This window comes from Molothrus aeneus, chromosome 12 (assembly GCF_037042795.1).
Source record: "Molothrus aeneus isolate 106 chromosome 12, BPBGC_Maene_1.0, whole genome shotgun sequence".
Taxonomy (NCBI): Eukaryota; Metazoa; Chordata; class Aves; order Passeriformes; family Icteridae; genus Molothrus; species Molothrus aeneus.
In genome coordinates, this window is record NC_089657.1 from 18,615,461 (window position 1) to 18,745,734 (window position 130,274).

At 39.6% G+C, this 130,274-nt stretch overlaps 2 protein-coding genes and 1 long non-coding RNA gene across 3 annotated transcripts; 2 read left to right on the forward strand and 1 right to left on the reverse strand.

Moving 5' to 3' along the window:
- Nucleotides 1–22,829: 22,829 nt before the first annotated feature.
- Nucleotides 22,830–25,938, forward strand: HRH1 (histamine receptor H1). Its single transcript, XM_066558194.1, has 2 exons — nt 22,830–22,958; nt 24,420–25,938. Exon 2 carries the CDS (start codon nt 24,477–24,479, stop codon nt 25,932–25,934), a length of 1,458 nt encoding a protein of 485 aa, XP_066414291.1. The 5' UTR covers nt 22,830–22,958; nt 24,420–24,476; the 3' UTR covers nt 25,935–25,938.
- Nucleotides 25,939–28,222: 2,284 nt separating this feature from the next.
- LOC136561749 (uncharacterized) lies at nt 28,223–30,163 on the reverse strand. The gene is made up of 2 exons (XR_010784400.1): nt 30,125–30,163; nt 28,223–29,800 (listed from the first exon to the last, which is right to left on the reverse strand). It is a non-coding gene; the product is annotated as an uncharacterized lncRNA (long non-coding RNA).
- A 37-nt stretch (nt 30,164–30,200) lies between these two features.
- ATG7 (autophagy related 7) lies at nt 30,201–121,601 on the forward strand. Its single transcript, XM_066558317.1, has 19 exons — nt 30,201–30,234; nt 31,306–31,506; nt 31,745–31,799; nt 33,649–33,766; nt 34,575–34,652; nt 35,126–35,242; nt 35,786–35,935; nt 36,429–36,517; nt 37,482–37,603; nt 38,663–38,753; nt 40,016–40,160; nt 40,853–41,011; nt 43,835–44,029; nt 47,733–47,936; nt 49,233–49,348; nt 51,078–51,153; nt 52,268–52,348; nt 68,231–68,353; nt 121,310–121,601. The coding sequence occupies exons 2-19, from the start codon at nt 31,329–31,331 to the stop codon at nt 121,340–121,342; spliced, it is 2,130 nt and encodes a 709-aa protein (XP_066414414.1). The 5' UTR covers nt 30,201–30,234; nt 31,306–31,328; the 3' UTR covers nt 121,343–121,601.
- Nucleotides 121,602–130,274: the final 8,673 nt, after the last annotated feature.

Below are 130,274 nucleotides of genomic sequence, written 5' to 3' on the forward strand. Positions count from 1 at the left end.
TATAACATATATTATATATACTACTATACATATACTAGTATATATAATATTATATGTATTATATAAAATATATAATATATAATATATAATATATAATATTATGTTATTATATGTGATATGATATATCATATAAATTATATATAATAACCATATTCTTATATATTAACCATCCTATATTCTTAGATTATTCTTATTATCTTATAGTCTTATATTCTTGTATTATCCTGAACTTAATTTATGTATTTTACTGGAAAGAGCCCTAAATCACCTAGAAAAGTGAATTTCTGTGGCTGTAGCACAAGGATCTGTGAAAAAATTTCTCCCCATTTCTACATTTTCTACATTTCTCCATTTCAAGAACTCTGTAAGAATCAGCAAGGATGTTAAATGAAAGCTGGCACCAGATTTTTGGTGTCATTTTGGTCAAATTCACCACAACTGAGCTCAGATTATTTGAATACAAACCACCTGGAAATATTTTAGCATTTATCACCTTTCAGCCCTGAAAAGCTCATGAGGAGCAGCCCCAAGGAGCATTTCATTGATGGGAAGAGACTGTTCCCAAAGACAATACTTGCAAGAGAAATATGCAAAATGCTGCCAAAACCAAGCCTTAAAGTGACTCAGAATCCTTCTAAGAGCTGCAAAAACAAAGAGGAAAACAATCTCTGCCTCCAAAAATTCAAAAATAACCTTAACCCTGAGAACAGCTGAGATTCACAATTTCCTTGGAAGTTTAATTCTGTTGAAAAGGGATTTTGGAATTTTTATCAGCTTTGCCCTCAGTATTTCTTCGTACATTTTCTGTGAAGGATTTGGAAGCTGAAAATAAAGGTATTTGCCAGCTCTGTTTCCTCCAAAGTGCTGCTGGAGCTGATGCCAACCTGCACTGAGGTTCTTGAGATGCTTTTTGTGCCATCACCACCCTCAAGAAGCATTAATGAAACATTTCCAACACCTTGGGTCATTTTCCTCTCCCCTTAAAGCATTTTTAAGGCACAAATGTGTGCTCAGAGAATCATTTAGGTCGGAAAAGACCTCTAAGAGCATCAATCACACCCAGAAGTGCCAAGTCCACCACTAAATCCCTGAGTGCCACCTGCAGCTGCCTTTTAAATGGCACAAACACATTTATTCCTCTGTCACAAACAGCTTAATGGAAAATTAAAAGAGAAATATTTTGCTCTGGCTCTCAGGTTTCCTCCTATTGCTCCTTCAGAGCTAAGTAATAATTAGGAGGGAAAAAAGAATTTTAAAGGGGGGAAATAATCAGAGTTTAAATGGGTCAAAGTTTAGACCCTGGGCTTTGGAAACTCCAAAGATCTGACATAATCCAGAGTGCTTCCTTTTCATCACTCCTGTTGCAGCTACAGCACATTTCTCACAAGTGGTCATATTCAGAGGTTGTATAAAATCTTTTTCCTCAGAAAAGTTGTTGGTTTGGTTAGGAAGGCATCTTGGCTTTAACCATAATTCTTAGTGTGGGCAGATTTCACTTTCTCACTCAAAAGATCTGCAAGTTTTTGGAATCACATCTGGTATAAAAATTAATTTGAAGTTGTTTTGGTAAGTCCAGTTAAATATGAATACTTTTGCAGATCTTAGGTTGAATCAAGTCTGATTTTACAAATACTAAAATACCCATTAAATTGCAAACAAATCCAATATTTTCTGTGTTGCAAGGACAAGGATCTCCTGCTCTCTGCTCTGTCAGATAAAAGAACTGGAAGCACACAGAACCATTTATTAGAAAGGCAGCCTGCTTTGAGCTGATCACACCTTAAAGACTTGGGTTATGGAAAATAAATGTCTAATGAGAAAAAAAGAGATTCCCAGCACTAAGAACCTGTCACAACAACAACTCATCCACCACACGCAGAAAACTGCACTCAGACTCACAACAATATTTTCAGAATAATATTCTCTCTGCTTTTCAGATAAATTAAAACCAGCTAAGGTTTCAATTCTTGGAAATGAGGCAATTTCAGTACATTTGCTACTTTGAAATTGATTCACCTCTCAGACAAGAAATGTAGATCAATTAGTGCCTGGAGGGTCATTAAGAGACCTGATTTGTGCCACATTCCCACAGCAGTTTCTTGCTAACCTGAGAGAATCCAGAATATCCAGCTCAAATCAGGCTGCCTTTCATAGAAATAATCCTATGTGCTGCCAGTTCTTTTATCTGACAGGGCAGAGAGCAGGAGATCCTTGTCCTTGGAACACAGAAAATGTTGGATTTGTTCACAAATTGATGGGTACTTTAGTATTTGTAAAATGAGACTTGATTCAACCTATGATCTGCAAAATATTGCCATCTTTTCATGTGGAAATGGGGCAGAAGGGAAAATTCAATTAAGAATCATAATGGAGTGTGTGAAAAATGAGTGGGAGAAGTCTGTATAGGCAAATTATTAAATATTATATATATTACCTATCATCACTTTCTTGCAATCATAAATTCATACATGTAATATTTGCTTCTTATCCTGTGAGCTGAGCTTAGGAAGAGACTTAAGTATGAAAAATAGGATGCCCTGAGGGAAAAAATAATGGGAGAGTGACTACATTTATTTATGTAATGGGAATAAAACCATGCTCACATCCTTCTGACATCCCTAAAGCCATACAGAGGAATAGACACACAGTTCCACATAAAACAGTTAAATATAACATTTATATAACATTGAAATAAAAGTTAATAACATTTATATAAAGTTTAAATTTATTTAACATATATATAAATAAAACATTTATACATGTACCCATTCCCTGGGAATTCTGGATCTAGCCAATGAAAATTACACGTTTCCACTTCACAGGGAGTTTCTCAGCATCACTAAAATGAGCATCACTATTTATTTTCCATCAGACCAGAAGAACTCTTCATTGCCATCAAGAGAACTTCTCCAGGTGCTGAGACAAGGAACTGTGAGCAGAGCTCAGGAACAGCCTGCTGAGAATGACCTAAAATAGGGAAAAAACTCTGAACTCTTCCCTCCACTGCTCCTCCTGTGACCACTGCAGGCACAAAGGAGAGTGGCTCCTCAACACTGATTTATTTTTTATTTCCCTTGCAGTACTGAGCTCCAGAATTCCCTGAAACTGAGCTCAGGATTTGTGTGGAATCTTGCTCAGGAAATGCAATCAGCCACTGTTCCTTCCTACTGAAACCATGCCAGAAGAGTCTGAAGCATTAAAATAAAAATGAATAAATAAATAAATAAATAAATAAATAAATAAAATAAAAATCAGAGAGTTCTCCCAGCAGGTCTGTGTCATTTCCTACATGATTAATTGTGAATAAGTAATGTGTATGTTCCTAAATATCTAACATATATATATATATATATATGCACACACACATTAAGGATGTGTTGGACTTCCTGAGGCAAAGACAATCCTGAGGCAATTTTCAGGATGAAAAGTTTTTCAAAAACTTCTCAATGAAGAAAAGCAGGGAGGGGAAAGAAGCAACTTTTCATCCCTAAAAGCTCAAATGAATTTGTGAAAACAACTCCGTTTCTCTTTGCTGAATTCAGTCGAGGCAAAATTCAAGTTTTAGCTCCTCCAAGCCTCTTCAGGATCTAAAATAATTTCCTTTCCTCTTGCCCCTGGCCACCTGCCAGTGAAAACCAATTGAATGTTCTCATTTCCACCACCTCCCTTCAATACAGAGGGGAAGAACATAATTTTGGTTTCCTTATCTTGAACACGAAAATCTTTCTTCTTCCTTCACAAAACACAATTACCAAACATGAATAACTTCCCAAGTATCTAAAACTTAGGACTTTTGAGCAGGAAAAGTGAAGTTTCTCAAGATTGCACATTCCCCCAGACTGCTTTTCAGGACCAAATACTCCTCATGTTTTCTAGTATCAATAAGACACAGATTTAAATTAACATTTTAGATATATAAGCACCAGATTTATGAGCACTTTCATGTGGTTTATGGTGGCTTAATGGCTAAAAAGAGCTCTGTGGTTGACTAAAAAAGCACTTGTGTATTTTTAAAAGGCATTTCTGTATCAGTGCCTGGTGTGGAACAGGCTCACCTTTCAGCTCCAGCAAAATCAGATCCTGTCCTGCAGACAATGGAATTAGAAAGGAACAGAATCCTCTTCCTGGCCAGTTTCTGTTCATCCACAGAGACAATCAGACAGTATGGTCTGAAATTCATGGGCCATTGCCCACCTTAACAGCTCCAGCGTGGAGGCAGGAACATAAATAACATTTATGTTGGAAATTACAGCAATGTAAAGCAAACACCCACTGGACAGAATCAGAATAAAGAAAGACAGTGGAAAACAGCAATCAAAATCCAGAATTTCTGGAAATCTTCAGCACAGCCAGCTCTTAGAAGCTCAAAATCAGAGATGCTGGAGCAGTCCTTAGCAGAAGCATTTATAAGAATAATCTGTTTATGAGGTGGCTGAACACTAGAAAGCACAAACAAATCAAATAAATCCCAAAAAAACATCTCCCCACAAGGTGTTTCCATTCTTTACAAAAACTATAAAAAGAAAAACATTGCACAGCCACAGATCTGAAATAATAAAGGTCCTTTTAGTTCTTCCTTTCAGGAACTTCCACAATGCTCCCATGTTTTGGAAACTAATTTTTCTTGTCTCTCATCACAGTCTGAAAAAAAATGAAACTCATCTCCTTTGGAGAAAACTCTGCATATCAACATCCATGCCTGGAGAAATGGAAGTATTTTCACTAGGAAATATTGACTCTGATTGCATTAGAAAATTGAATCTGGTGTCTTTATTTGTCATCAATCACGGATGTGACCTTTTAGTTTTTGGATTATGTTCTGTTCACAACAGGAAAGTTGGAGGGTCTGGAAGGAGGATTATTTATTTTCACCAGAGATTCACTCTCTACCCTTTGTATCCCGATGTGGAAAAGCTCAGACTGAGTTGAAAGACCCCCAAAGAAATGAATGACAGTGAAATTTTGTCCATCCTTCCCACACTGTTCTGTGACTCAGCCCCACAGCCATGACCATCATAATTTGTAGGCTGACAGTGTTCCCTGGCTCACAGCCACCCCCAAACCCTACAAAGAGATTTAAACCACAGATGTAAACAGTCAGCTCAGGATGAAAGCATGATTTCCCACACCAAAAATTCTTCATATTTAAACTGAATAACTAAAATAGCATTTTTAAAAGTAATTTGTAATTACACTTTTTTAGTCTTATACCCTTGGTTAAAATGTGGGAGGTTTATTATATTTATATATACACGGCCATAATAGATTTATTGTATGGTGTTTAAAAATGTTCAAACTATTTCCAGGCTGCCTACCTCATTCCTTCCTCCACTTCCATGCCCAATGAATTCCCTGGAATGAATTCCCACCCTCAAGGATGACCACAACCCTTTTTAGTGTTTTACCCCATAATCTCATTTATTCAGTGCCTGAACCTTACATGAGGGGAGCAGTGCAATGTGGCAGTCATATTTTCTGGAAAAATCCCTTTGCCCAGGCTTCTTCTCCTGAGATGCCTCAGAGAAAAAAGGAAAACAATTCTTATCTCATTTGCTTCTCCTGTGTTCTGCTGCTTTAGAATGTGGTTGGAGATTGTTTATCCAGCTGGTGATTGTGTCATTGGTTTCATGTGAATTGTTTTGATTAATGAGCAATCAGGGCCAAGCTGTGTAGGGGCTCTGGAAGGAGTCACAAGTTTTCATTGTTATCTTTTTACCATTCTGTAAGTATCCTTTCTGTACTCTTTAGTATAGTTTAGTATAGCATTCTTTAATATAGCAGAGTAACATAAAGTAATAAATTGTCCTTCTGAGAACATGGAGTCAGATTCATCATTCCCTCCTTCATCAGAGCACCCCACAACTACAATAGTGCAACACCAGGGTGACCTCCACAGGGAGGAGCTGGAATTCCCATCCCTGGAAGCTTCCTAAAGTTAAACAGAGCCGGGGCTGGCCAGCTCCAGGAGGGGCAGGGATCCCACTGGGACAGAGTCTGGGTTAGGAGCTTCCTTTCACACTGTGCAGAGCAAGGCAGAAGGCACAGGATTTCTCTCTGGTTATAATATATTTATATTATATAAATATAAATATTATATTTATATAATATTTATATATTATATAAATATATATAATATACTAAATATATATAATATATATTATATATCTTAATATATTTAATTATAAATATTAAATATATGTAATATAAATATATATATTTGTAATATATAATATATAGTTAATATTATATAATTTATATATTTTAATATATAATTATATCTATTTATTTTATAATTATAATTATTCTATATTTATAATTATTTATATTTATTTTTATATTTATATTTAATTATTAAGTTATTTATTTATTTTTTAATCTATAATATAATTTATATATTTAATAATATATAACCCTGAGGTGTTAGAAAAATCTCTTTTTTCCCAGCCCCACGACCAAAGGAGAAGTTGAGATTCACTGGTTCTGCTTTTCAAGGCTGTTTATTTTTCCTTTTCCATTCCATTCTTTCTCTGACCTGCTGAGATCTGTCCAGCAAGTTGGGTCATGGCACAGTGACCACCCTTGGGGTGGTGTTAAATTTTCATAGTCTGTCTCTACTCTAAACCAATCAAACAGTGTCACCAGCACAGGAGAAGATGGTGGAGAAGGAGGAGGAGAAGAAGATGAAGATGATGAAGATGGAGGATCCATCTTCCTTCTTGAACCTCTGTAGGGGGATAGAATATAAGAAAATAAAGGTAGTGTAGAAAGTCATCTTACCCCTAAGGAGCTGCAGCTGGGCCAATTATCAAAGATTGGGACCAGGCCTGACTTTACCAGGCCACAGCTGTGAGCAATGAGGAGAAGATGCTATAAAAGAGTGGGGTGGTGTTGAGAGGGGAACTGGAGTCAGTGGCTGCTTTGTGGAGAAGAAAGAGTCAGTGCTCTGAGGAGCTGCCCATGAGAAACACCAAGATGGTGTGGAACCTTTTTGATAAGGGGACAACAGCATGGAACAAGGTGACAACAAACCTCCATTCTAAATCCCCACAATTCTACTTTTTCACCCTGTGACAAATTCACTATCATTCTACTAAACCCTTGTGGTTTGGAAATCCTCACACAAAGCTGGGAATTGTTTCCATGGGCTAAAATCAAAGGCACAGGTGTTTTTAACTCTGTGCCAAGGTCTCTGAGGCCCCCCTGCCAGGCTCTTGAGGCAGCCAGAGGGATCTCCTGGGTCCCACCAGATTTCTGACTGAAGGAGCTGGAATTGGGAGCTCAGGGTGTGATATCCCAGCTCAAACAATCCACTGGAGGTGGAAGACAGGCAAGGAGCAGTCAGCTCTGGATGTCTGGGAAGGTGCAGTTGAATGATTACACAAAACCTTTGTCCCTCAGCACTTTCCTTCCTCCCCTATTCCAGAACCAAGGAGCTTTCAGAGAGTGTCAGGGACACGTTTTATGAAAAATCCCTTTGCCAGGATTTTCTCCTGAGAAGCTGAGAGGCCTCAGGAACAAAATGTGAACAATGGTTATCTGCTGCTGTGGAATGCAACAGGTGCATCTGGGATTGGGCTCATGTGGTTGTTTTTAATTAATGGCCAATCACAGTCAGCTGGCTCAGACTGTGATCAGTCACAAGATTTTGTTATCATTCCTTTCTACTCCTTTCAAGCCTTCTGATTAAATCCTTTCTTCTATCCTTTTAGTATAGTTTTAATATATCATTTTCTTATATAATATATGTCATAAAACAATAAATCAACCTTCTGAAACATGGAGTCAAGATTCTCATCTCTTCCCTCATCCTGGGACCCCTGTGAACACCACCACAAGACGGCAAAACTCCTTTTTTTTTTTTCCTGCTTATGGTTAATATAAATTCAGCCCTTGTGGCACAACAGAGCCCTTTGAAGGGTAGAAAGCTGTTTCTTATCTCCACTGGTTTATCTTAGCTGGGCAGTTTCTCTGACAGCAGTGTTTTATCCCGTGCCAGAATAAATCCCTCACTCTAAGTGCAAAGAAAGACTGAGCATGTTTATAAAATAGAATAGATCTCCCTGTTTATCTGCAGCAGGGCCTCTCACAATCTGCAAGGCAGCAATCAGGCAATTTCAGTCCCAAAAGCCGAGTTCTCAAGTGCTTTCTGAAGACTATTTTAAGATTTCTAAGGAAATTTTACCACATTCTCAGGAACTCCGAGTCACCTTTCCCATGGGAATGTGTTTGATCTATGGCTGAAAAATTGACCACCCAAATGGACAGTAGGGGATTCACTTAAACAGGTTTCCCAGAGGTACCTGGCATGTTAAAACTATAATGGCAGATTTATATGGGATAAAATTTTATGTTGCATTTTTAGATGATTTACACATCCCAGAGCTCCATTTCTCAGAGCCCAGCACTATCTAAACAAAATCCCCACCAGACTATCAAAAGAAATCCAAACAAAAAATTATCATTGGAGATAGATTAGCAAAGACACCATAATATCAATTATACCTCTATTCATTCATTCATTATACCTCTTTTATATTAAAGGCAGCACCAGAAAAATTGCCTATATTAAACTCTTCATATTTATATAGCAATGCCATGGATCCAACAAAGGACAAAAATAACACCCAAGAGATGAAGAAGCAGCACAAAAATGTGGAGTCAGAATTCAAACCTCAAAGCAGAACTCCTGGTCAGGGGGTGTCAAACTTCACCTGCCTGACTCATTTCCTGACCCCTGAAAGGGGCTATGGCTGGGCCCATTATAAATTCATTTATAATTAATATTTATATATACACATATAAAAATATATATTATATATATTATATATTATATATACATATAAAATAATTTATATAATATATTATATATATTATATATACATTATATATGTTATATATATATTCTTATATATATATATATATATATATAAAATATATTTTTTAATAACTGCATAAATAAGGCTGGGACCCACCTGCCTCCTTCTGCAGCTCCATGAATGCTTAGGATGTTCTTAAGATGATTTTTTGCAGCTCAGCTTTTGCTTTACAGATATTTAATTTGAGATGAAGAAATATGGGCTTCATTTTCCACTCCCAGAATCTATTGGTGCACAGCTTCACATTTATTGGGCTCAGTCAGGAATAGCCACACAAATATGAATATGAATAAAATATAAAAATAGAAAAATAGAAATTATAGAAATATAAATAGTACATATGTGAACTAAATGTTTTAGTCATTTTATAAAGAGAAACAATGAAAAGACAGAGAAGGAGATAAAGCCAATGCAACAGGCAGTTTTTCAATGAGGAAAAAAGACTTGATATGAATATGAATACAAATAAAAATATAAATAATATAAATAATAGATATAATAGAAATTATACATATAATAGAAATAATAGGAATAGCATAAACAATACAAATATAAATAGTATCTATGTGAACTATATGTTTTAGTAATTTTAAAAAGAGAGAGAGGGGGATAAAGCAAACTCAACAGGCAGTTTTTCAATGAGAAAAAAAAAACCTGTTAAATGAGTTTAATGATATTAATAGTCTCCCAAATTGGCAAATTATCTGCAATAACTCAATGGTTTATGTGCACTGGAAGCAGAAAGTGATGGAGATCATTAAAGACATAAAGCTTACAGATATTTCAAATACATGCTGGCAACAGAAGATTGCTTGCATCCAAAAGAATCAATAGAAGAAAATACAGAAAAACAACTCCAGCACATATTTCAGCTCTCACTAATTACTACTTTTGGCATAATGGGCACCAAAAAGAATTCACAAAGATTTACTTATCTGCAAGGGCAGATTAATTTGTTATGTATTATTTGTTATTTGTTATGTATTATTTTTAAATTTTTTAAATTTTTTTATTTTTTAATTTTTATTATAAAGACAAATCTGCAAATTCAATCAAAAATCTAATAATTCCTTGCACTGCTCTGAAGTATAATATGCAGAATTAAAAACAAGAGTAGTGAGCCTGCAGGCACAATGAACATTTAAACAAAGTTAAAAAAACCCTGACAAACACTCAAACACTTGCACTATTATTAGCCTGTTGCTCAGTTTTCCCAAATAAAAAATAATGGCAGTGTAAATCAAGAGGGCTCCGTGTCCCAGACCATAATCCATTTGCTTTGTTTGAAATTCCATCAGAGCTTGTTTGAAACAGGATTTCTTCAGAATTCTCCAGCCAGAGGAGTCTGGGTTGGAAGTTTTGAAGAGGAAACTTGAAAAGCCTGATAAATTCCTAACAGCTTGATACATTTGGCAGAGTGTTTTGTGAAACTTTTATCTACAAGCCTCTGTGAGCTTGTTGATGTGGTATGACAATTTTTGCAGCTTTGCCTGGCAATATAAATGACAGTTTCAGAATAAATGCAGAGGTGTGGGCGCGAGACAATGGAGGCACATCCCCCAGGCTCCTTCCTGTGGCACTGGGGCTCCTCAGGTGTGTGACCAGCTGGGGACAGGGGCGCCAGTGGCATCCTGGGGACATCAGGAAGAGCATTCCCAGCAGGTCAGGGAGGGATCCTGCATCCTGCCCCTCTGCCCAGCCCTGGGGGCACATCTGGAGTCATCCTGTCCCTCTGCATCTCTGTCCTGGGGGCACATCTGGAGTGATCCTGCCCCTTGCCCAGCCCTTGGGGCACATCTGGAGTGATCCTGTCCCTCTGCCCAGCCCTTGGGGCACATCTGGAGTGATACTGTCCCTCTGCATCTCTGTCCTGGGGGCACATCTGGAGTGATCCTGCCCCTTGCCCAGCCCTGGGGGCACATCTGGAGTGATCCTGGCCCCTCTGCCCAGCCCTTGGGGCACATCTGGAGTGATCCTGTCCCTCTGCATCTCTGTCCTGGGGGCACATCTGGAGCCATCCTGCCCCTTGCCCAGCCCTGGGGGCACATCTGGAGTGATCCTGTCCCTCTGCCCAGCCCTGGGGGCACATCTGGAGTGATACTGTCCCTCTGCATCTCTGTCCTGGGGGCACATCTGGAGCCATCCTGCCCCTTGCCCAGCCCTGGGGGCACATCTGGAGTGATCCTGGCCCCTCTGCCCAGCCCTTGGGGCACATCTGGAGTGATCCTGTCCCTCTGCATCTCTGTCCTGGGGGCACATCTGGAGCCATCCTGCCCCTTGCCCAGCCCTGGGGGCACATCTGGAGTGATCCTGTCCCTCTGCCCAGCCCTTGGGGCACATCTGGAGTGATCCTGTCCCTCTGCCCAGCCCTTGGGGCACATCTGGAGTGATCCTGTCTCTCTGCATCTCTGTCCTGGGGGCACATCTGGAATCATCCTGCCCCTCAGGCACATCTGGAGTGACCCTGCCCCTTGCCCAGCCCTGGGGGCACATCTGGAGCCATCCTGCCCCTGTGGCCGGCCCTGAGCAGAGAGCAGAGGGGCTGTGGGCTCTCCTCCCTGGGGATATTCCAGAGCTGTGTGCACACAATCCCATCCATCTGCCCTGGGATGCCCCTGCTGGAGCCCTGGGGTCACTCCCAGCCTGACCTGTGCTGCCATTCTGTGCTTTCCTTTGGTCCTTTCTGTATAAATGCAAATTTCTGTTCTACCTCGAGCAGCACAAAGCCCCTGGCATCCTGAAGGTGCTTAAATCCAGTTTGCAAGCACCTTTGCTGGGAGACAGGAACAGCTCACAGCAGCCCTTCAGCAGGGAGTTGAGACCTCCATCCCTGGTGGTGCTTGTGGGAAGCATTGGCTGCATGGAAGAGGTCCTAGGGAGGATAAACACACAGAGCAGCTGCAAATCAGTGTTGTATAAAAATAATATAAATATATAATGCAATGTAATGTAATATAATATAATATTGTATAATTATATTTATAACTATATTTATAATTATGTATGTATCATTATATAATTATTATAATATGTATTATATAATAATACTATTAATATAATATATTATTACATTATATTACTATTATTATAATTATTATATAGTATAATAATATTATATTACTATTATAATTATATATATAGTAATATATAATTATATATAATTATACATATGATATTACTATTCATATATATGAATAATAGTATAGAATAATAATAGAATAATAGTAATAATTATATTAATATTATATATTCATATAATTATACATATGATATTACTATAATTATATATAATTATACATATGATATTACTATTCATTATATTAATGAAATATATCATATTTCATTAATATATGTATAGTAATATCATATCATATAATATCTATATTTCATTAATATATGTATAGTAATGTATTAATGTATAAATAATATAACATAACATATAATATAATATAATTATGTTTATAATTATATTTATAATTATGTATGTATTATTGTATGATTATAATATGTATTATATTATAATACTAATAATATATTATTATATTATAATACCATTGTTATAATTCTATATTCTGATGTATATATGATATATATAATATATAAAAAGGTAAAAACATCCCTGCATTACAGTGTGTGCTACCTGAAACCTGTTTGCACTCAGCAAAAAGGGCAAACAGCAAAGGAGGCTGAGCAGGAGCTGCTGCAGGAGCATCCTTGGGTGGGCAGTGGGACTGGGAGAACACAATTTGCTCTTCAAGTCCTGTGTCCAGGCACCAGCGAGGAAAGATTTCATCTCTTGCAGAAACATTTAGGGCAGGTCATGTCCCTGCTGTAGGGTCACCCCCCCTCAGGATGTGCTGCACTTGGGTTTGAGGAAAGATCTCTATGAAAATGATGCATTTGTGATTTTTCCTCTCAAGAGCTCAATTGTTTTCAGAAGGGGCTGAGGGTTTAAGTTCTCTCTCATCCTCTTTCTTCAGCCAAGCCCCTGTTCCCCTTTAAACAAGGAACCAACCCCTCCCTGCCTGTTTTCCCTTCCCTCACCAGAAAGATGCTTGAAACAAGAGCAGAAATATTCCTGTGCAGACAGGAACTCCCCCAAACCACCTTAACTCAAGTGTGGCTGCTAAGTGCAATGGGGAATCTGCATTTTGTCCATTTCCCTTCTGAGAGGAATGGCAGATTTGTCTTTCCAAACCAGCTGTGGGTCTGCAGGTAGATAAAACTAACACTAAGAAATAGAAGAAACAATGGGAAGGATTCCTCTGATTGATGAATGGAAAAAGATATTTGCTTTTACAAATAAACTTTAGGTTTGCTGATAAATGAAATTAGACGTTGAAAGATGAACGAAACAATGAGGAAGAAAAACCCCTAAATTCCATAAGAACTAAAAAATTAAAAGGGGGAGTTGTGCATTAGAGGGGAATCTCTGGTATCAGGTGTTTTGGGAAGTCTGAACCTCCCAAGTACCTCAGCCAATGGGGAAAGAGAGAAGGGAAATGTGGCTGGGAAATTAGGATTAAAATGGAGGCTGTGTCCTCCAAAAATGTGAGAGAGCCCAGGGGATGCCCCATGGCCTCTCCCTTTATTCAAATAAAGCCAGAAAGGACTCCTCTGCCTCTTTTTGGACATAAACCTCTGGTGTTTGTGGGTTCATTTCCCTGACACTTCCTTTCCTTCCCATCTCCATGTGAGCATCCCCTCTCTGCTCTGCCCTTGCTGGCTGTGCCCCAGGGACTCACAGAGACTTTCAGCTCTTGCTGAACCATTTTCCAGGGCAAAGCCTCTCAGCACAGCATCCCAGCATGGCTCAGGCTGGAAGTGACCTCAGCTGGTGCCACCTCCCTGCTCCAGCAGGGCCTTCCCAGGGCACATGGGCAGAGTTGTGTGCACACAGCTCTGGGATATCCCCAGGGAGGGACGCTCCAGCCCTCCCTGGACAGTCTGGTCAGTGCTTGGGCACTGCCCAGGGAGAACGTTCTGCCTCCTTGTGGTGTTTGTGAAGTGCCCAGGATGAGGTGGGAGATGAGAATTTGACTCCATGTTCTCAGAAGGCTGATTTATCATTTTATGATATTTTATGTTATCTTATATTATATTAATATAATAAAAATATAATATAATATTATATTATACTAATATTATATAATACTAATATAGTATTATATTATACTAGTATTATACTAATATATTATAATCATGTTATAGAATGTAATATAATATAATTAATATAATATAATTAATATATACTAAAACTATATTAAAGAAATAGAAAAGATACATCAGAAGGCTAACCAAGAATGATAATGAAAGCTCGTGACTGACTCAGAGTCCGACACAGCTGGCTGTGATTGGTCATTAATTAAAAACAATCCACATGGAACCCATCAAAGATGCACCTGTGGGTAAATGATCTCCAGACCACATTCCCAAGCAATCAGATAATTATTGTTTTCATTCTTTTCCCAGGTCTCTCAGCTTCCCAGAAGAAGAAATCCTGGCAAAGGGATTTTTCAGAAAATAGGAAAATAGGATGGTGACACCTCCTGTGCAGGTGGAACTTCCTGGGCACCAGTTCCTGCCGGTGCCTCTTCTGTTTCTCAGCACCACTGAGCAGAGCCTGGTCCCTGCTCTGACACCCAGAGACAGGACCCAGGCTGCCTCCCAAAACCCAGACTGGGTTTATCATAATGGCAATGGGACAGGGAGCAATTCAAGAGAAGAAAGATTGCCTTAGTGACACCAAAAAGAGTTAATGGGTGTAACACTTTGCTGAGAATTGCACTTTTTGGCAATGGGTATTATCCTCTTAGACTGAGGGCAGGAACATGGGAATTTCCTGTATTTTCCTGTTTGCTCATGGTGGAGAGCAATTGTGCAAAGTTTACAATTCCTCTTCACCAGTTTCTCAAACAATGAAGTTACCAAGTGCCCAACAATGCTGTTTGCAAAAACATCATTGCACAAATCCTTCGTGACCTACTTAACAAAGTTCCCCCTTTGAACCCACGGAGAGTTTTGTGCAACACATTTCTAAACATTTTCAAAAATGAGGGAAAAATAAACATGATCTTAAAGAAAAGAATGAATATTGCAATAAAATCTCCCAAGCCCTGTGTGCGTGTTTATCACAGAGCAGATGTGCTGGAGCTACGTGAATCACAAAAACATCAATTTAGCTAAATAAGCTGTAGCGTGTTGCACATCTGGGATATTTCTAGGTCCTGAAATAGTTGTGTAAGACAGCTCCACTAAAAGAAACTGCAGGTACAGCTGCTTCAGCCGCAGCGCTGGTGACCAGAGGAGGGTGACAGCGCTGTGACTGATGGGCTGGGCTGGTCCCGGATCCTCCGCAGACTCTCGGGTTACCTCAAGGGAGCCCCGCAGCTCAGCCAGCTCACATTCCCACGGCTCTGCGGCCACAGCCGGGGCTGCCCGGCGGGCAGGGAGAGCAGAACCGCGGGCAGAGCCGGGATCTTCCCTGGGAGACCGGAGCATCCCCCGGCAGCGTCCCGGAGCTCAGAGCCGGGCTCTTCCCCGGGGGGAGCGGAGCATCCCCCGGCAGCGTCCCGGAGCTCAGAGCCGGGCTCTTCCCCGGGGGGAGCGGAGCATCCCCCGGCAGCGTCCCGGAGCTCAGAGCCGGGCTCTTCCCCGGGGGGAGCGGAGCATCCCCCGGCAGCGTCCCGGAGCTCAGAGCCGGGCTCTTCCCTGGGAGAGCGGAGCATCCCTCGGCAGCGTCCCGGAGCTCAGAGCCGGGCTCTTCCCCGGGGGGAGCGGAGCATCCCCCGGCAGCGTCCCGGAGCTCAGAGCCGGGCTCTTCCCTGGGAAAGAGAACATTCCTCGGCAGCGTCCCGGAGCTCAGAGCCGGGCTCTTCCCTGGGAAAGAGAACATCCCCCGGCAGCGTCCCGGAGCCCAAAGCCGGGCTCTTCCCTGGGAGAGAGAACATTCCTCGGCAGCGTCCCGGAGCCCGGAGCCGGGCTCTTCCCACATCCCCCGGCAGCGTCCCGGAGCTCCAGAGCCGGGCTCTTCCCCGGGGAGAGCGGAGCATCCCTCGGTAGCGTCCCGGAGCACCACGGCGGGACGGGATCCCACCGCACCCACCGCCTGCTGCCACGCTTCCCATCGCTTCCCATCCCATCCCACCGCATCCTATCGTATCCCATTGCTTCCCCTCGCTTCCCACCGCTTCCCAAAGCATCCACCGCCTGTCGCCGCATCCCACCCCATCCCATCGCTTCCCATCTCCTCCCACTTCATCCCATCGCTTCCCGTCGCGTCCCATCGCCTCCCATCGCATCCCCCGCCTCCCCCGCGCCCCAGCCCAGCCCCGGGCGGGAGCAGCGGCTCCTCCCGGCCGCGCTGCCCGAGCCGCCGCAGCCTCTGCCCGCTCCTGCTGCCCTCGGTGAGTGACCCGCGGGACAGGGGCAGCGGGAGGGACTGGGGGGACTGGAGGGATTGGAGGAACCGGAGGGATTGGAGGAACCGGAGGGATTGGAGGGACCGGAGGAATTGGAGGAATTGGAGGGACTGGAGGGATTGGAGGAATTGGAGGGACTGGAGGGATTGGAGGAACTGGAGGAACCGGAGGGATTGGAGGAATTGGAGGGACTGGAGGGATTGGAGGAACTGGAGGGATTGGAGGAATTGGAGGAACTGAAAGGACTGGAGGAACTGGAGGCTGGGGCAGCGCGGGCAGCTCCTCGGAGCTCGCTTGTCCCCCCTGAGCGCAGCGAGAGGAGCGGGAGAGGAAAGCAAATTTGCTATAGGTGCCAGACCTGTGAAATCACTGGTGTGCACCCCGCTTTTGAGAACTGTCCCTCAGCACGAATCAGGAGCAGCAAACTCACCCTGCTATTGAGAACTGTCCCTCAGCACAAATCAGGAGCAGCAAACCCACCCCTCTATTGAGAACTGTCCCTCAGCACAAATCAGGAGCAGCAAACCCACCCCGCTTTTGAGAACTGTCCCTCAGCACAAATCAGGAGCAGCAAACCCACCCTGCTATTGAGAACTGTCCCTCAGCACAAATCAGGAGCAGCAAACCCACCCTGCTATTGAGAACTGTCCCTCAGCACAAATCAGGAGCGGCAAACCCACCCCGCTATTGAGAACTGTCCCTCAGCACAAATCAGGAGCAGCAAACCCACCCCGCTTTTGAGAACTGTCCCTCAGCACAAATCAGGAGCAGCAAACCCAGCCTGCTATTGAGAACTGTCCCTCAGCACAAATCAGGAGCAGCAAACCCAGCCTGCTATTGAGAAGTCTCCCTCAGCACAAATCAGGAGCCCCTGGCAGATTCTGGCTGCTCCTCACCCGGCTCATCCCAGCCAGAGCAGCAGAGGGGAGCGTGGAGGAAAGGGGCTCCCTAGGGGCAAACCACGCTGAAGGAAAACCCCAAAAGTGCAGCAATAGCCTGCAGGCAGCTCAGCCAGCTTTCCCCCAAAGGACACTTGTCCCAGCTGCGGATCCAGCAGCCCCAAAGGGCCCCAGGGTTGCCCCCCTGCCCCAGGGCACAGAGGAGTGGCTGCGGGTGAGGCACGGAGGGGATGCTCAAGTGGAGATGAGAAGGAAAGGAAGTGTTAGGAAAATTAATCCACAAACAGCAGAGGTTTATGTCCAAAAGGAGACAGAGGAGTCCTTTTTTGGCTTTATTTGAATAAAGGGAGAGGCCATGGGGCATCCCCTGGGCTCTCTCACATTTTTGGAGGACACAGCCTCCATTTTAATCCTAATTTCCCAGCCACATTTCCCTTCTCTCTTTCCCCATTGGCTGAGGTACTTGGGAGGTTCAGACTTCCCAAAACACCTGATACCAGAGATTCCCCTCTAATGCACAACTCCCCCTTTTAATTTTTTAGTTCTTATGGAATTTAGGGTTTTTTCTTCCTCATTGTTTCTTTCATCTTTCAACGTCTAATTTCATTTATCAGCAAACCTAAAGTTTATTTGTAAAAGCAAATATCTTTTTCCATTCATCAATCAGAGGAATCCTTCCCATTGTTTCTTCTATTTCTTAGTGTTAGTTTTATCTACCTGCAGACCCACAGCTGGTTTGGAAAGACAAATCTGCCATTCCTCTCAGAAGGGAAATGGACAAAATGCAGATTCCCCATTGCACTTAGCAGCCACACTTGAGTTAAGGTGGTTTGGGGGAGTTCCTGTCTGCACAGGAATATTTCTGCTCTTGTTTCAAGCATCTTTCTGGTGAGGGAAGGGAAAACAGGCAGGGAGGGGTTGGTTCCTTGTTTTAAGGAGAACAGGGGCTTGGCTGAAGAAAGAGGATGAGAAAGAACTTAAACCCTCAGCCCCTTCTGAAAACAATTGTGCTCTTGAGAGGAAAAATCACAAATGCATCATTTTCATAGAGATCTTTCCTCAAACCCAAGTGCAGCACATCCTGAGGGGGGTGACCCTACAGCAGGGACATGACCTGCCCTAAACCTTATCCCATTCCTGATGTAGCCTTCATTTACAGACAGGAATGATGGAGAGGAATGGGAATTCTTGGAAAAGTTGTTTTTACTTGCAAGGCACCAGGCTCTATCACTGTAAAAGACCCTGTTCCCCTTTGCCATCTGCTTAATCCAACAAAAAACATTAAATCTGCCTGGAAAAAAAAAAAGGAACTTGCTTAAGTCAGATGAATATTTCTCTAAAGGAAAAACTTTGTATTTTCAATTATTTATTGCTAAAATATGTAGAATATGAAGGAACTCATCAAATATTGAATATTGCGTCCAATTCTGGGCCCCTCACTTTAGGAGGGACGTTGAGATGCTTGAGCGTGTCCAAAGGAGAGCAACGAGGCTGGTGAGGGGCTTGGAACACAAGCCATATGAAGAGCGACTGAGGGAGCTGGGGTTGTTCAGCCTGGAGAAAAGGAGACTCAGGGGTGACCTTATCACCCTCTTCAACTTCCTGAAGGGTAGCTGTGGTGAGCTGGGGGTCGGTCTCTTTCTCCGGGCAACAACAGACAGAACAAGAGGACACAGTCTCAAGCTGCGCCAAGGGAGATGCAAGCTAGAAATAAGGAGGAAGTATTTTACAGAAAGAGTAGTCAAATACTGGAATCATCTACCCAGGGAGGTGGTGGAGTCACCATCCCTCGATGTGTTTAAAAAAAGACTGGATGTGGCACTTGGTGCCATGATCTAGTTGAGGTATTAGAACATGGGTTGGACTCGATGATCTTAAAGGTCTCTTCCAACCTAGAATTTCTGTGATTCTGTGATTCTGTGAAATTACTACAGTAAATTCACCAGACGTTTGAAGAGACTGAAAATACAGCTTCCAAATTAAAGGTGAAAAAAAAGTGACCTAAAATGAACCTTTCAGTAACAGGGTTTACTCTTATTCCCAGTACAAGGAGACAGTGACTCCTCACACCCACTAGGATTTTTAAATCTGTGCATTTTTGTGATGGTTTTCTTACAGTTCCAAAGCACCAAAAGCTCACTTGAGCTGAATTCAAGTAAATCCCCAAAGAGTTTTCATAGTGATCAACCTCACCACTGCAAGAGCTCCCAGCTCTTACTCACATACATTGTTTTTCACTTTTGTGAGTAGTGATTTCCCAAGCCCCTTGGAAAAAACCAGATATTAACGTTTGAATGACAGGGTGAGTTACATTTCTAAAAGTTAATTGCATTTCTGATGCAGAGGGATTAAACCCACCAAGGTTTACAGTTGTCAGGGGATGGAGTCCAAAAAAATCAAGTTTTTTTTTGCTATCCTTGTAGGAAAAATGTCTTGTTAGACTGAGTTGGGATAACAGATTGTAAACTCAGAGCAGAAGGGCACCACTGCAGCTGCTCAGCTTTAAAGGAGCCACATTGCTGGGAAATTCCCCTTTGTTTATAAGGGATTTTACAGCTCAAGAGTTTATTTCCTGCATCACAGCACAGAGGACTTTTCATCCATCACAGCAGTGATTTCACAGGTCTGGCACCTATAGAAAATTCCCTTTTTACACACAAGTAATGGGGCAAAGAATAGAGGACAGCACAGCAGTACTTAAAGAAAATTACATTTAAATACTGTTTTGCTAAGAGATCACAATGGTGACCAATTTTTTGATATTGGTAATGTTTAGACTAGCAAATTAAAGACTAGAAAATTAATGCCATATCTGGAAGCTTTGGGATTCTTGTCAAGATGAGATTTTCCTCGAATCTCTTGGTAAAAATAATCCATGTTTGGGAAATGCTATCACAAGAACAAGACTGGATTTTGTCATGGAAAAACTGACATTTAGTACAAATTTTACTAGAAAAATGAGCTGCTAAAAAGAGGAGTTTCATGGAAATCTGAGCTTACATTTGGAAGGCCAAAACGATCTTTGGAATGTGGCCATCTTCTTTTGACTCTTTTTAATATCCATGGACTTTAGGCTAAGTGGTAAAGAGAGTTGTTTAAAAAATGCTAGCCAGTGTCAAAAAAGTCTGTATCTATCTCCTGATAATTTCAGGTTAAGGCTGAAACTTGAACATAATAAATTTACTTAGGAAAAAAAGGAAGTAAGCACAGTGGTGTGGAGAAAATAGTTTAATTATGTAGCTGGTTATGCTGCTTGAAGGATACTGAAGCTGCACTTCCAAATTGTCCTGGCTGGACTGAGACGTTGTCATCTGAGTGGGAACAACAGTTTTACCAAGTTTTTTCATTTACTTTTTATCAAAAGTATTCCTTGAATATTGGCAGGCATTAAATAGGGACTGTTCCCTTACAGAGAAATAAATGAGTGTTTGAGAGGGAAATTAATCAAACTCCTAACATGTGAGTACTTTCAACAGCTCAAGGATAATTTAGGGGAAAAAATCACTATAAATAAATAAGTTTCTTAAATACAACAGAGTGAGTAAAGGCCATCTGAATCAAAATCTCACTTTTTGCTTGAATTTAGTCTGAATCAAAATCTCACTTTCTGCTTGAATTTAGTCTGAATCAAAATCTCACTTTCTGCTTGAATTTAGTCTGAATCAAAATCTCACTTTCTGCTTGAATTTAGTCTGAATCAAAATCTCACTTTCTGCTTGAATTTAGTCTGAATCAAATCTCACTTTCTGCTTGAATTTAGTCTGAATCAAATCTCACTTTCTGCTTGAATTTAGTCTGAATCAAAATCTCACTTTCTGCTTGAATTTAGTCTGATGAACAAGAATTTTGCCCTTTGGAGCTCTAATTTCTTAAAAATCTATCAGCAAGTGACGTGGCAGTTTCTAGAAACTTTCTCCCACTCAGTCAGGGTTTAATAGATTGCACCTGCACTAAAGAGGCACCAGGCATCCACTTAGCATCTCCCAGTAGATTCTTGCTCCTTGGAAATGCAATACAATAACAAATCATGATTGCTGAGCCTCCCTGTAGAAAAAGCTCTTCACAGACAGCAAAACTTAAGGAGGCATTTCATGGTGAGGTCAGGGTTTAGAATTTCCACAAAGCAATCCAAGGTTTTTGGCCGTTTTTTTTGTTTTTAAATCTGTTCTAAGTGAACTTTGTTTCAGTGTAAATAAACTGTGCAAACATTAAAGCCCATTTATTCATTACTGTTGCTTTCTTCTGCTGGGTTAGAGATAAGGAATGACATCAGAAGTTGCTGAAGAAAGGGCACATTAACCTGCTTTGGAGCTGGAGCTGCCCTGATCAATTCTGCAAGTTGCTTCCTAAATCCTGCCCTATCCAAGCTCAGCAGTGCCAAGGAGAAGGTTTGGGAAGCAGTGAACACCATTTACTGTATTCTGCTGGTTTATTCACAGAATCCCAGAATTGTTAGGGCTGGAAGGATCTCTGGAGATCATCCAGGCCCAAATGCAGTTCATGTATTCCATATGCAACCAAGGAGAGCTGGCTAACCAGGCAGCTTTCTTTGCTGGCATTTTTTCAGTTGAAGACCCAATTAAAGCTGCCTTTTCTCCCTTTATTTTGCCATAAATTTAAATGGAAGTACATGGGGGTGAGGATCAGTCATTCCAGCCTCTTACATCAGCTCCTTGCCTTGGCCATGCCCCTGCACTTAAACACATCTGGAGAGCTGGAGACAGAGACACAGACTGGGATGTAACCACTTCCCAGACAGGCTGGTTTAACTTGCATGGAGTCATTCCTGTCCTCAGCATCCATGGAGCCATTCCTGTCCTCAGCATCCATGGAATAATTTCTGTCCTCAACATCCATGGAGTCATTCCTAACCTCAAAATCCAAGGAGCAGTTTCTGTCCCCAACATCCATGGAGTCATTCCTGTCCTCAGCATCCATGGAGCCATTCCTGTCCTCAGAATCCATGGAGTCATTCCTGTCCTCAGCATCCATGGAGCAGTTTCTGTCCCCAACATCCATGGAGTCATTCCTGTCCTCAGCATCCATGGAGCCATTCCTGTCCTCAGCATCCATGGAGTCATTCCTGTCCTCAGCATCCATGGAGCCATTCCTGTCCTCAGCATCCATGGAGTCATTCCTGTCCTCAGCATCCATGGAGCAGTTTCTGTCCCCAACATCCATGGAGTCATTTCTGTCCTCAGCATCCATGGAATAATTTCTGTCCTCAACATCCATGGAGTCATTCCTATCCTCAGCATCCATGGAGCCATTCCTGTCCTCAGCATCCATGGAGCAGTTTCTGTCCCCAGCATCCATGGAGTCATTTCTGTCCTCAGCATCCATGGAGCCATTCCTTTCCTCAACACCCATGGAGCAGTTTCTGTCCCCAACATCCATAGAATCATTTCTATCCTCAACATCCATGGAGCAGTTTCTGTCCCCAACATCCATGGAGTCATTTCTGTCCTCAGCATCCATGGAATAATTTCCGTCCTCAACATCCATGGAATAATTTCTATCCTCAACATCCATGGAATAATTTCTGTCCTCAACATCCATAGAGCAGTTTCTGTTCTCAACATCCATGGAATCGTTTTTGTGCTCATTCTCAGGAGATGAGGGCTCTGTGAGCTGTGAGCAGCTGCCACAGAGGAATTGTCCTGGCAGAGCCTGAAGGATCCAGGATCACCGCACTCCCCTGACTCCTCTGCCTATGGATGCTGCTGGCACAAGGGACACAGCTCCTCTCCCAACACCCACCTGTGAGTAAAGCCCAGGCAAGAAGGAATTTGACCTCTCATAAGGCAGCACAAATCATTTGAGCTTAAACCCTGATTACTGGAATAAAAAGGATAAAGTTAAATGAAGTATTGCATCGCTGAGTTTCAGTAGGAAATGCTGATTATTGAACAATCTGTTGCATTGTGTTGCTCTGGCCATGTTTGGAGTTATGAGGGTGAGAAATCCCATGCATACCTCAGTGCTAGCTGTGTAAATACTTTGAGCAAATATATGCACAGTCTCAATTTCCTTCCTTATTGCTTTAAGAGATTTACCAGAACATAAACTCAGACAAGCTATGAAATGGCACAGAATGTGTGTCACCCTCACAGACATTTTTCATCAATGGACAGGAGGCAGAATTTGGTCAGTTATCATTTGCTCCAAGACATAAAATATCATTAATCAACCCTGCACTGTGGATCAATACATGAAGTTAGCAGTTGGGAAGCAGAAGATGCTTATTAATCCTGAAAAATCCTAATATTTTGAATTTAATCTAGAATAGGCCTGGCATCTTTAAATGTTTGAAATCTGTGTGAGCCTAAATTGTGTAGGAAGAGATTACTCATTACCTATAATTTGGACGACTGCCTACTGACTGCCAACTGCTGGATTCTCAAACTGTTGGAGGCTGTAAAAAAGCACTGGCTTGTTTAAATTATTCAGTATAAAATATGTTAATATTGCTTTTTACTAGCACATTTTAAATTGGTTTGCCAATATGGAGTTTATGTTATGGTTCATGATCAGCTGTTTAATGAGATATGATGAATTAAAATGTGAGGAATTAAATTTCTTCTTTAGATTGTGGATCTGAAATAGATGAAGCTCTATGAAAACTGTTTGGGATTGGTTAGTGGGGTTTCCTAAAACACAAATTACCTGTATGTAAATGTCACTGTCATATTTTCTGAAAAATCTCTTTGCCAGGAATTTTCTCCTGGGAAGCTGAGAAGCCTCAGAGAAAAAGAAAAACAATATTATCTCATTTGCTTCTCCCTGTTTTGCTGCTTTGGAATGTGGTCTGGAGATTGTTTACCAACTGGTCATTGTTTGATTGGTTTCATGTGAATTGTTTTTACTTAATGACCAATCACTGCCAGCTGTGTCAGACTCTGGAGAGGAGTCACAAGTTTTCATCACCATTTTTTGTGGCCTTCTGTCTGTATCCTTTCTCCATTCTTTAGTATAGTTTTAGTACAGCACTTCTTTAATAAATTATAAATAACATATGATAATAAATTAGCCTTCTGAGAACATGGAATCAGATTCCTCATCTCTCACCTCGTCCTAGGGACCCAGCAAACTCAACATGTAAAATGTCTTAAAAATTTGTTATTTAGGAAAGCCCTAAAAGGGACAGTGCTAAGCTGAGGCACAAATTAGCTTTATTATCTTATTATTACAGTGACTGAGTAGGTTTTTTTTCTTTTCTCTAGTTCTGGAAATAAAAATCCCCAAGCAACCCAACACGTTTTCACCCAGGAGTGCAAACCATGACTGAACGTCCAAGGCCTGGACGCCCGCTCTGCTTCTCCCTCACCAAAAAGATGTCCAACAACACAACAGAGGCCTCCAGCAACGCTCCCCGAGCCCTCCTGGGCCTGTTCCTGGGAAGCATCTCCCTGATCACCATTGTCATGAACATCCTGGTGCTGTGTGCCGTGAGAACAGAGAAGAAGCTGCAGACCGTGGGCAATTTATACATCGTGAGCCTCTCCATCGCCGACCTGATCGTGGGGGCGGCCGTCATGCCCCTCAACATCGTGGATCTGCTGAGCCCCCAGTGGCCCCTGGGGCTGGCAGCCTGCTTGTTCTGGCTCTCCATGGATTACGTGGCCAGCACAGCCTCCATTTTCAACCTCTTCATCCTGTGCATGGACCGGTGGCGCTCGGTGCAGCAGCCGCTCCGGTACCTCAAGTACCGCACCAAGATGAGAGCCTCGCTGCTCATCCTGGGGGTCTGGCTGCTCTCCTTCACCTGGCTCATCCCCATCCTGGGCTGGCACGTCTTTGCCAACAACGGGAATAGGACGGTGGAGGAGAACAAGTGTGAGACGGAGTTCTTCGAGGTCACCTGGTTCAAAGTGCTGGCGGCCATTCTCAACTTCTACCTGCCCTCGCTGCTGATGCTGTGGTTCTACTGCAGAATCTTCAGGGCTGTTCGAAAGCACTGCCAGCACCGAGAGCTCAGCAATGGGTCCTACTGGTCCTCCGTGGAAAAAAACACCACTCCTCAGACCAAGATGAAGGATGAGAAAAATATTTGCCTCCAGGAGCAAGTCTTAGGTGGGAAGACCCCCACTGCAGACAAGCAAAGCTCCCCAGAGCCCAAAAAAGTGGAGGCAGAGCTTAATTTCAGCCATCCTGATGGGGCTTCAAAGGCCCTGATTAACGGGAAGGTCCTGAAGTGGAGCTGTTTCTCTCTCACCACAGCCAAGCCCGAGCCTGGCTTGGATAAAGCAGGGAAGAGGGGGGAGTGTGCCACGAAAAAACCTGGGAATCAGGAGCAGCCTGGCTGCCAGGACAGTGACTCCAGCGGGGCATCAGACAACCACACCTTCACTGAGGTGGCCCCACGGGCAGAGCCCAGCCCCAGAGGAGCCCGCTGTCCTCAGGGAAGGACAGAGCACAGGGACTCCAGGGGAATGACATTCCTGAGGAAAACCTGGCACACCCTGCACAGGCACTCCAGGAGCATCCACTGGCACGGGAATAGGGAGAGGAAGGCAGCCAGGCAGCTGGGGGTGATCATGGCAGCCTTCATGCTCTGCTGGATCCCCTACTTCGTGCTCTTCATGGTGATAACGTTCCACGACCACAAACAGCTCTCAGAACTGCACAGGTTCACCATATGGCTGGGCTACATCAACTCCACCTTAAACCCGTTCCTCTATCCTCTCTGCAACCACAATTTCAAGAAGACTTTTAAAAAGATCCTTCACATTCATTGATGCTGGTCGGGGGTTTTGGAGCTCAAGCGCAGCTCAGGAGTTTGACCAAGCAAAGTGTTCCGGTTCCAAGGGATGGGTACAGTGAAAGACTTTGGCAAACTGTAATCTCTAAAGAAGTGGTAGTACAAGTGGGAAATGTGCATTTCATAGTTTTAACACACTTGAAGAGCAACTTCTTTCAGGTCAAGAATCTGAAAACCTCAAGGTCAGTACATGAACTGTTACACTGTTGTCAGCCTTTCACCACTTGAGACCACCACTTCCCTCACAGAAATGGAGACACAAATCAGCCTCTTCAGTGATTATAAATTATTCAGCTACAGAAATCACATTTCTGTCATTGGCCAAAAACATTTTTCTCTTTCAACTTACTCCATTAAACACATTGCTTGTGAAGTGAGATTTGCAAGTGGAGGTACTTTGCACAGTCGAAGAAACTTGCAACTGTTTAAAAAAACTCCCCTATTTAATTATAGCTTCCTCCAAACCACAAACTTTTCATCAAATGTCAAGTTTTAGTGTGTGTATCCTACTGTATCTCTTTGATATCATGCTTATATTAACTGTACATTAACTTTGCTGGAAAAAAAGTAGATTTTTTATGTCCCAAAAGAGTTTTCATGCTCAATATACTGTCACCATCTGCTCCAGAAGGGTGTGCTGCTGTTTCTAGACTTGCAGAATATAGTTGATTATACATGAAATATGTTTACCTTTTCTACCCTTTATATTCAATTGTATTTCATAAATCTTGCTGTCAAATATTTCAGCAGAAAAACACAATAATTTAATATTTGGTATTGGAAAAGAGACCAAGAAGATGTTGAAGCACAACTGAAAGCTGGGCTGGCTTTGATGTTACAAAGAAAAAAGAAATTCCTCTCATTCCTTTTGTTATGCTGCTGAATTTCTCACATTCTGAACAGTTCCTTAGTTGTATTTAAAGGATTCAATATTAAATGAAGCCCTAATATATCTGCATTTTAATACACTGGGGAAATGTGCTAAAGGAATAAACCTGAATTCAGGCTATATCAGTGTATCATGCAAGATTCAGAGATTAATTGACTTTGGTTTCAAGTTGCACTCAGGAAAAACTGCAACTAGTAAACTTAAATCTAGGAGAAATAAGGCAGAATGCAGAGAAAGAACATAAAACCAACAAAATTCATTGCAGAATTCAGACAACTTTTTCACTGCAGGAGGAACACCTGCACAAGTAGTGAAATGCACCTTTTTGGAGTAGAGATCAGAACCTTTTGAAACACATGCTCTAAACATGTGTTCAAAAGGTTCTTCCACAAACAATTGCTGAGGTTCACAGCCATTAAATTGGTTTTTTTTTCTATTCTGATTTGCAACAGCAATTCTGGCCAAAATGGATGGTAATTTAGATGATCCCTGAGGAAATAAAAGTCAGCCACAGTTATTAGTGCTGAAAAACACATTTACTCAAGGGCTGCTGAGAGTTATCAAGAAATCTGTCCTGTTGCTCATGAAAATTGCCTTTTCTGACCTTAAAATGTACTAATACATGACAAAACCTCAGCAAGATCATTGAAAATCGGTCTAAAAATGATGGTGACTGTAACAACAAAAACCTTTGGTAAAAATAAAGAACATTCAAACAGCTAAACCCAGGAAAATAAAGCTGCCTGAACACATTTATTTTAATCTCAAGCCATTTTACCCATGATCTTTGTGTACCTGTGTTAACGGCAAAGACAGGGGATTTGTGATAACCAATTTTATAGCGATTATATAACAATAAACAGGGAAATGGGACACTACCTACATTAAATAGCAAGTACCTAAGAAAATTTTTGAGTTTATTTCACTGAGCAGGCAGTTCCAGTGGCTCTGGATGTGAGGGAAGCAGAGGAAAGCAAATTACGGTAAGAAATGGAGAAACCTCACACCAAGGTGGGGCAAGGCTCGAGAGAATATTTCAGGTGTGGTTTCCTGGAAAATGCTTTCAGCATTTTCCGGTTGAGAGCCAAGGTCAGAGGACACGGAGCTTCAGAGAACACAACGAGAGTCTGGGGATTTCTTGTGAAAAACACGTTCACTCTCCTGTGTGTGGAAAACGCCAACCACTTGTTTCTAACATTTTAAAAGTTTAATAGGAATAAAATGGCTATAAAAATAGCAATATAATTAGAGTAATAAACATTTTGGACAATTTGGATTTAGGACAATATGAGACAATAGAAACAAAGAGTTATGGATGTCTGGGTACCTTTTTCTGGGCAAAATAAACCCGAAAAAGGACCCACGTTAATGGAGGATTAACCCTTAAAAACAATAACCTGTTGCATATTCATACAACTCATACATGATGCATAAATTCCATTCAAACACAGGATTCTATCTGGGCAGTGTCAGCTTCTTCCTCCCAGTCCTAACCAGTGTCTTCAGGGCTGAGCAAGGTGGGAAGAAGTTAGTTTCTTCTGATAATGGAGCAATGAATTCTCTTTCTCTGAAAGATTTAGATGTCCTGTGGCTGCTATCTCAGTGGGAGTACCTCATTCCTCTCTTTAAAATAAGTATCTTACATAGCATAGTTGCTATTTTAACATTGTTATAACCTAAAACTATATTAAACACACTACTTAAGAAAATTAATACAGCATAACTTTCTAACATAACACATATAATATTCATTTTAATATCTGCGAAAAGCCAATCATAAAATACGCATTTTTCACATGTGAAAATTTAAAAAATTTAATAAAGGACAAAAGGAGCGTGGAGCAAAGGTTATTATGTCACTCAGCCAAGAGCACACCCACTATTTTGGAAACACCCTTTATTTACCATTTCTATTGCATCAGCCTGTTACATATTCACAAACAATTATTTGTAAACTTCCCCCCAAACTAATTTACATGTCCCAAGAACTGTTTAGCAGGGCTCCTCCTCAGTTCCACCTTTTTAGAACGTGAGTACTCCTTGGCTGTGGTTTTGGTCCATTCTTATCACCTCCGGTATAGGAATGTGCCCTCTGCTGACGGAGTGACAAAACTATCCATTGTCTCCTCAAAAAGGAAATAAGCTCAGGAGTTTCTTTCCTCAATTAGTGAAAAAGCCACCTCATAGGACCCGGGGGACTTCACCTCAAGTTAAGGACGGCCAATTGAACAGGAGCCAAAAAGTCCCAAGAGCAATTTACTAGAAAAAGGACAGAATAAAGAAACTAATGGCTTTTGTGAGGTGTTTTACCAGGGGCAGGGACCTCTTGCACCTGGTTTTTCTCTGTAAAGAGTTTTGTTATTTTGCCTTTTATTAAAACATTTTGTTTCCAACACTACCACAGAAGCCATCCTGCTGATTTTATGCCTTCCAAGGCAGCTGAGCTATCTTGGGTGTGAAACAGATCTCCAAGAGCTTATGAGACCTGGCTCGAGGAGACCCCTATTTCAGTCTAGTTATGGGCTTTGGTCCATAACTCTCCATAGTTTTGGTCCAAAATATGGTCCATATTTTCTTCAGAGGTTGCTGACACTTGGCAGATCTGTACAGGTGTCCATTGGATGTTATCCCATCCAAGCAGGTTTTTTAAGCCTACTTATATCAGCTATTTCACTGACTTTATTTACCAACAGAAATAAAACCCGTATCTTTATAACAAAGTTACTTTAACACCACACGTACAAAATCCATTTTAACACTTGCGAAAAGCCAGTATGTATCTCCGACAAGCGCTGGGGTTGAGGTGCGCTGGTTTTCAGCACGGACTGCTCTCGGAGCGCTCCGTGGGTCAGCAGGGACACCTGGCGGGGCAGGAGCGAGCCCGGGATGTCGTGGCCAGCCGGGAATTCCACCGCGGACAGGAGAGGAAACAGGAGCAGGCATTTTCCCACCATCTAAAATGGAATTCAATGAAATTATTGCATTTTCTCAGGGCTCTGCTGCGTGCCGGGGAAGTAGGAGCAGCACACGGCGGCGGACACACGGACGGCAGCGGACACACGGACGGCCCCGAGCGGTGCGGGACACGGGCCCGCCGGCTGGCCCGAGGCGGGGGATGCGACAGAGGGCGGGCAGGCACCGCCGCAGCCCGCCGGGACCGGCACCGGGATGGGGATCGGGATGGGGACGGGGATGGAGATCGGGACCGGGATGGGGACGGGGATCGGGATGGGGATGAGGATGAGGATGAGGATGGGGACCGGGAGCGGCTCGCGCACCGTGGCTCGCACGCCATCAGCCCGCGCCGCCCGCCCGCCCCACGCTGCGGTAACATCACCGCTGTGCGCCGGCCGGGCATGCCGGAAGTGCGGAGCGAGCGGCGCAGCCGGTAAGGGCGAGCGGGGATGGGGCGGGCGGGTCCTACCGGCACCGGCACCGGCTCCGTCCTTGGCACTGCCCCCGCGGGGTCACAGTCCCGGCCCCGTCCCCGCCCTGCCCCTTGCAGCCCGCGGTCGGTGTGCCCGGGCCTCACCGGCTCCCCGGGCTGCGCTCAGGCGTACACGAGGCGGGGGCTGCCCCGTGCCGGGCCGGGGCCGTGTCACCGTGCGGGGATGGTGCCATGTCCATGTCCGTGTTCGGTCCCGGTGCCGTGTAGGTTCTCTGTCAGTGCCGTGTGGCTGTGCGGGGCTGGTCCCATGTCAATGTGCGGGGCCGGTCCCGTGCCCACGTTCGGGTCCGGGCCCGGTGCCGTGTAGGTTCTCTGTCAGTCCGTGTTGCTGTGCGGGGCCGGTGCCGATATCGTGTGGCTGGGCTGTTACCGTGTCTGTGTACGGGGACAGTGCCATGGCCGTGTCCGTTCCCGTGTGTCCGTGCCGTGTCCGGTCCCGGTGCCATTCCCGTGTGGCTGTGCCGTTCCCGTGTCCGTTCCCGTGTGTCCGTGCCGTGTCCGGTCCCGGTGCCATTCCCGTGTGGCTGTGCCGTTCCCGTGTTCAGTCCCGTTCCCGTGTGTCCGTGCCGTGTCCGGTCCCGGTGCCGGTGTCCCGGTGCCCATCCCGGCTGTGTCTCTTCACAGGGCCGCGCTCCCGCCGCCGGGCCATGGCCGCAGCAGCCCCGGGCCGTGCCGGGCCGTGCCCGCTATGTCCGGTCCCGTTCTCGTGTGGCTGTCCCGGTGCCCAGCCCGGCTGTGTCCGTGTCCGGTCCCGTTCCCGTGTGGCTGTGCCGATCCCGTTCCCGTGTCCATGTCCCTGTCCCGGTGCCGGTGTCCCGGTGCCCATCCCGGCTGTGTCTCTGTTCGCAGGGCCGCGTTCCCGCCGGGCCATGGCCGCAGCAGCCCCGGGCCGTGCCGTGCCGTGTCGGGCTGACCCTGCTGTGTCCGTGTTCAGTCCCGTTCCCGTTTGTCCGTCCCGGTGCCGGTGTCCCGGTATCCCGGTGCCCATCCCGGCTGTGTCTCTGTTCGCAGGGCCGCGCTCCCGCCGCCGGGCCATGGCCGCAGCAGCCCCGGGCCGTGCCGGGCCGGGCCGGGCCGGTTCGGTGCCGCTGCAGTTCGCTCCGTTCAGCAGCGCGCTGGACGCGGGCTTCTGGCACGAGCTGACCCAGAGGAAACTCAACCAGTACCGGCTGGACGAGACCCCCAAGCTCATCAAGGGCTACTACTACAACGGTGAGCACCCACCGAGCCCCGGGCCCTGCCAATTCCACCGGGCCCTGCCAATTCTGGCCTCTCCTGATGCTCCTCTCAGCCTATTCTGCTCCTCTGGCACATTTCAGATGCTTCTGAAACACTGCAAAGAGTGGCTGGGAGTTTTGTTATGTTTCATTGTCATTTACATCAACAAAAAAGGGAAATAACCCCAATGTTTTGGTTTAAAAGGAGCTTTGTTGCTGCTTTTTTTGTCCAGGTGATCCTTTGGGTTTGCCAGCTCGCTTGACACTGGAGTTTAGTGCCTTTGATATGTAAGTACAGCCTGGGGTTTGCCTTCATTTGTGTGTGGAGACACATTCCTGGCATGAAATTGATATATTAGTTAGAGAAACTCTATGTGAGAATAAATAACTCTACATGAGAATCAATAATTCTACATGAGAATAAATAACTCTACGTGAGAATAAATAACTCTGCATGAGAATCAATAACTCTACATGAAAATCAATAACTCTACATGAGAATAAATAACTCTACATGAGGATCAATAATTCTACATGAGAATAAATAACTCTACATGAGAATAAATAACTCTACATGAGAATCAATAATTCAATGTCAGAGTAGGTAACTCTGCATGAGAATCAAGAACTCTACGTGAAAATAAATAAATTACCTTTTTACCAAAGGTTTTTGTTCTTACAGTCCCCATCCTTTCTAAACCAATTTTCAGTGGTCTTTGTCGTGTATTAGTACATTTTAAGGTCCGAAAAGGCAATTTTCCTGAATAAATAAATAAATAATGAACTTTATAGCAGTGGAGGGACTGCTTTGAGTCACAAAAAATTAACTCCTTCTGGCTGGATTTAAGATATTCTGATTTCTCAGATTCTCTCACTTTCTGCATGTATGTTTATATAAAATACCATTTTTTCCCATTTTGCCATCTTTTTGCATTAGGGAGAATTTTTTAGTCATTTGACTCCTTCCCTTATAGCTTAATTAGGATTTCAAGTAGTTTTTACAATCCCTGGTTGTTACACTGTAATCTCTTCCAAAGTGTTGATCTGTTATGACTGGGAAAATACCAAGTTTTGAGAGCAATGGAAAGGAGGCAAGGAAATCAATCAGATGTGTAAATTAAGGGAATATTGTAGGGTTTTACCTAATTTATCTCAAAAATAAAATACTGATTGCAAAGAGCAGCTTCTCCAGCTGATGATGTTACGAACTATAGAAGCTGCTCAATCTTTTGTGTGGTCTGGGTTTCCTTTGGGATGTGTTTCTGTCAAATTTTAACTCACTCTTTATGTGAGTACAACACTGGCACCTAAGTTCAGCATAAATTCGTTTTTCCCAGTGCAAATCCCATTTGTCACAGGTAGATTCAGTTTAAACAGAATTTAAAAGCTTCAATCCCTGATTTAGTGTCACTCTGCTTGGAGAGAACACAGATGCCAGATGTGGTTTTGAAGCCATGATGGAGATGTGTGCTTGCACTGGTTGTTATTCCATCAATCCATGCTCATAAAGATAAATTAATTGATATTTTAAAATTATATATTTTTACATATGATATTAGATATGTTATATATGTTATATAAAATATATAACAGAATATTATATATAATATATATTATATAATGTATAATGTATATAATGATATCTATTATATATATAAAATAATATAGTACATAGTATTATATATTTTATATATATAATAGTTCTATTAATATATTAAAATTATATATTATTATGTAATATATTTTTATTGTATATAATAAAGTATTATATATAATATTATGTATATTATATAAAAATATAATATATATAGAATATATATATATTTATGTATAATATATAGCCTATATTATAATATATATTGTATATTATCTATTATATATTAGGTATAAGATAATATCATCTATAGTATTATATATATTATATTTATAGATAATATTTCTATTGATATGTAAAATTATATATTTTATATATAATATTTCTATTAATATATAGATATTATAAATGAAATGAATTTATTACTTTAATTTATATTAATTTTGTTGCTGTGCCTCATGTCATAATTGAAGTTAACACCATAAGATAGATACTGCTGCTGGTGACTGTGTTAATTCCCAGAGTTTTCCCTGTTTTTCCCAGGAATGCTTCAATACCAGCACGTTGCTGTCCTGCTTTTGGAACGTTGTACAACACCAACACTTTTGAGACTTTCAAATCCTGTGATAAGAAAGCACTTCTGGACAAGGAAGCAAATGAGGTGAGATTTCAAATCAAATCACAGAGTGTTTCCAAATCCCTTCTACCCCTTCAAGTGCTTCACACTCTGCCCCAAATTTGGAGGTACCCCAGTCCTGAGTAGCCTCAGGATTTACATATTCTGGAAGGAAGAGTTTGGTCTTTGCTTTTTACTGTTCTCTACAAAAGAGCAGAACCTAATTTAATTAATGATGACTAATTCTACATGAGAACTCCATCACATTTTAAACTCTACAATGCTCTTGGAGCTGCCAGGGACTTAAATTCTGTAGAGCACGTATTTAAAATTTGTGTTCATACCCAAAAACCAGCAGTGCCTGGTTTAAACCTCAGATTACTGCAATTTATCTGTGTGATAGAGAGATGGGGAAGCAGCACAGCAGCAAGAATCCTGAGATAAAGCAAGAAAAAGATGGGTGAGAGGGGCTGGTCTGCCTGCACTGTCAGCAGTTAATTCAGTGTCATGGCCTGGGGAGAGGAGAAAGTCAAATTGAAGATGCTTTACTTTGACCTGTCCTTGATTCCTTTAATTAATTACCATGAGTAACAAAGTTTTCATGCATATCTTCATTCCAAACTAGGAATTTTTTGCATTCCTGTGGCCTTGTAATTCCCTGTTGTCTGACCTTTAAAATCCTTTTAACACAGATAATTGTATGAAGAAATTCAGTTTTTAAAAAAGTCAGTGAATGTTTCTCTCCAAACTTTAAAGGTAGCTGGAAGAATTACAGATATTTGCAGCTGTTCTCATGTTCTCTTGGTGTTTCTCTGGCCTTTTTCTTCCTCCTTGTCTCCACAATCCATGGCAGATCTGGGAATCTATCAAATCTGGAGCTGCCTTGGAGAACCCAATGCTCCTGAACAGGTTCCTGCTGCTGACATTTGCAGTGAGTACAGATAATTTGTGTCCCCTACTTGTAGTGGGAGTAGTGAAGTAGTTTCTTTTTAGGAATATTCATATATTTTGTACTCATAATAATGCTGCATTAATTTATTTTTATGTTATTTTCTACAAATGTATAAGATTACCTGATGGTCTTACAGATATCATTAGAATAGAGCAGCTGTTTCATGTTTAATTAATTGAAAACTTTGCTAAATGCTCCAGCTAGCAAAGCCTGAAGGATTGTACACACCTTGTCTGTTTAAATCTTAAATTAAAACATATACAGAGAATGGAAGCCTTTTAGTATTTTTATGATTTTCTAAAATCATTGTGAGAGAAAGATCCCTGTGGTTCCCATGGATAAAATCATAAAGCATTAATTTTAATTAGTATTATATCATTTATTTTGATATGGAGGGACTGCTTTTTCTTTATTACCTAATTTCATTTTTCTTTTTTTCTTTTTTCCCCTAGGATTTAAAGAAGTATCATTTCTATTACTGGTTTTGCTACCCTGCTCTCTGCTTCCCTGATGGAATTGAGATCACTCAGAAGCCTGAATGTCTTGGGGACAGGTTCTCACTAAATCAGGTATTCAAAATCCTAAAGATTGTGAGTTCTGCAATACTGAGAACTCCTCTGAGCTTTAAAACTCAATATTTTTGTCACCACATCCTGAATTAATTGGAGGCTCTGATTTCTTTTAAAAGCTTCACTTTTTTTTTTATTTCCATGTTGGTTTTTTGTTTACCTTTTGTTCCAGGATTGTTTAAATTATCTCAGTTTAGGTGCAGATATGGCAAACAGTCCTTGAAGAGGTGATTATGCTAAGCTATATACTTTATATTTATTTTTGAGATATATATGTTAATCTGTATATAAAAATGAAAATTAAAATGTATTTACGGATACAGCTTTGGTTTTGAAACTCATTTAAAAACCTTTATAAAGGGGCATCCCCTGAGTGAGCCAACTCATTAAAATTACAAAATTATTAATAAAATGCGTGTTTAGACAAGAAAAGGAAGTTATTTTTTTATTTTTTTAGGAAAAAAATTAAACAAATTTTAGTTTCTTTCATATTACAGTGCAGAATTGTTAAAACTGCTGGTTCAGTTGTGTTTGCACTTTCAGATCCAAGCCCTGCAGAAAGCCTATGATGACCTCTGCCAGGAGGAGGGGGTGACAGCCCTGCCTTATTTTTTAATCAAATATCATGATAATTCTGTCATGATATCCCTGCTGAAAAAGTGGGATGGCTTCTTTCAAGACCAAGGAGAAAAGGTAATGAGAATTTTATATCATTTTATAGAATTAAATGTTTAATCTGTGAATGGTTTGAGGCTTTAATGCTGAGCTGGGCACAGTGGTTGTGTCCTGAGGGTGGCTGTAAAGTGATTTTTGTGCTGTTTTCCCTTTGATTTGTTCTCTTGCTGGCCTGTGCCTTGTCACTTTTTGATCATCCCAAAATCAGTGCAGAATTTTGGGTTGGGAGCAAGGCTTCAGTTGCTGGGCTTCTGTCCTAATTGTGTTTTTAAAGTAAAGAAAATGCATTTACTGCAGTGAACATCCAGTGTCCCTGAAGAGGCCAAACTGAAGAAATCTCAAAGCTGTGGCAAAAGCTTGAGGAAAACCTGCTGTGACCATGGATTAAATATTTATAAATATGCAAAATGTGTCTGTAGGCCTTCCCTGTCCAGAAGTTTTATTTAAAAATGCCAAATAAACTTTCATGACTGTGATGGAGGAGTTCTCAATTGAACAATTTGATTTGCAGGTGACAGTTGGAGTTTATGATCCTTGTAATTTATCCCAGTATCCAGGATGGCCACTGAGGAACTTCCTGATCCTGGCAGCCCACAAATGGTACCTATTTTATTCTTTCCCACAAGGATTATTGTTGGTTGATATTAAATGAGATCATTTTCTCCATGGTGTTTCACTCATATCACACACCTGAGATTTTGTTTTTTGCCTTGGTATTCACTTGGAGTGATTCTGATTTTGTGCATGATTCTGGTTTTTACTTCTGTCAGTCACAAATTCCTATAATCCTAAAATGGATGCATTTACCTGGAAGTGCCAGCCTCACACCCTGCCAGTACCCTCCAGCTGTGTCAAATCTTGTTCCAAATACTCTGTGAATTTAAAGAATTAATTAGTTTCAAATAATAGCAGACTTGCACTTTAAAAATCAGATTTTAATAGGTTTTCTCCTTGTACCACTTGAATTTTTTTTTTGTTGGGGAGAAGATGGGAAGAGAAGACACAGTTACATTCTGTAACTGTGTTGAAAAAAAGGATTTAAATTATCAAATGAGTTTGGGTTGCTGTAGCAAAACTGTAATTAGGTTGCACTTCCATAGTTTTGAGTGTTACATTTACACAATCTTGGGGTTGAGAAGGGTTTAGGCACTAAAATTCTTATTTTTTATTTGGGTGTTTGAAGCATAAGGAGGAAAAATTATATATACTGAGAAGTCAGAGGATGTTGGTGCTGCAGCAAAGTCCCAGCATGCCACCTGATGTGTGCTCTGGTGCTTTTCTGCTTTTTATTCCTCTAAATCTGCAGTTTGGCCAGTGCTGGATAAATGCAAGGTCAGGCTGGCGGTGGCATTGCTTTGGAGCTGTGTCCCACCAAACCAGTCATTTTCTGACACTTCAAGAATTATTTCTCTTTCTGTACCTGATAATGTCCAGTACCAAGACAAAAAAGGCTCATTCAGAACCTGCAAAGGACTAAACCTGTGTGAAATGGTGCTAAAAGAATTCTCTTTTCTATGAAAGAAGTTGCATGTGTGTCTCTATTTCTCCTTTATTTGGCTGGCAGGGGCAGTGCTCTGCAGAGGCTTGAGGTGCTCTGCTTCAGAGACAGGACCATGCAAGGGGTGAGAGACATCACCCACAGCATCATCTTTGAAATCAAACTGCCAGAGGCACCCCTGGGCCCAGGTAAGCCAGTAAAAACATTTTTCCCCCTTTTTTCTTTTCTTCTTCATCACTGCTGACATGGCAAAATAAATTAGTGCTACAAAATTGTTACTGATGCTAAGTTGTTTCAACTGGATTTTAAATTGAATTTCTGTTAAGTGTCTCTAAAGGAAATGGTTCTTTTTTCAACAAAGAAAGAAGAGAGAATATTTTCTCTTAAATTTTTTTCCTCCTGTAATTGTGTTGCTAATTGAAAACTAAGAAAAGTCCTGCTGGTGGCCTAGAAAATACAATAAAACAACAGTTTGTCTCATTTTTTCTTGTTGAATTTGTATACAGTCCCTCGGGTAGGAAAAAAGTAAAAGTGAATTTGAGATGCAAAATTTCTGGAGAATTTCTAAAATAATAAAAACCTGCCCCAGAATGGAGCTGTTCCTTTAATCCCATAGTCACACATCCAGGTATATTTTAAAGCAGTAAACTTAAAATACTAAAACATAATCTCAGATTTAATTTCTAAGTACAGGACAGCATCACCAAATTTTTCTACCTCAGGCAAAAAGGTTCTGAATGCTTCAGATGTCATTGTTGCAAATTATTTAATTCTATAAAATTAAGATACATAATTCTCCACTGAATTTGCAGGTGGGGTCTAGGGACCATGAAATGATGACTAAAATTGGCAAAATTGCCTGAAATATGAATTTACTGAGCTTGGCATTAAAGATCTGAGGGGGAATGATGCCAGCTCTGTGCTGGGTTTGAAGCTGAACAGGCAAAAGCAGCACAGGGGACACCTGAGAGCAAAGAAATTCTCCAGGAACTTTCAGATTATGTCAACAGCACAATTTGTATAGCAGGTTGTTAAAATTCAGGTTATTTACTGGCAGGTTTAAAATAAGGGTTTTTTCCAACAGGGTTAAGGCCAAAAAAATTTCTTTTTTTCTGTCGTGCAATATTAAGGTTTTCATTCTTTCTTTCCTTTTTCTTTCCTATTTTTGGTTTTGTTTTTGTTGTTTTGTTTGAGGGTTTTTCTTTTTCCTTTTTTTTTTGTGTGTGTGTTTTAAATATTTCAAACAGATTGTCCAAAAGCTGTTGGATGGGAGAAGAACCAAAAGGGAAGCATGGGACCAAGGATGGTGAATCTCAGTGAATGCATGGATCCAAAAAGGTTTGGTTTTTGTCTTTTAAATTCCCACAGTTTTCTTTACTTGGGTTTAAGCCATAGCAAGTTGAAATGTGAAATAGGGAAGAATATGCAGGAAAACATCCACTGGATATTGTTTGGACTTTCTTTTGGAGGTAAGGACCGTCACAGGGCACTGCACTGCCTGCAGCAGAAATCTTGGCAGTTTTGGACTCTAGTTGGGAATTCTGAATGCATTTATTTAAAACTGAGTGCAGTGTAGGTCAGAGTGTTGCAGGCTGTGGATTTCATTGGATTCCATAACCTGCAGGGTGTTCATGAAAATGAGCATGGGGGAAAGTTCATCCTTTGGGGTGTGTCAGAGTGGGACAGGAAGGAGCTCAGGAAATGTGACTTCAATCATTTTTATCATTCTGTTTGGGCAATGGATTGACAAGAATGAGGTAACAGAGTGTCTGCATCTGTGTCCTTGCCTTGGAAAAACTTCTTGGTCTGATGGTTCAGGTTCAGCCCATCAAGCAAAGCCATTTCTGTCTCAAGCATTTGTGGAAATTCTCAGTCTTCACAGATATTCAATAGAGTTCATCTCAGAGTTCTTGATTCTTTAGGTTTCTTGACCTTCTTTACTTGTATAAATTATCTAAGTGCTTCCCAAAGAGGTGTTGGTGAAATGCCAGCCTTGACAATTGCCATTTAAATCCTTGTTGGACAAAGAATTGTCTGGATGCTGAAAAGATTTTATTTATGATGTGTGAGGGAATGAAACCTGCAGGAATCTGAGAGCTGTGGTGGTCTGGCTTGGTGAAACAGGTGTTAAACCCTGTGCTCTGATGGATAGAAAAATCTGCCCCTTGCTTGAACACAGATTTCCTACTTCATTTTCTTTCTCAGACTTGCACAAAGAAGGGCCCACATGTGGAGGGCACAAGTGGAGTATTTCAAAGTTAAGGGCAGGTGTAACTGGATACAGGAATCCAGGTAGTTTAAAAAAGAAACAAAGATTTATGGACAAATTATCTGTCTTAACAGGAATCTTGGCTGAGACACCATTTTTATTTTCATACTTGCATCAATTTTATTACTAAAGTTTTATTTTTGGATCGTTAGTTTTTCAGAAGCCCTTGTCTGTTTGTTTTTCATATTACCTTTGTATTATACTGCTGAATTCTTTCTCTCCTTTAAAACAAATGTTCAAAATTACCTAATTCAGCTGAAATACCAGTGATTCCTTTGTTGGAGAAGCACAGGAGGGTTTGGATGTTATTGTTATCTATTCCATGGCACAGGTTGGCAGAATCATCCGTGGATCTGAATTTGAAGTTGATGTGCTGGAGGTTGGTGCCTACTCTGGATTTGGAGAAGATTGTGGCTGCCAAGTGTCTGCTGCTGGGAGCTGGCACCCTGGGCTGCAGTGTTGCAAGGACCTTGATGGTAAATCCTTCACCTCACAAAGAATATCCTGCTTCTCATGAAACCTGTATTTTTTTATTTCTTTTGTCCAGCTGCTGTGACACATCAGAGACAAATTGCATTCTCTGCATCAGAATGCACAGAATATTCAGTAATATTCTAAATTGCAGGAATTCAGTAATATTCTAAATTGCAGGAATAGGTGACATCTCTACCTAATGGAAATAAATAACTGAAGTTCTGCTGACATGAAATAGGAAGGGAACCTTGGCAGAATATTTTGAGTTTATTTTAAAAAAGGAAATTCTGGAACAAATTAACAAGCTACAAAGAGCAAATTCACAGTGAAGCACTTGAAATAACTGTGCTGATGATTCCTTTCAGGGATGTTCAGCCCTTTCCACTGAATTCAGCAGGGTTTGAGGGGTTTCTGTTAAATGCTATATTTAGCAAATTATTTATATGTATTTATTGATCTAAAATTTATATATTTATTATATATATATATATATATTTAGCAACCAAATTTTCTGTTCCCTTATTTCAGTCACTTCAAAAAACTGCAAAAACTTTTGTAGCTTAAAAAAAGTGAACAAAACTCAACGTTGAGTTGAGTGGCATTACTCAAAACCATTTGGTTTTGAGTGGCATTACTCAAAAAACATTTCCCAAGGCTGTTGTACTTATCTTTATTAACTTTTGTTCTCCTTTAGGGCTGGGGGGTGAGGAAAATCACTTTTGTGGACAATGCAAAGATCTCCTACTCCAACCCCGTGCGGCAGCCGCTCTACGAGTTCGAGGATTGCCTGAGTGGGGGCAAGCCCAAGGCTCTGGCAGCAGCAGAAAGGCTGCAGAAAATCTTCCCAGGAGTGGTAAAATCATTATTTTCATGTTCTATCACTGGGGGAAATAAATAAAAAATTAAAAAAAAAAAAGTGACTTTAAATTGTTATTCCAATTTGTAGTAGTTAAACGTCAAAAACACTGTGCAGGTGTTCTGAAATATTATAGTTGGTTACTGAAATATTATAGTTGGTTACTGAAATATTATAGTTGGTTACTAAAGTATTTCAGTTGGTTATTGAAGTATTTGTTAGTGACTAAAATATTTTACTTCAAATTTCTGTTCCTGGTGACTTTATTGAGGTAAATTGTCACAATATGACACGAAATGAACACTCACACGCTGAGATGTCCAAGGCAAAAAAAGCTCATTTATTTCTGGACCACAATATTTATAGAATTCCAAATGTAATCATAGATTGGAGGATGAAATTGCCACCTCTCCAACCACACTGGTCAAACCAACAGTCCATCCATTCTCTCCTCCAGAAGGAGTGCAAAACAATCATTATTTACATGAAAAGTGCGGGAGAAACTCCATTAAAAAATGCAAACATCACAAGGCTCAGAAGAACTTCAGAAGAACAGGGAGACAGTAAATATTTGTAGTAATGAAATATAATTAAGGATCATTAAGTCATTTTGTAGCTTCTTGAGAGTGAGGTGAATTTTTTTCCTATCTAGGATGTCCTAAGGAGCTTTGAGTAATGCCAGGTCAGACATATTAAATGTCTACTCTGGGAGCAGGTCCTGAGGGAAGAAATAAATGTATTTTTGAGATTTCCTATTATGTTTCAGACCCCAAATTTGCAATCTTCTCTAAATTGATTTTCTATATTAGAAGCTATAGCTTAGTTTTTAACAGCAAGCAAAGAGAACAACATAGAGTCCCCTTTTTTAAATGTCATTCTAACATTTTATGAGATGCTAACTAAATATTTTGGATAATTTGGAGGCATTTTAAAACTTTTCTTAGATTCCTGAGATTTTGGGACTCTGTGGAATGAGCAAGATCTTTCTTTGGGGATATATGTGGCATTTACTCCTCCTTAAAATAATGCCAATGTGCCCTTTGAGCTCTTTTTGCCATTGTTGGGCTGCCAAATGCACCTCAGCCACTTTGGCTGGTGACTGCTGTCTTTGTTTTGAGGGGCAAATAAAATTGTTGGAGCTACCAGGCTTATCTGTATTCCTACAGCTACAATTGAGCTTTTCTTGGAATTCTGGCAGGATTTTCGTATTTACAGACCACATTGACCATTTTGTGGTGCAGTTAATTCCAGCTTATTTATTTGAATTTATGAAAGAAAAAATTGCCCTCTTGAGTCACCAGCAGTGTGGGTTGAGCTGATCTAATCAATCAGCACTTGAGCAGCACAGGCTTGATGGGTTATCCATGAATACTTTACTCAGACATAGCATGGATTAAGTTCTGTATTCCTACCAGAAATTTTGGAGGATATAATGGCACTGAAATTAAAGCCTGCCCAGAAATTTCCTGATGTCTGTGGTGATGGTACAGAGGGTGAAAAGAGGTGGATCCTTTTTTACAGGATGTTACCCACAGCCATTTCTCCAAGCTGCTGGATGGGCCTGGTTCTTTTTATCCTCAGGGAGATTTCTGTGTGTTTTTTCTGTATTTCTGTATGTTATTTCTGTGTGTTATTTCTGTATGTTATTTCTGTATGTTATTTCTGTGTGTTATTTATGTATGTTATTTCTGTGTGTTCACCCTTCTGGTCATTTGATTCACCTGGATTTATGAGTTGTGCTGGTAATTAATTGGTCTGTGTCAAAAGCACATTCCACCAACCTTCCTCTCCTCTCTTCCCATGGAATTTTATGCTTGGTTCATCCAGTTTTTGCTGTTTGGTTTTTAATTTTTCCTGCAGTGCCAAGCAGGGAGGCTTTGGCAAGCCTTGTTCTTCTGTAACATAAATGAGGGCTCCATCCTTCCCTTCCCTTCCAGCAGATGGCTGGCAGCTTGTGCTGACACATTTCCAAAGGAGTGAATGAATTGTTTGCATTGTCCATGCATTGTGTAGATGCTTCTTTGGCACAATATTTGCTCTCAGTGTGTCCTGCCCTAGTTAGGGGCTGGAAGAGGGAGATGTTTCTGCCATAGGAGCCTCTGTTCAGTGCAAGCCTCCAGCTCTGCAGTGACAAAGTCTCAGAAGTGCTTTTGGCTGTCTCAGGCTCCCACATGGCTGGGGAATTACAGGGAAATCATCCAAGGCTGTTCTTGTCCTGAGGAACTACAAATAAGGAGCAGTGGGTGTGATGCTGCACATGGCTGTGACTGAGGATTTAGCAGCAGAAATACAAACTGCAGCCTGGTAAAATCGTGTGGGAAGGGGCTGGAAAGAGAATCAGGACTCAAGTTTTAATCACTGATCATAATCATGTGTAAATGTGGCTGCTTGGCTTTGGGGTGCTGTTTGTAACCCCTGGCATCAGGAGCAGTTCCAGTCTGTTCTTGCAGTGATTTACTAAGCCTGCTAAGACTTGGAGTCTCTTCTGCCTAAATCCAGAGTGAGAAGCCCAGCACTGTGCCTCAGTGCCCAGCCCTGCCCCACAGAGAGCTGCAGGGAGCAGAGCTGCCATTCTGCCAGGGGGATTGCACTCATCCTGTGCTCTGTGCTGGATTTTACACCTGGATTTTCTAAATCCAGAGTGAGAAGCCCCAGCACTGTGCCTCAGTGCCCAGCCCTGCCCCACAGAGAGCTGCAGGGAGCAGAGCTGCCATTCTGCCAGGGGGGATTGCACTCATCCTCTGCTCTGTGCTGGATTTTACACCTGTTTCACCACAAGGTCACCTCTGACCTGCTGCTTTTCTCTCTGCCTCTCTCTAGAGCTCTGAGGGTTACAACATGAGCATCCCCATGCCAGGCCACCCAGTGAACTTCTCCGAGGTGACCATGGCCCAGGCTCAGAGGGACGTGGCACAGCTGGAGGAGCTCATCGAGGGCCACGACGTGGTGTTCCTGCTGATGGACACCAGGGAGAGCCGCTGGCTGCCGGCTCTCATCGCAGCCAGCAAGAGAAAGGTGGGCCACAGGCTTGCCCTTTGCCTTGAAATTGCCTTGAAATTGCCTTGAAATTGCCTTTCCTTGAAATTTCCTTGAAATTTCCTTCCCTTGAAATTTCCTTTCCTTTCCTTCCTCTTTTCCCCTTTCCCTTTTCCCACTCTCATTGCAGCCAGCAAGAGAAAGGTGTGCCACAAGCTTTCCCTTTTCCTTTCCCTTTCCTTTCCTTGAAATTGCCTTTCCTTTCCTTGATATTGCCTTTCCTTGAAATTTCTTTTCCTTTCCTTGAAATTTCCTTGAAACTTCCTTTCCTTTCCTTGAAATTTCCTTTATATTGCTTTTCCTTGAAATTGCCTTTCCTTGAAATTTCCTTTCCTTTCCTTCCTCTCTTCCCTTTTCCCTTTTCCCACTCTCATTGCAGCCAGCAAGAGAAAGGTGTGCCACAAGCTTTCCCTTTCCTTTCCCTTTCCTTTCCTTGAAATTGCCTTTCCTTTCCTTGATATTGCCTTTCCTTGAAATTACCTTTCCTTTCCTTGAAATTTCCTTTCCTTTCCTTGATATTGCCTTTCCTTGAAATTGCCTTTCCTTTCCTTGATATTGCCTTTCCTTGAAATTGCCTTTCCTTTCCTTGAAATTGCCTTTCCTTTCCTTCTCCTTTCCCCTTTCCCTTTTCCTACTCTCATTGCAGCCAGCAAGAGGAAGGTGTGCCACCAAGCCACTCATTTCATTTCCTTCCATTCTCCCTTTATTTTAATTTTTTTAAATTTTATTATATTTTTATTTTATTTTAATTCCTTTCTTTTAAATTCCTGGCCCTTTCTTTCTTTAGAGCACAAATGAGCTTCCCTTTGCCAGTGGAGAGATCAGTGTCCCTTTAGTGAGGGCTTCACTGAATCACAGCCTCAGGTGTAAGTGTGTGTAACTTGATAATTCATCAGGTCCTCCTTAATCCTCCTGGCCTTTCTTGCACCTGTGGTCTTTCTTTCTGTTTTAGTTCCTTGAAAACAGCACAAAAATGACAAAATGAGCAAGTTTGCAAAGCTTGTTGTCTCCTTAACAAAAATCTGATTCCGTTCCCCCGAGGACTGACTCCCCATGTTTGTTTAAATATAAATATCAATCATATTAACCCATCACACAGCCCAGGCAGGGTGTTCCTGGCACTGTGTTTGTGCTGCTCATGGACACAAAATTCCTGCTGTCTACTGGGCAGCAGATTGTTGGGAGCAGGAATTTGGAGCAAAAATTATGTGAATAAAGCAATTTCTGACCTTTCTGTTCTCCATCAGAGCTGCCTATATGGCCATCTTGAAGTTCACTTTTTAAATCTCTTCAGAGTTTGAAAACAATTCAAATCAGCCAACTTCCAATTATTATGGGGGTTGGCTGATTTTAATTAATATTTATTATTATTATTACCACAAAATCTTTGTGTTGTTTTGGTACCATACAGCACTTTTTTCTTCATCTCAACCCAAACTCTACTTTCAACTGTGTTAACAATTTTTCAAAAATTCAGTTTTAAAATTTCAAAATTATTAGCTGGGAAGTGCCAGGCCCAGCCTGTTCTTCCACATGGTACGGTTGGGAATTTCCAGCAATATGTGGAGTTTTATGTGCATATTTTATATGAATCCTGTCTGGTTCAATCAGGATGGAATGGTTTTATGATCTCCAAAACTTCCCTCCTATGTTTTCTTAGCCAGCAGTGCCCCTCTACATTTTTCTTGCAGCACTTGTATGATTTTGAGGATAAATTTTGAAACTTTTTGTGACATTTCTCTGTTACTCCGTGGTGCAGTGTGTCTGCATCACAGTTAGTTGATTTTGATAACATCCCTTAGATGTGAGGAGATGGAATTCTCTGCCACTGAAAAAACACAGCAGGGAAATCTCCAGGTGTCCAAACAAATGCTCAATATTTTATATTGGTAAACACTCACTTCAAATGTGATTTTGTGTGGCACCTGCAGATCTCAAGTACTGCACAGTTTGCTCCCAAAGGTCTCAAAAAGAAAATAAAGGAGATGGTTTGTGTGAAATGCACACCACCAGGGCTGTGTGGAGCAGTAAGAGTTCTTTTCCCCACTCCACCATTCAAATGCTTTGGGGATCTTTGCAATTCCTGCAGTCCTTGTCCAAAACAAGCACCTCAGGCAACCCAGCCCCTCAAATGATAAATCCTCATGTCAGATATTAAATCTACTCCTGCTGAGCACTGGAACTTGTTAAAATTTGCTTCTTTTTTCTTTTTGTTAATCCATGCCAAAAGATCCTTTTCCATTTGTCTCTTTATCAAAACCAGATGATTTTTTTTTCTTTAATTAAGGCTCAATCAGTCAGAATGAAATAGTTACCTGCCTGTAAACTGAGAAGAAACAGTTGATTGCAGTGGGAATTGTTTAACATTGTTAGTAATTCCTGCTAATAGCAGCTCTTACTCATATTTTGGAAGTGGAACGCCATATTCAGGTTTTACAGGTAGATGCAGTGAGAAGATGGAATCTTTTAATTGCACAGATTCAACAGCAGGGTTCCGCTTCAGGACTGAGGAAAAACAAACTACTCCAAGGCTGAAACAATATGCAGAAATAATTGGAAATACTGAGAATGATGATGAGACTCCCAGCTTGCTAATTAATTCTTGAGGGAGCTTCCCTCAGAGTTCTTCTTTGAAACAATTCCTGGCTGGAAGAATGGAAAACAAGGAAGTGCTGCAGCAGAATTCCTACCAACAGGACCTGCAGATGAAGCAGTGCATCTTCCTTGGTATCTGACTGGCTGCAGCCATTGTTGTGTTGATATTTGTGCTCCAGATCCCTCTGTGCACTTGCCACAAAGTGGAGAGAGATGCAGTGAGAAGATGCAATCTTTTAATTGCACAGACTCAACAGCAGGGTTCCGCTTCAGGACTGAGGAATAAACTACACCAAGGCTAAAGAATATGCAGAAATAATTGGAAATACTGAGAAGACTCAAAGCTTGCTAATTAAGATGATTAATTCTTGAGAGACCTTCCCTCAGAGTTCTTCTTTGAAACAATTCCTGGCTGGAAGAATGGAAAACAAGGAAGTGCTGCAGCAGAATTCCTACCAGCAGGAGCTGCAGATGAAGCAGTGCATCTTCCTTGGTATCTGACTGGCTGCAGCCATTGTTGTGTTGATATTTGTGCTCCAGATCCCTCTGTGCACTTGCCACAAAGTGGAGGGAGAGGGGAAATGAGGACACAGGAATTGTGCAGCACAGCTGCTCCTGCTCCCCATGTGACTAAGCAGATGCAGATGAAGCCCATAAGTAATCATTAATTGCTTTCCTTACTGAGCAGAAATTGCTTTGGATAACAGATGGTGTTTCATTGCTTGAAGCTGCTGTTGCTTTTTTTTTTTTGTCACAAGTTTGTGTAACAGCTAGAGGGAGTTATTCATTCAGATCAGATTGCCCTGAAAGGCACAGGAAAGGACAAGGCCTTGTGGCTTTCTGAAACAGACTTTTATTTTGGTTTTGGTTTTTTTCCTAAGGGCTTGACAGCTGGAATTCTGCACCTTTCAGAAGCTCTGTTGTTTATGGCTAAGGTGGTAAATATGCAATTAATGGGTTGCTCATCCATCTTCAGCCTGTGGGTTTTTTGGCATTTATAGTGACTAAAAACCTCAAGGCTGCTTTTTTTCTTCCCCTCCCTTTTCGGCTCACTTAAAATCTGTTGTTCTCTCTTTATTGTTCACAGTTGGTCATCAATGCTGCCTTGGGATTTGACACTTTTGTTGTTATGAGACATGGCCTAAAGAAACCAAAGCATCAAGAATCTGGTGATTCACATTTCAGCAGCACCTCTGCTCCTTCTGATCTGCTGGGATCCTCACTGTTCTCAAATATCCCTGGCTACAAACTGGGCTGCTACTTCTGCAATGATGTTGTGGCACCAGGAGATGTGAGTAGAACTTTATGCAAACAGTGATTATGTATTATATATTATATATTATATATTATATATTATATATTATATATTATATATTATATATTATATATTATATATTATATATTATATATCTCTCTTTTGTTGCAACTTGAATTTTTATTTGGTTTTAATGGCGTTTCCCCAAGGGATCTGCTACTTCTGCAATGGTGTTGTGGCACCAGGGGATGTGAGCAGAACCTTATGCAAACAGTGATCATATATTATATATTATGTATTATATATAATATATTATATATATTATATTTTATGTATTATATATCTCTCTTTTGTTGCAACTCGAATTTTTATTTGAATTTTTAATGACATTTCCTAAAGAGATCTGCTACTTCTGCAATGGTGCTGTGGCACCAGGGGATGCGAGTAGAACTTTATGCAAACAGTGATTATATATTATGTATTATGTATTATATATTATATATATATTATATATCTCTCTATTATATATTATATATCTCTCTTGTGTTGCAACTTGAATTTTTATTTGGTTTTAATGGCATTTCCTGAAGGGATCTGCTATTTCTGCAATGGTGTTGTGGCACCAGGGGATGCGAGTAGAACTTTATGCAAACAGTGATTATATATTATATATTATATATTATATGTTATATATTATATATTATATATCTCTCTTTTGTTGCAACTCGAATTTTTATTTGAATTTTTAATGGCATTTCCTGAAGGGATCTGCTACTTCTGCAATGGTGCTGTGGCACCAGGGCATGTGAGTAGAACCTTATGGAAACGGTGATTATATATTATATATTCATCTCTATTGTATATTATATATTATATATCTCTCTTTTGTTGCAACTCGAATTTCTATTTGAATTTTTAATGGCATTTCCTAAAGAGATCTGCTACTTCTGCAATGGTGCTGTGGCACCAGGGGATGCGAGTAGAACTTTATGCAAACAGTGATCATATATTATATAGTATATATTAGGTATTATGTATATATTATATATATATATATATGTATATATATATATAAAATATGTAATATATTATATATATTATATATAATATATTATATATCTCTCTTGTGTTGCAACTTGGATTTTTATTTGGTTTTAATGGTGTTTCTTTAAGGGATCTGCGCCGTGTTGATGCACACGAGGTAAAGAAATAGCAGATTTTGATTTGGAAGGTCCCAGATGTGAATTTGACAGCACTAGAGGTGTTTTGCACAGGGCAGCTGGTTCCTTTGGAGCTCTTCTGCCCTCCCTTGAGAGCTGTGTGTGTTTGTAGTCCACCAGGGATCGGACTCTGGACCAGCAGTGCACGGTCAGCAGGCCTGGACTGGCTATGGTGGCTGGAGCCCTGGCAGTGGAGCTCATGGTTTCTGTGCTGCAGCATCCAGAAGGGTGAGACATTGCTGTTCTCTGAGAAATCACACCAACCTAATAGAATCTGTAGTGAGGAGGAGGAATTACACCTCAAGAAGGACAATTCTGTCAGGGGTGATGTCTGTAAATTAATGCAGTGTGCAGTGTTGGAGGGAACTGCTTCATCAAGTCTTAAGTTTTTCTTCTGTCTCTGAATTTAACCTCAGAAAAGTATTAGGAATCTTTCAAAAGAAGAAAATGTTGCTATTAGTAATCTTGGATTTGCTGTCTCTTTCCCTTTCCCCTCCTTTTCCTTTTCCACCCCTTTTCCACCCCTTTCCCTTTTTTTTCCCCTTTCCCTTTTTTCCCCCCTTTCCCTTTTTTTCCCCCCTTTCCCTTTTTTTCCCCCCTTTCCCTTTTTTTCCCCCCTTTCCCTTTTTTTCCCCCCTTTCCCTTTTTTTCCCCCCTTTCCCTTTTTTCCCCCCTTTCCCTTTTTTTCCCCCCTTTCCCTTTTTTTCCCCCCTTTCCCTTTTTTTCCCCCCTTTCCCTTTTTTTCCCCCCTTTCCCTTTTTTTCCCCCCTTTCCCTTTTTTTCCCCCCTTTCCCTTTTTTTCCCCCCTTTCCCTTTTTTTCCCCCCTTTCCCTTTTTTTCCCCCCTTTCCCTTTTTTTCCCCCCTTTCCCTTTTTTCCCCCCTTTCCCTTTTTTCCCCCCTTTCCCTTTTTTTCCCCCCTTTCCCTTTTTTTCCCCCCTTTCCCTTTTTTTCCCCCTTTCCCTTTTTTTCCCCCTTTCCCCTTTTTTCCCCCCTTTCCCCTTTTTTCCCCCTTTCCCTTTTTTTTCCCCCTTTCCCTTTTTTTTCCCCCCTTTCCCTTTTTTTCCCCCCTTTCCCTTTTTTTCCCCCCTTTCCCTTTTTTTCCCCCCTTTCCCTTTTTTCCCCCCTTTCCCTTTTTTTCCCCCCTTTCCCTTTTTTTCCCCCTTTTCCCTTTTTTTTCCCCCTTTTCCCTTTTTTTTCCCCCTTTTCCCTTTTTTTCCCCCTTTTCCCTTTTTTTTCCCCCTTTTCCTTTTTGTTTTTCCCTTTTCCTTTTTGTTTTTCCTTTTCCTTTTTGTTTTTCCCTTTTCCTTTTTGTTTTTCCCTTTTCCTTTTTGTTTTTCCCTTTTCCTTTTTGTTTTTCCCTTTTCCTTTTTGTTTTTCCCTTTTCCTTTTTGTTTTTCCCTTTTCCTTTTTATTTTTCCCTTTTCCTTTTTGTTTTTCCCTTTTCCTTTTTGTTTTTCCCTTTTCCTTTTTGTTTTCCCCTTTTCCTTTTTGATTTCCCCTTTTCCTTTTTGATTTCCCCTTTTCCTTTTTTTTCCCCTTTTCCTTTTTTTTCCCCTTTTCCTTTTTTGTTTTCCCCTTTTCCTTCTCCCCTCTTTCCCTTCCCCTGTAATGAGGAGCTGTTGTAAGTTGTGGCAGGCACACGAAGGGTTTCAAGATAAGCCCTGTGTTGCAAATCTTATTTAAAACTCAGTGAGTGTGACACAGAAATTACTCTGAAATTCTGCACCATGAACCTCAGGCTTATTTCCTCTCTTGAAAACCTGGGAGAGAAAAAGTGACTTGGGAGTTGCAGATGAGTCTCAGACTGATTTTTATATATATTTATCATGCTGAGTCTTGGTTCCTATGAACCAGACTTTCCACACAGATTCCTTGACTCATTCCAAGCTGTAGCAAAATGTCTGGAAATTCTGAGTGTGTTGTCTTCCTCTAATTTTCCTGTTGTGTTTTTGGCAGTGGTTATGCTGTGGCCAGCAGCAGTGATGACAGAATGAATGAACCACCCACTTCTCTTGGGCTTGTTCCTCACCAGGTAAATCATTGGTGGTAAAAACTTTTGTTGATGAGCTGGGAACTCATCATCACTGATGTTGTCTCCTTAACAAAAATGCTGATTCTATTTCCCAGAGGACTGAATCTCCATGTTTATTAAAAAAGAAATATCAATAATATTAATAACCCATCACACAGCCCAGGCAGGGTGTTCCTGGCACTGTGTTTGTGCTGCTCATGGACACCAAATTCCTGCTACCTACTGGGCAGGAATTTGTTGGGAGCAGGAATTTAGAGCAGAAATCACGTGAATAAAGCAATTTCTGACCTTTCTGTTCTCCATCAGAGCTGCCAATATGAGCATTTAAAATTCATAGTTTCAATCTCTTCATAGTTTTAAAACAATTCAAATCAGTCAACTCCCAATTATTACGGGAGTTGGCTCATTTTAATTATTTATTATTATCACAATGTCTTCACATTCTTTTGGTACCATAGAGCACTTTTTTCTTCAACTCAACCCAAACTCCACTTTCAACTATGTTAAGAGTTTTTCAAAAATTCAGTTTCAAAATTTCAAAATTTGGGGCATTATTATTAATATTGCAGAGGTACTGAAGTTCTGTTCCTGGTGCCATCTCTTCATTGTAATAGACAGAATAAAAAAGGATGATCAATACTCCAAAGAGTTCACAACTGAAGTGACCAAACCCAGCTTCAAAGTGTTGTCAGAGCTCCCTGTGTTAGCAGAAATAGTGCTCTGGAATTTTAAAATTGCCTGTCAATAATATCATATTAACATCATCATTGAGGAATGCACAGCAGTTAAATGTTCAGACTCTAGGTTATAGAGATGGGGAAAAAATGGGTTTAAGCTGTCCCACCATGGTTTTTTATTTTTCATGGAACTTTGCAGTCAGAAAAGGCCAACTGCAGATGGTGCTGTGCCTCTATTTCTGGTGAGGTAATGCTGCATTTATTGTGCCATTATTTGTACAGAAAAGAGCAGTAATATGTGCTCAGTGTAAATTCACTACAAGTTTTACTGGGAATGACTGTCAGAATGATAGATGTTCTTTTTATGTTCAGTTCATGTTGAATTTTGGAAATGTTTAAAATAGTAATGTGATTTTATTTTTTTTTTCTTCCTCTAGATCCGAGGGTTTTTATCCAGATTTGATAATGTTCTTCCAGTCAGCCTGGCATTTGATAAGTGCACAGCCTGTTCAGCCAAGGTGAGGCTGAGTTTGTGCTTTCTATTATTTTTATATTTCTAGGTCAATTTTGGGAAACTTTTTGACATTTTCTCCGACTTGGAATCTGTTCCCACTTCAGCTAAAAGTTCTTTTTCCCTCTTAGCCTTTTTTTTAGCTGTTTTCTACATTTCTTTGGCATCACCTCTTAGCATGCTGCTCTTTTTATCTCCACATAAATGCTGCCATCTGCTGAAGAATCCAAGCAGAGACTGACCAAGACATTGCTGAAAAAATCACCAAAATACTTATCACAAAAATACTGTCATTATCTTTTAGCTTTGTAGGAAGGAATGAGATTGGTATTATTTAAGAAATGCTTTCTGATGTCTGAAATTGAATAAATATCCCTTTAACTTTCTTAATGTCTTTCCAAATAGGCAAAGCTGTCGAAATTTCAAGTTTGTGATACAAACCAGACAAATAATGAACAATTGAGGGGAAAAAAATTGCTTCTTACCATTTCTTTATTGAGCAGATTGTTCATTTTGCTGCTGGTGCTGCCAGTCCTGAGTCACCTCAGAGTTCCCAGCTGTTTCTTGGCTCTCTGGGGCAGCTCTTGCATTGTTTCCCTCTCCTGTGGCTTTCCAAAGTTCCCTCTGGCCAGTTTTTTCTGGCTGTGGAGTGCAACTTCCAGAAGTTTTCCCTGGGATCTCTCAGCAGGGAGATTCAGAGGGTTTTTGCCTCATGCTTTGCAGTGCCAGGAGTTTATTTCACCCTCCTGTACCTTGAGGAGTGCTTGCAGAAAGTTCTTTTTGTTGCTTTCCCTGCCCTCATCCTCCTTCCAAAGAGCCATCAAACAATAATGGGGCACTGGCAGTTTCTGGAGAACTTGCACAATCATTCTCCAGTGATCCTTTCTCCCCTCTGGGCTGTCTGGGTACATCTGACAAGTTTTGAAGGACTCTCAATGTGCATTTTCTCTTCAAAAGTTGAAGCTCTAAAGTTGGGTGTTTCTAAAAATAGCAGCACTTGGATCTACCCTGTTGAAGAGCTGAAAGCTCAGCAGTAGCTGGAACCTTGATGGTGGAGAATTTAAACTGTTAGAAGCAGCTTTTTTCTTTCACTTTTCCTCTTCTTTTCTCCTTATCTTCAATTCAGGAAACACTGCCATGTAAAAACAATAAAAATGTACATCCACACAGATAAATTCAATGCAGGGATCAATTTTTCCTTAGCAAATCATTTCCTCTTGGAGGTCATTTTAAGAGAGGCCCGTTTTACATAAACAGACTTGATGATTTAATAAAAAGTGCCTTGGATTTTAGCAGCTGTGCTATTCCCAGAGAGATCACTTTTCATGTGGTTTGGGGATTGAATTTCTTGTGTGCTGAAAAGGTTGCTCCATTGGCTCACAGATTTCCTTACAGTAGAAACACAGCCTTTGTTTACTTTGCTAACGTTATTTATTGGCATAAGAATATGTCACCCTGCATTATGTGGAAATCTGATGCTGATGCTTTGAAATGACAAATCCAATTATGGTTTAATTGCAGTCTCTATGTTGGTTTGTTGTGTGAGGGTTTGTTTTTTAATAAGGTAATTTAGGATTTTGTCCTGCTCCGTGTGAGAATGACTGGAGGTTCAGACTTTCAGCACAGATAGAATTGAATTTGCTGCCATTGTGTTCATGGTGTTTTTCTTTTGTCAGCATTCTCCTCCTTGAGCTCCTGCCACTCTGTAACTCTTAAAGCACAGAATGAATTAATTAGGAATTTTAGAAGTACATCCTGAAGCCATCCAGGAGGACTCAGGAGGAGCTGCTGCTGATGTGCATGTTTGGAGATTAGGCTCATTTTCATTTTATTTTCATTTGGACTCAGCCATTCCTTCCTTTCTCTGCTTTAGAAGCTTCAGAGGCCAGACATGCAATCAGCCAACTTTTCCCTAGCAGAACTGTCCTGCCCAGGCCACATGCCAGAGAAGCTTCCTGCAGGCAATTGTTCAGGAATTTTGGGATGCTCACAGCAGGAAACCAACCTATTTTTATTCTGGGCCAATTTTTCCTTGTATGATTCCCCCTGTGTCTTATTCTGGTCCTGCAGGAGCTCTGCTGGAATGTCAAATATCCCTGTCAGAGCTCAGGGCACTGGGAGAGCACTGAGAGCTCTTCTGGGGCCAAACTTGTTCTGGCACCAGTGAGGGAGACTCCAGAGCTCTTTAGGATGGATATTTGTCAGGCAATATTTAGGATGGATATTGGTCAGGCAATATTTAGGATGGATGTTTGTCAGAAAATATTTAGGATGGATGTTTGTCAGAAAATATTTAGGATGGATATTTGTCAGAAAATATTTAGGATGGATATTTGTCAGGATATATTAATGTGGATATTTGTCAGGCAATATTTAGGATGGATATTTGTCGGACAATGTTTAGGATGGATGTTTGTCAGACAGTGTTTGGATGGATATTTGTCAGACAATATTTAGGATGGATATTTGTCAGGATATATTAATGTGGATATTTGTCAGAAAATATATTAATGTGGATATTTGTCAGGCAATATTTAGGATGGATATTTGTCAGGCAATATTTAGGATGGATATTTGTCGGACAACATTTAGGATGCATATTGGTCAGGCAATATTTAGGATGGATATTTGTCAGAAAATATTTAGGATGGATGTTTGTCAGAAAATATTTAGGATGGATATTTGTCAGGCAATATTTAGGATGGATATTTGTCAGGCAATATTTAGGATGGATGTTTGTCAGAAAATATTTAGGATGGATATTTGTCAGACAATATTTAGGATGGATATTTGTCAGGCAATATTTAGGATGGATATTTGTCAGGCAATATTTAGGATGGATATTTGTCAGGCAATATTTTTTTCTGACACAGAGATGGGGCAACTGAGAGGCATTTTAAAATCCTTTATTCCATTTTCAGTCTCATGAGAAGGTGAGACAATACAGATGTTATAATTCACTCTGTCACAATCAGAAGCTGACTGTTTCTTCATTACAAAACACTATAAGCATTTCTTGGCTCTCAGCTTTTTACCACACTATATTATAAATGCCTTAAAACTAATAATCTAAAACTACTCCTTATAAATCTTACTAGAATGCATCTTTCATAGTCCTATTTCTCTAAAGTATCTAATCTTATTTACAAAGCCATCCTTTGAAACTTTTTCTATCTCCATTTCTCTCTCAACAATATCTGTCCTATTCTATAGCATTTCTGAATCAGCATTTCTTATCTCAAAGTTTACATACAAATACATACTATTCTATCAAGCCCTGAAAACTCTCTAAAAATCCATTTCCCTCAGATATTAATTTGTAACAACTGCTTTACTTACAGGAGAGAACATTTAGCTTATTACTGACTGGGCTAATTAACCTGTGTACCCTGTTGGGAGCAAAGTGAGGCTGTTTGTTCATTATGTTGTGGTGAGAAGTGCTCTAATTCCTTGGAAAACAGATCTGATCCTTGCAGAAAACTGCTTAGAGCCTTAAATCAGGAATATTAAAATGTGTATTTTAAAATCTAAAAAAGGATTTAAAAGAATTTTAATGCCAAACTGCCAGTGTTTCTATTTTAATGAGGGCAATGAACGTTTCTTTTTATTGCTCCCCTTCTTGTGCATCATGGAATGAACGGGGAGACCCCACAGAGTTTAATGTCACAAAAGATGATTGCCACCAAGCAACCTGAACCTAAAGATGTAGAAACCCTCTGTTTCTACCCTTAGCTCACATTTCCTCCAGAGTTAGAACTTAGCACCCATGTGCTGGAAATCTGACTTGTTCTCCTTAAAGAGATTCCTCTTTGCCCTGCTACTGTCATGCTCATGTGGAACTGCCCCTCTATGATATGTATCACAATCAGCACAAGGTTCTCTGCTGATTTTCAAGTTCTTTCCCAACTTTCTCCTCCATCTGCTGGGAGCTGGAGCTGCTGAAGGGCCTTTTTACCCCTTTTTACCCTCTGAGTTCCTGTTGAACGTTTCTCAGTTTCATTGCACATCACAAAGGGGCAGACTCTGGGATCAGGGGTGGCATTGTTGCCATTATTAAAATTTCTGCTTTCAGTCAGGATATTCCCTGCCCTTGCAGATGTTTTCCCTTTTTACCCTCTCAGGAATACATGAGACCCTTTTGCTGTGACATTTACTGAGCGCTGGGGTTGTGTAAGTTATTTATGAGTGGTTCAGTCTGGAAATCTGTCATCATGGAGCCTCAACAATGCTCTCATTGTTCTCCTCTGCTAACTGCTGGGCCTGCATTTTTATTTGAAATTGTTCTGATCGCTTATGACAGCAACCTGCAAGATTCCCTCACTCACTGATGCTTTTCAGTTGAGATAATTTTGATTTTGATTCCAGGCCCTTCAGATTTGCCCTGACTGCACTAAGATATTCCTCTTTGTTTTCTCTCATAGCAATGGATGATCTGTCAATGAAACTCCTTAAAATCATTTTTATATTTTAAATTTTTATACCATGCATTTTTATACCATACATTTTTATACCATACATTTTTATACACCATACATTTTTATACACCATACATTTTTATACACCATACATTTTTATACACCATACATTTTATACACCATACATTTTATACACCATACATTTTATACACCATACATTTTATACACCATACATTTTATACACCATACATTTTTATACACCATACATTTTTTTATACCATACATTTTTATACACCATACATTTTTATACACCATACATTTTTTAAACCATACATTTTTATACACCATACATTTTTTATACCATACATTTTTATACACCATACAGTTTTTATACCATACATTTTTATACACCATACATTTTTTTATACCATACATTTTTTATACCATACATTTTTTTATACCATACATTTTTTATACCATACATTTTTTATACCATACATTTTTTATACCATACATTTTTTATACCATACATTTTTTTATACCATACATTTTTTATACCATACATTTTTTTATACTATACATTTTTTTATACCATACATTTTTATACACCATACATTTTTTATACCATACATTTTTATATTTTAAATTTTTATACCATACATTTTTTTTATACCATACATTTTTTTATACCATACATTTCTCAAGCCAAGTATTGTGTGGATATAAAAGTCATGGGGGGAAAAAGCCTTGGTAGTTCCTGTGCTAAAAAAAAAAGAAAAAATCACTTGCAGAGCTTACAGAACTGATGAAGGAAATGGGGAGAAACGTTTGTCCTTCAGGAACGAACATTTCAAAAATGTAAGAGAGTGTTTTATCTGTAGCTGTGCTGTGAAGTCAGTGAAACAGAGTCCACATTTAACTTTCCTTAGTTCCTGAATTTACATGTGTGAGCATTTGACAAGTCTCTGTACAAATTAATATTGGCTAGATTTCATTGAGACTTGAAGAATGAATTGTTAATACAGCCAGGCACCTTTTCAGCATCCTGAGTTCCATGTAGGACTCCTCTTAGAAATGAATAAAAATGAATTTTCCCATTGTTGCATTTAAGTTTCAGCATAGTAGGGTTTAAAGGAAAGAGGAAACCTGCCATTGTTTAAGACTATGGAGTAATTTCTGACAGGTTGTATTTCTGTTGCATTTAAATGAAATTTTATGAGTCTTGTTTGGGATTTTTCCCAGTATTTCTTCTTCCAATTCAATGAAATTTTAACTACAATTAGGACAAAGTAAAGGACTATCAATGAGGAAAAAGACAGCATCTCTGCAGTTTTCTAATATCGACATGTTCAATACCTACCTGTGCCTAGAATATAATTTTTAATTGTATTGGAGATAATCTGTGCTGTCTTGTCATCTCTCTGTGAAGCTGTTACACAATTCCTTTTCTGTCAGTTAAAACTCAAAATACTTTGGCTGGAATAACTGCAAAAACCAACTTGGAGAACACTGAACTGGATTAAAATTCAGGAATATTCAATGTGTGGCGCTGGGGTGATGATGATGATGATGATGGTGTTCACCCCACCATCAATTCCAGCTCTCATTCTCTGGGATCCCACCTGGAACTCAAAAGATCAGTTGTTTATTTTGCTGGATAGGAGCAATTTGTAGTTGTTCTTTTTTCCTTCCATAAGATTTTTGCATTTTTACAGCCCAGTGCTTTCTATTCCCTGGTTTATTTGGAAAGTTTTTCAGTTATTATTATTTCCAAGTTATTCCAAGGATTCAGTGCATATTCATGGAGACACAATTTTTTTAATTATCTTTTCTATTTTAATTATTGTGCTTGTTTTTCAGATGTTTTTCTGCATTCTCATTGCAGTCTTTGACAGGTATCTCTCTACCCTGCTGTTTTCTTCAACTTAACTAATCACCAGCTTTGCTTTATGGCAAAGCTGATCTTTGTTTGCAAATATTTTTGAACAGCTTATGCTAAGTTTGACTTTTTTTTTTTTACTTTTTCCATAGTGCTGATATATCTGTCCTTGCAGAATTGTTTCTTTTATTTGAAATTGGAAGAGTGGAGGGAATTCAGTTTTAAGAGTTGGTAAAATAGAAATCTCTGAAATCTGGTAAATATGGTTTTGAAGGAAATGCTGCTCCTCCAGTGCTGTTTTCACAGGTATTGCAGCACATCCAGAGTCTCATCCCCTCTGCTCTGAAGTCACCCATAAAATGTGGATTTTTCAGCTGGAGCCGAGGCTCGGGGAGCCCTGAGCAGCTGCAGGTTGTGCCAGGGCTGGGTGCTCAGGGTGGGCCAGCTCTGCCTCCTTCAGAGCTGCTGCCAGGGGAGGGCTGGCTGCAATAAATGACTTTTCCTGGGCAGCACCCACTCAATTCTGGCTCCAACCAGCCCTGCAGAGCTGGGCCACTCCTGCCACTCTTTGTGCCGGCAGCCAAAGCATCACTCAGCATCAGGCAGATGCTCTGCTGGCAGAACAATCATTTCTTGACATTTCTTTACATGCTGGGAAGTGCCCTTGCTTCTCCCCCAGCTTTAGGGGCTCTCTGCAGGCAGTGGATGCTGCTCTGGGGATGAGGTACCTGTCCCTGCACATGGCTGACCCAAAATCCCCAAATTGTCCTTGCCTGGGATGGGGCAGGGAGGGCTGAGGGATTTCAGCAGAGGGTGAGCGATGCCAGAAGGAGCTGGGGCTGCTGATGAGCTCAGCAGCTGAAAGGCTGCACAGGAAGCAGAGGGGAATAAATGAAGTTGTAAATATCCAAGTTGTAAACATCCATCCTGAGGAAAAGGTGGAGTGAGCAGGGAGGGGATTGAGGGATGTACCCACATGCTCAGGGAGGTCAGGACCAGGATCTGATGGTGCTGGCTGCCAAAACCCCTTTTGTGCCTCTTGCTCACTTGTCGGCTCCGGCTGTCTGTCTCTGCCCCGACACGGGTAGGGTGGTTCTGGGGTGCCACGTGTTTCAAAGGACGAGTCTGGACTCTTCAGCTTTTCGGTCTTCAGATTGTTTATTGTTTCTTATCTACAAAATTTTCTGTTTGCCCCACAGAGGTCTGATTTGCAAGCAGTCACAGGTACTCTCTGACTACTTACGGGGCGGTCATGTCTTTTTATACTAATATCTACGTACATAATATTTACTTTTATTTTTTAATGCTTTTTACTCATGTTAGCAAGTGCACTTTCACCATAAATTAATCTCTAAGTGCCAACATCACCACAGGAGATGGAGGACAAGAAGAAGAAAGAAGAAGGACGAGACACGCCCTGATCTCTCTATTTTGTTTTTATAACCCCTTGTACCAAAAACTTTAAAGTTTATATTTTACTTTCTAAACGTGTCTCTTTTACACTCTTCACTCTAAAGTGATTCTCATGTTTTCAAATTCTTGTTACTTCTGTGGATGGATCAAAATCAAGCTACCAAACACTCTTGGCAACATTCTAGGATTTTCAAGACGCCCAAGGGTTCTCCTGGCATCTCTGGACATTGGGAGTGATGTGCTGAGATCCCACACTCACTCTCTAAAATAGAGATCTTGATTCTTCTCTTGGTCCTTTTGCTTCTTTTCACATCTCTGCAATCCTGTTTTCAGGCAGGGAATGCTCTCAGCTTGTGTGCTGTGCAGTGAAACTTCCTTAGTCTGGAATCTGGGGATGCTGCTGCATTTGGAATAAGTTGTGAGAAAGATTCAAGAAAGGAAAGAGCAGCTGTCTTAAATCAAAAATCTTAAATCTTAAAATCTTAATCTTAGGATTTAAAATCTTAAATCAAAATCCTGCAGTTTTATCTGTCAGATAGTCTTATCACAGAAAATGGCTACTTGATGAAGCACATCAAGATTATTCCAGAAAATAATGCATGCATCTCCCAAGAACTAAATGTTGACAAGGCCATGCTTAAACTGGCATTTCTTAAATTTCTGAGAGCTCTACTTTCCTCCTTTTCATGATTCAAAAGAAACTGAAAAATCCCAAGCTAAAAAAAACCTGCTGAGACCTTTCAGAGCTGATTCTTCAGTGAGTTAATTCTCCATTTTCTGCCCCTTGCAGTTCAAAATCAGGGTAGGAAATAGCAACAGGCAAAGCTCATTTGTATCCCTCCTCTCCCACTCTGAATTAAAACAACAATCTCCTCCTTAAATGATTTTTCAGCACCTTGTACTTGGATTAGTTAAGCTTTTACACTGATTTGCTTTCATTTTTAATACTGGTGATGGGAGGAAAGGAGAGAACTGTGTGTGTGCAGAGGGTGATTTCATGGTTTGGACCTGAGCCCAAAATTTTGCCATTTTTGTCTCATGGTTTCTGAATTTCCAGTGTTTCCTTGTTCAGTGCACACCTGGAGCACAGCTTTCTGCAGAACTTGGTTCTCAGACTTAATCATTTGGGAATGCACAAGTTTTAGGTAATTCCATTTGAGGTCATTTTTGGAGTATTATCTTTTTTCATGTAAAATTCTCAGACTTTCCTGTTCCAAACCCATGAACTGAAAGGCCCTGAAAAGTCATTCCATGATCCTCACAAAAGTGCAATTTTATTGCTTTCTTTTTCATTGCTGTATTACAGCATCACCTTTTTAGACTTTCCTTGACGACTTTTTAGGATCAGATGGCAATAAAATAAAAATTGAGAACTTTGTGAGAAGGCAAGGGTCTGGGAATGAGGATTTTTTTGAAGGAAGCCAGAATTATGGGTTGTGTGATAAAATTTTGAATATTAACTCAGTGGCTCAGCTTGTTCTCTTCTTATTCAGGAGGATTCTTCAGAGCATAAAACTTTTATTAAGTTGCTGTTTTAACAGCAGGTACATTGAATTTTGAAGAATGGAGCTGGCAAGACTTTTTCACATCTGTCTTATTTTCCAAATGTCTTTTCAGCAGGTGAACAGTAATTTTCTATGCTTGCTGCATGACCTGTGATAAGCAGGGAGTTAACAGGGTGTAAAAATATATCCAGGCCTGTCCAATTTCTAAAGAGAGCCTTGAATATTGAGATTTTTTTGTTACTCTGAAATGTTTAGTGAAGTACCTGTCCCCTTTGAGGGAGGGAAGCCCTTTGGGCGTAAATTACCAAGAAAAAATTATTTAGTGTAAATAATCCAGGAAGTTGTTTTGGGGGTAAATTACCAAAAAAATTTATTTAGGGTAAATAATCCAGGAAGTTTTTTGGGGGTAAATTATCCAAAAATCTGATTTAGTATAAATAATCCAGGAATTTGTTTTTTGGGGGTAAATTACCCAAAAATCTTAATGTAAATAATCCAGGAACTTGTTTTGGGGGTAAATTACCCAGAAATCTGATTTAGTATAAATAATCCAGGAACTTGTTTTGAGGGGTAAATTACCAAGAAATCTTATTTTAGTATAAATAATCAGGAACTTGTTTGGGGGTAAATTACCCAAAAATCTTAGTGTAAATAATTCAGGAACTTGTTTTGGGGGTAAATTACCAAGATATCTTATTTAATACAAATAATCCAGGAATTTGTTTTGAGGGTAAATTACCCAGAAATCTTTAGTGTAAATAATCCAGGAACTTGTTTTTTGGGGGTAAATCACCCAGAAATCTGATTTAGTATAAATTATCCAGGAACTTGTTTTGGGGGTAAATTAACAAGATATCTTATTTAGTACAAATAATCCAGGAACTTGTTTTGGGGGTAAATCACGCAAAAATCCGATTTAGTATAAATAATCCAGGAACTTGTTTGGGGGGCTAAATTACCCAGAAATCTGACTTAGTGTAAAAAATCCAGGAACTTGTTTTGGGGGTAAATCACCCAAAAATCTGACTTAGTATAAAAAATCCAGGAACTTGTTTTGAGGGGTAAATTACCCAAAAATCTGATTTAGTATAAATAATGCAGGAACTTGTTTAGGGGGTAAATCACCCAGAAATCTTTACTGTAAATAATCCAGCTGGTAGCATTCATTCCTTGTTTTATTTTTCCTGGAAAGTAAACAGCCCTGATTCAAGCTCTGCAGAGGCAACCTACTTTGAAAAGGAAAAAAAAAAGCCAACCCAAATGTAAACACTGGTAACAAAAAGTTTGAAATTGATGTGACAGAAATAAAACAAGAGCCAGTTTTGCATCAGTAGCCAGTTTCTTTGGGTTTGGAGCTTGGTTTTTGTGTTTTTGCTCAAGCAGATATTAACTTTTCTGCTGTGAAGCAATCCTGGAGCCAGATTCTCTCTCTGAATGTCTCTGTACCCAGCAATTGGGAGGACTTGGTGCAGAATGCTGTTAAAAAGAATATAACACCAAGCCTGCACATCTGTTTCTCATTGCAAAGCAAGTCCTTTTACTCCAAGCCTGTATTTTTTTCTGTATTTTTTTCCTCCTGCCATGAGATTTGGGGTTTTTTTAACTTCAGTAAAAGGCCAGAAAGAGAAGATTGCTCATGAAATGAGTTACTGGGTATCATTTACTCAGAAAGCTTTGGCAGCCCGTGCATTTGGTCCTGGTGGGATGGTGTGCATCCATAGCTTGATTTGTTCTATTAAAATGCCATTGTGTGGAAAAAAAAACCATTCTGGAGCTCTGGCTCTGTGAAATGGAGGCTGAAATCAAGGCTGTGGCATCAACCTGAGGGATTTCATGTCAGGAGAGGTGGTGTGAAAATGTGGGTTCTCCTGGCAGGGTTTGTAGCAGCCAGGAAAGCCAGAAGGAATTGGTGATTTCCAGCTCTCCTAAGCTCTGAGAAGTGACCTGCAGGTGAGGAAAAGCTGAGAGTTCCTTAATAAATCCTTTCCTGCTCCAGCTTGCCAGGCGGGGTGCAAGAATTACGTATTTCTGCTTCTTTTTGTTGCTCTTTTATAGGGTTTTTTCTGCCTGGAAAATGAATTGCTGCATAGTGACACATCACTGAAGGGCTGGGTTTGCTCCTGAAAAGGTTCAGGTGGGATTTTGTGCATCTGTGGGCAGACAGTGCCTGGTCTGAGATCAAGAGCAATACAAATTGTGGCATCTCTCAAGTGTTCTGCTCCTGTAGAGCTGATCCTTGGGAGGATCTCAGTGGGACCAAGGATGGTGGGAATTGTTCAGAAGTGCAAAAGCAAATTCATGCCAGCCTTGGGCCTTTGGGCTCTGCTGGACATGATTAAATAGGAGAAAATTTCCTTTCCATGCAACAACAAATTGGTCACTAATTAAATCTGGAAACATTTTTTAGAATTATTTTGTCTATTTGTTGTTCAGACCGGTTTTATTCTTGTGTGATTACTCCCTGTGTGGTCTCCTGGCATAGGAATTTGAGGTTATTTTGCCTCATTCTTCTTCCTTTCTGAGGGCTGGTCAGTGGCTGCTGAACAAATCTGTGCCCTGTTGCATTTATCAGAGAAAAAAAAAATATTCCTGTGCCCTGTTCTATTTATCAGAGAAAAGCTGCTCCTGAATTTGGGGAGGAAAGGTTAGAGGTGGGCAGTTTGTGGAGTTCCTTTTGTGCTACTGGGGTTTCCATCATCTCATTTGGGAAATAAAGTCCCTGAGGGTGACAAAATGTTCTCCCAGTTGTGGTGCTGTTCACAGGGGTCCCAGGATGAGGGAAGAGATGAGAAGCTTGACTCCATGTTTCACAAGGCTGATTTATGATTTTATTATGTCTATTATATTAAAATGATATAGTAAAACAATACCAAAAGAATAAAAGAAATTATTTCATCAGAAGGCTTGAAAAGAAAGGAATGACATGATAAAATTTTGTGACTGACTGGAAAGTCTGAGGCAGCCAGACTGTGATTGGTCATTAATTAGAAACAACCAACATGGGACCAATCCCAGATGCACCTGTTGCATTCCACAGCAGCAGATAACCATTGGTTGCATTTTGTTCCTGAGTAAAAGAAATTATTTCATCAGAAGGCTTGAAAAGAAAGGAATGAAATGATGATAAAATCTTGTGACTCTCAGAGAGTCCGAGCCAGCTGGGCTGTGATTGGCCATGGATTAGAAACAACCCCATGAGCCCAATCCCAGCTGCACCTGTTGCATTCCACAGCAGCAGATAACCATTGGGTACAGTTTGTTCCTGAGGCCTCTCAGCTTCTCAGGAGGAACAATCCTGGCAAAGGGATTTTTCAGAAAATATCATGGCTGCACCCAGTCACTGCCTCTATCAAAAGGGTTTCATTATAGTGGGTGTCTCCTTCAGTGGTGCCTGCTCAGGCAGCACACGTGCTGCTGCAGGTGCTTTTTTGCCTCTCTGATGTGGCATTTGTTGGCTCATGTGCCTGGAATTCTGGATTTTAAACGATTGAACAAATACTTCCATTCAGCAGGCCGGCCTCGTTGTAAAAAACAAATCATTAGAATCAGCAAGTCCACTTTTTAATGCAGCTTTTCAGGCTTCTGTGGTTGCTGCTAGGGGAAAAAAATGTTCTTTATTCTTGTGCTTCAGGTTTTTAAGATCCTGTGTGTATGGTCAGATTTGTTACCCAAACCTGAATTTACCATTGTGGCACCATGGAAGATGTCTGCCACACAGTGGGAAGAGAAATGTTTAAATCATTCCTTAGCAATAGATTTGGTCAGGTTAATGTACACCAGTACAAAAAAAAAATCTAAAGATAATGTACCTGCAACTCCTGGATCTGTGACCTTATTAATAGTTCGTTAATGTTATTAATATATGTAATAATATTAAGGTAATTTACTGTGTTTTTATATAATCGTTTATATAATTTATAATATATCTAAATTTTATATAAAATAATATATAAATAATAAATAATATAATAATATAGATATAATATAATACCATATTATATGTATTGTTATATTGTATATATTATTGCATATAGTATATATTATATGATAATATAAATATAATATAACAATAGATATTATATAATATGTATAAATAATGTAATATATATAAATTATATATATAATATAATATAGAAACAATATCATATTTATAAATATTATAGTATATAAATTATGTTATACATCTGTATTATATATAATATAAATTTTAATTTGTGTCATTATATATACATTTTAATTTGCTTTTGTGGTTCCTCCAAAAATTTTGGGGGGGGGAAAAAAGCCAAAAGGCCAAAAACCCCTGCCAGGGTGAGGAATTCCCCCAGCCAGGGCTGTGAACACACTCCAGGCTTAGAAATTGGTGCCTGTGCAAGAGACTGCAGCACTTGGGTTGTTTTAGTGGGGTTTTGAAACCCAGAATTCTCATGGAATGTGTAAATCCACAGTGCAACCCCACCATATTTAGTGGATAATATTGAGAGGACACATCTCCAAAAATGCTGAAGTTGCTCGGTTCTCTGTGTTGCATTGTGAATGTTCATGTTATTTCATTTATCTCAGGAATAAAAAACACACGAAAAATACAAATAAATGCTCCCAATATTGGGGTTTTTTAATCCTTTTTTCTTTTTTAATTCGTGATTCTATTTATCAGTCATTGCACACACACACCAAACCCCTATGGCAAAAGAAATCTTTAGAGGATGAAGAACAATTTCTGTAGATTCAGGAAAAGAATGAGAAGTGCTAATTTTGATTATTTTAGAAGAATAAGTGTGGTCAGGAAGGTGCCAAACGTTTGATAATCACCTTTTCTATCTGTCTTCCATTTAATAGTTGTGTTTCAGTTGTTTCTGGTTGTGTTTTTTGAAACCTAATTCTGCATTAGATAGTTTTGCATGAAGAGCTGAGTGAGGATCCCAGTCTATTTTTATCAGTAAGCTTAGAATCCTGTCAGCTAGGTATAAATGTGGTTTGTAACGAGCCTGAATTCCAATGTAAGAGCTCATGGGATGTGCTTTGCTGAAGAATGTTGTTGGGCTGGGCAAGTTCCCACACTTTTCTCAATGAATTGGGTGTTTGAGACCATTAGGAATTGTTAAACTGGGAAGGAGTGAGATTGTTGTGAGAGTAATTGTGATTTGATGGATTCTGATGGGAGTATTTCCATTCTTGTGAAAATCCTGCCTTTGCTGGATCCAGGGTGATCCTGGTGATCCTTTCCCTGTCACACATTCTGCTCCTTTCTGTTTAAATGTTTGGTTTTGAGGTTCCTGCATAAATCCTGCTCTGCTGCTTGAGGTTCTGCAGGAAAAGTTCTGTTTGGATGACATGATGAGAACTTGGAACAAAAATAAAGAAACAATGGATCCTGGGATTGCTCAGGCATAAGTTCCTTCCATTTTCTGCTTGCCTGCTGTCCCAAAATGTGTAGGATTGGGGTCATGTTTGATATTTAAATTCCCTTCCCTCAATCTGCATCTCCCTGCCTTGAAATCAGCCTGGCAACTCCTTCCCTAAGGCTGAAATAAACTTCTACATGCTCAGGTCTTTAGAGGAATAGAAACTAAAACCTCACAGTTCTTGTAAAATTGTCCAAATGAAAACTGAACTGGGAAAATTAAGGCAGAAAAATAAAGATTCAAGAGCCTCAGGATCATGGATCTCTGGAGGCTGGGGGGTGTTGGGCTTGGGCACCTTCTCAGGGAATTGTCCAGGCTGTCCCAGCACGGTTCTTTCCCTGCCCTGATATTGGAACAGGCTTTTACTGTGTTTTGTGGCACTCAAATGCTCCTTTCATGGCTGTGCAGCCAAGTTTTCCTTCTTGCCCTATCATCTAGCATTAAAAATGTGTTTAAAGCAGGAAATCTTAAACCTTATTATATAATTTATTATATATAATATGACATATAAATGCTATCTTATACAATATATTGATATTATTATTATATTATTGTATAAGATATTGTATATCTTATACAATAATATAAATATAATATAACAATATATTATGTATTATATATAGATAATAATACAATGTATAAAAATAATATTTTAGGTAAATAATATAATATTTAGAAATATTATATTATATCTATATAATATATAGTATATAATACATATTATATATAATATATATAATATAATATATATTGTATAAATATATAATATAATATTCTAATATTATATAATATTAGAAATATATATAAATGTATATATTTATATATAAATTATATTATAGTATAATATATATATAATATAATTTATATGATATAATTATTTAAATTATATTATGTATAATTACATTTGATTTTATATATATATTGTATTTTATATAGAATTATATTTTATGTTATATATATATTATGTTTTCCTTCTTGCCCTATCATCTGTCATAAAAATGTATTTAAAGCAGGACATCTTATTATTTAATTAATACTTAATATAATTAATACTTAAGCCATTTCTCTTCCCTCTTGCTTCCACCTTTCCTCACTGTAGAGATTGAGTTGGCAAAAATTACTGTTTTATTCTCGGTCATTTTTACCTGTTTGCAGTATCCAGGCATTTTCTGAGTGCTCAGAAAGAATCTGCTTTTATTTTGTGAGCCAAATATGAGGATGAATCAGATTCTGGGCATTACATTTGAAATATTTCTCTGTGTGTTTATTTGGCAGGTCCTTGAGCAGTATGAACGAGAAGGGTTTAATTTCCTAGCCAAAGTTTTTAATTCTTCACATTCCTTCTTGGAAGACTTGACAGGTCTGACTTTATTACACCAGGAGACACAGGCTGCTGAGGTAAGCAAATAACATTTGGATGTTAATTAATCATGTGATCAAATGATAGAATTAAGCAGTGGAATTTCATTTACAGAATGATTGACACAATGACTTAGACATTCTCTTAAATAAACTGTAACTTTATCTGAGTCTTTAAATATTATTTTTAAAGGAAACAGGTGACTTGGGTTGTGTGCTGTGAGGAATTTAATTGCAATTTTAGGTCAATTAAAATGTAATTATGCTGCTTGATGGATTATGATATGGGGGGGAAATGCTGTTTACCTGTCTAGTGACAAAAAATGGAATGTGGGCAGAAACTTGGGGATGTTTGATCTCATGGACAGCAGCACTGGTGATAACAACCCAATATTGAGTTGTGTTCCATAAAAAATCAAACAGCTGTCTCCTAATATTATATTTAACAGTGATTTGTGTTCCCTCCTCCCTCTGCCAATATCTCTACCCTTGTACCTCACCATTGCATTTTGTCACAGCTGTGTCCCAGGGATGCTTCTGAAGCAGTGATCATTCAGTCCCTGCAGCCTGTGCAAGTGCTGCAGCTGTTTTTTCAGCTGGCAAGGGCTCCACAGGGGTTCTTAAGAAAGTTTGGGGTGGATCACGAGGACTTGGCTCTCTGTTTCATGTTTAACCTTGGAAAAATAATTGTAGAACATGCTGGAAACAACTGTAAAATACCTAATGCAGTCTGACATCAGCATGGGCATACCCAGAAAAAAATTCTAGGTATTTCTAGGTATATCTAGCTTATATGTATACCTAGAAAAAATTTTTAGGTATATCTATCTCATATATATATATATATATATATGAAAAGAGGGATATATATATATATATATATATATATATATATATATATATATATATATGAAAAGAGGGAGATAGATATATATATATATGTGAAAAGAGGGAGATATATAGATATATATATATGTATATATAAAATATATATATATATATTTTATATATACATATATATATATACGTATACGTATATATATATATGTATACGTATATACATATATATATATATGTATATATATATATGTATATATATATACATATATAAATATATATATATAATATATATAAATATATATATATATATAAAAATATATATAAATATATATAAAAATATATATAAAAATATATATATATAGATATATATATATATGAAAAGAGGGAGATATATTTATATATGTATATAAATATAAAAGAGGAAAAGAGGGATATAAATATATATATATTTATATCCCTCTTTTAATCCCTCTTTTATATTTATATATATATCTCCTTCTTATTTTTATATATATATATATTTATATATATTTTATATATATATATTCTCTCTATATATTATATATATTATATATATGTATATATATGTGTGTATATATATGTGTATATATGTATATATATATATGTATATATATATATATATATATATATGAGAGGGATCCAAGAAGGAAAAACAAGCACCCTTTACCACCTGCCATCATTAACAGTAGTAATAATTAAAGTCTGATTGCCAGGCCTGACTTTCAGTGACTTTCAGCTTGCTACCATAAAATTTAAGAACAATTAAAATTATTAATGTATTATTTAGCAGGTATTAATCCATAAATGCCTTTGGCAGCTTCACAATAGGTGTTTGTTAATGAGGTTTTAGATATTCTCTACAAAATGCAGAGTCTGGTGGGACTTACTGCAACCTATTGAAGTCCAAAGTTTTGCTTCAAACCCAGAATTTGTGTCTTTCCAAAAATCCTGGGGTATTTTAGCGAAGCTTATGCCATGAAATCACTGCTCAGAGATAGAAAATGTGACACACAAAGTATTTGCAGAGCTCATGCTTTCAAATTAGGATGACTGCCATCAAACCAGGGAGCTTGCTTGGTTCTTCCCTCTAGGATTGCTGCATTTTTGGGGAAATCCATCTTGTAAAGCAGTTGAACAGTCTTGGTGAGTCTGTGTTTCTGAATGGCAAAGGCAGATTATTTATGGAGATTCTGGAGCAGCCCTGCTTGCTTTGGGTTAAAAACCAGCTCTTTGTTACATTTTGCCACTGCAAATCATTACATTTTGGCTCTGGTTGTTTTGTGCTCCTTCACAAGTCTCTCAGGTCATCATCTGGGGCAATTCTTCAATTTTTGAAGTGCACAAGAGAGTGCTTTTAATATCTTTTCTGCAGAATTACTCTCCTGTCTCGAGCTCCTTTTCTCTTGTATTTTGAGCTCCTTTTTCTCACGCTGCAGCTGGGGATTGTGAGAGTCTGTAAAATGATTTTTTGGGTTTTTGGCTGCTTTGGAGCTGCTCTTGGCAGAATGTTCCCTAAAATGGAGCCATTGGATTTGAAGGTTGGTGCTCTTTGGTTTGAGATATTCTCAATACACCCTAAAGACTGCAGCAAGAGCACTGAGAGGTTTCACCAGGTGTGGATGGCCTGCTTTGGGATGGGAATGTTTCATTTTTCTGCTGGGAAATTATCTGCTTTTCATCACTCAGAGAGATTTTGTGGATTATTGATGCATTTAGAGGCCATGAAATGGCTTCTGGTAACTGCAGATTTTCCTTTCCTCCTGTCTAGTAAAATCTATCCAGAACTATAAAGAAAATAGACTTGTAAAGTTAGATGTCATCCAACCTCTTATTTACCCAGTAACATCATCATTGGGTTGTAATTCCATGTATAAATCCCTGATATTTCCCTAATAAACCTGCATCTGATAGGGGAACCACTCAATCTTGTGCTTGTTTTTAAAAGGTTCTCTGTTAAAATGTGCATTCACTCAGAGCTTTTCATTGAACATTTTGCCAAGAGTGTTTTGGTGTGGTCAGAAAAAGTGTTGTGCTGCTCTTATGTTTCAAATTTTTAAAATATTTTTTAGTTTTAGTTCACCTAAATGCTTTGCTGCTGTCGTGATGTGTGTGTAAAAGTGCTTTCATGAGAGTGTTTTTTTCTAAGTATTGAGTTTGCATAAAAGAGAATCTGGATAAGTTGTGCATGTTCTGTAGGAGTGACTGTTAAATACAACATTTTTGGATATATAGCCTGAATTTCCACAAAAACTGCCCCCACATTATTAGCACCAAGTGTGTTTGCCCAGATTTAAGGAACACAACTTGCAGTAAGATATGAGAGAACTTTCACTTAGTGAAAATCTTTTTTTACTTGCACTATTTAATTCCTATTCCAGGGCTGTGCTGTTGACCATAATCTTTTAACATATTTAAATATCTTCATAGTTTTGATACATTTAAAACTTAATTAACTTAAACATTTCGTACATTTTTTAAAAATATGTTTAGAATTTTAATAGATTTAAATGGGTTTAAAGTTGATACAAATTGCAGGACTTTTAGTCAACACAACACCTATTTCTTAAATCACAAATGTTCCCTGTGACTCCCTTAGCATGACAATTAATAAATAACACCACCAAGCTTTCCTATCCTGTCCTGAACTGACTGCCCATTTCAGGCATCTGCTCCTTCTACATCTGCCTTTAATTTGGCTTCTCTGGAACCTTTATTTTTCATTTTTTTCCCCAGTTGGATCTTTCTGTGCAGCTTGGGCAGCAGGCTGTGCTGCCCCAGGCTGGGAGGGCCAGGGGAGCTGTGGGGAACTCCCCTGTCAGCACTCAGCCCTGTTTGCCCTGGATTTGTTCATCTGGGGAGCTCAGCCTGAGCTGATGGAAGCTCAGAATTTCTGGTTTCCACATCACTCAGGCTCCTTTCTGCACAGCTCAGCTTCTAAACTTGACCCTTGCTCACCCTGCAGTCAGGTTTAATGGCTGGGCTTGAAATAGAGGCAGCCTGAGCATCCTTGGGCTGTTCATCAGGGCTGGGGTGTGGAGTTGGAGGCAGAAAAGTGAATAATTTCCAGGTCACAGCTTGGCTGGGCTGCCCAGCACTGTTCCATATCAATGCATCCCTAAACCCAAGTGCTTTGCTCCCCACATGCTCCAGATTAACCCTACAAAGGGTTAATATATAGATGAATAGAATAGAATAGAATAGAATAGAATATAGATACATCTTGTATTATATATTATTAATATAATATAATATAATATAATATAATATAATTGATTATATTAATATAATTAATGTAATATGATGCAGTATAATACAATATAATATAGATACATCTTGTATTATATATTATTAATATAATATAATATAGTATAGATGTATACAATGTATAGATGTAAAGATGCTTTTCCTCTGAAATTTTTAAGTCAATCTCAAGTTTTCTCCTCCTCATTCACATAACATTTCTAATTCAAAGTTTTCTCCCCCTAATTCACAGCTTTGCTGATATGCTCCACTCACTGCTCTCTGCAATGAGACACAAGTGTAAATAAATATACTTTTCTTATTTTGTATTTCAATTCCTGAATTACTTGGATGCTTTACTGCACTTCCTGCTTTCATCAGGATGAAAAAAGGTTATAAAACACACGTCAGAAATAAAATTTTCACTTGGTTTTCTGATTAAAAAACTGGAAGGGGTAGAAGCTGCAATCCAAGAGGGTCATAAAGAGCTTTGGGGAAAAAAAAATCAAATCTGTAGCAGAGTTCCTATATTTGAATGTGAATTGAAAGGTCAGGTGTGGTGCCAGCAGGTCATTATGTCTGTCTTATTTTACTTCAGTAAAATAACAACAGTGAAATAATAAATTTTACTTTTTGCTTCAGTGATGTTGTATCTCAAGTTTCTGTCTCTCACAAAAAGTGGGGTGTCTGTAGTTTCTGTGACAAGTTCTTGCAGTCAGTGAATGAGGCCTCTTTGGCATTTCCAAAATCCTTCTTCTGCATCCCAAACAATCCTAATGAATGAAAAAAAAAAAAAAAAGGATTCATGCTAATCAAATACTCAGAGAAAATACAGACAACTCAATTTTTATAATTTCTAGACTTCTCTGAGGTTTGTGCCTGAGCATTTTTCAGGCATTTCTTGAGGAACAAGTCTTAGCTGCAGAATAAGCAGTTGGTATGAAAAAGGAACTTGGTGCTTGTCCTAATTTGGAAGAAAATTCAGAATTTCCAGTGTGCTTTTCTATTAAAAATATCCTGCTTGTTTCTGATTCTGCATTATATTATGCAGTGTATTTGATGCTGAAACAATAACATATGAAGAGCCAAAAAAAAAACCTCAAGCAAAACAGAAAAACCCAGCTACAACAATATTGTAACAGCAAATTCTCTAACTTGGCAGTTTTGCTCTGTTAGCCAAGTATTATTCAGAATGTAATTTTATTTGGTGTTATGAAAACTTCTTAAAGAAATCATTACTGATGGGTAGCCCAAAATTAATATTTGAGACTTTTCTGTGACTGTGAGCTTTTTTGTTTTCCTTCATGTTTTTAATCTGGTGCATTTCTGGAGAAATTAATTTTGACAGATTCAGGCCTGCCCTGGAATTTCTTTCTTAAGAGATTAAGAGATTTAATTTGTTTTCTTTCTTTTTGTCTTTTGGAGTTTTCTCATGATGTCGATTAGTGTCATCATTTTTCTTCATTTATCAAGTAATGTTTCCTGGCTCTTTGAACAATGGTTTTGCTTTTTGGTTTTTTCTGCTGATGCCTTTTGCTGCTTTTGGAAGGGTTTAGAAGTAAAGTGGTGCCTCTGTGTGCTACCAAAACATGAGCTCCTTGCCTTTCCCCTGATACCTTCAATGATAATTTCAATTATTCTCATGAATTATATTCAAATGATCTTCCTGGGACTGACATCAGAGAGTGATATGCACAAATACTCCTGTTTCATGAGATAGCTGAAGAAATGTGAGTTTGTCCCTTCAGGGCAGGGAGGGGCTTGTGCAGACATTTGCTTTTTTGGAGAGAAGGACAGTTGGTTGGTATCTAGTTATCATTTTTGTTTGAAATGTCAAATATATGGGGAAAAAAAACACTGAAAGAAATGGAACAATGACATTTGGGTTAGCAACAGGCTTTGTTGGTTTATATCTATTTTTTCATAGGGTTATTTTTTGATGTCTCTTCATGAGGTCAGGCACAAATTAATTTACGATTAAGGTTATTTTTTTTAGCTCAATTGCTGTCTTAGTGTCAAAACATTGATAGAGTTTAAATCTCTGTGTAAAATGTCACAGTCCATCTCCTGAAACTATAAAATGGAAAGTAATAGGAATAAATCTCTTATCTATAATAATCTATGTCAATAATGATCTATAATAGGAATAAATCTCTTATCTATAATAATCTATGTCTATAATAATCTGTAATAGGAATAAATCTCTGATCTATAATAATCTATGTCAATAATAATCTATAATAGGAATAAATCTCTGATCTATAATATAATCTATGTCAATAATAATCTATAATAGGAATAAATCTCTGATCTATAATATAATCTATGTCAATAATAATCTATAATAGGAATAAATCTCTGATCTATTATAATCTATGTCTATAATAATCTATTATAGGAATAAATCTCTGATCTATAATAATCTATAATAGGAATAAATCTATGATCTATAATAATCTATGTCTATAATAATCTATAATAGGAATAAATCTATGATCTATAATAATCTATGTCTATAATAATCTATAATAGGAATAAATCTATGATCTATAATAATCTATGTCTATAATAATCTATAATAGGAATAAATCTCTGATCTATAATAATCTATGTCAATAATAATCTATAATAGGAATAAATCTCTGATCTATAATATAATCTATGTCTATAATAATCTATAATAGGAATAAATCTATGATCTATTATAATCTATGTCTATAATAATCTATAATAGGAATAAATCTCTGATCTATAATAATCTATGTCTATAATAATCTATTATAGGAATAAATCTCTGATCTATAATAATCTATGTCTATAATAATCTATTATAGGAATAAATCTCTGATCTATAATAATCTATGTCAATAATAATCTCTAATAGGAATAAATCTATGATCTCCTCACTTTTTATGTGAGGGGAAGAGGCTTTGCAAGAAGAACCTGGACTAAACCTGGAGCAGCATTAATGTGCACTCTGTTCTTCAGCAATAATATTGCAGACAGTAATTGCTGGCTGGTTTTCCTCTTTGTGAGCAGTATTGATCAGTGATGTGATCAGTATCAGCCCTTCTCTCCCACAGGGGGATTCTGGGCTTTTTGGGCTTCTCTTTTTTAATAAGAATCCAGTTGCAGCCCAGTTCAGAGGTGCCCTGCTCTTCTTCATGCCTCATTTTCACTGTCCTGGTTAGGTCAGCACCTAAACAAGGAGTACAAAATAATGTTTTGATTTGTGCTCTGGTGGTAAATGATGTCAAATTGTACTTTATTTAAGATTTTAGAGTAATTTTAGCTAATGATGAGCACAGCACCCCAACATTTTGCTAGACTGAAGCTGTAAAATCTTTATTTGGAGAAGCAGTTCTCTTCTAGAAAGAGTTTCAAATTCCGTTGACTCTTCTTCCTTTGAAGAAAAAATCTCCAGTAAAGGAGAAGTAATGAAATTCAGGCATTAAATCTCTTCCATTCCAATTTACTTTGTCACAAAGAAGAATGAATAGGCAGTTCAAGATGCTTTCTGTTATTCTCATGTGAAGAATAAGACATTACACAACACAGACACACTGATGAACTTAATTCTAATTAAGACCATAAATTCTACAATGTGCATCTCAGCCCAAGAGTATATGAGTGCTTGTTCAAATCAAATCAAATTTTATAGGAGAGGAAATTCTGCTGCTGGCCAAATCAGTGCCAGATTTCAATAAACACCAATTGTTGTAGCCTTGCCCAGAGGGGCTGTGGATGTCTTGGGGCAGGGCTGCCTCAGCACTCCCTCAAGTGTTAATGAAGTCACTTCATTAGGGATCAATGTCCTCTGGTCATCCATGAGCCTGTGAAATGTTGTCCACCACATTATTTTCATTGTTAACCATGTTTGCCTGCTCCTGACAATCCAGATTTCCTCTGGAAACATCTCCTGGACTTCTCTGATTGTCACCAGCTGATTGTCACCCCAAAACCCCTCTGCACAAGCAGCAGCAGCTTCTTTTCAACTTTGGGACCAATTTTCCTGTGAATATAGGTGGAATATAGGAAATATATAGGAATATATATAGGGATCAATGTCCTCTGGTCATCCATGAGCCTGTGAAATGTTGTCCAGCAGATCATTTTCATTGTTAACCGTGTTTGCCTCTCCTGACAATCCAGATTTCCTGTGGAAACATCTCCTGGACTTCTCTGAGGGGAATTTCTGTCAGGGTGAGCCCATGCAGGCAATTCTCACATCCCCCAAGTGCCTTGGTGCTCTGTTACTGCCACCAGCTGATTGTCACCCCAAAACCCCTCTGCACGAGCAGCACCAGTTTCTTTTCAACTTTGGGGCCAATTTTCCTGTAAATATAGGTAGAATATAGGAAATATATGGGAATATATATAGGTAGGATAGGTGTAAATATAGGTGGAAAACAGGAAATATATAGGAATAAATATAGGGATCAATGTCTTCTGATCATCCATGAGCCTGTGAAATGTTGTCCACCAGATTATTTTCATTGTTAACCATGTTTGCCTGCTCCTGACAATCCAGATTTCCTCTGGAAACATCTCCTGGACTTCTCTGAGGGCATTTCTGTGAGCCCATGCAGGCAATTCTCACATCCCCCAAGTGCCTTGGTGCTCTGTTACTGCCACCAGCTGATTGTCACCCCAAAACCCCTCTGCATGAGCAGCAGCAGCTTCTTTTCAACTTTGGGGCCAATTTTCCTGTGAATATAGGTGGAATATAGGAAATATATAGGAATATATATAGGGATCAATGTCCTCTGGTCATCCATGAGCCTGTGAAATGTTGTCCACCAGATCATTTTCATTGTTAACCATGTTTGCCTGCTCCTGACAATCCAGATTTCCTGTGGAAACACCTCCTGAACTTCTCTGATTGTCACCCCAAAACCCCTCTGCACAAGCAGCAGCAGCTTCTTTTCAACTTTGGGGCCAATTTTCCTGTAAATATAGGTGGAATATAGGAAATATATAGGAAATGGCAATAAATGAACTTGACTGAAATGTGAAGAGCTGCTGGAAAATGCTGTGGGTTCAGCCCAGCCTCTCTTCAATGCCAGCAGTTGCTAAGTCACAGAGGAAATTAAGCACCACAAATTTTAAGAACAGAACATCAATTTTAAGACATGCTCCTAGGTGGAAATCTCATATGGAAAACTTTGTGAGCAATTTCTCAGCTTAAATTTTGACCATGGCTCAGGGTTTCTTCCTTTGTGAACCATGAAATAATTTTACCAGAGTGAGTGTTTAAAGATTTGCATCTCTGTTGCTACTGAGTTTTGGTTGACACTAATTTATAAAACAGGCAGATTTGAGAGCCTTTAAAATGAATATTAACCTGGCTCTTGCTGGCCTGGGCTCTCTTTCTGTTTGAATGTTTTCCTGGTGTTTGCACTTTAATGAACATCTCTGCAAAGTGCTGGTGTTTCCTTTCCCTCACTGTACTTCAGGTTCTCCTGAAGTTTCCTTTTTCCAACATTTTTGGAACACATTAAAACCTGGCTCTCAGCTGAAATCTGCCATACAGAATAGGTTTTTTTATGGAATTGGCTGCAGTCCTGGAGAAACCACCTGATATCTTCAGAGTGATAAAAATTAATGGCCAATTCTGTAGTTAAAACTGAGCTTTGATTCCAAGATGAGCCACTTAGTGCTTGAGAAGATAAGGATTGGTTCTCTCTTATCTCTTCAGTGATAATTTCTCCTTAGCAGTGACTTTTCTTAGTTGATTTAAAGTCAAATTTGTTGGAAAGTAAAACCTTGTAAATTGTAAATGAAAGTTGTGCCTGACCTCACGAAGAGACATCCAAAAAGTCTGCATTGTTGTACATGTAATAAAAAATTAGCCAAGAGAAAAGTGTCTCACTTTTAAGCTTGGAGATCATAACATTAAAAAAAGAAAAAAAATTTTACAATGAGTTTCTGTTCTCTTGGTCTCTTAACCTTTAAAAACCCCACTCTAGGTATTAAATAATGTGCTTTAAATTAGTGCTGAGTTATTACATTTTGTAGTGTTGAGTTTGGAGGACCAGAGCTTTTTCTACATGGGATATTTCCCAAAGCAAAAGCTGCTGGTGAGTTACTGAGTTTATTAGTTTCATATACTGGCAAACTTTTTGTTATCCTACAGGTGTGGTGAGGATTTTTAGTCATTTATTTGTTATATAGCAACCTTAAAATAATGCTGTTTTACTGGATAAATAGGAGTGGTTTTGGTAAATAGAAAATGCTAGACCTGCAAATCTAACAGCAGAACTTTTAAAGAGTTCGGCTGAGCTGCAAGCCTTGGTAGGAGGGAAATCCATGGCTAAAATGGGATTAGGATCAGCTCCCAGAGCTGATTTGAAGTCTGTGTGTAGCAGTTCTGCTGCCATCTCTGTGCAGGAAGGTGGATGTGCAGATGTTGTCTGATTATTGAAGTGCAAAATATTGCAAAATGGCCATTTAATGGACTCTATTCCAGTGAAAACACAAAAGTAAATGGAATAAAAGTGATCTAATTAGAATGACCTTAAAGCTGTGAGATTATGGAAGAAAATAATGATGATGATGATAATAATAATAATAATAATAATTATTATTATTATTATTATTATTATTATTATTATTATTATTATTATTATTATTATTATTATTATTATTATTATTATTTAGTAGTAGTAGTAGTAGTAGTATTGTTTTGTTGTTGTTATTAGAAATATAATGAAAATTTGGAAAATAATAATTAAAAATAAAATAACAAATAATTGTACAGTAATAAAAATAAATAATAAATAAATAAAAATAATAAATAAAATAATAAATAATAAATAATAAGAAAACTATAAATAAATAATATAAATATATAATAATATAAATATATAATGATATAAATAATATATAATAATATAAATAATAAGATTTGGTTAATAATAAAAATAACAAAATATTTTAATAATATTATATTAAATAATAAAATATTTTAATAATATAATAAAAATTTGGGTAAAAACTCTTAAGTGTGCAAGTACATCAGTACTTTGTCATCTGAAAATGAGAGTTCTGTTGAAGTGCTTGTTCTATACAAAATAAACTGCTGTAATTGTAAAGTACTGACTCAAGCCCACCAGGCAATGAATTTAATGCCCTGCAAGTCAAGTGTGAAATCCAATAGGTTGGTCAACAAATACAAAAAATCCATGGTTAGGAAATAGGTACAAACTGTGATTTAGGTGGAGATAACTGCTTAAAGGCTTGTTTATTTTTTGGGAACTAAAGGAAATCAGTCTCAGAAATAGAGAGGGGAGGCACAAGTAAACCTGTAAAGAATTAAGCAACCACTTTGCAGCCTCTCAAGGGGATAGGGGTTAAGAGATACAGTTTTAAAAGTCTTTATGTTGTTGAAAAGTTTATTTGTCTGATGTCTACTGCCAACAACAGCAAAGCCAATGCAAGTCAGAAAGAGAAAACTCCTCCTGGAAGAGAACATGAAGGCATAACAAAGCTGTTTAGAAATATTACAGTGCAGCAGCTGGTTTTGCTAATGCTTCTTGGTTATTTAAAAAAAATCATCATCTAAGCCCTAATTCCCTTTGTCTTCTCACTGTGAGTAGCTGCAGTGTGTGAAGCTTGCTGGCCCATGAGTCATTCTCCCCACTCATGCTATTTCTTTGAATAGCCCTTGTAAAAACATGCATTTTGTGGCAGTTGTCTTAGCTGGCAGTGCAGGAGGCTTTTTTCCCTGCCTGGGTGAGTGATTTATGTGTGCTAATCTCTGGATCTGCCTTTGCCACACATGGTGCCTGTGAAAACACGGCTGCTGCTGTACTTGGGATTGCTGTGCTCACCTTTCTGCAAGGGTAACTCAGGCACTAAACTCATTGCATCTCTTCCTCCACAGGCAACAGGCTCTTATCTAAGAAATTCTCATACCTTGGGCTTCTTTTCAGGGCCAGGCAGTCATAAAACTAAGGCTTTTGATTCTTACTAGAATTTAAGGATTTTAATTCCAGGATTTTCATTCTTACTAGATCTGAAAAGGGTAACAGGCAAAGAAGATGCAAATGCAAAATAAGATGTTATTCCCAGGCCCTAAAAGAAACTTTTTTGCATTTGGCACTTCTGCTTTCTGGATTTAATCTATATTTTAGTATTTGGATCAAATTGTTGAATGCATTTAACATGCAATTTAATATGGTTTAATTTGGAGATCTGTGCCTGCAGATTATGTTTGGATTGCTCAACAAAGTAAAATCTTGATTATAGCCAAACATTTTGATAAAGTCCAAGGAGCTGAATGTGACTTTTCTTTTTATATGAAATGAGAGTTGGTTGTGGAGATTGGGGAAAAGGAAGTAATGCTGTTAAATATCATTTTAGTTAAGTTGAGGCCTGAAGGTCACAAAGTTTTCTGTTAAATATCATTTTAGTTAAATATCATTTTATTAAGGTTGAGGCATGATGGTCACAAAGTTTTCTGCTAAGTGAGGTTAAATTCCAGCAAGGTTAAGGTCAGTGCTAACATCCCTTTAGGTAGGAGCTGCTGGAGGATGCTGCAGGAGCTTTCAGGACAGTACTAGCAAAAAAGTCAGTGTATTTTTGGAAAATTGGTAGGATTTAAGCTCACTTGTGAAACAGAAGAATGCTGTTTTCATTAAGAAATTTCTAAATTGAAGAATAAATGTTCTGATCATTGTGTCCTCTGCATTTGAAGGCCGATATTCCCAGTTCTAGCACAAAGTCTGCAATCCTCCCTTCTGGTGAGATTGGTTTTTTTTATTCTTCTGTTTAAAAGCCAAGAAAAAGAGCTTGTGGCAGAGAAAAGTGCCTATAGAATAGCCTGGCTGTTTGGGATTGTTATTTTAATGGGAAGGGATGAGGTAATAGAGCACAGCAATAACCAGCAAGCTGCAATCTTTGACTCCAGCATGAACAGCTCCACAGGCCTGATCCTTATTGGACTTTTTTTTTTTTAATTTAGGAGGAAAGGGGGAGGGGGGGAGCTCTGATTAGCATATCTGTTTCAGGAAGAGTATCAAGAGCTCTCTAATTTCATATTTAAATCTGGGAACTGATTAATACTGGAGGCATGCAGAGAGCTATAACATGAAGGCTGTTGTTACTATAGTGAGCTGCTATTACAGACATCACAAGACTTGTTATACAAGGAAACATGATTACCTTGGATTAAAGGAGTTGCCAACGGCTTGAAGGATTTATTGGTGCTGCTGCTGCTTGGAGTTATGTATAACTTCATTATTTTGTTGAAAACATTGAGATCTAGAATTAATGAAGCACAGCAAATGCTGCTGAAATGAATCAGCAGGTTTGACAGCTTTGAACTGACACTGAGCCACTGATGAATTTTATGGGAGCATTCTTTAGGCCTCCAGATCACTGGATAATGTACAGAAAGGAATAAACCCAGCTTTTAAATGGAGCTTAATGAGTGCAGTGAGCTGCAGCAGAGTTGATGTGATCAAGTTCATATTTCTGAGATGAGTTGTGATTCCTGGGCTCTGGGGGAGGAAATGGCCTGAGCTGCTGGGCTGGGCTGGATCTCTGGGTCAGACATTGTGGGAGCAGTGGGGAGCTGCAGGGCTGGGAGCAAGGCTCAGTGACAGCAGTGGCCAAAGCAAGGGGGACTGGGGAATGGTGGCTTTACAAACAAAGGACTGGAATTGGCTTTTTTTCCTGCAAAACTTGGTCATGGGGGGTGTAATTAGAGGGGAAATGCAGGTTGAAACAGCTCTGCAGTGTGCTGGGCTGCTGTAAGGGCTCTTTTCTGGCTGAGCTAGGAGTTCAGTGCATCTCACAGCCACTGCATCATTTCATTAATCTCAGCTGGATAAAACTGGCAGCATTTTGACATTGCTTCCCTAACCCAGCTCAGAGAGTGCTGGGAGATCCAGAAATGCTTTCTAGACAGCTGCATTCCATTCCTTTCCTTTCTGTGCAGTCTGTAGTACTGCAGAGATGTTTCAAAAGGATTATTGCTTTAACAGATGATTAATTGGAAATTATTTATTGCTTTCTTCAAATGAGCTCAGCAGTCATCATTTGCTCTTGATAGCACAATGCAGAATTAGTGCTGTGGGAATTCATGTGAGTCTGAATGAGGAATGAGCCATAATCAATGATGAAAGGTTTTTCAGTTTTGAAATAAGTCTTACAACATTCATCCCTTACAAGCAATACTATAAAGAGAAAATATGTAATGGCATAAATTGTTCTGGAGCTCCCTTTGACTGTAATGTGCCTCAGGAATTTGGTTATGTAAAAATCTGACTGAGTCCCTTTTACCTTTGAGGGACAGCCCTGGGTGAAACGCAGGAGGAGATTGGGTTTCAGTAAATTGGATAACTTCTTCCCCACTCTTTTTAACTTTGAATTTGGGACGAAACTACATCAAAAGCTGGAATAGCTTCCTCATCTAACTGTTCCATGGCTGAGTGGGGTTTTTTTTTCTCTTCAGATAGTGTCTGATTACTAAAGTAAGATCTCAGCATCAATAAATCATTTCCCAGCAGAGTAAAACCTGTAATTTTTCATACCTGTTGTCATTTTTACCTTTTGAAATATCTCTCTGGGTGCTGTGGAGCAGCTCCCAGGGCAGGTTCAGCAGACAGGGAGCACAAAGGAGTCCAGGTGCACCTTGTGCTTTGCTGGGGTGAGCAGCTGGACACATTCCAGGGGAATTGCAGGAGCTGGCTGAGCTCTGGGAGTTAACAGAGTTAACTCAGGGGGTTAACAGAGACAGGAGCCCAGTGAAAAAACAAATGAGGGGATTTGCAGGAGTCCCACACCCCATGTGGTGTGACCCATGTGGGACTCACAGGGCACTCCCATCCCCAGGAAACAGCTGGGGAAGCACAGAGACTATTCCTGATCCTGCAGAGATCATTCCTGACCCTGCAGAGATCATTCCTGATCCTGCAGGGATCATTTCTCATCCTGCAGAGATCATTCCTGGTCCTGCAGAGATCATTCCTTGTCCTACAGAGATCATTCCTGATCCTGAAGAGATCATTCCTGGTCCTGCAGGGATCATTCCTGATCCTGCAGAGATCATTTCTCATCCTGCAGGGATCATTCCTGGTCCTGCAGGGATCATTCCTGATCCTGCACACATCATTCCTGATCCTGCACACATCATTCCTGATCCTGCAGGGATCATTCCTGATCCTGCACACATCATTCCTGATCCTGCACACATCATCCCTGGTCCTGCAGGGATCATTCCTGATCCTGCACACATCATCCCTGGTCCTGCAGGGATCATTCCTGATCCTGCAGGGATCATCCCTGGTCCTGCAGGGATCATTTTTTTAACATGACATTTTTTTAACATACAAAAAATGGTATAAAAATTAAGTATAAATCAGCAGAGATCATTGCTGGTCCTGCAGGATCATTCCTGGTCCTGCACACATCAATCCTGGTCCTGTAGAGACCATTCCTGGTCCTGCATCCCTGATCCTCCACACATCATTCCTTGTCCTGCAGGGGATCATTCCTTGTCCTTCAGGGATCATTGCTGGTCCTTCAGGGGATCATTCCTGGTCCTGCAGAGATCATTCCTGGTCCTTCAGGGGATCATTCCTGGTCCTTCAGGGATCATTGCTGGTCCTTCAGGGATCATTCCTGGTCCTTCAGGGGATCATTCCTTGTCCTTCAGGGGATCATTCCTGGTCCTTCAGGGGATCATTCCTGGTCCTTCAGGGGATCATTGCTGGTCCTGCAGAGATCATTCCTGGTCCTGCAGGGGATCATTCCTGGTCCTTCAGGGATCATTCCTGGTCCTGCAGGAGCACAGCTCAGAAACCAGCCCAGCCCAGCTGTGTTGGGGGGTGTTTCTCACCCTTTGGAGGTAAATCAGAGTTTGCAGAGGCAGCTCTGTGGACAGGCTGGCCCGCTCTGAAGCGTTGCCTTGCATTGGCCAAGTGGCACTGGAATATTTTAATTTAGGGCTTCTCATTCCATGCTATGAAGGACATCACAGAATCAAAACCTTCAAATACAAAAATCTGCTTGTTCTGGATGTCAAAGTGTTGGAGGGCAGAAGGGAGGAATGGAAATAATCTCTTGCCCAGATTATAAATTAGTGGCAATTAGAAAAAATCTGTTGGTCCACAAAACCCAGCAGCTGGGATTTCTCCAGCCCTGCAAGCCCTCAGCTCGTTTTTCTCTCTGTCTCCCACCCAAAGGTATTTTTAAAGCTGAATGAAGACAGCTCTCATTCTTTATTGTGATTTTATTGCCATAGTCACAGATGTTACTGCTGTGCAAGCCACTGGGTATTATTTTTGCTCTTAAGTACTTTCCTGGTTTCCCTTTTGCTGTGACAATTTTGTCATTGTTGCTGGGAGCTGGAACTGTTTCATTGATGGGCCACAAATGTTTTCTGTTAAACACTGAAAACCTCCCATCCTCCTATTGTGCTCTTCCAGTTTACTTATGGAGAGCTCCAGCCCCATCCAACAGAGTTTGGTTTAATCCTTCCTCCCTTCCTGTTATTTGTAACATTTTCTCAGTTTTGCTTTAGTTCCCCAAGATCTATCATTGCTGTGAATTCAGTGATGAAATTCTCCTGTCTCATTCACTCACTCCCATCCCATCTCTTGCTTCTTTTGGATTTCCCACATCCCAACACTTCTGCTCCCATGGCCTCTGTGCTCAATAATTTCTGTTTGGTTCACACCTGCTTGTATTGGTGTCCTTTGCATCCTCGCATGTTGGATTTTAAATTAAAATTTTTCATCATCTTCCACATTTGCAGACTTATTTCAGGTTATTTCATGGTAAACTCTCAGAATCAACTTTTGCAGCTTCCTGTTATTTTTTGTATTTGTTTTGTTCTAATGGTATTTGTAAGCTGATATAGGAATGCTTCTAAACAATTCACTTTTCAATAATGGACTTGTTTTTTAGCAGAATGTCATTAAAAAATGCTGCTCATTACTGGCCCTTCCTTGCACTTCTCCTGAGCCTTCTCATGTTAAAAAAAAAGAACCACCATAATTTTCTTTTAGTCTTTCTGCTCTTTCACAATAATCTGGTTGAGTAATGCAGCATTTATTCAATTTATGCTTGCAAACACTTCCATTTTAAACAGCTACTGGACAAATGACTTACATCAGTAATACTGTGGTGCTGTTAACTGATTTATACTTATTTTTTATACCTTTTTTTGTTTGTTGGCATTTAAATACTCAAATTTCTTCTGTACAAAGACTGGATTTAAGGTTAGGCTCAGGTCCTGTGTTTTATTCTGTTTGCTCCTTTAGTGAGAGGTGAGTGCCTTGCCCAGCATTTATTCTGTGCTCCCCATAAAGTCACTTTAATATTCTGCTTGATTTTCCATTCTTCTTGTACAAACATGCACCTTCCAGTATTTGCATCCCCGTTGAGCAATACGAAGTTGTCAGTACCTGTTTTTCCTGCCTGTTGAGGATCAGGTGTAATTTAGCAGCATTTTTGGGAGCTATTCCTTCAGCCCGTTGCCCCCTGTCAGCCCCGTGTGCCTGGGGAATTCCTGCAATCCACAGCTCTTGCCACGGCCTGTTACCTCCACATTTGACAATTCAATATCAAAAGTTACACTTTAAACCCTAACATTTATATCTTAAAAAAAGCTTTTTAAAATCTTTTTTTTTTTCTCTATCTTCTTCATGCCTGAAACTAATGTAATTTCTTGGAGATTTAAGGCTGTCCACAGGATGCTGATGGCCTCAGATACCTTTTTTTTTAAAAATATTATATTTCCATTGTCAGAATGAGATGTGTGCCCTCATTCAGACAAGACTGAATCCATCTGTTTCTGCCCCTCTTTTTTCTGTCAGGATTTTTCATTTTTTCTGGATTTTCCCTGGAGGTTTTGCTTTTATTTCACCTCAATTCCGTGGAAAGAGTGGAGCACAAGGGAAAGCTGGGCTGAATCTCTTGTATTTCAGTTTTTGTAGCAAAGCTGCTGTGGGCCCTTTGGTTTTGTGTGTTTGTATTACAAAAATAAAAACATGTCAGAGCATGCTGACATCACCAACAGTTCCCAAATTTGTTTTCACCCCCCTCACATAAACAAAAAGGAGAAGGAGCCCCTTCTATTCCCATTTTTTGTCCAGCTCGGGTCTCTCTATAGCTTTTGATTGAGCAGAAAATGCAAGGAAATGAAAATCAGAGAGGAGTTTCTCATCCTTGTTCTCACCATCAACCCCAGCATGCTGAAAGTCGAATTTTTATCCCTGGCAATTGAGTAACTCTTCACAGAAAAATACTGGAAGTTCTTGGAATTACAAACATATCAGGCCACCAGCCAAGCTTTCCCTGGCCAGGCACTGACAAAAGCTGCCCGTGGATCTGAGTTTTATGTGGGTTTTTTTTTCCTGCTGTTCTCTCTGAGATCATCAAAACTTATTGCAGCAAGGATTCAATATTGGATTTTAATCATTGTTCCAGAGTTTAAATGGGAATTCTCACTTATGGAGCAGCCATCAGATCCTCGCTGAAGGATCCTCATCTGGAAATTTTAAATTTAGTTTTATCCTAGTGCATTAGTAATTTTAGCAGAATGTTCTAATCCAAAATGAAAATCAGATGTTCTTCATGGAAATAGGGAAGTCCAGACAATGGGTATTGTGTTTGGGTTACAGGACTTGTGGTCTTCCTTTCTTTTAATTTTATTTTCATTGTTTACGTTGCAGACAAGGCTTTGTTCATTTTAAGGAATAAAACCATTAGTTTAAAAGTAGTATTTTTTTTTTAAAGTTTGTATCCAAAAATATTTCTCTTGAGCTATATAAAAAATTGGATTTTCTGGAAATTCATTGCCCTCATGAATGGACTCCTGGTGAGCGAGGAATTTTTATAACTCCCTTAAAAAAACAATTGCAGGCATTCCACAAATAAACAATACATTGATTTGGGGGGCATTTTAATGGCTATTTTATAATTATTTGTTCTCCAGTGTTTATTTCAGTATGGTATGTTGTAATTTTTAACTGAGTTATCCTAAGAATTCCCTTGTACAGCAGAGAGCAGAGCTTTGGAGCAGGAGCCAATTCCCAAGTGCAGACCCAGGCCTGACTCTGATATTTCACTGATTTATTTGAGTCCTGCAGGAAGAGCTGAAATAGTTCAAGCCAGCTGCTTTCAACTTCTTTTTGCATCTTGTTTTGGCAATTTTGATCTCTTTTTCCTTAATTAGATTTTCCTCCCGTGTCTCTCATTAATAAATTTCACGTGTGATTTTCCTTTTGTTGGATTTTTCTCCTTTCAGGACTATTTTTTGCTGAATAGTTGCCCACATCCACAGCTCCACTGGATTTCCCTTTTGCTGTGGGTAAACCCTTGGGAGTGGCAATTCTGATTTTCCAGTGCCCAGTTTGTGTCCACAGCAGCACAAACCCTGGCATTGCACAAGAGCCTTGTTGGAAAAATTGGGATAAGGGGGGATGAACAATCCTGGGTTGCTCCTTGTGCCACAGGGAGCAGCAATTCCATCACTGCTGCTTTTGGACAGGATTTCCTTTTTACTGCTGGTGCCACCAGCAGCACAGTTTGGGATTCAGCTCCCACTCATCTGCTGCAGTATTTTTCCTGGTTTTGAGTCATGTCAATAATATTTTGTTCACCCTGAGAGAGCTCAGAGGGAAAATGATAACATTTAGAAGATGAAAGATGTTGTGCAGCCAGGATGAACCAGGAGGTTCAGATTTTTGGCTCTTCTTTTCCTTTTTGTCAAACCTCTGTGCGTGTCACTTCTGTTCTCAACAAATTTCTCCTCAACTTCTATAATCCATGAGGTAGAAATATTGCTGTTTTTTACAGAAAAAAAGCAGATTACCTGGCAGCTTTTGTGCTTGCAGCAGCCCTTGGTGTGTGTTTGGGAGCAGAGGGAACTGAAGTTCCATCAGTACCACAAAATATAAATGTGGCCAGCAGTGCCATCAGTGACCAGACCTTGTCACTCCTTCCTCGTCTGAGGCAGCCTGGCAGCCTCTCAAAGCTTGCTGCTGACAGAAAATCATCAAACACAGAAAAAAACACAAATCAAAGATGCCCTGATCTCCTTCCAAGTCTGCAAGAGCAGAAAGTCAGTGTGGCAAAAAGCAGATTACTTCTCAGTTTTCCAGAGCTGCTCTGGTGTTCAGGGGCTCAGGCAGGGAGCAGGATGCTGTGGAACAACAACATTCCCTGGATTTACCCACTCCCAGCAGAATCCCTTATTTTCCTGTCTGAATCAGGATTTCTGACTGGGACAAAGTGATTTATGAGCTCAGCACCAGCTTGGCCTGAGCAAACGGATCAAAGGGATGGATGTGAACATCAGAGCAAGGAGAAGTCCAAAATGGGCTGGTCCTGGGTGGTTTTGGAAGGTGAAACCAAGCTGGGTCTGTGCAAGTTCAGACTTGGCAGGACTCTGGGATTTCTAATTAATTGATGAATTTCACAGAGGTTTTCTTTCATCAAGATAAAAAACTCTTTGCAAAAGACAAATGTTTTTCTTGTAGAGGAGCTGAGCCATCAAGTTCTTTGTGTACCTCTCCATGCTGGGGTTTCTACAAAACCCCCAGCAGCAAAAAGAGAATTATTGGAAAGCAGAGCCTCTTGCTGCTTCATTGCTCTACTAAAAATTGGTATTTGTACTTTTTAAGAACAATTGGAGAGAGTCAGTTTTAGTGAGCTGTATCTTAAAGATGCAAATCTGAAAGAATTTGTCATTTATTTTGAAAATTCCTTGAAAATTTTATTATTTAACTGTCCCAGCAGTTTTGCCTGCACAGATTTCTTGCTTCTTTCTTTTATGGTAGAAATGCTAGTGGATAATCTAATTAAACTTTTACCTTTAAATATTTTTTTAAAATTTTATTATTTAGCTGTCCAAACAGTTCTGCCTGCAGAGATTTCTTGCTGCTTTCTTTTCTGATAGAAAAGCTAGGGGGTAAAGTGAATTATCACAGAGAAAGCAACATATTCACGTTGGATTTCCCTCTGAGTTCTTCCCAACACAAAACGAACGTGCAGCCTCTGTTTGAAATAATTAGTCGTGGTTTACTGGGGGAATTTTGGGACTTTCATGTTGCTGTAGCTTTTGATGAAAATTTCCCTGCGCTGCCTTATTTAATTCTGGCCATCTGGATTAAAAGGCTCCCTTAATCTTAAATACAGATTGTAACTCTTTCTTTTGGAGTGTGCTGCCATAAAATGTGGGCAGCTTTCCAGCTTTCTTCATTAAAGCTTTCTTTATGATGGTTTGTTGGCCATTAAATGATTGTTATGCACAATGGGCACTTGGTTAGAAATTGCTGGAGCTGGGAATCACTTACAGCACTAATGCAGGTCTGTAATTAAAATAAAAACATGTTTATACCTGCTAGCATCCCCTGAGAGTGAGGAGAAAACAGACTTGAAAGGCACCAATTTCTGCTAATAAGACATTGAAGGGCTCTAAATCTGCCAGTGTTTTGTGCTGGGCTGTGGAAGTGGGATTTTTTTTTCCATAATAACTGGGTTTGAACCAAAATCTGTGGTTTGTGACAGGGGTAAAAGGGCAGTTTGATTTGTCATAAATCTCCTCAGATCTTTGATTTTTATTTTTTGTTTTTGTTTGTTTGAGGTTAGAAAGAAATGTGAATTTCTTGCAGGAAAGGAGCAGTTGGGGGATCCTCAAATCCTTTCAGAGTTTTGTTCTGCTCTTGTGGGTTTTTTATCAGGGAGCTCAATCTCACTCTAACTGCTTTTTCACCTGTAAAGTTTTAAAAAATTGTGAGAAAATTGCTTGCCTTAAAATTATTTTGAAAGGGAGTTTTTGATGGGTGTTTGTGCCATTCACTTTTATATTTTGGCTGTTGGGAAGTTGAAAGAAATAAATGTAAGTTTGTCCAAGCTGCACAGTTGAACTCTTATGGGCAAGTGTGGCATAGCTGATGGTGCAATTTAATCTGATTTTAGCAGTATTTTATGGATAACCTAACTTAGATACATGACCATTTAATAAAGATTAGAAAATATTTCTTTATAACGTTGAAGTTACGTAGCAGCTTTGCGATAATTTTTTTTTTCCGAACTTGTGTCTCCTAAAATTCCATCTTTGAGATCCCTTCTAGTAAATCTGCACCTGGAAAACTTTCCTTGTGCACATTTGGTGAGATGAAGCTGCTAAAGAAAATAATTTCATTTTCAGCTTTACAAGCATCTGTTTGGCTGGGAACAATTTTCTGCCCCGTCTGAGAACTCGAGAGATGCAAACGTTGTGTGTGCGACAAATTCCTGTCCTGCAATTCAGTGCTGGTCTGCAGGAACTCTGCATACAGGAGGGCAGAAATTTGCTTTTTAACAGCTCTCAAATTGAAGCTCTCAGATTAGTCATTAAAACATTTCTAATGGACTAAAATGGGTGATAATGTGGGTTGTGGACTAAGCAAAAATCAGGGAAAGCTGCAGAATTTAAGAGCTTTCTCCCACAGTTGTAATCAGATTTCTAACAACAACAATTCCAGTTCTAATCAGAGTTGTTGATGATTTAATCAGGAGTTTTCAGTCTTGTTAAACAAGTGAGGAACACAGGCTGGAATAAAACCAGGATTTTATAATTCTGCCTTTCCTCAGCATGGGAACTCTGCCCTTCTGGTGGACACACAATTGGGATGTTCAGGTCTTCTGAGGAAAATCTTAATAACTTGGAAATCCAGAATTACCTGGAAAATTCTTTCTTTTCCTTTTTATGAGTTTTGTTTTTTTTCATTTAATACTTTTGCTGATTTTGGAAAAAGTAGAAGGCTTTTCTTGTGAATCTCATCTTCTCAGTGGCAAGCCCTTGCAGTGCCTTTGCCAAGAGTTTATTTCACATGTGCTCAGTCCAGTTTTCTTTTCACATGTGTGAAATAACATCTTGGCAAGTGGTAAACAAAATACATAGAGCAAAGAGAAAGAGTCCTGTGTTTTTTTTTATTGAAGTGAAAAGATAGATTTTATGAAATAATCCTTTCATTGAAGTGAGTAATTAAAGCTAGAATAAATCAGATCTTAGAAGAGATTGCAAGGTAATTATGTAACTTTTAAGCAAAAAGAGTTGATGGTAATGAAGCCTTTTCACTTGCCTGGGTTTTTCTTGGAAAAGGGCAGGATCATGTGATGATGGAGCACAGTGTGTGAGAGCAGCTTGCTGCTGCAAAATCCAAACATCCCAAAGTGATTTGCAGAGCCCAGATGTTTATCAGTTCTCTCCTCTGGAAGGCAGCAGGAAGGGTTTTATTCCAGGTTTCTCAGTGGTGGAACTCCTCCTTTGTCCAGGGGAACTGCACACTTGTGCTTGGCCCACAGAGAATTTATGGAGGAGAGAAAATCATTCCTGTGAGAGAAATTCTCCCTTCTCCCTGAGAATTGTGAGAAAAATTATCCCCAGCCATCCCTGGGTCAGGGAAAAAAAAATATCTATATAAGATATGAAATAAATATATATAAAATAAAATATATATAAAATATGCAATAAATATATATAAAATGTAGCATATTATACCCGCTAGCATCTCCTGAGAGCTGCTGAGGATGAGGAGAAAGCAGAGTTGAAAGGCAACAATTTATTTTTATAAGACTGTTTTCCTGTTGTATTGAATCAATTCAGGAATGTCCCCAGAGCATTTATGTGACCTCCAGAGATATTTTGAGGTGATTTTTTTATTATTGGCTCAGTTTATCAGAGCATGGTACTAAAACCACCAAATCTGTGGGTTTGATCGCTGTGTGGGCCTTCACTTAAGAGTTGGATTTATATCATTACAACTAAAAATACACTTAAGATACTTTAATCACATATCTACCTGTCTCCTTTCACAGAATAACTACGATTAATGAAGTTGATTTAAATATTAGATATTGAAATATTTTTAAATATTTAAATAATTAAATAATTAAATAAGTAATTAATGAAAATTATTTTGAGGTAATTAAGTAATTAAAACTATTTAATATTTTAAAATATTTTTAAATATTTAAATATTAGATATTTTAATCACATATCTACCTGTCTGCTTTCACAGAATAACTATGATTAATGAAGTTGATTTAAATATTAGATATTGAAATATTTTTAAATATTTAAATAATTAAATAAGTAATTAATGAAAATAATTTTGAAGTAATTAAGTAATTAAAACTATTTAATATTTTAAAATATTTTTTAAATTTTTAAATATTAGATATTTTAATCACATATCTACCTGTCTCCTTTCACAGAATAACTACGATTAATGAAGTTGATTTAAATATTAGATATTGAAATATTTTTAAATATTTAAATAATTAAATAATTAAATAAGTAATTAATGAAAATCATTTTGAGGTAATTAAGTAATTAAAACTATTTAATATTTTAAAATATTTTTTAAATATTTAAATATTAGATATTTTAATCACATATCTACCTGTCTGCTTTCACAGAATAACTATGATTAATGAAGTTGATTTAAATATTAGATATTGAAATATTTTTAAATATTTAAATAATTAAATAAGTAATTAATGAAAATAATTTTGAAGTAATTAAGTAATTAAAACTATTTAATATTTTAAAATATTTTTTAAATTTTTAAATATTAGATATTTTAATCACATATCTACCTGTCTGCTTTCACAGAATAACTACGATTAATGAAGTTGATTTAAATATTAGATATTGAAATATTTTTAAATATTTAAATAATTAAATAATTAAATAAGTAATTAATGAAAATCATTTTGAGGTAATTAAGTAATTAAAACGATATAATATTTAAAATATTTTTTAAATATTTAAATATTAGATATTTTAATCACATATCTACCTGTCTGCTTTCACAGAATAACTATGATTAATGAAGTTGATATAAGTACCTAATCCTTCCAGATAACAAGATCATTTCAGAGGAGAAGGGAAAACCTAGAAAGCAAGCAAAACCTAATTTAAATTTTTTTAAAAAAGTCAAAACAAAACCAAATGTTGATCTTTATTTGCTGTGTGATAGTTCTAGTTCCAGACAGAAAACCACCGACATTGAAACTGCATATTGTGAGTGGGGGATGCATTCTTTTACCATTTATTTCTAGAATCCAGCAAAAGAGAGGCATTTTCCAGTCTCTATTTCAGCATTGCTGTGTTCTCTGTGCTTGGCTGGAAATGCAGCTGGGCCTGATTGGCCATGGGCACTTTCAGTCTGACAGCAGCACAACAAAAATTCACCGTGAATTAAAGTGAATTTGGCCTCCTTTAGCTCTGACATCAGTAGGGCAATCTAGAATTGGAGCAAAGAAAAGAATGTTTTTATAGTTTTTATCATTTTATAGGAACCTGCTGCTAATCAAATAGGTTAAGGGCACTCCTAAGCAAATACTGGGAGATTTTGGAGGCTCTTTGCACAAAATTTGTACCATGAGCTCTTTTATGAAAGGGTTTTATTTCAAAAATCAGAATCAAAGAGCTGCTGAGGGCTGTGGCTCTCAAAAATGCTCATTCAGGCTTTCCTGTTGTGGTTATTGAGAATAAAGTCAGGGTTTAGGGCAAGGTCTTTTCATGATCATACCTCTCAGTATGTTTTTAAACATATTATTTTAAATTTTAAGCTAGGTTTTGCTTGCTTTCTAGGTTTTCCCTTCTCTGAAATGATCATGTTATCTAGCAGGATTAGGTATTTAAATCAACTTCATTAATCTTTTTGTGAAAACAGACAGGTAGATATGTGATTAAAGTATGTTAATCTTAGTTGTAATTATATAAATCCAACTCTAAAGTTGATTTATTCCAGCAGTTCTTTCCAAAGTGCAGGCAGATCCTGTTATTTGTATTTATATAGGTATCTGTAGTAACAATCAAATGCTGAAAATTTATCATTTCAATATATTAAGTGGTATTTTTCTCTAATTTCATGAAGTGCAATAACTTTGCAGCCACTGTCCCATTGCAAGGGCAATAAATAATATAAATAAAATAAATAATAACAGACAGATCTTGTTATTTGTATTTATATAGGTATCTGTAGTAACAATCAAATGCTGAAAAATTATCATTTGAAGCTATTTAGTGGTATTTCTCTAATGTCCTAAGGTGCAGTAACTTTGCAGCCAGTGTCCCATTGCAAGGGCAATTGTTGTAATAATATAAATCCAAATTTTTAGTTGTAATAATATAAATACAACTCTAAATTTATTCCTGCAGTTAGGAATTTATTCCTGAAGTTCTTTCCAAAGTGCAGGCAGATCCTGTTGTTTGTATTTGTATAGGTATCTGTAGTAACAATGGAATGCTGAAAAATTATAATTTCAGTACATTTATGGTATTTCTCTGATGTCATAAGGTGTTGTAACTTTGCAGCCACTGTCCCATTGCAAGGGCAATAAATAATATAAATAAAATAAGTAATAACAGGCAGATCCTGGTTGTATTTAAGGTAGGTATCTGTAGTAACAATGGAATGCTGTAAAATTATCATTTCAATACATTTATGGTATTTCTCTGCTGTCATAAGGTGTTGTAACTTTGCAGCCACTGTCCCATTGCAAGGGCAGTAAATAACATAAATAAAATAAATAATAACAGGCAGATCCTGTTTGTATCTAAGGTAGGTATCTGTAGTAACAACGAAATGCTGAAAAATTATCATTTCAATATATTTAGTGGTATTTTTCTCTCTAATCTCCTCACTTTGCAGCCACTGTCCCATTGCAAGGGTTGTGCTTTGAACAATTTCAAACAATTTCCATATTTCCAGAGAACTTTACAACATGCAGCTCTGTTTGATTTGTTCTGTGGAAGGGAATTAGAGGAGATAACATCTGAAGTCTTGATGTGGTGCTTGCAGTACAGTTGTGTCTTTTTGAAGGATTAATTTAGAACTGAAGCCTCTGGGGGATTTCTCAATATCTATCAGAATTTTCACACACAGGCATCTTGAACTCCTTGAAGTTCCTCCATTCCAGTCAATATCTTCAGATTATAAATTAGCTGCTAATTAGCATGACAGAAATTAATGAAGCCTGGAGAGCTCTTGCTTGTGTAGCAGACTTTTCCCAGCTGTTTTCCAGAACTTCTCTAGGGAAAATCAGGGAAATTCAGACTTAGCCAGAGTGCAGGTATAACAAAATGTGATTCCCACTTGCATTGTCTCACACTTCAGCTCAGTTCTCCTGCCTGGAGTGTCCATGGTTTCACACCATTCTCACATTCCCTTCTCCAAGGAGGAAGAAATACCAAAAAAAAAAATTGTATTTTCACAACTGGGAGGCCAGTATTCCAACTTCTCCTTCAGTTCACTGAGAAATGCTTTTCTTTAGGGAAATGTGGCACACGTTACTGCCTAGGAGAGAAAAGAAGCCCCTCCAGCAGTGAAGATGGAGGTGACAAATCCACTTTGCTATTTGTCTTGGTTGTGCTTGGTTGCTACGGAAAGGAATTGAAAAATCAAAGTATAAAAACTCTGTTGGAAGTGGCTGAAATATATTTTTATCCATTCAACAGTCAAATGTATGAAAATTCCCATGCATTAAAATACTGGTAAATAAATAAATACTGGTAATAAAACCTGGTTTCTGATTGAGGTTAAACTTGAAGAAAAGGGACAAAAATATTCATCTTCAGATATTTTGGGGTTTTTATGAGATAAAAATAACTCTAATTGCAGATTTAGACTGAGCCTCTTGTGTGCACTCAGCTCCTGAGCTGTGCTCTCAGTGCCATTCCTGCTGCTGTTATTCCAGAGGAGATTTTGTTGTTAATTCTGCAGCCAAACTGCTGGAATTTCATGTCTGTGGAACCTCATATCACAACTTAAATACTAATTAAAATTGTGAATGTAGAAATGTCAGGCAAATACCCCAAAGCTGAGAGAGCTGGAGCTTGGCTCACCCTCTGCATGGGGGTTCAGCCTTTGGGATGCTGATGTTGGTACTCAGCAAATATTTGGGTGAGAGCAGCAGAGGAGGGGTTTGGCTGATCATTTCCAGCTCCTCACACAGCAGCAGCCTGTTTTATTTGTGTTCCCCCAAACAAAGGGAGGAATGATGAATCTGACTCCATGTTCTTGGAAGGCTAATTTATTATTTTCTTATATTATATATTCTATTAAATATATTTTATTCTATTCTATTAAATGATATTATATATGATATTATTATGTATTTTATGTATTACATATAGTAAATATAATTATATATAATATATAATGTTATTATTATATATTATATAATATATAATATTATATCATTATATACAATATATAATAGTGTACATTATATATATAATATATGATATATATATTATATATCATATATATCATATATATTATATATATTATGGTATTCTATATTATATTATATTATATACTGTGTTATATTAAAGAATACTATATTAACTATGCTAAAGAATACAGCAAGGATACTTACAGAATGCTAAAAGATAACAATGAAAACTGGTGACTCTTTCCAGAGTCCTGACACAGCTTGGCCCTGATTGGCCAATAAGTCAAAATAACTCACACCAGAAATAACTCACATCCAATGGAACAATCACGTGTGGGTGAACAATCTCCAAACACATTCCACAGGAGCACAACACAGCAGAAGCAAATGAGATCAGAATTGTTTTCCTTTTCTCTGAGGCTTCTCAGCTTCCCAGGAGAACAATCCTGGGCCAAGGGATTTGTTCAGAGAATGTGAATGCCACAGGAGCCCTCTCTTATTTCCAGGGAGAGTCACAGGAAAGCAAGAGGACAGCACCAACCCAGCAAGGGCACGGGCTGTGAAATAAACTCAGTGCAGTGCTGGCATGGTTGAACAGCAAATTCAGTTCAGTGATGGAAACTTCCTGCAGATCCATCTGCCTGGTGCTCCCTGAGGAGCAAAGGAGGAGTAAATGCTTCCCTCTTCTTCCTCCTCTTCTTCTTCCTCTTCTTTCTTCCTTCTCTTCCCTCTTCTTCCTTCTCCTCCTCCTCCTCCTTCTTTCTCTTCCTTCTTCTCTTCCTCCTCCTCCTCCTTCCTCTTCTTCCTCCTCTTCCTTCTTTTTCTCCCCCTTCTCCTCTTCCTCTCCTCCTCCACATGGTTGGAGGCTCCTGGTGCAATTCTAAGCTGCCAGGACCTGACCCAGGCTTATTCTGCTCAGTTTTGGCTTTTTAGTCCATTTTCCAGCTACCTGTGACTCAAAACTGGAGCTGTGGCATGTGGGCCTTGGGATGTGGGGTAGACATGGAGTTTTTGGTTTTATTTTCTAGAGATACATCTGTGGCTCTGGGTTATGTTAGATGCTGGCCAAAATTGAGTGTCTTAGAATATATTTGCACATGGAAACTCAAGCTTCTGTTGTGTGTGGTGGTTTGAAAATTATCAGGGAAAATCTTGTCTGAAAAGGCTCCGGCAGTGCTGGATTTTGGAAGTATTTCTGCTGTCATGCTGTCTTTGTTTTAGTTGTCTTAACAAGAAAATATATAGCAGTCAGGGAGTGGTTCTTTATTGTGTCCAAGTTGTCTTTTGAGGGATTTCAATAATTGAGGGGGATATTTTAATATTTAAAGGAAAAAAAAATCAAATGTCATTTGACTGTAAAAATACTCTCTTTCCTTTTTTGCCAGGAGGAAAATAATCCTAAATTGAGATGTGTCTTTAGCTTGTTTGGATTTGTTAGTCTTAACTAAATAAAACAATCTCTAAAGTTGTTTTGACTGAACCTCTAAAATGTTTGGTTTGACTGAATTTTTCCTCATAGTTAAAAAAGCAAAGTTACACCTGTGCATTGTTTCCTTTACTCTAGGGTTTGTATGATATTGTCTAGAGGGAAGTCATGTCCTTGAATTGGTGTTGAAACCTGGTTTCTGATTGAGGTTAAACTTAAAGAAAAGGGGCAATTTACAGGACAGGCTTATTTGTGTGAGGCTGAAAAAAAAATCACTCTGCTGTCAGAGTCATAAATATTTATTCTTTAGTCTTTAGCCATAAATATTTGTGATTTTACAAAGCAGAAGTTTTGAGTTTTGTCCCCAGGAGTGTGGTGAGTGTTGAGGTTTTGATTTTAAATTTCCAGTGCAAGCAGAGGGGTCTTCATTCTGAGGGAGCTTTTTAGGGTCCTGAGGAATGGGTTTGGGTTAAAAGTGCTTTCATTCCACACTTTCACACTTGGATCTAATTAAAATTAATTTTAAATAATCCTGTAATTAAGGCACTGCAGCTGGAACACAACATTTCTGTCTTTCTAAGCAGAAAACTCTGTCAGAGGTGGGGAAGCAAAAAGGTGAAGACAGTGACATTATCCTGGGAGAAAGTTTCCATGGGATGAGTTTCCTATACAATCATTACCTCCAGGTGTCCCTAACTGAATTTTTTTTCTATAATTCTATGCAAAACTCAAATAATTCTTGACATAATGAAAGATTTAAAGATGAATTAAGTATAAATATGAAGAATATGTGCTGAACTTTGTGCCTATAATGGAGACAGCAAGATGAGGAAATGATATTTATAGAAATGTTGGAGCTTTCAAAAGACTCTAAAAATTGCAATTCTGGAGAATCAAGGCATGTTAATAATCCAGAAAGAAAAAAGCAAAATTACAAAAGGAGATCTGGAGTTCAGTCTTTTCAAAATGTGTTCATGCAGGACCTCTCAGAACCCTGAAGTGCTTGTGCTGAGGATTTGCTTTTATTTGATCTTTTCACCTGTGCACTCTGCAAATGCATCAAGTTGTGCAGGTGTGGAAAATGGTTGCTGCCTTTTCTCTTTCCCCTGGAAGCCTTCAGCTGTCCTCACAGCTCAGCTTCTGATTATATCTGTGATTCTAAAAACTCCTGGGAAGCAGCAAATTGTTTAGTATGTGGTGAAAATATAAAGGCATGGCGGTAACCAGCACCATGGAAAAAATTATTTTCCACCCTAATTAGTTCTCAGGACTCTTAGAAAGTATTGCTAAGAACACCCTCAGCTTTTTTTGGTGCCTTCTTGTTTTTCATTGGAGCAACAGAAGCAATTTTTGGAAAAATAAATATCATAGCTTATCTTGAGGAGGATTCTTCCTCCAGGGGAAAACCTTGCTAAGTTCATGAACTTCTTCCAACAGTAGGATTAAAATCTTGCTGGGCCAGATTTATCAAAGACATCATTCCGTGAGTGAGGATGGGAACATGAGCAGTGTTTCAGTGCTGCTGAGTCTTTACAAGCTCCTGGTTTGAATGCTTGCAGGAACAGGAATTTTGGCTCACAAAAGGTGGGGAGCATGTCAGTGCCTCTGCCAAGCAGCAGCACCCTGCATTTCAGCTGCAAAAGAAATGCCAGATACTGGGATGTGTCTGGGAGGCTGCAAATAAATATTTGGATTGGCCATGTCTTTAAAATGCATTTCAATTGATTTTATTAAGGTTGGCATCCTTCCAGAAGGGCTGAACAAACACTTTGAGATCCCATCCTTCATCAGTGAGATAAATGCCAAAACTCTGGCTGACTTTCAAAGGGAGCAGAATGAAGATCTCAGTCCCCAAAAATACAGTGTGATTTTTATCTCCTGAGCAGCAGGAGATATGTGATATATGGGAATATTAGGATTTTTCAAGTTTAAGAACCAGATTAAACAAAAGAAGCAAATCTCAAATATTATGATATGTGGGACTATGATGATTGTTGAAGTTCTGGGCAGGGTTTGTTTGACAGGCAGGAATCAGGACCTGCAGGGAGGTGAGTGATTCCTCAGTGTTCCAATCACTGGAGGCACGTGGAGCCTGGCCTCAGCCTGGTTTGAGCCTGGTTTTAAAGGTGTTTTCTCTCTTTAGATGTGTTGTTAAGCAGTCAGGATGTAGCAGCTTGCACTGAGCAAGAAAACTCCTTCAGTGATCCAGCTGTCCAAATGATTGCTTGCTTCAATCCTTTGTAATCTGATTTTTCAGCTGGAACTGGTGGTGTGGAGCAATGGATGTGCTACAGCAGTGGCAGGCAAGGAGTAAGCACAGCAGGGTTGGCAGGGAGGGAAATCCCTTGGAGTAGGGAGGGAATAACCTTGTAGTAGGGAAGGAAATAACCTTGTAGTAGAGAAGGAAATAATCTTGTACTAGGGAGGGAAATGCCTTGTAGTAGGGAGGGAAATAACCTTGCAGTAAGGAAGGGAAATAACCTTGTAGTAGAGAAGGAAATAATCTTGTATTAGGGAAGGAAATGTCTTGTAGTAGGGCGGGAAGTCCATTTTAGTAGGGGAGGAAATGCCTTGTATTAGGGAAGGAAATACTTTCTATTAGAAGGGAAAGAAATAACCTTGTAGTAGGGAAAGAAATAACCTTGTAGTAGAGAAGGAAATGCCTTGTAGTAGGGACGAAATGTCTTGTAGTAGGGCAGGAAGTCCCTTTTAGTAGGGGAGGAAATGCTTTGTAGTAGGGAAGGAAATACCTTCTATTAGAAGGGAAGGGATTAACTTTGTATTAGAGAAGGAAATAACCCTGTAGTAGGGAAGGAAATCCCTTGTATTAGGGGCACTGAGTAGCTGGCAAAGCAAAACAACCTCTTGGTGTAGAATGTTGATGTGCCAAAGGAAAAGCTGCAAAATCTGGGGTGGCTGGAGCTCACTCGTTTGCTCTGTTTGAGCACACAGCTCCATCCTCAGCCATCCCCATTCCCTTTTTGCCTTTTGGGACTGCTCTTGGATTCTGTTTGGGGTTTATTCCTCCCAGGTCACCTTCCCACTCCATTTCCCATTTTACAGGCCCTCCAGGGCGGGTCTGGGGGCTCAAATTCAACAGGGACTGGAGGGGATTGAGTGGTCAGGCCAAAATGAGGAGTGTGAGCTCTGAGATCTGGTGGGGATTGGTGGATTTGGGCTGGTTTGGTGGGGATTGGTGACTTTGGGCTGGTTTGGTGGGGATTGGTGGATTTGGGCTGGTTTGGTGGGGATGGATGACTTTGGGCTGGTTTGGTGGGGATTGGTGACTTTGGGCTGGTTTGGTGGGGATTGGTGGATTTGGGCTGATGTGGTGGGGATTGGTGACTTTGGGTTGAGCTGGTGGGAATTGGTGATTTTGGGCTGGTTTGGTGGGGATGGATGACTTTGGGTTGATCTAGTGGGGGTTGATGGATTTTGGGTTGATTTGGTAGGAATTGGTGACTTTAGACTGATCTGGTGGGGATTGGTGACTCTTAGCTGGTTTGGGGGGGGGTTGTAGATGATTTGATGGAAACTGTTTTGCTGTTCATAGCTGGATGCTTCTCCTGTTCCAAGCAGCTTTTCTTTCACCTTGAGACTCTTGGCTGTAAAACATTCTCTGGAAAATTTTACATAAAAATCCTAAATATAGCTCTTTGTTAACTTCCTCCTTCCAAATTCTCCCCATCTCCTCTCCTGTGTCTCACTTTCTCTTTGGAGTCAATGATGGCAGCTATGCCCATTTATAATTTTATAATTTAAACAGAATTTTCTTGCATTGTGCCAAGCCAAGCACCAGGTTTGTTGTTTTTTTTTTTAAGTTGCACCGATTGAGATCATTATTTTTCCTTCTGCACGTTGCTGTTCACTCCTCAGTTAATACATGGAAGAAATGATCCATTTGAGAATCATGGATTGAAGAGAAAATTTTCACTAATTAACTCTATTATAAAACATTTAGGAGCAGTTGTAACATTAGTAACAATAGTTACATCTCCCATAATGAATAACCTGCTTAGTTTCTTGTCAAGTCAGAATATACAGATATTTGTGGGGAGGATGTGTGCAGCATCCCAAGACCCAACTCAAAAGTTTCTCCTTTTGATGGGTGGCTTCTTTTTAGTTCAACAAATAAACAAAATATAAAAAGTTTTCCTTTGAGCCAGAGATGGGAATTTCATTCAGCTGTGGAGACAGCTGATGTGCCTTGGGGCAAAATATGGGAAGAAACAGATGGCCATAAAAGGAGAAGCAGTGGAGAATAAAATAATTGAAAATTCCAAGCAAGAGTTTATAAATAAAATCTGTGGAAGCTTACTGTACATAAACAAAAATCCAAGGTAAGAATCTTGCATTTTTGTTTGAATCTTAAAGGGAATAACCCAGGTAACTTGCTGGGTTTGCATTCACAGTCCTGTTTTGGGCTCTGTGGAAAGTTTTGCCATGTTCCACAGGGATATGCACACCATGTAAATAAAAAGTGTATTATTTTAAATTTAATCTTACCTGCACATGTCTGCAGGATGTTTTGACTGTGTTTGTTATTAGAGTGTTTTCTGCTCATAAAATTTAATAACAGTGCGAGTCAAAACAGTTAAAAATTCAAATTGGCCTTGCAGTGTTGTGAATTCCCTTTGAATTTTGCAAATTCCTCAAACACATTCCCTGTGTCCTTATAATGTCTGCAATTATAAATATTTCTTCTTAGATAGAGGAATAATTCTTCAGCATTAAATAAGTGACTGTTCAGACTTTCTATTCTGGCTCTTGGTGAAACACTTGTGTGTGCATCCAACCCAGGCCATTTTATGATTCTGTGATCTTGGTCACGATTTCAATTATTATATTTGAAAATTGATGATCTTGGTCATGATTTTAATTATTATATTTGAATTATTATATTTGAAAAGTCCTATCTGGGTGTAATTTGGATGTTCCTGTGGGGCCCTTCCAACTCAGAATATTCTGTGATTCTTGAGAACCGTGACAAGCCACTAGAGCGTGTTGGGGTTGTGTGTCTGTCTGTCCCAAATTCTAATTTATGTGCTGTCAAAAAGGTATTCTCCTCCTGAAACTGAACTTCTGTTCACTCATTGAGGGGGGAAAAAAACCCCAGTGTGTAGGTCAGCATAAAACATTGCATTTTGGCTTCCTTTCAAGAAATGCTCTTTATTTCTTGGTCGGTTGTTTCTTTCCAGTGTCTCTGAAGGAGGCAAGCCCTGATTAAAAGAGCACTGAACACATATCAAAGGCACAGAACAGTTTCCAGGGACGTTTCTTCATTTTTGTGTTGTAAGAATAATTACAACAAGTTTGATTTGCAGCTGCTGCCAGAGCAGCTCTTCCAGTCGAGTCAACGTGGAGAAGGTTAAAAATACGGTGGGATAGGCCTGGGCTTCAGCCAGGGAGGGAAATTCTGTTCCTACTTGCCCAGCATGAGTGCAGAGTTCTCTCCTGCCCTCTCCTCCTTCCTCCCCTCGTAGCCACGAGCACTCTGTCATGTTGACACTGGCACTGGAGCTTTGAGTTGGAGAGAAGCGCTTTTATCGTTTCTAATACTCAGCCTAAGGCCAAAACAGACAAAGCAATTTGGGAGGACGAGGTTCAGCAGGAGGCTGGAATTCCCGTCGTGCAGCCCTTTGGGAATAGCAGTCTGGAGCAGGTTTTGATCAGTCACAAGTGATAAAAACTGCCCTGCTTGGTCAGCTGAGCTCACTGGGGTGGGGCAGGCTCGTGGCCACCAGTCCTTGAGCACAGCAATTGAGATCTGCTTTGTTGGAGCTGTCAGAATTAACCCAGCTCATTTAATCTGGCTCTTAAACTTCAATAATCATTATATTCCCACATGTCACAATATTTTAGATTCATTTATTTTGTTCAGTCTGATTTTTAAATGTCAAAAATCATAATATTCCCATATATCCCAGTATTTAAAACTCACATATTACACTGGGGTGTGTCAGGCATCTGGCCACCAGTCCTTGAGCACAGCAATTGTGATCTGCTTTGTTAGAGCTGTCAAAATTAACCCAGCTCATTTAATCTGGTTCTTAAACTTCAAAAATCATTATATTCCCACATATCACAATATTTTAGATTCACTTAGTTTTACATTTATTAGAAGGAGGAATATTTTACAATGATGAGAGTGGCACAAAACTCTGTTTTTTCTGTTTTTTAGTTTGTTCAATCCAGTTCTTATACTTCAAAAAAATCATAATATTCCTACATACCACAATATTTGAGATTCACTTATTTTGTTTAATCTGATTCTTTAAAAATCCTTATATTCCCATATATCACAATATTTTCAAGTCACTTATTTTGCTCAATCCATTTTTAAACTTCAAAAATCATTGTATTCCCACATTTCACAATATTTAAAACTTATTTATTAGATTGGGGTGGGGACAAGCTTGTGGTCACCAGTCCTTGAACACAACAATTGTGATCTGCTTTGTTAGAGCTGCCAGAACTGACCCATCTTGCTTAGTCTGGTTCTTAAACTTCAATAATCATAATATTCCCACATATGACAATATTTAAGATTCACTTATTTTGTTCAATCTAGTTTCTTAAACTTCAAAAATCATTATATTCCCATACATCCCAATATTTAAAACTCACTTCTTTTGTTTAATCTAGTTTCTTAAACTTCAAAAATCATAACATTCCCCATATATCACAATATTTTAAACTCACTTCTTTTGTTCAATTGGGTTCTTATACTTCAAAAATCATAATGTTCCCACATATCACAATATTTGAGATTCACTTATTTTGTTCAATACAGTTCTTAAACTTCAATAATCATAACATTCCCCATATATCACAAGGTTTCAGTTTGACTTATTTTGTTTAATCTAGTTTCTTAAACTTAAAAAAACATAATATTCCCATACATCTCAATATTTAAAATTCACTTATTTTGTTCAATCCACTTCTCAAACTTCAAAAATCATAATATTCCCACATATCCCAGTATTTCTCAAAGATGCTGGTCCAGATTTACCCATGTTTTGCACAAGGGACTTGTTCATTCCAGCACCTTTGTCCTTTATGTTGTCAGTCACCACAGGCTCCTCCATGTTTTGATCTGTGCATCTCGTGACCAAACTCTCAGCTTGTTTCAAAAATGATTTTTTTATTTTATTTTATTTTATTTTATTTTATTTTATTTTATTTTATTTTATTTTATTTTATTTTATTTTATTTTATGTTATTTCAGACTCCTCTTGAGCTCTGTTCCCCAGTGCTGGCAGTGTTCTGACACCTTCCTCCTCCTGCAGGACACTTCCACTCTGCAGTGATTTTAGGACCCAGGCTATAAATCTTTCATCTCAGTTTCTATGAAACACTTCCAATAAATCTCCTTGAACTCATTTTCTCAGAGAGTTGTCAGCAATAATCAGACAACCTAAACATGTTTATCCTTCAGTCTCACTGCTGCATGATTTCATCTGCTTAGGTCCTGCCCTTTCTGGAGATGCTTCTAATTTCCCTTTTTTATGGACTGTAAATCAAAGTGGCACCACCATTTTCTCCGAGTAACAAAAATTCCCATTATTAATACAATTGTGCCATGGTGAATAAGTCAAGTTTTATCCCATTATCCTGCTGGTCTGATGTCCTTTGAGCTCTGTTACAAACATGAAGAAATCCAACACTTACCCCATTCCCCATTGTCTTTTAGTAACCCTTGACTCACTGCATAATTTTCCATAAGTTTTTATGGCACTTTTCATCTTTGCATGAACTTTTATAATTCTAATAACTCGCTCCTTGTGCTGCCTTTTGAGTGATTTGTTGGGGTTTGACTCCTTTCTTTTGTTAGCAGCAGTGCCAGAATTGAAAAACCAGATTTCCCCCAATGAAATAATGGGATGTGCCTGCCCAGCTCTGTACTTGGGCTCCATCTGAATTTCATTTCTCCTTGGTGTGGGAAAAGTTCTAGTCTGGAGATAAATCCCTTTTGGATTGACTGCTCTAAAAAAGCAAACAGCAATTGTCTCTAAACCAATGGCACTGATGTTATCACTTGCCCAGATTAGAACTTGGAGACATTGATGGAGATAAAGAATTTCTTTTATTGAACCTGATCTTTTAGGGTTTTTTGCTTGTGAAAAAAATAAATCCTGCTCAGTTCTTTAATGAGACATGAAGCCTAGACAAAGGTTTTGTTCAGAAGGGACGAAGTTTACGTTTAAATTATTTATTAAATGTATTTTTATATATTAATTAAGAATTTGGTAAAATAAATTGTGTCTGTATCACATGCGAGGCTGAAAATTCTCCAGAATGCAAAATTAAGCTGAAGGGAAGAGAGGATATTTCCATATAAATATAAAAACTCCAACAGAATCAGTCCACCTTTGGTCATCCTGTGCTCCCAAGGAGATCCAAACCAGTAAGATTTGTGTGCTAATGCTAATTAGCACCCAAATGATGTGTGTAATGAGCTAATATTAAATATTTTGCTGGGTTTGGGACATGAGCCCAGCTTTGTGGAGCAGGAAGAGCTGTTGGCTGGTTTGGAACGTGGATAAAAACCTTGCTTGGATATTTCAGAAAGAATCCTGCAACCTGCTCCATCCTTTTAGCAATGAAGACAGCAATTAGAATTCCTGTCCCAGTTTGGAGATCTCTACAAGCAATTCCCAAACCCAAACAGCCCCATAAAGGACGTGTGCCACAAAGCACAGATTTCCCAGGAGCAGGATTCCACCCAAGCATCCTCACTGGCAGCTCAGAACAGGGAATTTTGGATTTTCACACCCCCCTTCTGCAGTAACCTTTCAAGTGCTGCTACTTTAGCACAAAAGTTATTTAAGAGCTGTTATGTACCTCTGATATTTCTCCTCTGGTGTGATAAATAAAAGCATCAGTATTCTACTGAAATTCTTTGTTCTATATAAAATTTTTATCTTGCATCTAAAACCTGAGGTTTTGATTTCCTCCACATCAGGCATGGCTCCTTTTCCCCATTTCATTTTTTAATATGGGTAGCAGAAGATTTTTTTCTAATGAGCTAAATCTGGATTAGAGATATTCTCCTGTGCCCCTCTGCACAACATTTAATTCAGTTTAGTTGCATTGAGAAGATGAAGCAAAGTTTGCCTTCATCTTTAAAGTCATGAGCTGTTTCTTCCACAGATAAAAGTTTGTAGTGACCAACACCTGGCACAGGCAAATAAATAAAACTTTATAAACTATATAAATAAAAAATTTATATAAAAAACTATAAAATTTATAAACTATATAAATATAGTTTAGCTGCATTGTAAAGATTTTTATCTTGCAACTAAAACCTGAGGTTTTGATTTCCTCCACATCAGGCATGGCTCCTTTTCCCCATTTCATTTTTTATTATGGGTAGCAGAAGACATTTCCTAATGAGCTAAATCTGAATTAGAGACATTCTCCTCTGCCCCTCTGCACAACATTTAATACAGTTTAGTTGCATTGAGAAGATGAAGCAAAGTTTGCCTTCATCTTTAAAGTCATATGTACCTCTGATATTTCTCCTCTGGTGTGATAAATAAAAGCATCAGTATTCTACTGAAATTCTTTGTTCTATATAAAATTTTTATCTTGCATCTAAAACCTGAGGTTTTGATTTCCTCCACATCAGGCATGGCTCCTTTTCCTCATTTCATTTTTTATTATGGGTAGCAGAAGATATTTCCTAATGAGCTAAATCTGAATTAGAGACATTCTCCTCTGCCCCTCTGCACAACATTTAATACAGTTTAGTTGCATTGAGAAGATGAAGCAAAGTTTGCCTTCATCTTTAAAGTCATGAGCTGTTTCTTCCCCAAAGTCCCTCCAGCCATGTGGGGATTGTCCTTTCCCTGCTCACTTGGGAGCTCCTGGGCACAGCTGTGGGGCCAGCCTGGCTGAGGGGGTTCTTAGATGGAAATAAAAGGGTGGAAAAACAACTTTGACCTGTGTGGAAAGAGGCAGTGCAGATGTGTTGTAATATCCTTCCCCCTGAGCAGACATGACTAAACAGACTTTGTCTGCTCCCAACAATTAAGGAGTTTGCAGGGCCCCATGCAAGTTCCAGCTTGCTCCCAGCTGGGAGAGGAGTTTTTCACTTTGTGCACAGATGTTTGAGCTGTTCATGGTCTCTTCATTGGGGGTTTTGCTCAAGAACTTGTAATTTTTCAAGAAACACCTCGGTCTGCACTGCCAGCCTCTGGATTTTTGGGTTCCCTGGAAGCAGGTCTTGCTTTTTGTGAGAACACATTCAGAAAATGCAGTGCTGTTTATTCATGGCCACAGCAGCTTTCTATCACCATGACTCACAGAAAGACCTTGAGAAGCTCTGCTCAGGTTTTTATTTCTTGTGGAGACTCCTGAGTGTGAGTCTGGAGCTCTGCAGGGACATCCCCAGGGGCAGCTTTTGCATAATTAATGAGAGAAGGAGCAGGGAAATCACTAATTAAAGCTCAGACAGAAATAAGGTTTATCTAGTATTAGTTTGGGGTTATTATGCCTTGGTTTTATTATTTGCCTTGGTTATTTCTGCTTTAATTTCAGTGAAGTTCTCATTTTCTCCAGCCTAAAATTTGGAGGTTGTTTTTAATGGGAAGAGAGTAGGAAAGAAATGAGAATACATAATTTTATAATTGAGTATCTCAGGGATATAGTTTCATTGTAAAAGGGGTGTTGTCAATGAAGTGAAAATCCTCAAAAATGAGGTTTTCCATGCTGGATGGGGTGATCACCTGCTGCCCTGGCACTGAGGCTGTGCTTTGGAGGATCCTCTGAGCCCTCCTCAGGGCTGGACACACACAGGGATTTTGAAAAGGGCTTTGTGCCCTCACAGCCCTGCTTGTCTCTGATCATTGGAGGAGATTTGGGAACCACTCTGAAATCCTGCCTGCTCTTCATCCCAGAAAATGAAGCGTGCAGATGCAAACCTGAGATAGGATTGTTAAGGGCTGGGTGGGTTTTGGTGTTGCTGGTTAATGGGGTGGAACTTTTGTTGTTGTTGTTGGGATTTTAGTGGGGCTGCACAAAGGGATACAGAAATTTCCTTGAGCAGCTCCTGCCTCACATCACCAAGCTCACTCTGAACAAAGTTTAAGGATCAGATCAGTGGGAAATGAGTACACCACACTAGGACAGCTTCCTTTCATCCTTCAGAAACCTTAGGGACTAAGAAACATCTCCGCTTTCACAACAAGAATTACAAAGCATGGGTTTGTACTAAATATAGATTATTTCTTTATTGAAATAATTAGACAGCATTGAGTTCAATATTTACATTTGCTGTGTAGGATTTTCAGCTGGAGCAGCACATGAAAAACAAATGCCACCCCTCTTTCCTATAGCAATCCCCCTCTGCCAGCAAGAAATAAGCTTTAAAATAAAAAAGATTCAGTTAAGATGCTAAACCCACTGGAGGATTAAATTTTTCATGACAAATATGACTGATCCATCTGAGTAACATCATAATGGCAGCACAGCTTAACTTGTTTAATAACCCAAGATATAGATATAGATATAGATATAGATATTTATATATTTATATATATTTAATATATATATATTTATATATATGAATATTGCATTGATAATTTGTCTTAGAGAAAGAAGAAATTGCTTTTTCAAAGGATGTTATTCCTTTAGGTCAACTACATGTGAGCTTTAAAGCTTGCTTTGTCTTCAAGAGTGCCCTGATAGAGCTGTGATTTGTAAAAATCACCCCTGTAAATAAGTTTATTCTCTCCATTACAGGTGTGTGTGTTTGCAATATTTTATCTATTTATTTGCCTGTGCCAGGTGTTGGTCACTACAAATGGAAGAAACAGCTCATGACTTTAAAGATGAAGGCAAACTTTGCTTCATCTTCTCAATGCAACTAAACTGTATTAAATGTTGTGCAGAGGGGCACAGGAGAATGTCTCTAATCCAGATTTAGCTCATTAGGAAATGTCTTCTGCTACCCATAATAAAAAATGAAATGGGGAAAAGGAGCCATGCCTGATGTGGAGGAAATCAAAACCTCAGGTTTTAGATGCAGGATAAAAATTTTATATAGAACAAAGAATTTCAGTAGAATACTGATGCTTTTATTTATCACACCAGAGGAGAAATATCAGAGGTACATAACAGCTCTTAAATAACTTTTGTGCTAAAGTAGCAGCACTTTAATGCAGAAGGGGGGTCTGAAAATCCAAAATTCCCTTTTCTGAGCTCCCAGTGAGGATGCTTGGGTGGAATCCTGCTCCTGGGAAATCTGTGCTTTGTGGCACACGTCCTTTATGGGGCTGTTTGGGTTGGGGTTTGGGTTTTTTTGAAGTCTCTGCATTACACAACAGTTGAATGCAGCACTGGCATTTTGCAAGAATGTTTCATTGGGCCAGGAAAGGGGATGTGGAGATTTGGTGTGGAATCAGGGTGGGATGAGGTGGTTCTGAATTTGGGATCCCGGGCAGTGTCCCAGGCCAGGCTGGACAGGGCTGGGAGCACCTGGGACAGTGGAAATGTCCCTGTCCATGGCAGGGGGGGCACTGGATGGGCTTTGAGGTCCCACTGAACCCAAACCAGTCTGGGATTCTGTAATTCTAGAAGTGTAATATGAGTTTAAATGTTTATTAAAGAGTATAAACTAGGGGTTTTTTTAGGGGGGGGAAGTGTGTGTATATATATATATATATATATATATATATATATATATATATATATATGTGTGTGTGTGTGTGTGTGTGTGTAAATTTTTAATATCTATATACAAATAGATATTAAAATATATAATTTATATAGTAAAAAGTACAAATATATATGATTTTAAATGTTAATGAAAGAGTATAAACCTGGTTTGGGGGGTGGGAAGTGAATATATATATATGTGTACATTTTTAGTATCTATCTATAGATAGATAGATAGATATAAAAGTATATAATTTATATACTATAAACTACAAATATATAGTAATTATAATAATATAAAATGTATAATATATTATATTTTTAATATATAAAAAATATATTTTTTTTTTTTAATTATATTTTTCTACATGATGTTTGGGGGTTTTTTTGGCACCTGTGAAGGTGTCACTCCTGGCATATTCCATGCTCCAAGAGCTGCTGGAGCCTGCTCCTCCTGGCACTAAATGGAGCAGGATTGGCAGTTCTGGGTGGGTGCTCTGGGTTATGTCCCTGCTGAGTGCTGATGGATCCTGGAATCACCTTGGCTTGTGCATCTTGCTGGGAATCCCAGCAGGAGAGGGATAACCATGAGGGCCCTGCAGTGTTTGACCATTTTCTGCTTGAATTCAAACTCTTAATTGTTCAAAATTATTCAGAACAACCTCATAAGTGTCTTCCAGCTCTTTCTTTGCAGGGGAAGAAGAGGTGAAGTGACAAAAATGAGACATTTAGGGTCATGTAGATTTAGGGCCATGGAGAAGTGAAGTTTGCTCTCATAGTACAGGGGATCTGTTGTTTGTTTTAGGATGAATTTTATGGCCAACCCATTGAACATCCCAGCTCTGTATTCCCATTTTGAAACCACTCTCATTCTGTTTGCTGCCTGCAATCAGATTTTAAAGTGGCTTTTCACTCTGTCCCTCTCAGCTGCACTCAGGAGTTCTCTGTGATGCCAGAAACTCCTGGAGCTGCAATCAGAACAGGCCAGAAGATCAAAGCCACCCCCGATGGGGGAGCAGGGAATTCTGAGCCAGAACAAGCTGTTTGCCCTGTAAGCAGCTGGGAGCTCTGCTGGGGCACAGCTGGGACAGCCCCTGAGCTCCTGGACCTGCAGCTGGGCTCTGCTAAGCCTGGCTGGGCAGAATAAACCTGGAATCACAGGGCTGGTTTGGAGCTGGGGCACAGCTGGGACAGCCCCTGAGCTCCTGGGCCTGCAGCTGGGCTCTGCTAAGCCTGGCTGGGCAGAATAAACCTGGAATCACGGGGCTGGGTCGCTGCCCAGGGGCTGTTTGTCCCTCTGAGCACAGCTGAGGAGGTGCAGCATGGTGGCCTTGGTTTGGGGTCTCTGAACAATTCAGTACTCTCAGAGAGACCAAGGGGTCAGGGTGGTGATGGACTCTTCCAGCAGCTTTGGGAGGAGTCATCCTGTGGTCATCCATGGTCATCTGTGGTCGTCCATGGTCATCTGTGGTCATCTGTGTCCATCCTTGGTGACCACGGCCACCAATGACCACCCATGGTCATGCAATGTCCACCCTTTGGTGCCCAGGACTTGCACGGTGTCTACATGAACTGAGGGACCACCTCCCTCCCTCAGGAGCTTGGGAGAGCATTGCTGTGCTCCTGGGATGAAAAACCAGCAGCAGAGCGAGTGGGCACCCACTTGGTTACAGCAAGTCCGGAGAAAAATTCAAATGAAATAAGATTTGATAGCTAGGACACAACTGCTTGCAGACAATCTGTTGTTCCAGCAGATGTTGAAATTCTGTGGTCAGAAAATCAAAAGCAATTCTGAAAGGGCTCGCAGAATCCAGATCCCTGCAAGAGCCTCCAGGCCCAAAATCTCTGCACAGTCTCATCAAAGTTCTTGGTTGTTCCATTGCTGGATTGATTGAAGTGCCACAGGAATAAATCTGATACCTGGACCCAGGTTTTCAGCAGAATTTGGGTTGGAAATATGGTTTTAAGTCAGTACATAAGGTTTTGAGTGAAGTTGAGGCTGCCTCTGTTGTTTACTGTTAATTTATTGATACTTTATTGATAATTGATTGTTAATTTACTGATAATTTATTGATAATGTATTGTTAATTTATTGTCAGTTTATTGTTATTTCATTGTTAGTTTATTGTTAATTTATTGATAATTTATTGATAATTTATCGTTAATTTATTGCATGGGCTAGCAAATGTTTCCAGAGCAGGGCAAGGTGCTTGCAGAGGTCTCTCACTGCTGAGGCACTTTCTGCTTTTTCAGGTTTTTCTGTCCATTTGTAACCAAACCAACCCAGAAACCTGATCTGCCTGTTCTATTTCTAGAACATCATTACCTTACCTTTAATTACTGGGTTTTTTTTCCTCTTTGAGCTTTTATACCAGCAACTTGCAATTTTCTGAGTAATATTTATTTTGATAAAGCTGATGGGAATAGTGACAGGAAAAATCAGGAGGGAAACTGGTAAGATTTTAAAACAAATGCATTTATCTCCCTTAAGTTTCTGAAGTATATAACATGAAATAAATCTGATAATCCAGTATCCTCTGAGCATTTAACACTGCAAACCATGTTCTTTCATTCCCTCAAGTCATATTTTCAGAAATTATTTTATTTCTAACTATATGAAGAGCATTTCTCCTGTAAAACAGGAGAGAGGAGGAAGTTTTCCCTACCTTCTTCTGCCTCCCCCACAAGATAGAAATGTTGTGTACACACCACATGGATCTCCATGGAAGCAATGATGAGATTAGTGAGGTCACTGGGTAAATCCAAGTTTTCATGAATTCATATTTTGATTGCATTTCAAGTTTTCTGTTCCTGATGTGTTACAGACAGTGCATGAGGGGGAGTTGGGTGATACCAAAGCTGTGCACAAAATTCTCATGTAAGATGACACAACTGCATGTGGGACATGTGCTCATTTTTCCTGCCAAATGTTCCTTTCTGACAGTGGGAATTGAGCTGAGAAGGATCCCTGTTGTTGGGGTTGGAATTATTCAGAATAATGTATATTTGGCTTGTGTTTGCCAGCTACAATTGGTGAGGATGGAGTGGGATTGATCAAACAGGAAAATGCTGAAATTTGACTCATATCTGGGTTAGGTGACCTTCCAATAATGCTTTTTATTGCTATGGGATCTCTGTCTCATCTGCAAATGATCTGTGCTCTCCCATCAGTCACTAAACCCTCGAGGATTTCTGTGATTTTTTTTTTCCCCTTGTAGAATTTTTTAAGAAAGACCTTCTAACTTCCTCCAATGCAGCTATACCCAGAATCAAGCCACAATCTGAATATTTACCTATCAAATATTTCATCCTGACATGTCCATTCCAAACTTAAACATACAGAAATTAACCTTAAAAAAAACATCAAATCCAAGGAGGAGGAGTTTTTTGCAAAGAGGAAGATTTGCCCAGTTCTCCCTGATGATCTGATTTAAAAATGTCAACCCAAGTTCCTTCTCCCACCCAAAATCTCAATTCCATGAAATTCCTGGAATAAATGAGAATTAGCTGCTCTGAGGTGAACACAACTCCAGATTTCAGCATCTTTAAGCTGTTGGGAAGATTGGTCGTGCCAGGAGGGTGTTGCTCTGTCAGGGGCTGTGAAGAAGCATTGTGAGGATGATGATGGTGAGGATGATGATGATAAAAGGATGATAATGATAAATATTTATGGATTTCTGGTAGCTGTGGGCTAATTTCACCAGGATGAGCCTTGTTTCAAGAGATGGTTTAATCTTGTGTTTGGATGTAAAAACACTGGAGCAGGGCTCTTGGAGAGGCTGGGAAAGCTCAGAATTGTTAAAACTCCAAACTGGACAAACCATTGTGGAATTTGGGGTGGTTCTGTGACAGGAGCTGAACACCCTGAGGCTCTGGGCCCTGCTTTGGGTGAAGGGTGGGCAGAAATGATTTCCAGAGGTGTCCTGGAGCTCAGGATTTCCAGATTTGATTTCCAGAAATGATTTCCAGAAATGATTTCCAGAGGTGTCCTGGAGCTCAGGGACTCTGGGCCCCTTAGAGCACTGAGTGTCCCTCAGGTCCCATCTTTTAGAATCTCTTCATTATTTCTGCATTGTTCATTCTGCATTGTTCATTCAGGTCAGTTGTGGAGTTCATCTGCTGCTCCTTTTTAATCACTAATTACCAAATGTTTGATTTTTATCATCTGGAAGCTCTTTTAGAGGCAGTTTTGCATCACCTGGGGGTTAAAAAATGCAGTGGGACGTGGCAAATTCTGGATTTACAGCAAATTCAAATGTAGGTGTAGAAATTCAGGTGTAGAAATGGTTTCATTATTCTGAGATCCATTTATGTATCCAATCCACATTTCCTGTACAAGCCTTGAAAGGAAATTTGCCTTTATATCTGTATTATCAGTTTTTGTGCAGGACTCATAAATATGATCAATATAAACTTAGAGTTTTATTTTTAATGTCAAACCTGGGCACATCCAAGGGGGAAGGTGATAAAAGAATTCAAACATACACTATTCAATACTACAATGTTTTATTTTCATTTCTGTCAAAGGCTTTCTATCAGATTTAATCATTCCTTTGACAAAATTTCCATTAATTGTGGCTTCCTTCAGGCACACCTTCTCCTTGGACAGCTGCCTGTTGGTGGTAGCAAAATGAAGTTCAAAATCCCACCCAAACCAGAACAATGGCATCATCCAGCATGCTCGGGGGTGTGTTTATTTATTTGTTTATTTATTTTCCCACTTGTTTGCAGTTTTGAAGAGCCCTAAGAAAAGGCTTGGTAATAGAAATTAAATAAGATTTGATATTCTTATCAAATAAAGTAATTAGAAAGTCTCTCTTGGAGGCTTTGCAGCAGCTCCAGTGCTGTGCCCTGAAAAATTCCCTTTCCAGCCCAAAGCCAGGAGAGAAATGGGGTTTGTGTTTGCTGCTGCTGTGCTTTGGGACTTTTCTTCCCTCATAAAAAAGGAACAATGGAAGGAAATCTGTCTGGGCCACTTTTATACCAGAAAAGCCCCCGTGTGCATTTCTGTTTGTTTCTTTTTTTTTTTGTATTGTTTCATGAATTGTTAGTGGCGACCAAAAAAAATCCTTTTTGTGAATGTTTTCATGTCCTTTTCTATGAATACCTGGGAAAACTGCTCTGAACCCAGGAGGGATAAATTAGTGCTTGGTGCTACTGGAGATATTCAAAGGCTTTCTAGCTAAAGGTTTATTTGTAAATAAATATTTTCTGTGCTGTTTACTTGCCTTTTTCTGGTTTGTTCTTAAAAGCAGCTTTCAAAGCCCTTCAGATACCAGTTGTACAAGACATTTAGGCTTTAAGATCCCTTCCAACCCAAACCATTCTGTTCTTTTAAGTGTTGTACATGGATTTTTAAAAAAAATTACACAAGAGGAACCTGTAGAAGAGTTGCTGTTTGCTGAGATTGAAATGAGAATCCCCATCACCCTGACCTTGCAAGCTGGGGCTGTGGGCTGAAAATTCAGAATTTTGGGAAGGCTGGAAGGGCAAAACAAGCAGCAGCCAAGGCCACCAGCATTGAAAAAAAACCAAAAAAAAAAAGTGCAAGGCTGATGGAATTGATTTTATTGCAAGATAGTGAAGGGAAGGCTGAGGGGCAGAGGCAGAAAAAGAGAATTTGTGGGGGCACAAGGGAGGCCAGGGATTTGTCAGCCAGCTGGGATAGGGCCCCTGTGTGCAGGGATCTGGAGAATTTATCCATCCTTTTCTGCACCTGCTGCTTCAATAGAGAGCTTGAAGAAAGAAATGCAGTTTTTATAAGCCTTGGATTTGATTTTTTTTTTTAAGGTTAATTTCTGTATGTTTCAGTTTGGAATTGATGTGTCAGGATGAAATATGTGATAGGCAAATATTCAGATTGTGGCCTGATTCTGGGTGTAGCTGCATTAGAGGAAGCTAAAAGGTAGTTTTGACAAAAAACGTGGGCAATGACTGAAGGATGAGGTCTGGGAGCACAAGTGGATCCTTGCTGGAGGGCATTCTGCAGCTGCAGGCAGCCAGAGGAGGAGCCATAAAATGGGAAAATAACAAAGCCTGGCTGGGTGAGACCAGGTCTGGATCCTGTGTGGCACAGGATCCACTTGTGCCAAAGATCCTCACTGCAAAGTGATTTAGGCTGCCAGAATCCTGATGTGTTCTCTGTGTGGTAAAGCACAGAGCTAGAACATGATTTACCTCCTGTCCATCAAAAAACTCACCTTTTATTGCTGTAAAGTAGCAACAAGTTGCTGGAATGTGTTCTCTTTTCATTAAACATCCTGATTGTTTCTAAATCCCAGAGTGAGATTTGGTGATTCCTCCTCAGTGAAGCCTCACGTGAGCCTCAGCTGTGCTGTTTGATTGGTGACACATTTCATTTGCAGCCTTTAGGATTTTACTCTCTACTCCCCACCATATGTGAAGCATTCACAGCACAGCAAACCCTGTGGTTTGCATAACCCAATCTCCTCCAGGTCCTTCTGAGCAGCATGGTTTGCTCCATGTGTCTGTAAATTCACCTCATTTGTGTGTAGAAAACAGCACATGTGGGGCTGGCTTGCTTGCTTGGCACTTTGGGGGCAAGGAACTTCTCAGAATGCCCTCAAGGTCCATTTCTATTCTTGCAAGTTTATTTAGAAGATAAACAATCATTATCTGGTTGAATCACAGATGTTAATTGGAAGATGCACAGCCTGGCTGGGTGAGCAGCAGTTTTGGAGCTGTTGTTGTGGAAATTCAATTTGCAGGTGTTCCTGTGCTAGGAAGGACATGCAAGACTCTCAATTCCATTGGATTTACAGAAAATGCAGTCTGGAGCTGTGGGAAATCAGTGGGAATTGTGGCTCTAGAGCTGGGTTGGGTTTGCTTTATATCTGTACTATCAATTTTTTGATAGTACACATAAGAGCAGGTGTGCTGCAGGACAGAGGAGATGTGAAAAAAATCCAAATTCACATCATTCAAACCCAAACCAGACTCTTTGGACAGTTATTTCACACAGTGCCTTTCTTGGCTTTCTGTATTTCATTTCCTCTCTTAAAAGGTTCACTCTTTTGAAGTCATCCCCAGAGTTTGCACAGTCATCATCTATTAAAGTTTGCACATCATTTTTGAAAACATCTATTGCTCTTGGTCAGGAGCCTGTGATAATTCAGCTGTCAGTGTTTCACACCACTTCCTTTGCACAATCCCATGGAGTTTGTTTTCTTGAAGCCAATTTGCAATTGTTAACTTCTGCATTGAATTCTTCTCCTTTGTTTTGGGTTTTCCTCTTCCCACTGCGTGTACTTTGTTAAGATATCTCTACCTTTTTCTTTCTAAACCTTTGTAGGTTTAGAAAGAAAAAGGTAGAGATATCTTAACAAATAGATATCTCTATATCTATGTGTTAGATATATTTAATTTATATTAAATAAAAATTGAATTGGTTTTATTTAATTAATTATATTTATACTTATATTTAAATATATTATATATTATTATATTATATTATATTATATTATATTATATTATATTATATTATATATTATTATATTATATATTATATTATATATTATATTATTATATTATATTATATTATATTATATTATATTATATTATATTATATTATATTATATTATATTATATTATATTATATTATATTATACTATATATATTATTATTATATTATATCATATATTATGTTATATATAAATATATAATTATATTATTATTTATTATTTATATTATATGTTATGTTATTGTATATATTGTATATATTATATATATATTATATTATATATATTCTATATTCTACATTCTATATTATGTACTGTTATGTATTATGTCTATTATTTATATTTATATTTATATTTATATTTATATTTATATTTATATTTATATTTATATTTACTTAATTAAATAGAAATATATTTATATTTACTTAAATATATATTAATTTAATTGAATACATTCTCTTTTCATTAAAAATCCTGATTGTTTCTAAATCATAGAAAATGCTGTGCTGGAATTTTGGAAGTGTCCAAGGCCAGGTTGGATTTGGGTTGGGGCAGTTTGGGATAGTGGAAGGTGTCCCTGCCCATGGAATAAAATCAGCTTTAAGTCCCTTTCAACCCAAGCCATTCTATGGTTTAATGGTTCTGGGACTGCATGAAGTGTAAACGGGCTGATAAAACTCTGTTCTCCTGGAGAGAAAATACTTTCAAATATTTAAAAATCATCCTCCTCAACCCAGGGTGTTTGAGTGTTGGTTAAGTACCTGTGAACCTCATTTTCAGCGTTTTTGTGAATATTTTTTGTTCAAAGCCTCCTTTTTGTTCAGAGCCTCCTAGAAGAGAGCTGAGCCTTGGACAGGAGAGAGTTTCCTTGTCAGTCCTGCTTTGTTTTCAGGCCTAGGGGAACTGTCTGAACTTGGGATTTCTGCTTTGAATCATACCCTAAACTCTATTTAAAGATTTGGTTTTTTGTATTTCTTTTCCACATCCTTGACCCTGCCTGGCGAGCTGGACATTTGTGTTTGCCTTGGCAGGCTCCGAGCTGCTCATCTAGGGCAGGATGAAAACTCTTTTTTTCCTTCTGTAAACAAACTGTTCCTCAGCATTTTCCATAAGGATTTACACCACCATTTTGTGCCTCTTCTAGGAACGGAGAAAACCTTGCCATTCACAGTTTTCCTTTTCCACAGCAGAGAAATATTTCATTTTATTTCTTTCCCCAGGTTGGATTGGAAGCGATTTTTCAGAACATTTTTCAATTCCAGAAGTAGTCCATTAGTTTTTTTCCCCCTCTGAGGGTTTATTAAAGCTGTAGGTCAATAGGCATTGTTGCCTGTGTAGAAAAGGGGTTTATTTGTATTTTTTATTTGTCTGCCCACTGCAGTGAGAACAGTGCCCCATTGTCCCAGGCACTGGGTGCATGTAAAACCCTGCTTTGTGCCCTGAAGAATTTACAGCCTAAAGAGCTCTGCTGCCAGGGGCTTGGAGAGATTTTAGTGGCCAGGATGTGAAATGGGAGAATAACTCAGCTGGCTCTGGATGCCAGCACACAAGTTGTGTTTTGGAGCAGAGTTGCTGAGTTTTATTTCCCCTGAGACACAGAAATGCTGCTGCTCCTTTGGCCAGGCATTTCTGGGGGCTGTGGGCTCTGGAAAAATGGCATTTTTGTGTTCCTGCTCCAAACCACTTGTCATGTGTCATCTGCAGCACTCCACAAGTGTTGCAGATCATTTGGGCAAGTTTGAAATGTTCCCAGCCACAACTGCAGTTTTGTGTATCATAAACTTGCTGTTGTTGGGATTCAATCCAGCTCCAGGCTCAATGCCCACGTTAGTCCAGGGGCAAAGAGGAGTTTTGCCACGAGCTAAACCTCTGAAATATCAGAGAAGGTGTTTTGGGAGCATCCCTGTTTCTCAGGAAGGAAAAGCTTGGAGGATATAATGAGAATATTTTCTCCCCCCAGAGAGCTCCACAAATCCCTGGTGGGAATTTCCACCCCTGCACCTCAGTGTGTTCAAAGGACACCTGGACATTCTGGGAAAATATTCATTTTTCCCCCACTCTAGAACCATTTACTGGCCAAGGGCAAGTCAGAAAATAAAAGTACAATGATGTTATACAGCAGGGGAAAAAAAAAGGTGTAGTTTAATTCTTCTTTAAGCAGTAAAAAGGTACAAATTTCCACATAACTTCTTGTCCTTCAGATGCTGTTTATGAGACCTAATATCTAGGTAGAAAATGACCAATTAATTCTTCATCAATGTCTAGAATTTCTCTGCAAAGTTTAGTAAAATAAGCTGTTTATTAGAAGTGATTATTCACATGAAGTGTGTGCCAATGCCAAACTGTAAATGATAATAAATACCAAATAGCCACATTTATTTATTATCTGTAAGTGATAATAAATAGCAGATAGCCACATTTATTTATTATCTGTAAATGACAATAAATAGCAAATAACAAATTGATTTCTTTTCTGTAAATGATAATAAATACCAAATAACCAAAGTGACAAATGCTGAAAAGTAGATGTTAAAAATACCCCCAAGATTACCAAAAACACTTACTTTAAATGATAATAAATAGCAAAGAGCCACATTTATTTCTTATCTGTAAGTGATAATAAATAGCAGATAGCCACATTGATTTATTATCTGTAAATGACAATAAATAGCAAATAACAAATTGATTTCTTTTCTGTAAATGATAATAAATACCAAATAACCAAAGTGACAAACATTGAAAAGTAGATGTTAAAAATACCCCCAAGATTACAAAAAACCCCTTACTTTAAATGATAAGAAATAGCAAATAGCCACATTGAATTATTATCTGTAAATGATAATAAATATCAGTTAGCCACATTTATTTATTATCTTTAAGTGGTAATAAATACCAAATAACCAAAGTGACAAATGCTGAAAAGTAGATGTTAAAAATACCCCCAAGATGACAAATAATTGTTGGTGTGTGGTTGGTAACAAAAGATAAAAATACTGAATTTTCTGTAATGCTCCATTGGTGCTAGTCAGCAGTTCATAAAATGCTATTTATTATTGCTTTTAACCAGCAATGTGAATTTTTCAGAGTGTTTTAAGAGCATGTTTCAAGTGCACAAGCTAAAATCGCTTTTTTTTGTTGCAGATCTGGGACATGAGTGATGATGAAACGGTTTGAAATCAGGTGCTGAGGAGGAGGAGGAGGAGGAGGAGGATGCTCTGGAGTGCAGCCCTGCCTTTTATCTCTGCTTGGAGGAGTTAATGATTGCTCACCCCTCCCGGCTGCTGGAAAGACAAACAAACAGAACCCACCTCCTGCCATGAATAACCTCTCTGCAAAAGCAGTTCTGCTCTGAGGGACAGAACTCACCATGTTTTCATTTTTATTGTGTAAATAACTGCAGCAATGGGCTTGTGTTTAAACCTGGTCTCTCTTTTTTCTGTGGGTTTTTTTTTTTTTAAGCTTCTAAATATGGCTTACATATAAAAAATTGCTGCTGAAGTAACTTTGGGTGGTTTGTTTGGGCCAGGTTTTATTTTGCTTCTCAGTGGCCATGTCCAAGCAGCATTTCTGAATGGCTTTTTTCATCTCCCTCAGATTTGGGCCACTTCAGTTGGAATTGGTGAAGATTGAGCATTTTCTGCTCTTGGGAGTTAAATTCAATGTTTAAAGGTGGGGAGGAGTGGGGAAGGAGCTGAACTTGCTGCCTCCACCACAGGAATCATTTGCAAACCTGAATTTCGGGCGCAGTTGTTCTGGATGTGTCCACGGAGTTGTTGTTATTCCCTGTGAAGATCCCATCTTTTCATGCTATGGAAACAAAGTGCTTTGACTGGTTTTTGCCCAGGAAAGACCAACATGCATTCATATCATGCTTAGGCTCCCCTGAAGCTCAGAGAAGTCTCTGTTCTATGGTAAAAAATCACTTTAGGAGGTGGTGGGTCATTGATTCAGTCAAAGGCTGTGGGGAAATGCTTCAGTGAAATGAGAAATCTGTTCTTGGGTGTGGTCATGCAGAACCCTGCAGGTGTTCAAAAAGAGCAATTCTCTTTTCCTTTTTGGTTGGTTGAATTTTTTCAAGTGGCTTCATAAGCAAAAAACAAGAGTTGGAGAATCCTTGAGTTTAAAAAAATAGCTTGAGAAAAATGGAGTTTTAAAATCTCAAAGTACATTTTATTGCAAAGTTGAAAGTGAATCTATTGGTCTTGGAATAGGTTTTAAAAGGAAATTTGAAATTCCTTTCATAGCTTTATATTGTGGGGTTTATGAGTTAACTCACTTGGAAAAAATGCAAATCACTTTATCTACCAAGAAGCCTCTATTTCCCAGATATATTATGAGAATTAATTAGTCAATCCAATTATTTTAGTTCCTTCCTTAACATAAGCTGTGAAGATTTTTATTTTATAGAGAATTTCCCACATTCTCTCTCATCAGAACAAGTTCAGTCAGGTCAAGAATATGCAACTCCCATCCTCTGATCAGAAAAGATTTATTGAAACCTGCTGAAGTTTGCACCAAGTGTCTAAAACAGCCATTATTGTCTAAAATAGCCATTATTGTCTAAAATAGCTATTATTGTCTAAAATAGCTATTATTTCTATTTATTTATTATCATAATCATTCTATTTACATGATTTCTTACCTAGGGAAATGTCTGGTTTAGGTAAGCGAAATATAAAAGTGAAAATATGAAAATATATATGAATGCAAGATATTTGGTAAATCAGAGCAAATCATCTCTGGGTGGTCAGGCACTGAAGACTGAGACTGAAACCCTGAAATGTGCAATTTTAAAGCATTTTTTTTTTTAACCATGCCAGAGTCCAGCTGGAGCCACAAGTTGGTGCCAGGAGAGTTTGAAGGGAATAATCTGCTTTTTTTATCTTTGGGAGCTGCTGAGCGTGGAGTGTAAATGGCTCTGCCCTTTGGGCTTATCTGAGACTTGAAAGCTGCAGATCTTTCTGAGCCTGGTGCACATTGATGATTGTTTGGAGAGCCTGAAGCTCAGCCTGGGAGGGTTCAGGGTCAGTGCCAGGCGTCCTCCCCGGGCCACTGCAGTGCCACCAGCTCTGCCAGCCTGGCCTCTGTGCCACCCACGTGCTCCCCTCATTGCAGAAACTCCTCACTCTGCCTGCAGCATCTCCCCTTGTCTCACCCAAATATTGGATTGGTCCTCCTGGCCCAGAACTGTTCCTGTTCCAGCAGAGCTGCTGGGATTGTTTCCTCACTGGGAAGGAAGGAAGGAAGGAAGGAAGGAAGGAAGGAAGGAAGGAAGGAAGGAAGGAAGGAAGGAAGGAAGGAAGGAAGGAAGGAAGGAAGGAAGGAAGGAAGGAAGGAAGGAAGGAAGGAAGGAAGGAAGGAAGGAAGGAAGGAAGGAAGGAAGGAAGGAAGGAAGGAAGGAAGGAAGGAAGGAAGGAAGGAAGGAAGGAAGGAAGGAAGGAAGGAAGGAAGGAAGGAAGGAAGGAAGGTTGGTTCCATGTCTGTGCTCTGAGAGCCTCTGAACTCTGGGGTTTGCTGGGTTTTGGTGTCCTTTCTTTCCTCTTTTTCTTTTCTTTTTTCCTTTTTTCCCTTTTTCCTTTCTTTTCCTTTCCTTTAAATTTCTTTTCCTTGAAATTTCCTTTCCTTTCCTTGAAATTTCCTTTCCTGAAATTTCCTGAAATTTCCTTTTCCTTCTCTCCCCACATCCCCAGTGCTGCAGGCTCCCTGCAGGAGGGCTCTCAGTGACTCCCACCTTCATCTCCATTCCCAGTCCATCTCCATTCCCAGTCCATCTCCATTCCCAGTTCATTCCCAGTCCATCTCCATTCCCAATCCATCTCCATTCCCAGTCCATTTCCATTCCCAGTTCATTCCCAGTCCATCTCCAATCCATCTCCATTCCCAGTCCATCTCCATTCCCAGTTCATTCCCAGTCCATCTCCATTCCCAGTCCATTTCCATTCCCAATCCATTTCCATTCCCAGTCCATCTCCATTCCCAGTCCATCTCCATTCCCAATCCATTTCCATTCCCAGTCCATCTCCATTCCCAGTCCATTTCCATTCCCAGTTCATTCCCAGTCCATTCCCAGTCCATCTCCATTCCCAGTCCATCTCCATTCCCAGTGCAGACTCCCCCACACTAGCAGGGAGGGATTCTCCAAAGCAGGCTGTTGTAAATCGCTGTTTTTACTGAATTTCTGGGCATTTACTGAGTGAGAATCCATCCCAATGCATGAATGAATGTACATTCAAATACTAATAGCAGATAAACACATTTATTTGCTGCCTTCTAATCACTGACTGCAGGATTTCTGCACAGAGCCCACTCCAGTGCTTGCAGTTTACTGGGAAAAGCTAAACCTTCCCTTTCCTCATGGAGCAGCTGGATTTTGATGTTACTTGTGCTCCACCATGGCACCAGTGAAGAGAAAAATACTGAATTTTCTCCATTGGTGCCAGTCAACAGTTCATAAAATGCTGTTGATGATTCCTTTAAACAGTAAATATGAACAATAAACAGTGAAGAACCTGAACTTCCACTGGAGAGCCCAGCCTGGGCTTTCCAGGTGTGGACCAAACCTGTTGGGAGGAGGGAATGAGAGGCCTCAGAGGATCCTGCTCACACTCCTAATTATCCAATAGGAATTTACTGGCATTTCATGGCAGCCTGCAGCTGTGACACCCCCTTGCCTCATCTGGGGACATTTAATTGTGTTAAATTAGGTCTCAGTGGAGAGCTCTGCCACCACTTTTGTACTTGAGCATTAAAGAAACTGATGGAATGAATGACAGCTCCTGTTGTGATTTCCCACTTGTGCCAGCTGGGATTCTGCTTCTCCATCACCCTGCAGTGTGTTCTGCTGCCTGGGGTTGAGAATTTGGGAACCACATCCATCAGAGGGAGGAGTCTGAGATTCTGGGGGAGCTCCCCTGGGGATGGATTTCCCTCAGGGACACCTGGGACTGTCCTGGTGCCACCACAGCCGTGGCCAGAGCCCTTCCCAGAGTGGCCACTCTGAGGCTGGAGCCTTCAGCTCTGGGATATTTGCCCAAATATTTGCAAATCCCACTGAGATCCAGGAGGAGGGTTCATGGTGGCCCAGACAGGTTGGCTGAGAAGGACCCACAGGAGCTCCATGCCCAAGAACCAAGGACATTCTGCCTCAGTGGAAGGCAGCAGCACTGGAGGTGATTTTGTACAAACTGCAGTGACTGCTCCAGGCCTTAAAATCATGGAGTTTGAGCTTGGGAAACGGTTTTCCCTTCCCTGTGTCCTCAGAGAAGCCCAGTGAGGTAAATGAAATTCTCATTTTGTCATCTTGGATATTCTCATCCCACTTCCTGCACGTCCCTGCCCATGGCAGGGGTGGCACTGGATCATCTTCAAGGTCCTTTCCAGCCCTTTAAGATGATATGGCTCTAAGCTTGTTTCTTTGTATAAATTCTGGCTGCTCACCTTAAACAGATGCAAAACAGAAATATTTGCAAAATTGAGTGACTCTGCCATCTATAAGCCCTTCATTTTAGTTTTTCATTTTAGCTTTTATTTAGGAAACTCACTGAGATGGGGTTTATTTCTGAGCTTTGCTCTGTGGAACCATTTGCTAACTCTTGTTTGTCCCTCTTGGTGAAGCAGTTCCTCCTGAATCTCTGTTAACTTGCCTGGCTGGGGTTGGTGATGGAGCCAGAGCAGAATTTGCTTGGAAATGACCCTTTGATCCTCAAAGCCAAGGGTTCCTCCAGCCCTTCCAGCTCTCCACTGCCCTGGGGCTGTGCTGGGCCACAAAGAACTCACCCAGCTCCCAATTTCCCTTGAGTTCCTTCCCCTTTTTCAGCCCCACCATAAAATCAGTGAGATCCTGAGATGGCTTTTGGGAGCAGACTGTGCTGTGCAGGATTCTCACTGAGGCCAGGCATGGCTGAGGTCACTGCTGGTGCTCAAGGACACTCTGCCTCTCACACAAGCCCTGAGTTTATTTTTATGTAGCTCCTCTTCAAAGAAAACCCAAATTTTAAAGAGTTCCAGGTGAGTCCCAGCTCTCGATTTCTGTGGGAATGGGAGGGATTGTCACATTCCTGCAGAAGAAAATCCATTTCAAGCTGGCACAGCCCCAGCCTGTCTGCTCCAGGCCCCTCTGCTGTCCCTGGTTGCTGCTCTGGGACTTTGCATTCAGGGTGCACGCAGGGAGAGAGAGCAGGAGCAGCTCGGTGGGGGGACTTTACTGCCACATTTTGGATTTCTTCTTGAAATAACAATGCAAGGCTTTCCTTAGAAACAAGCGAGCATTTATACTCCAAAGAGAGCCATTAAAGAAGAATTTGCAACGTGGGAAATTTTAGCTGCCTTCATAAGAAGCAGAGTCTGGAAGATGTCTCCAGCCTGTTACCATTTGGCTTCATTAATTCCTTTTTTTGCTTTTTCCTTTTATTTCACTTGCAGTGCAGCTGATGTGCTCATGCACATCCTGCCAGAATGAAACTTCCCTTTTCCAGAGGCTGTTGTGCACCTTTGCTCTTGCAGAGCACCTGGATTAAGTGTTTGAAAAGGCAGAAATGCTGCACTGGGAGGACTTTGGACTGTGCCAGGGTGTAAATCCCTAAGCCATGGAAACCCTGCCCCGTTTCCAGCTCTCCTGGCCTTCTCCAGAGCCCAGAAACAGCACTCAGGCCATGCTTTAGGTTTGAAATTCATCTGACCTGCCCTCTCTGCTGCCTCTTCAGCTTCCCAGTACAATCATTTCTGGAAAGTTCATTTTCTTACCTGTGCAGCACTTGGCAGGTTTGGAAGTAAAAATACCCTAACAGTTTATTGACTTTTTTTTTCCCCTCTCATTTTACTTTTGTTGATAATTTGTCAGTAATCTCTCTGAGCTTTATTCTCAGTTATCCTGGGTCAGAACTCTCGTTTTGTTGCCATGTTGAAGGCTCAATAACCAGGCTGGGGCTCCTGCTCCCCTTTTTCTTCATTGCCACCCAGCAATGCTCATCCTTCCACCAGCCCAGCTTGGAAAGGAATCCCTGGATGAGTCACCTGGGGATTGTTTTAGCTCCTCCCAGAACGATGAGCAGCTCCAAGCTGGAGTGGCAGCGCTTTAGGCACCTTCAGCTATTCCATGGCTCAGGGCATCGCTTTTCTCACCTCATTTCCCAGCCCAGGATGAGGGTGCAGGGGACTGCTCCAACTGTATTTAAGCTAAAAGCTCTAATTGCAGCCTCACTAATTACATTATCAGCCTGTTGTGACTTAATTTAGCACTTTCTCAAATGCAGTGGGATTACTTAGGACAGATTTTCAGAACTCACCAGTTGTTTGTCAGAATTTAACCAGCACAGGTTCTTTCTGCTGCATCAAGCCAGCCTCCCTTGCCATGGGAGCTCCTTGGGCTCAGGCAGAAAAGGACAATCAGGAGTGCTAAAAACAGCCTGGGCTGCGTTTCCTGGCTGGCAGGGAGCGCCAGTCCTTCCATCCAGCTCCCTGAATGCCTGTTTCCTCCTGCTCCTGCCTGGATGTTTGTGGAGGACACTGCCAGGAAGCACAATGGGCTTTGTCTCTGCAGTGAAGGTCACATGCACACGTGCCTTTCATTCTCAATGCAAAAAACATCAAATTGCTTCCTTACTAAATATTGTAGTGAGCTAAGAGGAGAGGACAGGAGCAGCTGTGCAGTGCTGTGCTGCTCCAAATCAAAAAAAGAGTTTTCAAAAATGATTCCTTGTCATTTCCCTCCTCTCCCGTGCAGTTCCTTTCTGTTCTTGCATTCCTTGGCTGTGGCTTGCTGCTTCAGTAGTCTGAGCATGCAAGAACTCAGGCTCGTGTGGAACTTCAGCCTTGGCACTGGGATCTGGACTTGTGCAAGATCCCAGCAGGATGATTCACTGTTGGGTTTGTCAGTGAAATCCTGCTCTGCACTGAGGAACCAGGACAGGGCAGACATTAAACTGGACAGCTGGAGGGTTTGCCTTCGTTTCTCTTTTGCTCTAAAGGTCTTCCTGGTCTTCTGATGGTCTTGAGTCACCTCTCAGGAGCTGCACTGGTGCATCCTGCAGGTTCAAGGCGTGTGAAATGCAGGCTGGAGGCTCCTTGCTGGAATGGTTTTGCTTCCCAGAGGAAACCAGTGCAGGCTAAAGCTGCCTGGGGCAGAGCTGCTGGGATTGTTTCCTCCCAGGGAAGGGGAGAAACTTCCCTGTCTGTGCTCTGAGAGCATTTGAACTCTGCCTTGTGATGGGTTTTGGTGTCCTTTCTTTCCTCTTTCTTTTTCTTTTCCTTTTCCCTCTCTCCCCACATCCCCAGTGCTGCAGGCTCTCAGTGACTCCCACCTTCATTTCCATTCCCACCTTCATTTCCATTCCCACCTTCATCTCCCTTCCCACCTTCATCTCCATTTCCAGTTCACAGAGTCCCAGAATAACGAGGCTGGAAGAGATCTCTAAGATCATCGAGTCCAACCTGTGCCCTGACACCTCAGCTGTAGCCCCAAGTGTCCAGTCTTTATTTTTAAACACATCCAGAGATGGTGATTCTGCCACCTCCATGGGAAGAGCATTCCAGTACTTTATTATTCTTTCTGTGAATAAAGTATTGGAATGTACAGTTCATCTCCATTCCCAGTCCATCTCCATTCCCAGTTCATCATTTCCATTCCCAGTTCATTTCCATTCCCAGTTTATTTCCATTCCCAGTCCATCTCCATTCCCAGTCCATCTCCATTCCCAGTTTATCATTTCCATTCCCAGTCCATCTCCATTCCCAGTTCATTTCCATTCCCAGTTTATTTCCATTCCCAGTCCATCTCCATTCCCAGTCCATCTCCATTCCCAGTTTATCATTTCCATTCCCAGCCCATCTCCATTCCCAGTCCATCTCCATTCCCAGTTTATCATCTCCATTCCCAGTCCATCTCCATTCCCAGTTCATCATCTCCATTCCCAGTTTATCATTTCCATTCCCAGTCAATCTCCATTCCCAGTTTATCATCTCCATTCCCAGTCCATCTCCATTCCCAGTTCATCATCTCCATTCCCAGTTCATCATCTCCATTCCCAGTTTATCATTTCCATTCCCAGTCCATCTCCATTCCCAGTTTATCATCTCCATTCCCAGTCCATCTCCATTCCCAGTTCATCATCTCCATTCCCAGTTCATCATCTCCATTCCCAGTTTATCATCTCCATTCCCAGTCCATCTCCATTCCCAGTGACAGACTTCCCCCACATTAGCAGGGAGGGATTCTCCAAAGCAGGCTCGATTTTCCTGGAGGTTTTTGCTCTGCCTGGGAGTGTTTTTATTTTCATTTTGTGCTCCCAAGGCTGACTTTTCTCCAGCAATTCCGTAGGTGTTGCCACTTCCTCAGGAACCTGTGAGTCAGGCCACGTTTAAATGCCATGACATCACCAGCATCCCCTGGAGCTGCTGCTTTCCTCCTGCCTGTGCTTTTAACTCTCCCAGCTCTGCTCTGAGGCGCTTGGTGGCTGAGGGGGTTCCATTCCTTGAGGCTGCCCTGCCATTCCCAGGATCCACATTTGAGCCTTTTGAGCTGCTGGAATTGCCAGTGTGACTTCAAATGGGAGATCCAGATTGATCCATCAGCTGTTTCTGAATGAAATCATTGCAGCCAGGCCTTTGCAGAGGTTCTGCTGCTGAAATTGGGCTGCAATCCCTGCTGGTCTGGAGAAGGGAGCAGGTGAGGGGAGGAAAAGGTCTGGGCATGGTTTTCCAGAGTTATTTTGGAGGCAATGCAAACAAAAGGTGTCCTTACAAGGTGTCTTTAGAAGGTGTCCTTAGAAGGTGTCTTGTCACTCCTGTGCCCCTCAGGGCAGTGGTGGCTCTGCCAGCCCTGGCCCTGCCCCAGCACAGCTCGGGGGGCTTGGCTGGCTCAGAGCAGCTCGGGGGCACTGCAGGGTGGCCCCAAGGCAGGGGGGGCAGCAGGAGGGCAGCTGGCACTGCCACTGTCACTGTGTCACTGTGCCACTGCGATTGTCACTGCCACTGTGTCACTGTCACTGTGTCACTGTCACTGTGTCACTGTGTCACTGTCACTGTGTCACTGTGCCACTGTCACTGTGTCACTGTGTCACTGTCACTGTCACTGTCACTGTGCCACTGTGCCACTGCGATTGTCACTGTC

Excerpts from the sequence above, each read along its gene's own strand:
- HRH1 (XM_066558194.1), top strand. The coding sequence starts at position 24,477 with ATGACTGAACGTCCAAGGCCTGGACGCCCGCTCTGCTTCTCCCTCACC.
- ATG7 (XM_066558317.1), top strand. The coding sequence starts at position 31,329 with ATGGCCGCAGCAGCCCCGGGCCGTGCCGGGCCGGGCCGGGCCGGTTCG. Across the intron at positions 31,507-31,744 it reads CAAGGGCTACTACTACAACG|GTGATCCTTTGGGTTTGCCA; the intron begins GTGAGCACCCAC and ends TTTTTTGTCCAG. Across the intron at positions 33,767-34,574 it reads TGGACAAGGAAGCAAATGAG|ATCTGGGAATCTATCAAATC; the intron begins GTGAGATTTCAA and ends AATCCATGGCAG.